At 45.5% G+C, this 144179-nt stretch overlaps 2 long non-coding RNA genes across 5 annotated transcripts; one reads left to right on the top strand and one right to left on the bottom strand.

The window, feature by feature from the left end:
- Window positions 1-50536: 50536 nt before the first annotated feature.
- LOC137345650 (uncharacterized) lies at window positions 50537-97416 on the bottom strand. 3 transcript variants are annotated; one of them, XR_010968592.1, is made up of 4 exons: window positions 96679-97416; window positions 93221-93395; window positions 55190-55257; window positions 50537-54546 (listed from the first exon to the last, which is right to left on the bottom strand). It is a non-coding gene; the product is annotated as an uncharacterized lncRNA (long non-coding RNA). The 3 variants fall into 3 exon arrangements; XR_010968594.1 differs by having other exon boundaries at window positions 50537-52816; XR_010968593.1 differs by lacking the exon at window positions 55190-55257.
- Window positions 97417-107405: 9989 nt separating this feature from the next.
- On the top strand, window positions 107406-110869 carry LOC137345648 (uncharacterized). Of its 2 annotated transcripts, none has more exons than XR_010968591.1 (4): window positions 107406-107477; window positions 109361-109463; window positions 109591-109693; window positions 110316-110869. It is a non-coding gene; the product is annotated as an uncharacterized lncRNA (long non-coding RNA). The 2 variants fall into 2 exon arrangements; XR_010968590.1 differs by lacking the exon at window positions 107406-107477 and adding an exon at window positions 108682-108914.
- The last annotated feature ends 33310 nt before the right edge of the window (window positions 110870-144179 follow it).

Here is a 144179-nt window from a genome sequence, read left to right as displayed (position 1 = left end):
TGGGCAAGGTAACCTCCTGCTGATTACCACCTACTGCCCTCCCTCAGCTGATGACTCAGTACTCCACCATGTTGAACAGCACTTGGAGGAAGCACTGAGGGTGGCAAGGGCACAAAATGTACTCTGGGTGGCGAACTTCAATGTCCATCACCAAGCGTGGCTCGGTAGCACCATTACTGACCGAGCTGGCCGAATCCCAAAGGACATAACTGCTAGACTGGGTCTGTGGCAGGTGGAGGGGGAACCAACACGAGGGAAAAACATACTTGACCTCGTCCTCATAAATCCTACTGCTGCAGATGCTTCTGTCCATGACTGTATTTGTAGGAGTTACCACCGCACAGTCCTTGTGGAGACGAAGTCCTGCCTTCACATTGAGGATACCCTCCATCGTGTTGTGTGGCACTATCACCGTGCTAAATGGGATAGATTTCGAACAGATCTAGCAATACAAAACTGGGCATCCATGAGGCGCTGTGGGCCATCAGCAGCAGCAGCAGAATTGTACTCAACCACAATCTGTAACCTCATGGCCCGGCATATCCCCCACTCTACCATTACCATCAAGCCAGGAGGCCAACCCTGGTTCATTGAAGAGTGCAGGAGGGCATGTCAGGAGCAGCACCAGACATACCTCAAAATGAGGTGTCAACCTGGTGAAGCTACAACACAGGACTATCTGCGTGCCAAACTGTGTAAGCAGCATGCGATAGACAGAGCTAAGCGATCCCATAACCAATGGAACAGATCTAAGCTCTGCAGTCCTGCCACATCCAGTCGTGAATGGTGGTGGACAATTAAACAACTAACTGGAGGAGGTGGCTCCACAAATATCCCCATCCTCAATGATGGTGGAGCCCAGCACATCAGTGCGAAAGATAAGGCTGAAGCATTTGCAACAATCTTCAGCCAGAAGTGCCGAGTTGATGATCCATCTCGGCCTCTTCCTGAAGTCCCCAGCATCACAGATGCCAGACTTCAGCCAATTCGATTCATTTCGTGTGATATCAAGAAACAACTGAAGGTACTGGACACTGCAAAGCTATGGGCCCAGACAATATTCCGACAATAGTACTGAAAACCTGTTCTCCAAAACTTGTTGCGCCCCTAGCCAAGCTGTTCCATTACAGCTACAACACTGGCATCTACCCTGCAATGTGGAAAATTTCCCAGGTATGTCCTGTACACAAAAAGCTGGACAAGTCCAACCCGGCCAATTCCTGCCCCATCAGCCGACTCTCATTCATCAGTAAAGTGATGGAAGGTGTCATCAACAGTGCCATCAAGCAGCACTTGCTTAGCAACAACCTGCTCAGTGACGCTCAGTTTGGGTTCAGCCAGGGCCACTCAACTCCTGACCTCATTACAGCCTTGGTTCAAACATGGACAAAAGAGCTGAATTCAAGAGGTGAGGTGAGAGTAACTGCCCTTGACATCAAGGCAGCATTTGACCGAGTATGGCATCAAGGAGTCTTAGCAAAACTGAGGTCAATGGGAATCAGGGGGAAAACCCTCCACTGGCTGGAGTCATACCTAGCACAAAGGAAGATGGTTGTGGTTGTTGGAGGTCAATCATCTGAGCTCCAGGACATCACTGCAGGAGTTCCTCAGGGTAGTGTCCTGGGCCCAACCATCTTCAGCTGCTTCATCAATGACCTTCCTTCAATCATAACGTCAGAAGTGGGGATGTTCACTGATGATTGCACAATGTTCAGCACCATTCGTGACTCCACAGATACTGAAGCAGTCCGTGTAGAAATGTAGCAAGACCTGGACAATATCCAGGCTTGGGCTGATAAGTGGCAAGTAACATTTGTGCCACACAAGTGCCAGGCAATGACCATCTCCAACAAGAAAGAATCTAACCATCTCCCGTTGACATTCAACAGCATTACCATTGCTAAATCCCCCACTATCAACATCCTTGGGGCTACCATTGACCAGAAACTGAACTGGAGTAGCCATATAAATACCGTGGCTACAAGAGCAGGTCAGAGACTAGGAATCCTGAGGCGAGTAACTCACCTCCTGACTCCCCAAAGCCTGTTCACCATCTACAAGGCACAAGTCAGGAGTGTGTTGGAATACTCTCCACTTGCCTGGATGGGTGCAGCTCCAACAACACTCAGGAAGCTCGACACCATCCAGGACAATGCAGCCCGCTTGATTGGCACCCCAGTACAAACATTCACTCCCTCCACCACCGCCGCACAGTGGCAGCATTGTATACCATCTACAAGATGCACTGCAGCAACGCACCAAGGCTCCTTAGACAGCACCTTCCAAACTCGCAACCTCTACCAACAAGAAGGACAAGGGCAGCAAATACATGGGAATACCACCACCTGCAAGTTCCCCTCCAAGTCACACACCACCCTGACTTGGAACTATATCGCCGTTCCTTTACTGTCGCTGGGTCAAAATCCTGGAACTCCCTGCCTCACATCACTGTGGATGTACCTACCCCAAATGGACTGCAGCGGTTCAAGAAGGCAGCTCACCACCACCTTCTCAAGGGCAATTAGGGATGGGCAATAAATGCTGTACTGGCCAATGATGCCCACATCCCATGAATGAATAAAAAAAAAACTCATATATTCCATTCTCCTTCATTTCATCAGAACTGAACTCATCCTTCTTCCCTTTAAATCAACTTTGATCCAAGTGTATACAGAACACAGATTAAACAACCAACAATCTTAAAACAACATACAAGACTAGACCAAAGAGGGTTAATTAGTCTACAATTCCAGTGACATAGAACACTGAGCACACACACAAGGGAATCACACAGAGAGGAGTTACTCTCTGTTTAAATTTCCCTCGACACAGGATCTGAGCTGGATATGAACTCCAGTGAAGGTTTCAAGTTGAACTTCTTTTCACAACAATCTGGTTGCTCACACACTGTCCTAACCTTTACAGTGGGCTATCTTAATTTCTTTTCCTTCCGTCTATTCTCCCTCATGTGCAATCTACTTTCAGGTTCTGAAATTCTCAATTCACAATGAGTCCCCATTTTAATAATGTCTAACTCATGGATGCAGGTTTGTAAATCATTGGGACTCAGGGGCCGGGGTCAGGAATTATGTCCTGTCTGCTGTCCCGCTTGATTTAAAACACGAGTCTCCACCACCACATCAACAGGAAGATCGACGGGGGTGGGAGGGGGGTGTGTGGAGTGGGGAGGTCCTGGACCCGCTCGTCTTCACCCGAGTGGTACTTGGAGGCTTTCTCCCCGAATGAACCCCACTCTACCTCTGAGGAATCAGTATATTCTGGATCATATAGGGTGACAGCAGACACAAATACTCACTGTTTCCCCAACTTACTCTCTAACTCCCTGATTTTAAGATGGCACTGTCAGTGATCTGTCTCCCAGTGGGGCTACTAAAGGGCTTCCCTCAGAACACCACGTGAGTCTTCTAACTGCTCGCTAAGTTTTTTTATTTTCCTGGCTCATAATATCGAAGTCTTGCTGAGCATTTTGGAGAGAATGCATCGCACTCCCTGCCTGTACAGCAATAACACACTGCTGCTGAATTACTGCTCTCATACTAGCCAGCTGCTGCTGTAACACATCAATCTGATGCTTCTGATCCTGTATGAATTTGCCCTTTCCTTGGACTAACTGGTCAGCCCTCTGCACGCAATATGATGCCACTGAGGAGATGAGCTTGAAGGCTCTACCTACCTTCAACTTCTTCTCATCAACCCGTTCCTGAATAAACTGAACTACTTCCTCAAATGGAACACGATCTTTGGGTTTAAACATTCCCTGAGCAGTACCTGCCGGTCCTTCATTTTCACTTTTCTATCTAACTGGACCTGAAAAGCCTTCAACACGGGTTTGTCTGTCACGATTTTTCATTTGAGAAAAAACAACTACTGGTAATCAATAAAATGTACTGACACACACCAGTTACAGTTCCCCCTCCTCGATCAAATGCTGGCCAGGCAAATGACTAGGAGACTCCATCTCAACAAAGACCAGAAGTCCAGTTTTAACTAGTCATCATGTCCCATCTCTGGGTTGCCAATTGTAAGATTTTTGTATGTTTGTGCAGGACGTTGACAAGCCTTTGACCCACAAGGTTCACACTCTGGTATTCTTAAATCAAGATAGTGAGTTTATTAAGCATAGCAAGGATTTACAAGCAATACTTAACCAGCAGCAGTTGTTAAACAGCAGAGTGTCCTTGATTCTTGTTTTCTGAGCTGCTGTAGTGCAGTCTTGTCTCTTGAGGTGTTCTGTTGACTGTAGGATTCTCCCCAATGTCTCTCAGCAACTTTCATTTGTGCTACCATCTGAAGATTCCTTAATTCCATATAAGGTTACATTCCACCTTATCTCTTTCGATTGATCAGATATGACTGCACCTCCCATACATTATCTCTGAAGATAGCTTGATGGCCTATGTCAGTGTCACACAATGGGGAATGTTTGCTATCCCCATCAACATTCCAGTTATGAATAGTCTCCGAACACCTTTCCTTACATTTCCATCGTGAGGCCTACAAGTCTATCAATTATTGTGACCCTGAGCCTGTCTTCATTGAAATGCAGTAAGGTACTTATTAAAAAATCCTGTCTCATAGTAAAGCCATTTCTGCTATTGTTACAGTAGACACCGTCTTCCACCATCTCTCCAATACAGCATACAAATATACATCTCCCCGAACATGATTCCAAACACAAGATCCATAACTATATTCACAATATATATTAATGATATAAAGTTTGCACATGACACAAAGCTGGGTGGGAGTGGGAGCTGTGAGGGGGATGCAGAGAAACTCCAGTGTGATTTGGAAAGGTTGAGTGAGTCGACAAATACATGGCAGATGCAGTATAATGTAGATAAATGTGAGGTTATCCACTTTGGTGGCAAAAACAGAAAGGCAGATTATTATCTGAACAGCAATAGATTGGGAAAGGGGGAGGTGCAGTGAGTCCTGGGTGTCCTTGTGCACCAGTCGCTGAAAGTAAGCATGCAGGTGCAGCAGGCAGTTAAGAAGGCAAATGGTATGTCGGACTTCATAGTGGGAGGATGTACTGATGCAATTATACAAGGGCTTGGTGAGACCACATCTGGAGTATTGTGTGCAGTTTTGGTCTCCTTATCTGAGGAAGGATGTTCTTGCTATGGAGGGAGTGCAGCGAAGGTTCACCAGACTGATTCCTGGGATGGCAGGACTGATGTATGAAGAGAGATTGGGTCAATTAGGCTTGTATTCACTAGAGTTTGGAAGAATGAGAGGGGATCTCATAGAAACCTACAAAATTCTAAGGACTGGACAGACAAGATGCAGGAAGGATGTTCCCGATGGCGGGGGATTCTTGGACGAGGGGTCACAATCTAAGGATAAGGGGTAAGCCATTTAGGACTGAGATGAGAGAGAGTGGTGAACCTGTGGAATTCTCTACCACAGAAAGCAGTTGAGGCCAAATCATTAAATATATTCAGGAACACGTTAGATATCGTCTTTAGGGCAAAAGGAATCAAGGGATACGGGGAGAAAGCGGGAACAGGGTACTGAGTTTGGACAATCAGCCATGATTGTATTGAATGGTGGTGCAGGCTCGGAGAGCCGAATGACCTACTCCTGCTCCTATTTTCTATGTTTCTATGTTTAATTTTAATATAATATATTGCTATATATACAAAGAATAACTATTCCAGAGCAACATCATTGAAAGTCATTCCACTTTAAAACATAGTGCCTCATGTGAATTGTAACAGGCCATAACTTCACAGAATCACAGAATTGTTACAGCACAGAAGGAGGCAATTCGGCCCATCATGTCCACACTGGCTCTATGAAAGAGCAAACTCCCTCAGTTCCATTCCCCGATCTTCTCCCTGTAACCCTGAACATTCTTCCTTTTCATATAACTGTCCAATTCCCTCCTGAATGCTTCAGTTGAACCTGCCTCCACCACATTCTCAGGCAGCGCATTCCAGACCTTAACCACTCGCTGTGTGAAAAAGTTTTTCCTCATGTCACTTTTGCTTCTCTTACCAAATACTTTAAATCTATGCCCTCTCGTTCTTTCACAAGTGGGAACAGTTTCTCTCTATCTACCCTGTCCAGACCCCTCATGAACGGCTGTGTTTCCTGACAATGCTACCGCTAGGTGACACTGCTGCATGTGCGCATGTGCCACTAAAACGTCACAGTCTGTGACTTTAGGCAGCTGCCAGGACTAAAGATGGCGCTGCTCAAATAATCACACAGAGGCAACCTAACAAACACATGGCAGCAGACAATGGCGGAGTCAGAGAACGAGTGGGAGGGGGAGGGAGGGAAGCCGAGTGGGCGAGCGAAAGGGCCGGTGACGGAGGGGAGCAGAGTGGCCGGAGACAGCAGCGAGGGGTGGGGAGAGGGGGGAGGAGTGTGTTTTTCTGCACATGTGCCATAACCTTGCAACAGCAAAAGACGTACTGGCCAATCTCCATACCCGGTGACACCAAGGTCTTCTGTCTCTCGCTCCCCGCGGCTCTCTACGGCCTCTCGCTTCCGGCCCTCTCCATCATCCAGCCGTTCCCACCAGCTGCAGATCCCCCATCCAGCCGCTTTCTCCCCTATTTCTCAACTGTACTTCAGGCATTGCAGCTGTCTGCCTTTTGCATCCCCCTCTTCAGGCACTTCTGAATTTAACTCCCTCCCACTAAACCCCCACACCCCCTCTCCCCCCACCCCCTCTCTACCACTCCCCCCACAACTCACCTCTCCCCCCACCCACTCTACCTCTCCCCCTCCCGTCTCTGCCTCCCATCTCCCCCAATACCCCAACCCCCTCCCCCCACTCCCCTTTACCCCCCTCTTCCCTCACCTCCCCCTCTCCCCCCCACTTCCCTCTTACCCCTCTTCCCCCACCTCCCCCTCTCCCCCACCCCCAGTCTCCCCTCACAAACCCCCCCACCTCCCCTCACAAACCCCCCCCCCACCTCATTCTCACAACCCCCCCACCTCCCCCTCACCCCAAGGACCACACCACAGTTAAATATCTGAAGTGCGGTTGCAAAGTCGGGAAAATAGCATCAAAAATCTCAACAATTCCATGTTTAATTATTGAGAAATTTTATTCAGTACATTAAACGTTCGAGGCACTGCTGTGCACGGATACATGAGTGTTGTGTCACCAGCATTCCTGTGAGAAAGACAGGCCGAGTCTCTGCTATACAGAACTAAAGAGATTGTTCCTGGAGAGCCTTGTGGTGAATGAATGCTTGGCTCTCTATTCCACTACTGTATTGTCCATGTGAAGAAGGCAAAGTCACAAGAGTCTGAGCTCAGTCTATTCTTGGTGAATGTTCCCCAAACGCATCCCAATGTGCATTCCCAATTCATCCATAAATGCAATGTTCCTTTCCACATCGTGATGAGCTCTGCAGCATGATCCAGTTGCCTTCGTTGCTTGAATGCTGACCTTAAGTCTCAAGGATTGTTTTCTCGACAGCATGTCTTACATGAAAAGAAAATAAGGAAAGAACATCAGTGTCAGATCTTCCCACCTCCAATGAAATTACTGTTGAGCATGCTTTATGTTCTGCAGTAAAGGCATGTACTGATAACACCGCCAATGAATCACTTAGCACCCACCTCAGCTGTAGGAGTCAGGATGATGTAATTGCCCCTATCTCGTGATGGTTCAATGCTGCTCTCAGGGAAAACATGAATGATGTGAGGGTGCTGGAAAAAGAAGCACATTTCTTTTGGACTATGAACATAAAGCAGGCCATTTAGCCCAGCTGTTCCCTGCTAGAGGTTATGCTACTCCTGCGCTTTCTCTTCCGCTCCCATTTAATCCTGGCTACGACTATCAGCATCACCTTCCATTTCTTTAACTCTTATCTACCTTTGCCTTAAAGTAACATTGAGGATAGAGAACGGTATGGCTGCACTCCCACCTCACCAGTTGTGTACACAGCAAGAGCATTCACATTTGTGCTACCACTGGACACGGCATGCTTGTTTCTTTTAGTGCTCAGTCTCTTCTTGCTGCACATGTACTGCCTGCACACAGCCCCAAACAATGGAAAGGATTTTAGTGCAGTGCAGTGGACTGGAGCACATGCAGTGTCCCAGACAATGGGAATGTTTTCAGAGCAACTTACAACAGGGACTGGAGCACATGCAGTGCCCCAGATAATGGGAATGTTTTCAGAGCAACTGACAACAGGGACTGGAGCACATGCAGTGCCCCAGACAATGGGAATGTTTTCAGAGCAACTTACAACAGGGACTGGAGCACATGCAGTGCCCCAGACAATGGGAATGTTTTCAGAGCAACTTGCAACAGGGACTGGAGCACATGCAGTGTCCCAGACAATGGGAATGCTTTCAGAGCAACTTATAACAGGGACTGGAGCACATGCAGTGCCCCAGACAATGGGAATGATTTCAGAGCAACTTACAACAGGGACTGGAGCACATGCAGTGCCCCAGACAATGGAAATGTTTTCAGAGCAACTTACAACAGGGACTGGAGCACATGCAGTGCCCCAGACAATGGGAATGATTTCAGAGCAACTTACAATAGGGACTGGAGCACATGCAGTGCCCCAGACAATGGAAATGTTTTCAGAACAACTTACAACAGGGACTGGAGCACATGCAGTGCCCCAGACAATGGGAATGTTTTCAGAACAACCTATAACATGGAGTGGAGCACATGCAGTGTCCCAGACAATGGAAATGTTTTCAGAACAACTTACAACAGGGTCTGGAGCACATGCAGTGCCCCAGATAATGGGAATGTTTTCAGAGCAACTGACAACAGGGACTGGAGCACATGCAGTGCCCCAGACAATGGGAATGTTTTCAGAGCAACTTACACCAGGGACTGGAGCACATGCAGTGCCCCAGACAATGGAAAGTTTTCAGAACAACTTACAACAGGGACTGGAGCACATGCAGTGCCCCAGACAATGGGAATGTTTTCAGAGCAACTTACAACAGGGACTGGAGCACATGCAGTGTCCCTGTCAATGGGAATGTTTTCAGAGCAACTTACAACAGGGACGGGAGCACATGCAGTGCCCCAGACAATGGGAATGTTTTCAGAGCAACTTACAACAGGGACTGGAGCACATGCAGTGCCCCAGACAATGGGAATGTTTTCAGAGCAACTTACAACAGGGACTGGAGCACATGCAGTGCCCCAGACAATGGGAATGTTTTCAGAGCAACTTACAACAGGGACTGGAGCACATGCAGTGTCCCAGACAATGGGAATGTTTTCAGAGCAACTTACAACAGGGACTGGAGCACATGCAGTGCCCCAGACAATGGAAATGTTTTCAGAGCAACTTACAACAGGGACGGGAGCACATGCAGTGCCCCAGACAATGGGAATGTTTTCAGAGCAACTTACAACAGGGACTGGAGCACATGCAGTGTCCCAGACAATGGGAATGTTTTCAGAGCAACTTACAACAGGGACTGGAGCACATGCAGTGCCCCAGACAATGGGAATGTTTTCAGAGCAACTTACAACAGAGACTGGAGCACATGCAGTGCCCCAGACAATAGGAATGTTTTCAGAGCAACTTACAACAGGGACGGGAGCACATGCAGTGCCCCAGACAATGGGAATGTTTTCAGAGTAACTTACAACAGGGACCGGAGCACATGCAGTGCCCCAGACAATGGGAATGTTTTCAGAGCAACTTACAACAGGGACTGGAGCACATGCAGTGCCCCAGACAATGGGAATGTTTTCAGAGCAACTAACAACAGGAACTGGAGCACATGCAGTGTCCCAGACAATGGGAATGTTTTCAGAGCAACTTACAACAGGGACTGGAGCACATGCAGTGCCCCAGACAATGGAAATGTTTTCAGAGCAACTTACAACAGGGACTGGAGCACATGCAGTGCTCCAGACAATAGGAATGTTTTCAGAGCAACTTACAACAGGGACGGGAGCACATGCAGTGCCCCAGACAATGGGAATGTTTTCAGAGCAACTTACAACAGGGACTGGAGCACATGCAGTGCCCCAGACAATGGGAATGTTTTCAGAGCAACTAACAACAGGAACTGGAGCACATGCAGTGTCCCAGACAATGGGAATGTTTTCAGAGCAACTTACAACAGGGACTGGAGCACATGCAGTGCCCCAGACAATGGGAATGTTTTCAGAGCAACTTACAACAGGGACTGGAGCACATGCAGTGCCCCAGACAATGGAAATGTTTTCAGAGCAACTTACAACAGGGACTGGAGCACATGCAGTGCCCCAGACAATGGAAATGTTTTCAGAACAACTTACAACAGGGACTGGAGCACATGCAGTGCCCCAGACAATGGGAATGTTTTCAGAGCAACTTACAACAGGGACTGGAGCACATGCAGTGTCCCAGACAATGGGAATGTTTTCAGAGCAACTTACAACAGGGACTGGAGCACATGCAGTGCCCCAGACAATGGGAATGTTTTCAGAGCAACTTACAACAGGGACTGGAGCACATGCAGTGCCCCAGACAATGGGAATGTTTTCAGAGCAACTTACAACAGGGACTGGAGCACATGCAGTGCCCCAGACAATGGGAATGTTTTCAGAGCAACTTACAACAGGGACTGGAGCACATGCAGTGCCCCAGACAATGGGAATGTTTTCAGAGCAACTTACAACAGGGACTGGAGCACATGCAGTGCCCCAGACAATGGGAATGTTTTCAGAGCAACTTACAACAGGGACTGGAGCACATGCAGTGTCCCAGACAATGGGAATGTTTTCAGAGCAACTTACAACAGGGACTGGAGCACATGCAGTGCCCCAGACAATGGAAATGTTTTCAGAGCAACTTACAACAGGGACGGGAGCACATGCAGTGCCCCAGACAATGGGAATGTTTTCAGAGAAACTTGCAACAGGGACTGGAGCACATGCAGTGTCCCAGACAATGGGAATGTTTTCAGAGCAACTTACAACAGGGACTGGAGCACATGCAGTGCCCCAGACAATGGGAATGTTTTCAGAGCAACTTACAACAGGGACTGGAGCACATGCAGTGCTCCAGACAATAGGAATGTTTTCAGAGCAACTTACAACAGGGACGGGAGCACATGCAGTGCCCCAGACAATGGGAATGTTTTCAGAGCAACTAACAACAGGAACTGGAGCACATGCAGTGTCCCAGACAATGGGAATGTTTTCAGAGCAACTTACAACAGGGACTGGAGCACATGCAGTGCCCCAGACAATGGGAATGTTTTCAGAGCAACTTACAACAGGGACTGGAGCACATGCAGTGCCCCAGACAATGGAAATGTTTTCAGAGCAACTTACAACAGGGACTGGAGCACATGCAGTGCCCCAGACAATGGAAATGTTTTCAGAACAACTTACAACAGGGACTGGAGCACATGCAGTGCCCCAGACAATGGGAATGTTTTCAGAGCAACTTACAACAGGGACTGGAGCACATGCAGTGTCCCAGACAATGGGAATGTTTTCAGAGCAACTTACAACAGGGACTGGAGCACATGCAGTGCCCCAGACAATGGGAATGTTTTCAGAGCAACTTACAACAGGGACTGGAGCACATGCAGTGCCCCAGACAATGGGAATGTTTTCAGAGCAACTGACAACAGGGACTGGAGCACATGCAGTGCCCCAGACAATGGGAATGTTTTCAGAGCAACTTACACCAGGGACTGGAGCACATGCAGTGCCCCAGACAATGGAAAGTTTTCAGAACAACTTACAACAGGGACTGGAGCACATGCAGTGCCCCAGACAATGGGAATGTTTTCAGAGCAACTTACAACAGGGACTGGAGCACATGCAGTGTCCCTGTCAATGGGAATGTTTTCAGAGCAACTTACAACAGGGACGGGAGCACATGCAGTGCCCCAGACAATGGGAATGTTTTCAGAGCAACTTACAACAGGGACTGGAGCACATGCAGTGCCCCAGACAATGGGAATGTTTTCAGAGCAACTTACAACAGGGACTGGAGCACATGCAGTGCCCCAGACAATGGGAATGTTTTCAGAGCAACTTACAACAGGGACTGGAGCACATGCAGTGTCCCAGACAATGGGAATGTTTTCAGAGCAACTTACAACAGGGACTGGAGCACATGCAGTGCCCCAGACAATGGAAATGTTTTCAGAGCAACTTACAACAGGGACGGGAGCACATGCAGTGCCCCAGACAATGGGAATGTTTTCAGAGCAACTTACAACAGGGACTGGAGCACATGCAGTGTCCCAGACAATGGGAATGTTTTCAGAGCAACTTACAACAGGGACTGGAGCACATGCAGTGCCCCAGACAATGGGAATGTTTTCAGAGCAACTTACAACAGGGACTGGAGCACATGCAGTGCCCCAGACAATAGGAATGTTTTCAGAGCAACTTACAACAGGGACGGGAGCACATGCAGTGCCCCAGACAATGGGAATGTTTTCAGAGCAACTTACAACAGGGACCGGAGCACATGCAGTGCCCCAGACAATGGGAATGTTTTCAGAGCAACTTACAACAGGGACTGGAGCACATGCAGTGCCCCAGACAATGGGAATGTTTTCAGAGCAACTAACAACAGGAACTGGAGCACATGCAGTGTCCCAGACAATGGGAATGTTTTCAGAGCAACTTACAACAGGGACTGGAGCACATGCAGTGCCCCAGACAATGGAAATGTTTTCAGAGCAACTTACAACAGGGACTGGAGCACATGCAGTGCCCCAGACAATGGAAATGTTTTCAGAACAACTTACAACAGGAACTGGAGCACATGCAGTGCCCCAGACAATGGAAATGTTTTCAGAACAACTTACAACAGGGACTGGAGCACATGCAGTGCCCCAGACAATGGAAATGTTTTCAGAACAACTTACAACAGGGACTGGAGCACATGCAGTGCCCCAGACAATGGAAATGTTTTCAGAACAACTTACAACAGGGACTGGAGCACATGCAGTGTCCCAGACAATGGAAATGTTTTCAAAGCAACTTACCTTGGAGCAATCTCCTCTTTCAGATAAAAATGAAGCAGACTGTAATCTTCAAAATGACTAAATAATTGCGAGTTAATGCCCGACAAATTCTCCTCCTTCCACTTTCAGAAAATCGTGCCAAAGCTTGACGCAAGTGTGAATACCCGTTGGCGTTGCATAAAGAGCACAGGCAGAGGCCGACCAGGCGCATTGCCCGAAGATGCATACGTCACGTGCAACATCATCGGCGCGTGCGCTGACCAGTCCTGACAAGCCGGAACGCAACGCATGCGCAGAGAACAGGAGACCATCTGTGCATGTGGGCACCGCGGAGCCGCCTGATAACATCAGTGGCAGCCAGCGTTGTCAGGAATCACTTTGTAGTATAAATGGGTGGTTGTTGGTTGGCACAGACTCAGTGGGCTGAAGGGCCTGTTTCAGTGCTGTATCTCTCCATGAGCCTGTGAGTTTGCAAGTTCTCCCTGTGATCGCACTGATTTCTGTCGGGTGCTCCTGTTTCCTCCCACAGCCAAAGACTTGCAGGTTGATAGGTAGAAATATGGGATTGGTGTAGGATTAGTATAAATGGGTGGTTGATGGTCGGCACAGACTCGGTGGGCCGAAAGGCCTGTTTCAGTGCTGTATCACTAAAACTAAAAAAAAACTAAAACTAAAAAACCTGCAGGTTGATAGGTAAATTGGCCATTGTAAATTGCCCCTAGTGTAGGTAGGTGGTAGGGGGAAGGTGGGGATGTGGTAGGTAATATGGGATTAATGTAGTATTAGTATAAATGGGTGGTTGATGGTCAGCACAGACTTGGTGGGCTGAAAGGCCTGTTTCAGTGCTGTGTCACTCGATGACTACTCATCCCTGGAACCATTCTCATGAATCTTTTCTGTAATCTCTCCAATACCCTCCCGTCTTTCCACAAGTGCGTGCTCAGAATTGGACGCAATACTCCAGCTGAGGCTGACCTGGTGTCTTATACAAGTTCAACATAACTTCCTTGATCTTGTACTTTCTGCCCCTATTAATAAAGTCCTGGATACCGTATGCTTTATTAATCGCTCTCCCAACCTGTCCTGCCACCTTCAATGACTTATGCACATCTACACCTCGGTCCCTCTGCTCCTGCACCCCCTTTAGAATTGTACCCTTTATTCTATATTGTCTCTCCATGTTCTTCTTGCACAGATTCATTCAACAGGTTTTACATGGCAGTTGTTAAGGCCTTAATTCCTACATCTCCCCAGATAAAGAAGTGTGAGAGAGGTATTAGAGGGCCTGCCCCATATACAGGAATGTGAGAGAGTTGTTCGAGGGACCTTCCCAGATACAGGAGTGTGAGTGAGGGGTTGGAGGGACCTAGCCATATCAGAAGTGAGAGAGAGAGAGGTTGGAGGGACCGACCCATATCCAGGAGTGTGAGAGAGGTTTAAGATGGACCATCCTAGATAAAGGAATTTGAGTCTGGGGTGAGAGAAATATAGATACAGGATTGTGGGAGAGCAGTTAGAAGTATCTCCCCAGATACAGGAGTGTGAGAGAGTGGTTAGAGGGATTTCCCAAGATATAGGAGTGTGAAAGAGGTGTAAGAGAGACCTCCCAAGATACAGGAGTATCAGAGAGTGGTTAGAGGGACCTCCCCAGATACAGGAGACTGAGAGATTCATTGGAAGGATCCACCCAGATACAGGAGTGAGAGAGGGGTTAGAGGGATCTCTTTAGATACAGGATTGTGAGAGAGGGCTTAAAGTCTCCCCAGATGCAGTGATGTGACCCATCCTTTAAATCTTTTGCCAAGACTGTTGTCTTGAATAGCTTTTCCATTGAATGTTTTCTTGCTGTCAGTATCTGTAGATGTATCTGTTGTTATGATCTTGTAGTTTTTCTTTTTTTGGGAAGAATGCGGTGTGCCTTCAATGCTGGAAAAGGAGCCATACTGCTTTAAGGCAGCAAGCTATAAAGTCTGAGTCGAAGAGTGTATTCTCCGTGCCAGAGATACAGCCATTCAGGACCAGAGATCAAGAGATACATTGTTACAATTTAATTTTGAACTGGCTTATAGTGGCAACAGACTGTTCTTATGGAGAAACAGACAGCTGTGTGTTAGCACCTGAATGGAACACAGAAAATTAACAAGTTGTATCAGCTTGGGTGGAGTAAGAAACAACATGGGGCAGAAAACACGGGTGGGAGCAGTTTATCAATCCAGAACAGTAGCTTCAGCATCGGGCAGAGTATAAATAAAAAAATTAGAGGTGAATGTAACACGGGTAATACGGTTATCATGGGGGTATTTAATCTTCAAATATAGAGTCATAGAGAGATACAGCACCAAAATAGGCCCTTCGGCCCACTGAGTCCGTGCTGTCCATCAACTACTCGTTTATACTACTCCTAAATTAATCCCATTTTCCCTCTCACATCCCCACAATTCTCCTACCACATACCGACACTAGGGACAATTTTTTTACAATGGCCAATTTACCTATCAACCCGCAAGTCTTTGGCATGTGGGAGGAAACTGGAGCACCCGGAGGAATCCCATGCAGTCACAGGGAGAACTCGCAAACTCTGCATATACTGGGCAAATCAAATTTGCTGTAAGAGTATGGAGGAGAAGTTCATGCGATGTAGATAAGATACATTTCGAGATCAGTAAGTGGAGAAACACAAATAAGTAACAGGCTATTTTAGATCTAGTATTGTGCATTGAGAAAGGGTTAGTTTATAACCTTGTCATAAAGCATCCTCGAGGGAAGAGTGATCACAATATGAGAATTTTATCTTGAATTGGAGAGTGATTTAGTTAATTCAGAATGAAAGATATTAACTCTGAACAAAGCAAACTATATTGGTAGTAGGAGTGAGTTGCAGCACTACTTCTAATTTTTGTTATTGAGTGTGGTCTATTCATTTAAGTGAATGGGATCTTTATTTTTTTGCCACAGAATCATTTATGGAATTAGTCCATTATTTGCTACATATATACATTCCCATAATGAATTAAAAACCCACTGGAGAAGTAGTCCAACCATGGCTAACAAGAGAAGGTAAAGATGGTATTAGATAAAAGCAAAAGGCTGATTATGTTACCAAAAAGAGTAGTAAGCTTGAGAATTTGGAGGAGTCTAGAATTCAGCAACAGATCACCAAGAAATTAATAAAGAGAAAGAAAGAACATGAGAGGAGATTAACAAGAGACATAGTAACGCATTGCAAAAGCTTCTGAAGGTATGTGAAAAGGAAGAGATTAGTAAAAGTAAACCAGAATCAGGAAATGGCAGAGATATTAAACAAATACTTGGTGCTTGTTTTCATGTTAGAAAACACAACAATCGTTCTGGAAATAGTGAGGAACCAAGGCTCTTGTGACAATGAGCAACTTAAAGAAACTAGTATTAGCAAAGAAATATACTGGAGAAATTAATGGGACTAAAATTTAACAAATCCCCTGGATCTGACAACCTGCACATGAGGATTTTAAAACAGGTAGCTACAGAGATAGTGGATGCATTGGTTTTGTTCTCCCAGATTTCCCAGATTCTGGAATGGTCCCAGTGGATTGGGAAGTAGCAAACATATCCCACTATTCAAGAAAGGAGGGAGAAAGGAAACAGGGAACAATAGGCCAATACATCAGAGTCATCGGAAAATACTACAATCTATTATTCGGGACATGGTAACAGAGCAGTAAGAAAATCACAATAGGATTAGGCAGAGTCAACACAGATTATGAAGGGAAATCATGTTTGAGTTTTTGAGGTTAGTACTAACAGAGTACATGAGGGTGAACCAGTGAAAGTAGTATATTTAGATTTTAAAAAAACATTTGATAAGGTGCCACACAAGAGATTATTACAGAAAATGAGGAGTGATGGGATTGGGGTAATAAACTGCCATGGATTGAGAATTGGTTAATGGACAGAAAACAGAGAGTAGGAATAAACAGGTCATTTTCAAGCTGGCAGGCTGTAACTAGTGGGGTACTGCAAGGATCAGTGCTTGGACCTCAACTATTTACAATCTATCTCAATGAGAGGAGATGAGAGGACCCAGTGTTTCTGACAATATGATGTTAGATAGGAAAGTAATCTGTGAGGAGGATACAAAGAGGCTGCAATGGGGAACAGGTTGAATGATTGAGCAAGAACACAGCAGAGGGAATATGATGTGGGGAAGAGTGAAGTTATCGAATTCAGAAGGAAAGATAGAAAAACAGAATATTATTTAAATGGTGAGAGACTGGGAAATGTTAATATTTAGAGGGACCTGGGGGGCCCTGTATACAAATCACTTAACATGAAGGTACAGCAAGCAATTGGGAAAGCAAATGGTATGTTAGCCTTTATTACAGGGGGATTGGAGTATTACAGTAAAGAATTCTTACTACATTTATATGTAGGGTCTTGATGAGACCACATCTAGAGTTTAGTCAGTATCTAACGCATGCTGCACCTGGATTGGGAGTGTTTGATGGGACAATGTCGAGGGAGCTTTACTCTGTATCTATCCCATTTTTTTTCTTTTTTATATTTTTGTTGTTATACCCCAGGCCCCTTTTATACTTTTGTTGAGGGGGATTTTTTTCCTCAGGCCCCCTTTATATACACTTTAATATAACTACTAAAAACAGATAAATAAAACAAAAACTCAAATTAAAATACCATTCTCGGCATTGATGATGCACTCCAGTCCCTGTGGTGCCCACCGGTCGTGGAAGGCCTCAAGTGTGACGGCGGACACCACATGCTCCTTCTCCAGGGACACCCGGGTGCGAACATAACCGCGGAAGAGGGGCAGGCAATCAGGGAGGACGGACACCCCGAAGGCCCGCAGCCTGGACCTGTGAATTGCCACCTTGGCCGGGTCCAGGTGCAGACCGATGCGGAGATCCTCCCCACGGCACACACTCCTCCGCACGGGGTGCCCAAAGATCAGGAGCGTGAGACTGAAGTGCAACCAAAACTTGAGGAGCAGCCCCTTCAAATACTCAAACATATACTACATATACACGTGGAACACAGACTCGTCCAGGCCGCAGAAATTACAGACAACCTGGGAGTCCGTGAAACTGCTTAACAGCCTATTGCACAGGACTGCCCTGTGCAGCATCCTCCATCCCAGATCCCTGATGTAAAGGGGGAGGATTCCCGCATATAGAGACCTCCATCGGGGCTTTCCCTCACTGTCAGATGGCAAAGTGGACTGCCAGGGCATGTCCAGCTGGGTGATGAGGGCGAGGAAGTAGAGAGTATGCAGGAGCAGCCCAAAGAGGAAACCCCTCTCTGCCGTTTGGAAAGGCACGGAGGGCATTTCCGAGAGGAGGCTCGGGTTATGCGGGACCGGGTCCCGAGGAAGTTTCAAGGCCTGTGCCCAATGCGTACTTTCAGCCGAGAGGGGGTCAGCTCAGCTGGGAATGCTCTTCGCTCCCGGGCCCCCTCGACACCCGCAGTGAGGGGAGTCCCAGGGGCTTTGGCTATTCCTCCACTCGTCAGTTCGTCCCTCAAGCCGGCTGCCCGGACAGCCGAGGCACTCTCCTCTGCTGGCGGGGGAGCGCCCTGACTGCAGGCAACACTGTTCCAGACTCTGAATAGATCCCGATAACAGACAGGCAACTCCCTCAGACAGCAGCGGCTAATGATCTCTGTCGGGAGCTGCGTGTCGTCTTGAAGGCAGTGACACTGGCGGAAAAAATACGTCGCCAGTACACACCATCTGGGAGGACGCTCGACGTACTGGTATCGCTGCAGGGTCCGAAGGCGGAGAGTCCCATCTTGGGTGCGGACACACACCAGCGACTGGCCACCCTCATCAATCGGGAGACTCAGGACCACGGCAGAGACCCAGTATTTCCTCTTGCCCCAGAAGAAATTGATGAGCTTCTTCTGGATCTTGGTGGCAAATGCAGGGGGTGGGGCCAAAGAGATCAACCGGTACCACAGCATCGAGACTACCAGTTGGTTTATGACCAGCACACGGACCCTGTATGGAAGCACTCGGAGCAGTCCTGTCCAGTGCCCCAGCCGAGTGGTCACTTTCGCCTCCAACTCCTGCCAGTTTGCCGGCCAGGCTTCTACAGCGGGGCTAAGGTGGACTCCCAGATAGAGGAGGTGCCTGGTGCTCCACACAAAGGGTGTCAACTCCTCCCAACTCTTTGCGGAGGACGCGGCAGAAAAGGTCTGCTGGCAGTCGCGCATACTCCGCAAGTCAACGGGATCTGTGACCGCGAGGAGCAGGCCATTAGTGAAAGCCGAAAGGACGACCCGCATGGCCAACTCGCACAGAGCCAATCCCATCAACCTGCTGCAAAGCAGGCACAGGAACGGCTCCACGCAGATGGTATACAATTGTCCGGACATGGGGCATCCCTGACGCACTCCTCTCCCAAAGCGACGGGGCGTCATCAAGGACCCGTTAACTTTGATCAGACAGTCTGTGGCAACGTAGAAAAGTCGGACCCGGGCCACAAAATGCGGCCCAAGTCCAAATGCATGCAGATTCCCGAAAAGGCATTCGTGATACACCCTGTCGAACGTCTTCTCCTGATCGAGGAAAGGCGACCGCCAGACCAGTCCTCTAGGAACGATGGATGACATCCCGGACCAGGTGGATGTTGTCCTGGATGGACCGGCCCGGGACCTTTTAGGACTGGTCGGGGTGGATCATGTGGGCCAGCACGGGAGCCCAGGCGGGTAGACATAGCCTGGGCAAAGAACTTATAATCTGTGCTGAGGAGGGAGACCGGACACCAGTTTTTAAGAAGGTGGAAACCGCCCCTCTTCGGCAGCAGGACGCGACCACCCTGCATCACGAGAGAGGCATCTCCCCAATCGCCAGGCTTTCCCCCAGGACCTGCGCATAATTGTCCCCCAGGACGTCCCAGAATGCCCTGAGAAGCTCCACGGTCAGCCCGTCCAGCCCTGGGGATTTGCCCCTCGAGAGCTGGTGGAGGGCACCGGTCAGCTCCGCCAACGTGAGCGGAGCCTCCAATCCTTCGGCGCCCTCCGGGCTGATCAGCGGCAGGTCCTCCCACAAAGCTCTGCACGCGTCCTCGCTGGACTGATCCAGAGAGAACAACGCACTGTAATAGGTATGGACCAGAAGGCCCATTCCCTCCAGATTCCTGATGGACTATCCATCATCGGCCAACAGCGCGAAGAGCTGCTGACGGACCCCTTGCCATTTTTCCAGCGAGTAGAAGAAGGGTGATGCGCGGTCCAAATTTTCCAGGATCTGGATCCGAGACCTCACGTACGCACCTCGGGATCCTATGTGCTGCAGGTCCCTCTGCTCGCCCTTCTTCTCTTTATACGCCTGCCACAGGGTCGGGTACGCGACGGCATGACCGAGGTGGGACTCCAAGTCAAGCACCCCCCTCTCTAGGTGCCCGATCTCGGCTTCCCGCCTCCTGGTCGACCCCTTCACGCACCCCTGACAGAAGACATGGATTTGAGTCTTGCCCACATCCCACCATAGCCTCAAGGAGGGGAAGCCCCCCTGCTTCCTTCTCCAGTCGGCCCAGAATCATTAGAACAAGTCCCAGAATTGCTCGTCCTCCAGCAGCCTGTTGTTAAGTGCCAATATGCGGACCCCGCCGTGTGCTGAGCGGAGTGAACTCCACCCACACCAGGTGGTGGTCCGACACGGCACCAGCCGCATAGAGGCCGCCGAGACGTGGGAGACTTACGCCTGAGAAATGTAGAGGCGGTCAATTCGGGACCCTCCTCCTCCAGATCTCCACGTGAAGGCGCTGGAGTCGGGATGGAAATTCCGCCAGATATCCACCAAGTTGAGGGAGCTGATCAGTTCCCTCAACCTCTCCACCGATGCTTGGCCGCGCTGGGGACTGGAGCGATCCCACACTTCGAGGGTGCAGTTTAAGTCCCCTCCGAGGATGATGCTATCGATGGAGCTCAGAAGAGTGGACAGTTCTTCAAAGAAGCACGCTTGCAACGCGCCGGGCCTGGGCACATACACGTTCACTCAGTGGAGAGGCACACGACCCAGGCGAATGGCAAGGTGGAGCAAGTGGCCCGGCATGAGCTCCTTGACCCCCCCAGGATTTCCGGCTGAAAAGTCGGGGCCAACAAGATAGGCACCCCACTAGAAATAGGGGTGAGGTGACTCACATCGACCCCACCCTGCCATTCCAGGAGCCAGGTAGCTTTGTCTCCCGGAATGGTGTGGGTTTCCTGCAGAAAGCTCACCGCAAATCACCCTTCCCTAAGGACTGAGAGATTGTGAAATCTACGGTGAGACCCCCTGCTGCCATTGATGTTGAGGCTGGCTATGGTTATCTTCATGTCAAAGGTACTTAAAAACCGTCACCAACACCTCACTGTGAGGAGGGAGTGGAAGTGCACCTGACCTTCCACCACCCCAGCAACCCATTGAGGAACACATTAAACCGGTGCCTCCCAACCAGTTTCACGCCCGCGCCCTTCCCCACTTTCTTGAGGACAGCACGAGCGGACTGGATGATCAGTGCCGGATTCAACCAACGGCCGAGGGCCAGCTGAACTTTATTGCGGCAACCCCTGCATGCCGCGAAGAAATCCCGGAGTTCCGCTGTGGGGATGAGAGGAGACTCGGTGGGAGACACTAGGGACTCCACTGCCTCACTGGCGATGGATTCAAGATCGTCCTCCGTGCCCCACTTCGAGTCCCCATCCTCCTCCGGGTCGTCACCACCAGCGGCCGACACACCCAGCACACACTGTGGGGCGGATATCCTGGCCGCGCCAGCTGGTCCCGCCTCCGTCATGATCCCACCCCCAGGATCGATGGCCGAGGAGTCTTCTGTGGGTTCCAGGATGGAACTGGAGCCTCTGGGTGCCAGCGGCTCAGGAACCCCCTCCACCTCCGACCCCAGGTCAATGTGCTGTCCAGGGGAGATGGAGGTTCCCGACCCCTGAAATCAGGCCGGAGCCGAGACTGGAGGCAGACAGAGGAGGCCATCTCGTGCCCCGCCAGTGGCCACAGACCCAGCAGATGGGGCAGCATTGTCAATTCTAACTGGGTCGGGTGTCTCCTGGTTGGTGGAGGATTTTGGCTCGGAGGGACGATCCTTTGGGGCCTCGCCCTTTCCTCCAATCAGGGCACCCGACCCAGTGGCAGAATGGGAGGTGTCCCCAGGCTCCCCAACCACAAGCAGGGCTCCACTTTCTCCTCCAGGAGGGGCCTCATGTACAGGGGCCTCCTCCTCACCTCCATCCTGAGGTGTAGGGAGCTCCTGCCCAGACTTTGCAGCCTTGATGTTGGTGGTAGCAGTGGGAAATTGGTGACCCGAACCAGGACAGCTCTCCTCCAACAGTTGGGTCTTGCACCACAGGGCCCTGAGTTACCTCCGTGGAGGGGTGCCTTCTCCTCTTTTTCCCAGTTGTGCACGGAGGCTCAGAGACCTCCATGTCATCAGAGGCCTCTGCCTCCACACCCTCCTTTTCCTCCACACTGAAGTGGCCCTCCAAGGCCTCCTCCTGCGCCAGCTGCATAAACATCTCACTGTCGCCTCCAGTCAGGGTGCTCCCCCGCTGGCGGAGGAGAGTGCCTTGGCTGTCCGGGCAGCCAGCTCTGGGGACGGACCGGCAGGTGGAGGAGTATCTGAAACCTCCAGGACACCCCTCATGCGGGTGACGAGGGGGTTCATGAATGCGGAGCACTCCCGACTGAGCTGACCCCTGCTCGGCTGGAACTGCTTATCAGATCCAGGCCCCAAAACCCTGCTGCTACACATTCTCCACTTGCTCGCCCTCGTCTGCCACCCAGACACTCTGTAGTGATCTGTGTTGCCATTTGGAAGCGATGGGAATCCCCGATGGAGGTCTGTCTACATGGGAGTCCTCCCCCTTTACATCGGGGATCTGTGGTGGAGGGTGCTACACAGGGCAGTCTTGTGCAATAGAGTTTTAAGTAGGTTCACGGACTCCCAGGCCACCTCTAACATCTGTGGCCTGAACGAGTCAGTGTTCCGTGTTTATATGGAGTGTGTGAGGTTGCAGCCCCTCTTTGAGTATTTAAAGGGGCTACTCCTAAAGTTTTGGCTGTACTTCAGCCCCATGTTCCTGATCTTTGGACACCCGGTGCGGAGTGGGTTGGGCCGGGAAGAGGATCTCCTCGTCGGTCTGCTCCTGGGCCTGGCCAAGGTGGCAATTCACAGGTCCAGGCTGCAGGCCATCAAGGGGTCTGTCCTCCGGGATTGCCTCTCCCTCTTCCGAGGTTATGTTCACACCCGGGTTTTCCTGGAGTCCGCCGGTTTGCTTGAGGTCTTTCGCGACCGGTGGGCACCGCAGGGGCTGGAAAGCATCATCGATGCTGAAAATGCCATTTTCATTTGAGTTTTGTTTTATTTATTTGATTTGAATAAAATTATTTTAGACAATGCTTATAAATGGGGAACTGGGGAATAAAGGCCCCCTCAACAAAAATGTAAGGGGCCTGGGGTATAATGGCCAGTATATCAGCTTCCAATCTGGCTGAACAGACTCATTTCAGTGAGATATGTTGAATCTCGAAGGGTCAGAGTGCTGTCACTCTGGGACCCCTGTCTTATCTCAGTCTCTTTCTGAATGTGTTATTCTGAACATTCAGAGATTCCCTGCAGTGATCTCCTCTTCCCATTTCCTGTAATTCCCACATCTTCTCCCAGCCTCAATCCACCCTCAAACACCCTGTCCTCACACACAGTGATCCTAAAGAGAAACAAGACACAGATATGAAGCAGTGATCAATGCAGTAAGTTTTATTTCTGAGCACAGCCCATTATTCAGACAGCAGTCATACAGGGTCAGGGGTTACAGGACCTAAACATTCAAACAGAGCCTGTTTCCCAGGAACAAAGGTTTCAGTCAGTGAGAACTTGGAGAGCTCGGGCTGGTGGGAATCCCTCTCTGGATCTTTCACTATTTCGGTACGCAACATTGGAGATGATTGGGGCAGTGCCCTTCGACAGACTTCTCGTCTGTGTTACAGTCACCATGACGACACACTCCTCCAATATCTCCGCATGTGCCTAAAATCCAAAATGAAGAATGAATTGAGAGATGTTTCTGTACACAGTGGGAGGGAGAACAATGAGAAAACATGAAGCTGAGTCTGTCAGTGTCACTGGGACTGATTCTGGACCACACATCAACCTTAGCTCTTTTGTATTTAATAAAACCCCGCACCTCCCTCCCTCCCCCTGACCTGGACAGACTCAGTCTCTGTCCTGAAGGGCAGCCCAAGGGGTTTTCCTCAGAGTGGACCCCACCACACCCGCTATCTGAGACCAGAGACAGAGAAAAGAAAGATCTGACATTTATATAGAATCTTTCCCATCACCAGAAGGGCCCAAAGAGTTTCACAGACCATGGACTGTTTCTGAAGAGCCGACACTGTTTTATAGGAAACTCTGCAGCCAATCTGCTCCCAGCAAAGTCCCACAAACAGTGAATGAGATTTGACAGGATGGGAGTTTCTGGTCATGTTGGTTGTGAGAGTGATGTTGGTTCAGGACACCGGGAGAACTCCCAGCTCTTCAAATAATGTCCCAGTCGGGTCTCCAGTTAATGGTTCATCCAAAACATGACACCTCCAGCAGAGCAGCACTCCCCCAGTGCTGGACTGTATGGACTGGAGTGGGACATCAACCCACAACTTGTTCACTCAACACCCAACTGAGGCAGACTGACACCCAGTTACTGACAATGGATCATTTCACCACTTGTCACATCTACTTAATGCATGTTCTCACATCCCCATCTCTATGAAAGCTGCAGTATTAATAAAATTAAATAAACCTGTTTAAAACCCTTTTACTCCCATTTCCTCCCCACATATTTTGAAAAACTGACTCATGTCAGGGGATTGATTCCACAGACACCTCCAGTATTGCTCCCAATTCACCATCCTTCACCTGTGAGACTGCACAGTCAGTGTGGGGAAAAGGGACTGAAGGAATTCCCGATCCTGTCCTCACTCTCACACTCTGCAGCAGGTTGTAGTGATCGGGAGCAGCAACTGTGAGTTTCTCCTCTGTAGTACCTGGGTACTGAGGCCAATTACAGAGTCTGCCAACCGGGTCAATGCTCCGGCTGAGATCCACCAACTCGGCATCACCCAGTAATCTGTGCTTTTATTGCTGGTCTGTTAGGATCAGCTCACCATTCCCTCTACTCACTCAGGTAGTGAATAAACAATCAGGGGATTTTCCTGGGGAACTGGTTTACAATAAATTCTTCAGTCTTTCATGCAATCAACTTAATTCAACTAATCAAACTGTGAATTTCAAAGAGAATAAAGTGGTTTAAAAATGAAACTGTTTGAGCCCTGGCTGCTGAGAAATCAGAGACATTTACAGGCATGTACCTTCATAATATCGAGCAGAGCGCTCACTGCTGTCACTGCTCCTTCTGCCACCTCCAGGTCCTGCAGCGAAGCACTGGTTCAACACCAGAAAACAAAGAACTAAAAGGCACGCCTTCATCATCATCCACAGAGTTCCTCAGGATTAGAAAGCTGCAGCAGAAATGTTCTGAATCCAGACTTGCAGAGATTTCTGCTTTTATACTGACTGAAACAGTGAGTGACTCTGTGCTCTTGTAATGTCCTGGGGTGTTTCCTTTCTGTGTCAGGGTGGATCATTTGGCAGGTTGGCTCAGTTGGAATGTCATTATATTTTAGATCATAAGATCTTATGTCTATTTATCAGACCAAGTCTTTACACATGAGCTCAACTGACAGGATTTGCCAGGTACACAAATATAATATTGAACACGTTAACTCCTTCCAGTACTGTCATGTGATAGATCACTGCACTTCTAACTGATGGTGAATGCAAACGCTTCATCCTTATCTTTTTCACTGATGTACCAGACTCCCCATCATTGAGGATGGGGATGTTCATCGAACCTTCTTCTGTAGTTAATTATTTAATTGTCCACCACCATCACAACTGGATTTGGCAGGACTGCAGAGCTTTGATCTGATCTATTGTTTGTGAGATCACTTAACTCTTTCTAAAGCATGCTGTTTCCACCATTTAGCATGTTATGTCATCTTATGTTGTAACTTCACCATGTTAGCAGCTAATTTTTAGGTATGCCTGGTGCTGTTCCCTGCATGTCTCCTATACTCCTCATTTAAACAGGGTTAGTCCTGTGGATGATGATACTCATACAGTGAGGAATTTACCAAGTTATTAGTTTACAGACTGTGGCTGAATACAATTCCACATCTGTTCTGAGTCGATCCCACTGAACATGGTGGTTGTGCCACCCAACACGATGGAGGGAGTCCTACAATGAAGATGGAACTTTGTATCCAAAAGTGTTTTATGCAGTTCTAGCATAACACCCCTGCTCTCATAATCCACTCCACGCTCAATAATGGAAAGTACCTCTTATGCATTCTTAATCGCCTTATCTACCTGTCCTGCTGTCTTCAGGGAATCTGTGTTGTTATGACCAAGACCGGAGGAGTGCAGTGTTTATTCTAATCCCTCTTCTCCACAGGTCACAAATATATTTAAATTTTCCCACTTACTGATACAGTCAATCATACACTCTATTTTTCCCCAGAATAAAACACACTAACAAGGTTTCTTTAATAAACAGCAAAATTACCAGTTTATTATAAACCAAGTCTTGACCAGTAATGAAGTAAAACATACACACACACATTGTAATATTAAAGACCCTTATTTATCTTAGCACCTCACACACACACACACACACACAAGTATATACACACCGCTCAACTGCGTAATTAAAAGGGAGTTTTGTTTATAGCTGTTGCAGCAGCAGAAGGTGAAAAAGCTCTTAGGCTGAAAAGAAGGTATGGAAAGATATCCTTTGCTTTGATTCGGCATCCTAATTGCATATAGGCAGATGTCACTAGGATCTTAGTAGAACTGTTCTTTCAGGTGATGTTGAAGATCAGTTTGGGTAGGCTTTCCAAGAGCTGCAGCTACAGAGGCTACAAATAGGTCTTACAGTAGGAATGCTGTAATGGGGTTTCAGTTCCCACACATTCGGTGTGCAAGGTTTCTTCAAACATGCAGGGTTTTTCAAATACAGAAGGAAATATGAATCTGACACACTGAATACAGGATTTATTTTCAAGAGACAGAGCTGAGCTGTTATTCTTCTGGTAGGCAAAAACCAACTGTCTGTTCTAACAGTTCAAACTGAAACTAAAACCTTCCAGACGTGAAGCCTCTTGTCATCTATAAACCTTGGGAAGATGTTTACAAAGCAGCAAGCCAAGTTAAAAAAAAAAACCCTGCTGGGCGATTATCCAGAGATAGGTGTCTTCCAGTAAGACTTGTTTACCAGCCAAATCCAGGGACCTTCAGGTGATTTTTTTGTTTAAACACAAAGTTCAGCAATCTTTTCAAGCTTATTGATGAATTAGTGCCCATAATTCAAATATAAGTCCTTAACATATTTTACAAAAGAAATAGAAGCAATTTCCTAACACCTCCACCCTTGGAGAAATGAAACTCCATTTGAAATGCATTCCATTGCAAAATGTAAACATAAATGGAAGATGAAAACATTTTAAAATACATTTTCACACTCATCCTCATTCAGTCTTTACCTGCAGTTAATACAATTTTGTTTTTTACCATCTTTTCACTCAAATAACTAAAACAAAGCTGGATTCATGATAAAGCATCTACAATAACATTATTTTTGTCCACATTGTGAATAATCGTTAAGTGATAGGGCTGTAATAATAAACTCAATTGGAATAGTCTGGCATTCTGATTTTTATTTTTTTCGAACAAGTTTATCATCCAATCAGTTGATTGCAAACCTCTAAACAGAACCCCCCAGTTGTTGCAAATGTTTCTTCCAAGAGTCACTGTAGACCAGCACATCATCAAGTTAAACTGCACAGTTAGGAACACTGGCTACCACTGGGTTCACTAGTCACTGAGATGTTGCTGGAGCAGCCCCTAGCCTGTATGGTATCACTTGGTACAGGAAAAAAATCATATGGTGTGATCAAAGCTGATTTTTCTTTAGCCTGGGAGTGTTAAAGGAACTTTAACAAATTTATTTTTTTAAGATACATGGCACTGCCAATTCTGTCAATACAGTCTTCCAAGTGAGGGATTGGGTAGGAGCCTGTCCTTGTTATTGCATTAACTTTTCTGCAGTCTTTGCAAAGTCCAGTTGAACCATCAGGTTTAGGCGCTAATACTACTGGTGAACTCCAGTTGCTTTGATTGGGTTCTATTAGGTAGTTCTCCTTCATGCATTGGTTTTCTGCTTTTACTTGGGCCTGTTTCTCTGGACTTAAGCAGTAAGAATGCTATTTTATAGGAACAGATTCCCTAACATCCACATCATGTGTGACTAAGGTTGTACATCCTGGCTTATCTGTATGGACTCTTTTAAATGCTGTGAGTATCTTTGTTAGAGCTTCTCATTGTTCTGCATCTAAATATGAAAGCATAGTGTCCAATCTCCTTTGCAATTCGGTAATGGCTAACTGGATGGTAGGAAGTTCAATTGCAGAATTGTCTAGCCCTCCTTCTGCCTCATCCTCACTAACCCTTTCATCCTTCACTGTCCTGACTACCTGACATACCTGTGCTTGCTTATCCTCCTCCCTGTGATAATATTGTTTCAACATATTAATGTGACACAGTCAATTCTTTTTCCAGTGATCTGGGGAGTCAATCAAATAAATTTACCTTACCAATTCTCTTGACCACTGTCTATGGACCAGTGAACAATGCTTTCAATGGTTCACCTTGTAAGGGTTGTAATACTAATACTTCATCCCTTGGTTGAAAGGTTCCAGTCTTAGCATGCTTATCTGCCCATTTTTTCATAGTTGTTTGGGAAGCTTTAAGCTGTTTCTGAGTTACTTTTCAAGCTCTCGTGAGCCAGGCCTAGAACACAGATACATAATCTAGTATAGAAGATTCATCCTCCTGTTCTAAAAACCTTTCCTTTCATTAGTTTTAGAGGATCTCTTATCTCATGTCCATAAACTAATTCAAAAAGCCTGTAGACTCATTAGGTAAATCTCTCGTGGCAAACAAAAGAAATTCTACCCCTTTATCCCAATCATGATATTCATGACAGTATGTCCTAATCATCATTTTGAAGGTCTTATGGTACCTTTCTAAAGCTCCCTGTGTCTGTGGGTGGTATGCTGAAGACTAACTGTATTACACCCAAATTACTCATAACTTCCTGAAAACATTTAGACATAAAATTGGAACCTTAATCCGACTGAATCTCAATCTATAATCCATATCTAGTGAAGAACTGGGTTAACTTCTCTACCACTACCTTAGCAAAAACTGTTCTCAATGGAATGGCCTCTGGGAACCAAGTAACCAAATCCATGATAGTGAGTATATATTGGTGTCATGCTTTTGTTTTCGGTGAAGGTCCTACACAGTCTACCAACACCCTACTAAATGGTTCCCAATAACTGCTACAGGAGTTAGAGGCTCCGGTTTTATGGCAGGTTGCAGCTTTCCCACAATCTGGCACATATGGCACGTTTTACAAAACTGCACCACGTCCTTGGAAATACCTGGCCAGTATAAATGGTGATTTATATGTGTATTGGTCTTCTGGATCTCTACATCTCCCACTATAGGAATTTCATTTGTTAACCATAATATTTCCCAGTGATACTTAGACAGTACCACTATCTGGTGAACTACCATCCATTCTTCATCTACAGGTCTGTGACGAGGTCTCCACTTCCTCATCAGAATTCCATCTTTAATATAATAGCTTTCTGGAACCCCTTTTGTCTCAGCTTCTGTTCGAGCTGATTGTGCCACTTTATTTAACTCTGGATCAGCTTGCTGACCTGTGATCAGAGAAGAATTATAAAACATTTCCTTTGGATTATCCAAATCAGCAAAGAAAGTTTCAGATATTCGACTATCTGTCGGTGGTGCCAATTTTACCTCTGACAATGGAACTTGTTTAACCATTGTTCAGGTTACGACACATGAAGGAAAAATTCCTGGTACCTTTCCTGTAACTGTTCTGTCTCTTTAACTTCCCTTGGGTTTTCTGTGACTACTGGAGAAGCCATTACTTTCACTCCAGCCAAATCATTTACCAGGATTAGGTCAACTTCCTCTACCAGCAAACTATGGACAACTCCTACAGTTACCATTCCAGACATTAGGGCCAGACTTTACACTTACCAAACAAGCGGCTGTTTGCAGGGGTGGGGCGAAGAGGGTAGTGGTGTAAAATTAAGTGGGAGGAGGGGGACCATTCCTGACCTCCTCTTGTTGCTGCTGCAATTTTACTTTGGGTGGCGGCATCCAGAAATGTCCCTCTGCCCCAGGCCAATCAAAGCCCTTAACTGGCCAAGTAACTGGCACTTAAGTGAAACCAGGCGGCCTTCTTGCGGGCTGGTGGGGAGCCTCCTGATGGGGCCCAAGGAGGGCTGTCTTCGAAGCCCCAATCACCTCCAATGCACAACATTCCCCCACCCCCGCGTTAAACCCCCCTTGCCTCGCTGAGGCCCAAGCAATTATCCTCGGCAAGGCTACAAAAACTTCTCTTAATTCTGGGGCCATCCTTCCTCTTGCTTCCAGTGGCTGGGTGTAGTCCCAGCACTGGCCATCGCTCCCAGTGGTGATGCTGGGACTAAGAGCTGCCAGCCTGCTGATTGGTCGGCAGCTCCATTCGGCCTCAAGGAGGTAGAAGGCCCACCCAAGAGCAATTAAAGGCCTGGCTAGCGAAAAATCCCAGTCTGGCTCCTCAGACCCACAGAGGTGGGCTCACCACTGACTTTTCAGGTGGTGAATGGGGCCTCCCACCCAATGAAACGTTCCAGCCTCGGTCACACTCTAGGTGAACCCGATACAAAGGTACAGGTATATAATCCCCATCAATACCATTCACTAAAACTTTATCATTCAGTGTGCTCTCTGGTAGAAATGTTATTCCTTTACCCAGCAAAAGATTTTGGGCGGCTCGTGTATCCCTAAATATAACTAAAGGTTTGCCTGCTTTACCTGAGGGATAAGGCGTGACTTTTCCTTTCGACAAGAATTCCCCATAACTCTCAGGTATCTTATTCTCAACCCCTGCACTCACATTGGTTTTATTATTTGGCTTTACAGCTTCTGTCAGAGCTTCAGCCTGATCTGCTCTACTGTCGATCACGTCTCCTTTGTCTACATTGGTTTTGTGTGTCCCATCGGTTCAGCTCACAACTTCCAGCATTCTGCTCCAAGATGTCCCACTTTGTGACAATGGTAACACTTGGGCTTACGGACCTCACATCCACCCTCAGCACCTTCCTTTCTGGCCTGAGGAGGAGATTCCAGGGTGTTCCCAGCTGTCCCTTGTTGTTCCTGGCTACATGCTTTCCTTTCACTCTCTCACCTTCTATCCTTCTCGGGTTTATGGGATGACGAATAAAGGGTTTGAGATTATACACAAGCTCATAATCATCAGCAATTTCTGCTGCCTGTCTGGCCGTTGAAACCTTCTGGTTCTCTACATGGGTTTGTACCAATGGAGGGAGGGAACTTTTCAATTCTTCCAGTGGAATTAGTTCCCTAAGGTTCTCATGCATGGCTTCCATCTTTAGTTCCTGTATCCAACGATCAAAATTAATTTATTTTACCCTCTCAAATTGTTTATAAGTTTTCCCAGACAATCTCCGGAGGTTCTGAAATTTCTGTCGGTGAGCTTCAGTGACTAACTCATACACAGTGGGAATAGCCTTTTTGCCATCTCGTAATCTGCAGAAGCCTCTTCAAAAAGCATTGCATAAACTTCATGAGCTTCTGCCGACCAGCCTGTTTTGCTTAGGCAGTGTCCAGCTTTCCTTTGGCCACCTCATCTGTTTGGCTATCTTTTCAAAAGAAATGAAAAATGCCTCTATGTCCTATTCCTCAAACATAGGGAGGCTTGTTTCAGTTTAAACAGCTTTCCACTGGGTCCTGAGCTGGAGTCAGATCTTTCCTCATTAAAATCTTAACTAGAGTAAAGACCACCTTGTTGTCTCAGTTCCAGTTTTTAAACATAGGGAGGCTTGTTTCAGTTTAAACAGCTTTCCACTGTGTCCTGAGCTGGAGTCAGATCTTTCTTCATCAAAATCTGGTTTTAACTCTCACCCCAATTTGGCTGCCAATGCTATTCGACTAACCTTAATACCTCAAATCACTCAAGGATACAATAATACAAAAGCAAACTACTGCAGATGCTGGAAATCTGAAATAAAAACAAGAAATGCTGGAAATACTCTGCAGGTCTGGCAGCATCTGTGGTGAAAGAAGCAGAGTGAACATTTCAGGTTCTGAAGAAGGGTCGCTGACCTGAAAAGTTAACTCTACTTCTCTCTCCACAGATGCTGCCAGACCTGTTGAGTATTTCCAGCATTTCTGGTTTTTATTACACTCAAGGATACATCCTCCTTCCCCAGAAACGTCACAGCAACTGTGAAAGACATTCCGGTGGTACAGACTTTATTACACAAGAAACCTGGTTTGTTTATTTTTCCTTTTCAATTATTATTACCCCACTTACAATTGAACATCTTTGGTGTTGGGTTTATCCCGACAAGAGTCCTCAATTATATACTACAGACAAGGCAGGAGGAGTGCACTGTTTATTCTAATCCCACTTCTCCACAGGTCACAACAAATATTAAAATTTTCCCATTTACTGATGTAGTCAATCATACACTCTATCTTTCTCAGAATAAAACACACCAACAAAGTTTATTTAATAAACAACAGAATTATCAGTTTCTTATAAACCAAGTCTCAACCAATAATGAAGTAAAACATACACACATAAATTCAAATGTTAATGTCCTTTATTTATCTTAGTCCCTCACACACACACACACACACACACACACATATACATATATATACACACTGGTTAATGGGGAAAATAAAATACATTTCTCTTTACAGCTGTTACAAAGATGACAGAAGGAAAAAAAACACATATGCTGAAAAGAAGCTATGGAACAATGTCCTTTGTTCTGATTATAGGCGAGTGTCACTAGGACCTTCCGAGAACTGTTCTTTCCAAGCAATGTTGAAGATCAGTTTGGGTAGGCTTTCCAAGAGATGCAGGTACAGAGGCTACAAATGGGTCTTATAGCAGGAATGCAGCGACAAGGTTTCAGAACCCACACAGTCAGTGTGAAAGGTTCTTCAAACATGAAGGGTTTCTTCAAATGCAGAAGGAAATAGGAATCTGACAGACTAGTTGCAGGAATTGTTTTCAAGAGAGAGAGGGAGAGTTGAGCTGTTCCTCTGGTAGACAAAAAGCAACTGTCTGTTGTAATGGTTCAAACTGAAACTGAAACCTTCCAGATGTTAAGCCTCTTGATATCTATAAATCTTAGCCTGTCACTTCTTTGTAAAGATCTCCCCAAGTCAGAAACAACCCCTGCTAGGTGATTGTCCATCGACAGGTGCCTTCCAGTAAGACTTGTTTACCAGCCAAATCCAGGAAACTTCTGGTGATCTCTTTTGAAAATTACATGAAATTCAACAACCTCTTCAAGTTTCCAGATGAATCAGTGTCCATAATTCAAATAATAAATAATCCATAGGTCCTTAACATATTTTACAAAAGAAATAGAAACTATCTCCTATCAGTGGATAAGGTGTCTGATGTCCCTTTGTTCCTCTACATTTCTCAGAATTCTATTCCCTTGCCTTGTTTGCCATCCCAAATGCATTACTTCTCTGGATTGAATTCATTTATCACTTTTCTACCCACCTGACCAGTCCATTGATATCTTCCTGCAGTTTACAGCTATCCTCCTCACTATCAAAAAAAAAGGCCAATTTTTTGTTCATTTGCAAACTTCTTAATCATGTTCTCAATATGTTTGTGTCATGAGCAAATTTGGAAATATTACATTTGGTCCCCACATCCAAATCCTTGATATAAAAACAGAAAGTGATGGAAATACTCAGCAGGTCAGGCAGCATATGTGGAGAGAGAAAGAGAATTAATGTTTCAGGTCTGTGACCTTTCATCAGAACTGGCAAAGGTTAGAAAAGTTTTAGGATTTAAGAAAGTGAAGGGTGTGGTGTGATGGGGAAGAAAACAAAAGGGAAACTGTGTGATAGGGCAGAAGGCAGGAAAGATTAAATAACAAAGATGTCATGGGACAAAGGTAAAGAGAGTGTTAATGGTTGTGGTGAAAGACAAAGTATTATTCTGGAGAGAATGTTCATGGTGGAGTAATGAGCAGCTCTGTCCAAAATCACAAGATGAAGAACGGGCAGCTGGTTAAACAAACTGTCTCCTTTTCACCATCGGCATCTAATACCTCAAAACCTCAATCCCCCACCAGGACGGTCTGAGGACTCTCACTTCCTGCTTGAACAGAGGCTCAACCAGTCCCCATCCACCACCACCCTCCTCCACCTGACTGAACTTGTTCTCACATTGAACAACTTCTCCTTCAACTCCACTCACTTCCTCCAAATAAATGGTGTTGCTATGGATACTCGCATGGGTCCTAGTTATGCCTGTCTTTTTGTGGGATATGTCGATATGTCGAACATTCTTTGTTCCAGTCCTACTCAGTGCCCCTCTCTCACCTCTTTTTCTGGTACATTGATGACTGTATCAGTGCTGCTTCCTGCTCCAACCCGAACTGGAAAACTTCATCGACTTTGCTTCCAATTTCCACTCTTCTCTCACCTTTACATGGTCTATCCCCGACACTTCCCTTCCCTTCCTCGACGTCGATGTCTCCTGCTCTGGGAAAAGGCTGTCAGCTAATATTTATTATAGGCCCACTGACTCCCACAGCTACCTCGAATACACTTCCTCACACTCTGTCTCCTGTAAGGAATCCATCCCATTCTCCCAGTTTCTCCATCTCCGATACAACCTTCCACAACAGCAATTCTGATCTGTCTTCCTTTTTCCTCAACCAAGGATTCCCCCCCACTTTGGTTGACAGGGCCCTCAACCGTGTCCGACCCATTTCCCGCACTTCTGTCCTCACCACTTCCCCTCCCTCCCAGAACTGTGACAGAGTTCCCCTTGTCTTCACTTTCGACACCACCAGCCTCCACATCCAGAGGATCATCCTCCGCCATTTCTGTCACCTCCAGCATGATGTCACCACAAAACACATCTTCCCTTCCATTCCTCTGCCAGCATTCCAAAGGGTTCATTCCCTCCGCGACACCCTGATCCACTTCTCCATCACCCCCGACACCTTATTCACTTCCCACGGCACCTTCCAATGAAATCACAGGAAGTGTAATACCTGCCCGTTTAATCTTCTCTCCTCACCATCCAAGGCCCCAAAGACTCCTTCCAGGTGAAGTAGTGATTTATTTGTACAGCTTTCAATTTTATCCACTGTATTCACTGCTCATAATGTGGTCGCCTCTACATTGGAGACAGCAAACGTAGATTGAGTGACTGCTTTGAGGAACACCTCTGCTCAGTCCGAAAGTATGACCCCAAGCTTCCAGTTTCTTACCATTTCAACTCACCACCCTGCTCTCAAGCCTACATTTCTGTCCTTGACCTGCTGCAGTGTTCCAGTGAACATCAACACAAGCTCGGGGAGCAGCACCTCATCTTTAGATTGGGCACTCTACAGCCTTCCGGACTCAACACTGAGTTCAACAATTTCAGAGCATGACTGGCCTTTGTTATATTTTTCTCATTTTGTGTTATTTTATTTTTTAACCATGTGTCTGTTTTTCATGTGGTGCTTTTGGACAGAGCTGTTCATTACTCTGCCATTAACACTCTCTCTGGATTGTTGTTCATCACAAGCATTAACACTTTCTTTGCCTTTGTCCCAAGACGTCTTTGTTATTTAATCTCTCTTGCCCTCTGCCCTATCACATACCGTTTATTTTTTTCTCTTCCCCACCAACAACACCGTCTCCCCCTTCACTTGCTTAAAACCTAATCTTTCCTAACCTTTTCCAATTCTGATGAAAGGTCACAGAACTGAAACGTTAACTCTGCTTCTCTCTCCACAGATGCTGCCAGAACTGCTGAGTATTTCCAGCACTTTCTGTTTTTATTTCAGATTTCCAGCATCTGCAGTATTTTGCTTTTATCCAAATCCTTGATATAGATTGTGAATAGCTGGGGATGAAGTACTGATCCTTGAGGTACCCCACGAGTCACGACCTGCCAAGCTGACAATGACCTGTTTATTCTTACTCACTGTTTTCTGTCTGTTAACCAATTCTCAACCCATGCCCATATATTACCCCCAATCTCATGTACTCTAATTTTACTTACTATCCTCCTGTGTGAGACCTTATCGAAAGTCTTCTGAAAATCCAAATACACCAGATCCACTGGTTCTCTCTTATCTATTCTGCTCGTTACATTGTCAAAAGCTCTAACAGGTTTGTCAAACATGATTTCTCTTTCATAAATCCATGTTGACTCTGCCCAATCCATCACAATTTTCTAAGTGTCCATTTATCACATCCCTTCGAGTAAATTCTAGCCTTTTCCCTCCTACTGATATCAGGGTAACAGGTCTGTAGATCCCCATTTTCCCTCCTCCTCCTTGCTTAAATAGTGGGGTTACATTTTCTGCCTTCCAATCTGCAAGAACTGCTCCAGAATCTATAGATTGTTGGAAGATGACCACCAATGCATCCACTGTCTCTACAATAATTCATTCTTTCTCATTGCACAATACTAGATCTAAAATAGCCCGTTCTCTAGTTGGTTACTCAGCGTACGGTTCTAGAAAACCATTCATACATTCCAGGAATTCACTCATAGCATTCGTGCTAATTAAGTTTACCCAGTCTATATGTAAGTTGAAGTTCCCCATAATTACTGTATTACCCCTGCTACATGCACCCCTGATTTAATTTTTCGTACCGTGCCCTATATTACCATGACTGTTTAGTGGCCTATAAACAACTCCTACTAATGTTTGCTGCCCTTTGCTGTTACCTAGTTCCACCCAAATTGATTCTACATCTCGATCTTCCGTTCTAAGATCCTCTCTCACTTAATGTACTGATCTCATCCTTTATTAGCAGCACTACCCCACCTCCTTTTCCTTTTTTCCTCTCCTTCCTAAATGTTGAATACCCTTGAACATTCAGTTTCCAGTGTTGGTCACCCTGCAGCCACATCTCTGTAATGGCAATTAGATCATAGCTGTTTCCGTCCATTTGTGCCATCAATTCATCTACCTTTTTGCGACTGCAATGTGCATTCAGATAGAATGCCTTTAATTTTGTCTTATTATTTTCACAAACTCTAGCCGTATCTGCTGCCGCACTCTAAAGTTAGTACACTCTGTCCCTTTCTGCCACACCCAGATTATCAACTCACTTATTGCTAGTTTGCTCTCTTGCCTTGTCATCTCTCTTTCATTTATCAAATCTTCCCTCACTTGATCCCTCACCCCCTCTATTTAGTTTCAAGCCCTCTCTATTGCCCCAGTTATATGACTCACCAGAACACTGGTCCAGCATGGTTCAGGTAAAGACGTTCCCAAAGGTACAGATCCTACTTTCCCAGCACTGGTGTCACTGCCCCATGAACTGAAACCCATTTCTCCCACACCAATCTTTGAGCCGTGCATTTAACTCTCTAATGTTATTTACCCTGCTCCAATTTGCTTGTGGCTGAGGTAATAATCCAGAGACTATTATCTTTGAGGTTCTGCTTTTCAATTTATACCCTATATGTTAATACTCCCTATGTAGAACCTCCTTCCTAGTCCTATCTATGTCATTGGTATCCACGTGGACCACGACAACTGATCCTCCCCCTCACACTGCAAGTTCCTCTCCATCACTGAACAGATATCTCGATCCCTGGCACCATGCAGGCAACACAGCCTTCTGGACTCTCGCTGTTGGCGGCAGAGAACTGTGTCTATCCCCCTGACTATACTGTCCCCTACTACCATTGTATTTCTATTTACTGTGTTCAGCTTGAATGGTTTCCTGTACCATGGTGCCATGGTCAGTTTGCTCAACCACCCTGCAGCCCTCGCTCTCATCCATACAAGCTGAAAGAACCTCAAACCTGTTGGACAATTGTAAGGGCTGAGGCACATCCACTTCTGCCTTCTCGATCCCCTTACCTGCCTCACTCACAGTCACACCTCCCCTGTCCCTGACCACTGAACAATTCAGCAGACTCTATCCTATAGGGTGTGATTGCCTTCTGGAACAAAGTGTTCCAGTAACTATCCCCTCCCTGATACATCGCAAAGTCCATAGCTCAGTCTCCAGCTCATCTACCTGAGCCAAAGCTCCTCGAACCACAGACATTTACTGTGAACGTGGTTGCTGTGGATCACATTGGTGTCCATGAGCTCACACATACTGCAGCTGTGACACATCACCTTCCCGGCCATCCTTAGTGTGTTTTCATTTACTAATGAATTAATTATTTTCTCAATGAATTGTTTAATTAATGCCTCTCCTCACCAGCACTTGCTTTGATGAATTTAAAATCTTGGTAATGCAATAAAATGTACCACTTAAAATAAAAGAAAACAGTAGACTTACCTGCTTCTTACTTCCCTTTTGCTTGCATATCTTAACTAAATTATCAGGGAGTTACTTAAAAATTATTTATTTTTATTTTACTTTCCTCTAATTTCCAGCTACTAACTGGTGCACCCTAACAGCAGTGTACAAACTGAGATTTCACATCAGTAACTCACCAACCAACCACCTTACAGCTTTCCTGTGATGTGACTGTTTGATTCTTTGTTGAACTCAGAGCAACTACAGCATAGGTTAGAAAGAGAAAAGGGTTTTCTAAAACGTGCCTTCAAATACTTCCAATGCAGGTGCAGTACTGCATAGTTAGAGGAAAGCTCCCTCTGCACTGTTCCATAAAATAATTCCAGTATAGGTACAGCACAGATTAGGTACAGAGTAGAACTCCCTCTACACTGTCCCATAAAATAATCCCAGTATAGGTGCAGCACAGATTAGGTACAGAGTAGAGCTCTCTCTACACTGTCCCATAAAATAATCCCAGTATAGGTACAGCACAGATTAGGTACAGAGTAGAGCTCCCTCTACACTGTCCCATAAAATAATCCCAGTATAGGTGCAGCACAGATTAGGTACAGAGTAGAGCTCCCTCTACACTGTCCCATAAAATAATCCCAGTATAGGTACAGCACAGACTAGGTACAGAGTCGAGCTCCCTCTCCACTGTCCCATAAAATAATCCCAGTATAGGTACAGCACAGATTAGGTACAGAGTAGAACTCCCTCTACCCTGTCCCATAAAATAATCCCAGTATAGGTACAGCACAGATTAGGTACAGAGTAGAACTCCCTCTACACTGTTCCATAAAATAATCCCAGTATAGGTACAGCACAGATTAGGTACAGAGTAGAACTCCCTCTGCACTGTCCCATAAAATAATCCCAGTATAGGTACAGCACAGATTAGGTACAGAGTAGAGCTCCCTCTACACTGTCCCATAAAATAATCCCAGTATAGGTACAGCACAGATTAGGTACAGAGTAGAACTCCCTCTGCACTGTTCCATAAAATAATCCCAGTATAGGTACAGTACAGATTAGGTACAGAGTAGAACTCCCTCTACACTGTCCCATAAAATAATCCCAGTATAGGTACAGCACAGATTAGGTACAGAGTAGAGCTCCCTCTACACTGTCCCATAAAATAATCCCAGTATAGGTACAGCACAGATTAGGTACAGAGTAGAACTCCCTCTGCACTGTTCCATAAAATAATCCCAGTATAGGTACAGTACAGATTAGGTACAGAGTAGAACTCCCTCTACACTGTCCCATAAAATAATCCCAGTATAGGTACAGCACAGATTAGGTACAGAGTAGAACTCCCTCTACACTGTCCCATAAAATAATCCCAGTATAGGTACAGCACAAATTAGGTACAGAGTAGAACTCCCTCTGCACTGTCCCATAAAATACTCCCAGTATAGGTACAGCACAGATTAGGTACAGAGTCGAGCTCCCTCTCCACTGTCCCATAAAATAATCCCAGTATAGGTACAGCACAGATTAGGTACAGAGTAGAGCTCCCTCTACACTGTCCCATAAAATAATCCCAGTATAGGTACAGCACAGATTAGGTACAGAGTAGAGCTCCCTCTACACTGTCCCATAAAATAATCCCAGTATAGGTACAGCACAGATTAGGTTCAGAGTAGAGCTCCCTCTACACTGTCCCATAAAATAATCCCAGTATAGGTACAGTACAGATTAGGTACAGAGTAGAACTCCCTCTACACTGTCCCATAAAATACTCCCAGTATAGGTACAGCACAGATTAGGCACAGAGTCGAGCTCCCTCTCCACTGTCCCATAAAATAATTCCAGTATAGGTACAGCACAAATTCGGTACAGAGTAGAGCTCCCTCTCCACTGTCCCATAAAATAATTCCAGTATAGGTACAGCACAAATTCGGTACAGAGTAGAGCTCCCTCTGCACTGTCCCATAAAATACTCCCAGTATAGGTACAGCACAAATTAGGTACAGAGTAGAGCTCCCTCTACACTGTCCCATAAAATAATCCCAGTATAGGTACAGCACAGATTAGGTACAGAGTAGAGCTCCCTCTACACTGTTCCATAAAATAATCCCAGTATAGGCACAGCACAGATTAGGTACAGAGTAGAGCTCCCTCTACACTGTCCCATAAAATAATCCCAGTATAGGTACAGCACAGATTAGGTACAGAGTAGAGCTCCCTCTACACTGTCCCATAAAATAATCCCAGTATAGGTACAGCACAGATTAGGTACAGAGTAGAGCTCCCTCTACACTGTTCCATAAAATAATCCCAGTATAGGTACAGCACAGATTAGGTACAGAGTAGAGCTCCCTCTACACTGTCCCATAAAATAATCCCAGTATAGGTACAGCACATGTTATGTACAGAGTAAAACTCACTCCAAAAATCCCATCCAGTACTCTCGCTCGCACACACACACACACACACGCATACACACATGCACAAACACATACACACAAGAAGAGACAGAAAGAAAAAGGGGTAAGTGATTATAAGTGGGGTGTAAATTTTGAGGGGGTGGGTGCGGTCCAGCAGGGGTCTGGTACTGAGTAAAGTTCACTGTCCACTCAAGTCTATTTATCGTCCCAGTGTCCAGTCTCCTTCAATGGACATCTGTGACTCTGTCAACTTAACATTTTACAGTTTCCTGCAGCTAACTGTCTCATTTTCACCATGGACATGCAATGTCTCTACACCTCCATCTGGCACTAGGACGGTCTGAGGGCTCTCAACTTCTTCCATGAACTAAGGCCCAACCAGTCCCCATCCACCACCAGCCTCTTCAACCTGACTGAATTTGTTCTCACATTGAACAACTTCTCCTTCACCTCCACACACCTCCTCCAAATAAAGGGTGTTGCTATGGACAATGTCGCACACACACGTGTGACAATACAAAATTATGGACAAAATTTACTCCCCGCTCCCCACGCCCCACTCAGTGTTCCCCACTCCCCACTCAGTGTTCCCTGCTCAACGTTCCCCACTCATCGTTCCCCAGTCCCCATTCAGTGTTCCCCACTCCCCGCCCAGTGTTCCCGACTCAGCATTCCCCAGTCCCAACCCAGCGTTCCCCAGTCCCCGCTCAGCGTTCCCCACTCCCCGCCCAATGTTTCCCACTCCCCGCCCAGTGTTCCCCACTCCCCGCCCAGTGTTCCCCAATCAGTGTTCCCCACTCAGTGTTCCCTGCTCAGTGTTCCCCACTCCCTGCTCAGTGTTCCCCACTCCCTGCTCAGTGTTCCCCACTTCTTGCTCAGTGTTCCCTACTCCCAACTCAGCGTTCCCCACTTCCTGCTCAGTGTTCCCAACTCAGTGTTGCCCACTCTCCACCCAGTGTTCCCAACTCCCTGCCCAGTGTTCCCCACTCAGTGTTCCCCGCTCCCCTTACCTTCCAGCAGAGCAGCAGACAGAAGTGGAGCTGTGGGAAGAACATCGGAGCAAGGAGCCGATAAATTTAGCCCGACGATCGCGGCATAGATCACTTGCCTTCCAAGAGTCCAGCCGCGCCAGAGTTTGAAAACAATATGAGCCAATGGCTGAGCAGTCCATAACCAGGGGTCACAGTCTGGGTTACACCTTTGAGGTATGCCATTTAGAACTGAGAGGAGGAGAAATTTCTTCACTCAGAGGGTGGTGAACCTGTGGAATTCTCTACCTCAGAAGGCAGTGGAGACCATGTCATTAAATATATTCAAGAAGAAGATAGATATATCTCTTAAAGGCAAAGGGATCAAGGGATATGGGGAGAAAGTGGGAATGGGGTACTGAATTAGACCATCAGCCATGATGTTTTTTGAATTTCGGAGCAAGCCCAAAGGGCCGAATGGCCTACTCCTGCTCCTATTCTCTATGTTTCTAAGATGGCCGAATACACAAACAGATGTGGTCGGACCAGTTTGGTCACATGACTATTTGAGTTTTTGAATTTGACCTTCCAACAGGGATTTTGAACTCAGAAGGCTGTTTTCTCCAGGACTGAGAACACCTTTCGCCTGTCTGCTCTCACCAGCTTCATAAACCATTGAAGACAGATGAACACCAAGAGAGAAAAGTCTCCTGCATTGAATAAGGTTTAAGGAGAATAAAAGCAAAATACTGCAGATGCTGGAAATCTGAAATAAAAACAAGAAATGCTGGAAATACTCAGCATCTGTGGAGAGAGAAGCAGAGTTAACATTTCAGGTCAGTGACCTTTCATCAGAACTGGCAGATATAAGAAATATGAAAGATTTTAAGCAAGTAAAGTGGGGGTGGGGCAAGAGATAACAAAAGAGGTGTTGATAGGACAAGGTCACAGAATAGCTGACCAGAAGGTTATGCAGCAAAGGCAAACAATATGTTAATGATGTGCAGAAAGACAAAGCATTAGTACAGATAGGGTGTTAATTGACTGAAAACTGAACAGCCAAAGGCACAAACATGAAAATAAAGTGTGTAGGCACAGTAGAAACAAACTGAAAAAACTAAATTAAAATAAACTCAAAAAAGAAAAAAAAAGTAAAAAATAACGAAAAATAAAAGTAAAAAGGGGGCCCGTCATGCTCTGAAATTACTGAACTCAATGTTCAGTCCGGCAGTCTGTAGTGTGCCTAATCGGTAAATAAGATGCTGTTCCTGGAGCTTGCGTTGATGTTCACTGGAACACTGCAGCAATCCCAGGACAGAGATGGGAGCATGAGAGCAGGGGTGTGTGTTGAAATGGCCAGCAACCGGAAGCTCAGGGTCCTTCTTGCGGACTGAGCAGAGGTGTTCTGCAAAGTGGTCACCCAGTCTGCGTTTGGTCTCCCCAATGTAGAGGAGACCACATTGTGAGCAGTGAATACAGTATACTACATTGAAAGAAGTACAAGTAAATCGCTGCATCACCTGAAAGGAGTGTTTGGGGCCTTGGATAATGAGGAGAGAGGAGATAAATGGGCAGGTATTACACCTCCTGCGATTGCAGGGAAAGGTGTCGTTCGAGGGGGATGAGGTGTCAGAGGTAATGGAGGAGTGGCCCAGGGTGTCGTGGAGGGAATGATCCCTTTGGAATGCTGACAGGAGAGAGGAGGGGGAAGATGCCTTTGGTAGTGGCATCACACTGGATGTGGCAGAAATGGCGGAGGATGATCCTTTGGATGTGGAGGCAGGTGGGGTGGAAAGTGAGGACAAGAGGAACCCTGTCACAGTTCTGGGAGGGAAGGGAAGGGGTGAGGGTTGAGGTGCGGGAAATGGGCTGGACATGGTTTAGGGCCCTGTCAACCACAGTGGGGGTGTGGGGGGGAATCCTCGGTTGAGGAAAAAGGAAGACATATCAGAAGCGCTGTCGTGGAAGGTTGCATCATTAGAGTAGAGGTGTCGGATACGGAGAAACTGGGAGAATGGAATGGAGTGCTTACCTCGTCCAGGGAGCTGTGGGAGTCAGTGGGCTTTTAATGAATATTACTGGACAGCCTATCCCCAGAGATGGAGACAGAGAAGTCGAGGAAGGAAAGGGAAGTGTTGGAGATGGACCATGTAAAGGTGGAGAGAAGGGTGGAAATTAGAAGCAAAGTTGATAAAGTTTTCCAGTTCAGGGTGGGAGCAGGAAACAGCACCGACACAGTCATCAATGTACCGGAAAACGAGTTGGGGGAGGGGGCCTGAGTAGGACTGGAAGAAGGAATGTTCGACATATCCCACAAAAAGACAGGCATAACTAGGACCCATGTGGGTACTCACAGCAACACCTTTTACTTGAAGGGAGTGAGTAGAGTTGAAGGAGAAGTTGTTCAATGTGAGAACAAGTGCAGCCAGGCGGAAGAGGTTGGTGATGGATGGGGACTGGTTGGGCCTCTGTTCAAGGAAGAAGCAGAGTGCCCTCAAATCGTACCGGTGGGCGATGGAGGTGTAGAGAGATTGGACGTCCATAGTGAAGAGGAGACGGTTGGGTCCAGGAAACTGGAAATTGTCAAAATGACATAGGGCGTCAGAAGAGTCACGGGATGAAGGTGGGAAGAGACTGGACCAGGGGAGAAAAGATAGAGACAAGATAGGAAGAAATAAATTCAGTGGGGCAGGAAAAGGCTGAAACAATGTGTCTGCTGGCACAGTCCTGCTTGTGGATTTTAGGAAGGAGGTAGAAGCGGGCTGTCCAAGGTTGCAGGACTATGAGGTTGGAAGCTGGAGAAGGCAGCTTTCCTGTGACGTCACTGGTCACATTGTTTTCAAACTCTCACTCTCTCACCCACTCTTTTTATGCTGCGGCTTCACTATCGCTGTTCCCTGCTCTCCGAGTGAACTCTCGCGGTCTCTTTATGCCCCGGCTCTGCTCTTGCTTTTTCCCGCTTGCTGAGTGAACTTTCGCTCTCTCTCCTGGTCTCTTTATGTTTTATGATAGAGAGACAGACACTAACACATTCCCAATATAAATCCACGGACAATGACACCTACTGGAAAACTGACAGTGCCAACAATTACTTTGCGTTTAGTTTACAGATGCAGCACTGAAACAGGCCCTTCAGCCCACCGAGTCTGTGCCGACCATCAACCACCCGTTTATTCTAATCCTACACTAATCCCATATTCCTACCACATCCCCACATGTCCCTATATTTCCGTACCACGTACCTATACGAGGGGCAATTGCTCATGGCCAATTTACCTATCAACCTGCAAGTCTTTGGCATGTGGGAGGAAACCGGAGCACCCGGAGGAAACCCACGCAAACACAGGGAGAACTTGCAAACTCCACAGGCAGTACCCAGAATTGAAACCGGGTCACTGGAGCTGTGAGGCTGCGGTGCTAACCACTGCGCCACTGTGTTTGACGCAAAGTTTCCTGATATTACAGGAGGGTAACAGAAGCATTAGAGGGGCCTCTGTATTTTTGTGTGGGACGTTGACTCGCTTTTAACCCACAAGTTACTGTCTCTGGTATTCTTAAATCAAGATAGTGAGTTCATTGAGCACAGCAAGGATTTGCAAGCAATTCTAAACCAATGGCAGTCGTTAAACAGCAGAGTGCCTTCAGTTTGGCTTCTTGACCTGCTGTGGTGAAGTCTTCTCTCTTGAGGTGTTCTGTTGACTGCAGGATGGTCTCTTCTCAAATCTGTGTGTACTGATGTCTCTCAGCACCTTTCATTTATACCCGCACCCTGATCCTCTGACGGTTCCTTCATCCATATTAGGTTACATTCCACCTGAACCCTTTCAATTGATCAGGTCTGACCTGACCTTTCAGACATTGTCTCTGAAGATAGCTTGATGGCCTAAGTCATTGTCACACAATGAGGAATGTTTGCTATCCCCATAAACATTCCAGTCATGAATAGTCTCCGAACACCTTTACTTACATTTCCATCATGAAGCCGACAAGTCTATCAATTATTGTGACCCTGAGCCTGTCTTAATTGAAATGCAGTAAGGCACTTATCAAAACATCCTGTCTCATCGCAAAGTCATTTCTGCTATTGTTGTTACAGTTAAACCGTCTTCCACCATCTCTCCAATACAGCGTGCAAATATACATTTCACAGAACATGATTCTAAACACAAGGTCCAGAACTTAATTCTAATATAATACATTGATACATATACAAAGTATAACTATTCCTGAACATAACCACAATATCATTTCAAATTATTCTACTTTAAAACATAGCACCTCATGTGAATTGTATCAGGCCACAACTCGCACAGATTCATCCAACAGATTAAACATGGTAGTTGTTAACCCCTACAGTGCCCACTGTGAGGGTAAAATACCAGATGGCATTGATCCCACATACATTACCCTTAAGTGGGGCATATTCTTTCATGGTCTCCTGTCTAATTCTCATTTTCTTTATCATCCCCATGATTTGTCTTAACGCACACACCAAAATCAAATTATCACCTATTGAACGATTACAAAGACATGGGAAATAATCCTGATCCAAGGGGGTATTTCAATGTCACACCAGTGACTCTCATCCCCTATCTCAGGGATTTCCTTATTAATTTCCTCATTTTATTGTTGCAGGACATAAAAGTGTTTGTTGGATGTATTGAGTCTTTGCAATAGCTCAGTCAGATGTTCAGGAAAAGGGGGAATGCCATAAACAAATCTACTGACATATTGATATAACTGCTCCTTGAGATCATCTTTAACAGTGATATTTATTTGCTGATGATTCCTTATACTGAATAGGACCTCGTTTACTATCTGAGCCCTTAGAGAGGGACTAAAACAAAATTCTCCCTTATTTATTTGACACATTAAACTGCCATATGTATACTCTGTGTGGGTAGTAACAACACAATACCTTCCCTCACCTTGGTAGACAGAGTGATTGGGGAACTTCTCTCCACTCACTATTTCCATTGTACAGTTGTGGGGGGTCTTTGTTCCAGGTTAATCCACATGCTGGAGCAGAGTTTTCTACAATATCATATGGGCAAACAAAGACATCCTCTGACTGGAGACCCCCAGACAAGTCAGGGGCAACACAGGTGTTTTCATTGACAAGGGAGATATAAATAGGTGGATTTTTGTATCTAACAATGTGATTCCTCATTATTATCTATTCCTTAACAACTGTTGCAGTAATTCAAGATTCCCAAGATCAATTCTTTATTCTTTTGCTGAAGCTTGTTAATTCTGAATGATTGTCCTGTTCTCAGTACTTTTGTTTCAAGTAACAGATCAGTCATGGACTTGAAAGATTCTCCAGCTCTCCCTTTATCATATCCATCTTTTGAATCATTCCTCGCCCTTCAACTGTCTCTCTCTGAACTTTCATCTTGCTCCCTCTGTCCATTTCCAGGGTGTTTAATTCTATTCTAATTGTTTTAAAGTCAGTTACTATGGAATATTAATCAATGCCTTGATAATTTAAAACATGTTTCACTCGACTGACCACATTAACCATTCCGTGTTGTACTGTTGTTAAGTTGGTGAACATGTCTGAGACCCATTCTTCAGTGCATTTCACCATGCATCTGCATGTTAGTTACTTTGTGCATAACACATCACATTTCCACCAGTGTCCCAATATCATGTCACACATTCCTGACTCGCCAGTGATCTTAACAAAAGATCAAAAAGGGGAGGGGGTGAGGGAAGTGTTTCGAGACCTTGCTCATCTCCCACTGCATGGTCCCAATGCGTTGGGCAGTGGCCAGAATGTCAAATTCAGTTCTCTTAAAAAAAACATAGGCAAGATACAAATCTCCAAGAGAAAGCTATCAATTTACAATTCATAACAACACTCTCCTAACTCTTATTCGAAAGTTCTGAACTTCCTGGAAATTATGCACATTAATTTAACAGTTTGAGTTCTTATTCTGTCAATTTTTGTCCCCAAAATTCCTTGCTTAGATCTTGCAGCAACCAGATTTTATTCCCAATTCTAATGAATTACAATTCTATTTCATTTTTGCGCCCTGGAGAAACTTTAATGTCCATTACCCAGAACGTTTTTAACTGAAGAATCAAACAGACCCTTAATCATTATCTCACTGTAGCGGCAGTTCCCACTGACACAACATCTTACTTCACAATAATATACTGGCAGACAGACATGTAGTTGCCCCAGGCATTACCATTTTGTTTTGAAGTAAAATTTTGTTTATCTCCTTAAACTTCAAGTGAGCTTCACTTCTGAGTGCTTGGAATAACAACTCATCAATTTGTGTTATCAATTCCAATTTTAGAAATAGTTATCCCCAGGCTTGGTGCTTTTAAATGGTGCTTTTACATCAGATAAAAGTGTTTGCAGGTGTTTAGAGGTGATCTTCACATCTCTTGTTTTCAAGCACTTTGTCTTGAAAGATTTTCAAAACTTCTGGATTGCTTATTGTTCTTGTTTCTGTTTTTTAAAAAAGCACAAAGAATCCATTTGTCTCTGGTCAGGAGCCCAATGGGTTAACATGTCTAATTGTATCTGTGAATTCATCAGCTTAAAATTTCATAATGCCTAATGTACTGTATATAAAGCTTCAATGAACTAAAAGTTTTGTAGTGAGCTGAGCTGCGAGCTGAAAGGGTTAACTGACACTGCTAGTTTGAAAAGGGGGCGGGGCAAAAGTTCTCAGATTACATCACCACCTTTTCTTTGAAAAAAGAGCAAATACATTCCTTTAAGTCATGTACACACACCCAAATGGGTTAAAGCATTTTCAATTAAACTCCCAATTGTTTCCAAAACTCCTTAGCTTTCTTAAAAACCCAAGACTAATTCCAACCCAGGTGACTGAAAAATCACCTCAAACATCCCAAATTCCAATTTACACAATCAAACCTTAAAACTGCCCAGTCTGACATGTGTGAATTAGTCTCCAGAAAAAAATTCCCACATGTTTTATCATTGTCACTAGAATGCCACTGTGGCTACCAATGAAATTCCAATTTCATCACTTAGAAAGGTTTACTTTATTAATTCCACATCCCTTTAGACTGTGCTTACAATTCTCATATTTAACTCAAAGTGTCAATTCTACTATTGCAGGATTGTGTGTCCCAGAGATAAAAACTAAATATTACAAATGCAGACACACATTAAACAGACAACTTCAAACAACTTCCACTAAAGACCACCAAAACAGGTTAAACAGGTTTAAGTTCTCTGCACAGAACAGTGAAGATGACACACACACACAAACTGGAAAAAAGGTCTTTTATTCACAAATTAGGAAGCTTCCTCTCACACACACTGCAGCCACTCTGGGTCTTTTCAACTTTAATAACTTAGAACTAATGATTAATTAAACACAGAACAGAATAAACACGTGCTTTTTCTTTAAAAGGGAAAAGAGGAAATTAAATTAAACGTGTCTTCTTTTTTCTGGTACCTTTATGAATGCCTGTAAATAGAAAACTAAAGAAAGAGTTAATTCCACAAACAACAAAAGGAAACCCAAAAAAGAAAATCACCCAGCAAAGTTTTTGCAGCCTGTTATTCAGTGCTTCCAGTCACAGATTCTTAAAGAGACAGAACACTACAAACTCATATTCCATTCTCCTTCATTTCATCAGAACTGAACTCATCCTTCTCTTTAAATCAACTTTGATCCAAGTGTATACAGAACACAGATTAAACAACCAACAATCTTCAAACAACATACAAGACGAGACCAAAGAGGGTTAATTAGTCTACAATTCCAGTGACACAGAACACTGAGCACACACACAAGGGAATCACACAGAGAGGAGTTACTCTCTCTTTAAATTTCCCTCGACACAGGATCTGAGCTGGATATGAACTCCAGTGAAGGTTTCAAGTTGAACTTCTTTTCACAACAATCTGGTTGCTCACACACCATCCTAACCTTTACGGTGGGCTATCGTAATTTCTTTTCCTTCTGTCCATTCTCCCTCATGTGCAATCTACTTTCAGGTTCTGAAATTCTCAATTCACAATGAATCCCCATTTTAATAATGTCTAACTCATGGATGCAGGTTTGTAAATCATTGGGACTCAGGAACCGGGGTCAGGAATTAGTTCCAGTCTGCTGTCCCGCTTGATTTAAAACACGAGTCTCCACCACCACATCAACAGGAAGATCGGCGGGGGTGGGAGGGGGGGTGTGTGGAGTGGGGAGGTCCTGGACCCGCTAGTCTTCACCCGAGTGGTACTTGGAGGCTTTCTCCCAGAATGAACCCCACTCTACCTCTGAGGAATCAGTATATTCTGGATCATATAGGGTGACAGCAGACACAAATGCTCGCTGTTTCCCCAACTTACTCTATAACGCAGAGTGAAGAGCATCCTCGATTCTTGTTTGCTGAGCTGCTGTAGTGCAGTCTTCTCTCTCGAGGTGTTCTGTTGACTGCAGACTTCTCCCCGATGTCTCTCAGAACCTTCCATTTGTGCTGCCACCGAAGGTTCCTTAATTCCATGTAAGGTTACATTCCACCTTATCGCTTTCGATTGATCAGTTATGACTGCACCTCCCATACATTATCTCTGAAGATAGCTTGATGGCCTATGTCATTTTCCCACAATGGGGAATGTTTGCTATCCCCATCAACATTCCAGTCATGAATAGTCTCCGAACACCTTTACTTACATTTCCATCGTGAGGCCTACAAGTCTATCAATTATTGTGACCCTGAGCCTGTCTTAATTGAAATTAAACAATCCTGTCTCATAGCAAAGCCATTTCTTCTATTGTTACAGTAGACACCGTCTTCGACCATCTCTCCAATGCACCATACAAATATACATTTCCTCGAACATGATTCCAAACACAAGATCCATAACTATATTCACAATATATATTAATGATATAGATGAGGGAATTAAATGTAATATATCCAAGTTTGCAGATGACACAAAGCTGGGGGAGTGTGAACTGTGAGGAGGATGCAGAGAAGCTCCAGTGTGATTTGAACAGATTGACTGAGTGGGCAAATACATGGCAGATGCAGTATAATGTAGATAAATGTGAGGTTATCCACATTGTTGGCAACAACAGAAAGGCAGATTATTATCTGAACGGCGATAGATTGGGAAATGGGAGGGTGCAGTGAGACCTGGGTGTCCTTGTGCACCAGTCGCTGAAAATAAGCATGCAGGTGCAGCAGGCATTTCAGAAGGCAAACGGTATGTTGGCCTTCATAGCGAGAGGATTTGAGTACAGGAGCAAGGATGTCTTGCTGCAATTATACATCTGGAGTACTGTGTGAACAATGTCACCTCCACTTTCCAGGCAAATACTGTCCCTTTAACTCCTGCCGACAGTTTACCCAACACCCCAGGCACAGTTGCTACATTGAAATGTCAATTGATAATTTAATAAACTGGATTGAGAGATTTATGTTTGGAAGGATATTAAGGAATATGGAACCAAGGAGAGGTGCAGATGGAGTTAATGTACAAACCAGCCCGAACCGAATTGAGTGGAACAGGCTGAATGGGCAACATAAACTCTATTGGTATGAGAAAAAAAATTCCATTTCCCCTGTGCACAGTGTACGCAGGTTTCTTTTATTTTATTCTCAAAATATACTTTATTCATAAAAATCTGTAAAAAAAAACATGACAAACAGTTCCAAACAGCACCAAGTCAAAAATTACAGACAGTGCAAAGGAGGTCAGTTTCCTTCAATGCAATCATGAATTGGCTCACAACCCTTCCATTTCATTTCTCGTGCCATATACATTTTACAGCAAACGAAAATTTTCCCGATACAGTTCAAGGGGTTTTCCATGGATCCAGCCCCTCCATTCTGCTTGGTGGGGGGACCTTACACTGAGGTCTTTCCCCATTGAGCCTTTGCTGCGGCTGCCCAAGCTTTAGTACGTCCCTCAGCATGTAGTCCTGGACCTTGGAATGTGCCAGTCTGCACCATTCGGTCGTGGACAACTCTTTGCGCTGGTAGTCCAGCAAGTTTCGGGCAGACCAAAGGGCCTCTTTCACTGAATTGATAGTCCTCCAGCAGCAGTTGATGTTTATCTCCGTGTGCGTCTCTGGGAACAGCCGTAGAGCACAGACTCCTGTTAGAGCTGCTTGGGATGAACCTCGACAAAACCTCTTTCCACACCTACTTTGCAAAGACACATTCCAGAAGGAGGTGGGCAACCGTCTCTTCCCCACCACAGCCACTGCGAGGTCATTGTGCGGAGGGGGTGAGACTTCGGGCGTGCAGGAAGGATCTGACTGGGAGGGCTCTTCTCACCACCAGCCAAGCTACGTCTTGGTGCTTGTTTGAAAGTTCTGGTGATGAGGCATTCCGCCAAATGACTTTGGCAGTCTGCTCAAGGAACTATCCAACAGAATCTACCATCTCCTTTTCCCGTAGGGCCTTGAGAACATTCCGTGCAGACCACTGCCTGATGGACCGGTGGTCAAAAGTGTTTCTGTGCAGAAACTGTTCCACGACAGATAGGTGGTACGGCACAGTCCAACTGGATGGAGCGTTCTGCGGCAATGTGACCAGGTCCATCCTTCGCAACACCGGGCACAGATAGAACCTCAACACACAGTGACACTTGGAGTTTGCGTACTGGAGTTCAACACACAGCTTGATGCAGCCGCACACAAAGGTAGTTATCAGGATGAGGGAAACGTTGGGTACATTTTTCCCGCCCTTATCCAGAGGTTTGAACATTGTGTCCCTCCGGACCCGGTCCATTTTGGATCCCCAGATGAAGCGGAAAATGGCTCCGGTGACTGCCACAGTGCAGGAGTGGGGTATGGGTCAGACCTGCGCCACGTACAGCAACAACGTGAGCGCCTCGCACCTGATGACCACGTTCTTAACCACAATGGAGAGAGATCGCTGCTCCCACATGCTCAGCTTGTGTTGTACCCCGGCTATGCGCTCCTCCCAGGTTTTGGTGCACGTCCTGGCCTTTGCGAACCAGTTCATCATCACCTTCAGGTAGTCTGACCTGACGGTGAAGGGGACAAAGGATCGGTCAGCCCAGTTCCCAAAGAACATGGCCTCGCTCTTGCCGTGGTTAACTTTGGCTCCCGAGGCCAGTTTGAACTGATCGCAGATTCTCATCAGTCTGTGCACAGACAGCGGATCCGAGCAGAAGATGGCGATGTCATCTATGTACAGGGAGGTTTTAACCTGAATGCCTCCACTGCCTGGGATTGTCACCCCTCTTCTGCTCGCATCCTTCCTAATAGACTCAGCAAAGGGTTCAATACAGCAAACAAACAAGACCGGGGAGAGAGAACAGCCCTGTCTGACTCACAGTGTACTCAGGTTTCCACACAGTTACAACCCAGGGACATTGATAGATTCAGTGAGAGGATCAAACTACAGCAGCTGGTGTAAAATGTGGGGAAGTTTGAGGTCAATAATTTTTAACCTCAAAGATAAATCAGGGTATTTTCCAAATGGTTAGAATCTGGGAATTGTGGAGGAACAGAGAGATTTAAAGGGATAGGTATGGAAATGATTAGCAACCATTGGACCACCTGAGAATTATTGAAAATGCTGATGGAATTGAAGTCTTTACCTCAATGGGGCTGGAACAGAAATGGTGGAAGTTATGTTACAGTTGTGTGAAGCTCTGGTTAAATCACATCTGGAGGACTGTGTTCTGATCTGGACACCTCACCTCTGGAAGGATAATTTGGTTTTAAAGAGGATGCAGTACAGATTCACCAGCATTGTACCAGGGTTTAGAGGGTTAAATTATGAGGCCTGGCTGTATAGATTAGGCTTGTATTGTCTTGAGTATAGAAGATTAAATAATGATCTCATTGATGTGTTTAAGATGATAAAAGGATTAATGTCAGGAAACTCTTCTTTACACAAGAAGTCGAGGAAATCAGAACCTCTCCGCCCCCAATAGGCTGTTGAGACTGGGGGTCAACTGTAAAGTTACAAAAAGTGATAGATGTTAGGAAGGGAATGAAGGAATATGGAACTAAGTGGATTAGATGGAGTTAATCTGCAAATCAACCATCAACCAACAGAAAGGCAGACCAAGCTTGAGGTGCTGAATGACCGACTCCTGTTCCTTAGTTTATCAAGGGATATGGATCAAAGGTGGTAAATCAATTTGAGGGCCAGAACAGTCATCATGTAATTACATTGGGAATGGACTTGAGGGGCTGAATGGCCTAACTCGGTTGCTGTAAACATATACAACTACTTACCATTATTATGAGGCAGACAATCCCATCACATCGAAACAGTTTGAGTTAGTGAGGCTGCAAACCCAAAATGAAAATGTCACCAGGCACTCAGACCTTATCTCCAATTCAGGGACTGACTATGAGGTACTGAGACATTCAAGACTAGTGTCAAACTTTAATGAGAAGGTTGAGTCATATTTAATGTCAGCTGCAAAAAAGAGCTACCAGGCTAAGTTGGCCAAAAGAATTTTGGACTCTCCTCTTAACAAGGTGAGTTCCTGGGTAGGGCATGTGAAGCTTTTTCTCTGTTATCAGAAGCTCCTTTGACCGTCAACAAACTAAAATTAGAATTCTAAATGCGTGTGAGTTAGTACGTGCAGCCTATTGACAGAAACTGAGACACACCAGGATGAGACCCGCTTAGACTTGCATTGAAATTCAAAGAATTAAACAGATGACATTCGATCGCTGGATACGATCTTTCAAGCTTAAACCCTCACGTGAAAATTTGAGTGAAGTGACGTTGCTGCAAGAAATTAAAAATAGTATCGCAGTTAATACAAGAACCCACCTTGAAGAACAAAGAGTTAAAGGGCAAGAGAAGCCACAGAAATGACTGACAATGATGAGTTAATACACAGATCCCATAACTCTGAATAAATTTGGGTCTAGTAACTCTTACATGCCAGGGAGAGATAGCAGGGATGCAGATGGAACAGAAATGGGCTCGAGAGAAAAGGAAAGTAGGGAATGAAAACCAAGCCAGTCTCCAACTGTTTCAGAGAAGGAACTCAGCTGATAAACCAGTAAGGACACGCCGGATGTGTTTCCAATGTTATTATAAACCTCTTTCCGTTCAGCCCAGATAGTTCTATCTCTCACTGGGGTCCGGGTTCCATCGGCAGTTCCTTCACGGGAATGTTCTGACTATTGTTATTGGACCACTGGAAACATCACTGTCTGTTCCCACTGTGACCTACCGGTACAGGCCCTAACCACTGATTACATTCCTCTCCCCAGTCACTGTCTGAAACTGAACCAGACTGTTCACAACCTCATCGTCCTATTTAATCCAGAGCTGCATTTTTAACCCTGCATCCTCTGCATCACCAAGACTGCCAACTGTCACCTCTATAACAGTCACGGTCTCCACCCCTGCCTCAACTCACCTGCTGTTGGATCCTCATCCATACCAGTAAAGAGGGGCTTGCGCTGGAGTCGAAGAGCCAGACCCACCCTAGAAACAAAGCAAATGGCAGTTTTTTAAACTTTAAGGATATGATGGGGGGGAGTGGGGGCAGGGAGTAGAGGAGACAGGGGTGGAAAGGAAATGGAAAAGGAGAGAATAGGTGGCTGAGTGGTGGAAGGCAGAGAAAGGCTGCAAGGATGCTCCTCTTGAATAGGTGGTTGGAGCACCTGACTGGAAATAGTACAAAGTTCAATCTTCCAGTGGGGTGGGGCGGTGGAGGAATTCTTTGCCCGGTCGGCTGGAGCCGTCCGGTTCTTTCCACTTTCTGCTGTTCTGACAAAGACTTTCTTCACCCAGGTGGCTCCAGCTGTCCCGAGCCACGCAGTTGGGGTGGGGAGGGTGCTCCATTTGTGCCAGATGGAGGAAAGCACAAGAGCAAATACAGGGGCTCCCGAAAGAATCTTTGTGCCCCACCCCTGGATATTCCAGCATCTCCTCCCTCCCCCAACAGTCCAAGCAAATCAGTTCTCCAGTGCTGCAACACCCACCTCTCCAAAATAACTCACATGCAATGGATGGAATCAGTTCCACATTTGTATGTTGGAAATGTTTCAGCTCTCTCCAATCTCAGCTCCCACCAGTCTGCACAGGTGCAGCTGTTTCATCTGATTGCAGACAGGAAATGCTCCAACCAATCAGAGCTGTAGCTGCCCTGGGAGTGTTTGATGGGAAAGTGTGGAGGGAATCCAACACTCCATGTGCAGGTGGCAATGCAGCAGAACCCTGTTCTTTCATAAAAATCTATGTTTTGAAGAGTCACTGAGGGGGACGTGTAGAATGAGCATTACTTCATCGAACACTTGCTGCAACTGCCTTGGAGAAGTTGAGGGAACTGATCAGCACCCTCGCCTTGGTGAACGTCTGGTGGAATCTCGATCCCGACTCCAGTGCCTTCAGCTGCAGGTCTGGGGGAGGAGGCTCCTGAATTGACAACCTCTACATTTTGTAGGCATATGTTACGTGTGTCTCGATGGCCTCCATGCAGTTGGTGTCATGGTCAGAGCTGCTGGCTGATGACAGATCCTCCATCACTGATCTGGAGGGAATGGGCTTTTTGATCCATACTTATTACAGCACATTGCTCTCTCCGGATTTGACCAGCGAGGATGCGTGCAGAGTTTTCTGAGAGGGCCTGTTGAAGTTCAGCCCGGAGGGTGCTGAATGACTGGAGGCTCTGCTAACATTGGCAGAGCTGACCAGCACCCTCCACAAGCTCTCAAAGCTAAAATCTACAGAGCTTGACAGGCTGACCATGGACTTCCTCAGGGGTTCTGGGAAATCCTGGGGGAAAGCCTGGTAACCAGGGTGATGTCCCTCTCATGGTACATGGCTGAAGAGGGGTGATCTCCACCTGCTTGAACCACCTGCAAGAACTGGCGTCTGGTCTCCCTCCTCAGCACGGATTATAAGATCTTTGCCCGGGCTAGGTCGACTCGCCTGGGCTCCCTGCTGGCCCATATGATCCAACCTGACCTCTCCGACACTGTCCCGGGCCGGTCCATCCAGGACACACCCACCTGGTCCTGGACATGATCCATCTTTTGAAGAGGACTGGTTTGTCAGTTGCCTTTCTCCCCTTCGATCAGGAGAAGGCGACTCGACAGTGTTGATCACAAATATTTTTTTCGGGATTCTGCGCACGTTCGGGCTCGGGCCGCAATTTGTGGCCAGGTCTGACTTTTCTACGCCGCCGCTGAGTCAACGGGTTCTTGATGGCATCCGTTCACTTTGGCAGATGAGGGATGCCCAGCAATTATACACCATCTGCGTGGAGCCATTCCTGTGCCTGCTTTGCAAGAGGTTGGTGGGTGCATGCGTAGCAGCAAACCTTTTCTGCCGCATCCACTGTGAGAAATGTTCAAGACGCATGGTGTGTCAGTGGCGGATGGGACAATGATTTGAAGAGCATTAAGGTGGATAAATCCCCAGGGCCTGACCAGGTGTATCCTAGGATGCTATAGGAAGCAAGGGAGGAGGTTGCTGGGGCCCTGGCAGAGATTTATGTCTCATTGTTAGCCACGGATGAGGTACCGGAAGACTGGAGGACAGCTAATGTTGTGCCTTTGTTTAAGAGGGCAGCAGGGATATGCCAGGCAACTATAGGCTAGTGAGCCTTACATCAGTGGTGGGAAAGTTATTGGAAAGGATTCTGAGACAGGATTTATATGCATTTGGAAAGGCAAGGTCTGATTAGGGATAGTCAGCATGGCTTTGTGCATGGGAAATCATGTCTCACGAATTTGATTGAGTTTTTTGAGGAGGTGACCAAGAGGATTGACGAGGGAAGGGCGGTGGACGTTGTCAACATGGACTTTAGCAAGGCCTTTGACAAGGTCCGTACCAAGCGGGTAGGCTGGTCTGGAAAGTTCGAACACATAGGACCAGGGTGAGCTAGCCAATTGGATTCAAAATTGGCTTGTTGATAGGAGGCAGAGGGTGGTAGTGGAGGGTTGTTTTTCAGATTGGAGGCCAGTGACAAGTGGTGTGCCACAGGGATCAGTGCTGGACCCTCTGTTGTTTGTCATATATATTAATGACTTGGATGTGAATGTTGGGAACATGATTAGTAAGTTTACAGATGACACCAAAATTGGTGGTATAGTGGACAGTGAAGAAGGTTGTCTGAGGCTACAACAGGATATAGATCAACTGGGAAAGTGGGCAAGGGATTGGCAAATGGAATTTAATGCAGACAAGTGCGAAGTGATGCATTTTGGGAAGTTAAACCTGGGCAGGACATATACAGTGAAAGGCAGGGCCCTGGGAAATGTTGTTGAGCAGAGAGACCTGAGGGTGCAAGTGAGTTCAGGGCGGCACAGTGGCGCAGTGGTTAGCACCGCAGCCTCACAGCTCCAGTGACCCGGGTTCAATTCTGGGTACTGCCTGTGTGGAGTTTGCAAGTTCTCCCTGTGTCTGCGTGGGTTTCCTCCGGGTGCTCCGGTTTCCTCCCACATGCCAAAGACTTGCAGGTTGATCGGTTAATTGGCCATTATAAATTGCCCCAAGTATAGGTAGGTGGTAGGGAAATATAGGGACAGGTGGGGATGTGGTAGGAATATGGGATTAGTGTAGGATTAGTATAAATGGGTGGTTGATGGTCAGCACAGACTCGGTGGGCCGAAGGGCCTGTTTCAGTGCTGTATCACTAAACTAAACATAGTTTCCTGAAAGTGGCAAGACAGGTAGACAGGGTGGTGAAGAAGGCGTATGGCATGCTTGCCTTCATTGGCCGAGGCAATGAGTACAAGAGTTGGGACGTCGTGTTACAGTTGTACATAACGTTGGTTTGGCCGCATGTGGTGTAATGTGTGTAGTTCTGGTCACCGCACTACAAGAAGGATGTGATTAAGGTATAGAGGATGCAGAAAAGATTCACAAGGATGTTGCCTGTATGGACGGCTTGAGATATAAAGAGAGATTGGAAAGGCTGGGTTTGTTATCCCTGGAGCCAAAGGCGGCTGAGAGGGGACATGATAGAGGTATATAAAATTATGAGAGTCATAGATAAGGTAGATAGCCAGAGTCTGTTTCCCATGGTAGGGGTGACTAAAACTAGAGGGCATAGAATTAAGGTGAGAGGGAGGAGGTTTAAAGAGAATCAAAGGGGTAAATGTTTCACACAAAGAATAGTGGGTATTTGGAATGAATTGCTAGAGGAGGTGGTGGAGGCAGGAACAGTAGCAACATTTAAGAGGCATCTGGACAGGGACTTGAATGAGTAAGGCATAGAGGGATATGGAATTAATGCAGGCAGGTGGAATTAGTATAGATTGGCATTATGGTCGGCAAGGACATGGTGGGCCGAAGGGCCTGTTTCTATGCTGTACGACTCTATGACTCTATGATTCTATCAGCTCATGTATGATAAAAATTCTGTTGACATTTCCCTGGTATTGTTTACAGTAATCGATGAACGACTGACTGGGTGTGTTTGATGTATGAGATTCTGAACTTCACTGAACCTGCAATTAACCACGACATTTATTCATTCCATTTCTCTGCTGCATACCTGAATTAATGTGAAATTCTTGCTCAGGTTTAAAGAAGGACAAGGTTAGATAAGGTTAATGTCAATGCTGCAGTGTTGAGCGCTCCTGCTCAGTGTAATTGTCGGGGGTGGTGGTGGGTGGAACATGGGGGGGGAACAGAGAAATAGAGACGGGGGGGGAGGGGGAACAGAGAGGGGGGAACAGAGTGGGGAAATCAGAGAGCGAGTGGGGGGAAATCAGAGAGCGCGAATGGGGGGAAATCAGAGCGCGAGGGGGGGGGAAACAGAGAGCGCGAGGGCGAAACGGAGAGAGAAGGACGAAACGGAGAGAGAGGGAGAGAAAGCTGACAGACAGACAAGTCCTCTGGGAATGATTGATCTGGTCCCAGACCAGGTCAATGTTGTCATGAAAGGACCGGCCCGGGACCATGTAGGACTGGTCGGGGTGGTGATATGAGTCAGCACGGAGCCCAGGCGAATAGATATAGCCTGGGCAAAGATCTTATCATCCGTGCTGAGGAGAGAGACCGGATGCCAGTTCTTAAGCAAGTGGAGATCACCCCACTTTGGGAGCAGGGCGATGACCACACTGCACCACATGAGGGTCATCTCCACGATTGCCCAGCATCCACTCCACCCCCCCACCCCCCAAGGACTGGCACGTAGTCGCCCCCCAGGATGTCCCAGAATGCCCTGAGGAACTCAACGGTCAGCCCCAGGGATTTGCCTCTTGAGAGCATCCCCTGTAAGTCAACAGGATCTGTGATCATGAGGAGCACGTAATCGATGGAAGCCGAGAGGACGACCCGCATGACTGACCCATGCAGAGCCAAACCCACCAACCTCTTGCAAAGCAGGCACAGGAATGGCTCCACGCAGATGGTGTGTAATTGCTGGGCATCCCTGACGTACTCATCAGCCAAAGTGAAGGGATGCCATCAAAGACCCGTTAACTCAGCAGCGGCAGTGTAGAAAATTCAGACCCGGCCACAAACTGCAGTCCGAGTCCGAACTTGCGCAGAATCCCGAAAAAATATTCTTGATCCACCCTGTCGAGTCCCTTCACCTGATCGAAGGGGAGAAAGGCGACTGACAAACCAGTCCTCTTGGAAAGATGGATCATGTCCAGGACCAGGTGGATGTTGTCCTGGATGGACCGACCCAGGACTGTGTAGGACAGGTCGGGTTGGATCATATGGGCCAGCAGGGAGCCCAGGCGAGTCGACCTAGCCCGGGCAAAGAGCTTATAATCCGTGCTGAGGAGGGAGACCGGACACCAGTTCTCAAGCAGGTGGAGATCACCCCTCTTCAGCCCAGCACCATGAGAGCGACATCACCCCAATCACCAGGCTTTCCCCCAGGATCTGTACAAAATGGTCCCCCCAAGATTTCCCAGATCCCCCTGAGGAAGCCCAGGGTCAGCCTGTCAAGTTCTGTAGATTTTCCCTTGGAGAGCTGGTGGAGGGTGCTGTTCAGCTCTGCCAATGTTAGCAGAGCATCCAGGCTGACCTTCAGCAGGCCCTCTCAGAAAGCTCTGCACGCATCCTCGCTGGTTAGATTCGGAGAGAATTATGTGCTGGAATAAGTATGGACCAAAACGCCCATTCCCTCCAGATCTGTGATGGAGGATCCGTTGTCAGCCAGCAGCTCTGACCATGGCACCAACTGCATGGAGGTCATCGAGACACATGAAACATATGCCTACAAAATGTAGAGGTTGTCAATTCAGGAGCCTCCTCCTCCAGACCTGCAGCTGAAGGCACTGGAGTCGGGATCGAGATTCCACCAGACGTTCACCAAGGCGAGGGTGCTGATCAGTTCCCTCAACCTCTCCAAGGCAGTTGCAGCAAGTGTTAGATGAAGTAATGCTCATTGTACATGTCCCCATCAGTGACTCTTCAAAACATAGATTTTTATTTAAGAACAGGGTTCTGCTGCATTGCCGTCTGCACATGGAGTGCAAGACTCCCTCTGCACTTTCCCATCAAACACTCACAGGGCAGCTGCAGCTCTGATTGGTTGGTGCATTTGGAGCATTTCCTGTCTGCAATCAGGTAAAACAGCTGCACCTGTGCAGACTGGTGGGAGCTGAGATTGGAGAGAGCTGAAACATTTACAACATACAAATGTGGAACTGATTCCATCCATTGCAGAGAAACAGGATCTGTGAGTTATTTTGGAGAGGTGGGTGTTGGAGCACTGGAGAACTGTTTTGCTTGGACTGTTGGGGGAGGGAGGAGATGCTGGAATATCCAGGGGTGGGGCACAAAGATTCTATAGGGAGCCTCTGTATTTGCTCTTGTGTTTTCCTCCATCTGGCACAAATGGAGCACCTTCCCCAACCCAACTGCATGGCTCAGGACAGCTGGAGCTACCTGGGTGAAGAAAGTCTTTGTCACAACAGCAGAAAGTGGAAAGAACTGGATGGCTCCAGCCGACCAGGGATCCAGGGTGAGCGAGCAAATTGGATATAAAATTGTCTTGGTGATGGGAGGCAGAGGGTGGTCGTAGAGGGTTGTTTTTCAGATTGGAGGCCGGTGACCAGTGGTGTGCTGCAGGGATCGGTGCTGGGCCCTCTGTTGTTTGTCATATATATGAATGACTTGGATGTGAATGCAGGGGACATGATTAGTAAGTTTACAGATGACACCAAAATTGGTGGTATAGTGGACAGTGAAGAAGGTTGTCTGAGGTTACAACAGGATATATATAAACTGGGAAAGGGATTGGCAAATGGAATTTAATGCAGACAAGTGCAAAGTGATGTATTTTGGGAAGTTGAACCTGGGCAGGACATCTTCAGTGAAAGGCAGGGCCCTGGGGAGTGTTGTTCAGCAGATAGACCTTGTGGTGAAAGTACATAGTTCCCTGAAAGTGGCAACACAGGTAGACAGGGTGGTGAAGAAGGTGTATGACATGCTTGCCTTCATCGGCCGAGGCATTGAGTACAAGAGTTGGGATGTCATGTTAAGTTGTACATAACATTGGTTAGGCCGCATTTGGAGTAATGTGTGCAGTTCTGGTTCCCGCACTGCAGAAAAGATGTGATTAAGGCAGAATGGGAGCAGAAAATATTCACAAGGATGTTGCCTGGTTTGGAGGGCTTGAGTTATGAAGAGAGATTGGAAAGGCTGGGTCTATTTTCCCTGGAGTGAAGGAGTCTGAGAGGGGACATGATAGAGATATATAAAATTATGAGAGGCATACATAGGTTAGATAACCAGAGTCTGTTTCCCATGGTAGGGGTGACTAAAACTGGAGGGCATAGATTTAAGAGGGAGGAGGTTTAAAGGGGATCAAAGGGGTAAATGTTTCACACAAAGAATAGTGGGTATTTGGAATGAGCTGCCAGAGGAGGTGGTGGAGGCAGGAACAGTAGCAACATTTAAGAGGCATCTGGACAGGTACTTGAATGAGTAAGGCATAGAGGGATATGGAATTAATGCAGGCAGGTGGAATTAGTATAGATTGGCATTATGGTCGGCATGGACACGGTGGGCCGAAGGGCCTGTTTCTATGCTGTACGACTCTACGAATCTATCAGCTCAAGTATTGTAAAAATTCTGTTGACATTTCCCTGGTATTGTTTACAGTAATCGATGAACGACTGACTGGGTGTGTTTGATGTATGAGATTCTGAACTTCACTGAACCTGCAATTAACCACGACATTCATTCATTCCATTTCTCTGCTGCAGACCTGAATTAATGTGAAATTCTTGCTCAGGTTTAAAGAAGGACAAGGTTAGATAAGGTTAATGTCAATGCTGCAGTGTTGAGCGCTCCTGCTCAGTGTAATTGTCGGGGATGGTGGTGGGTGGAACATGGGTGGGGAAAACAGAGAGGGAGAGCGGGCGAGGGGGGGAGGTAAATCGGGGAGAGCGGGCGAGGGGGGGAGGTAAATCGGGGAGAGCGGGCGAGGGGGGGGGTAAATCGGGGAGAGCGGGCGAGGGGGGGAGGTAAATCGGGGAGAGCGGGCGAGGGGGGGAGGTAAATCGGGGAGAGCGGGCGAGGGGGGGAGGTAAATCGGGGAGAGCGGGCGAGGGGGGGGTAAATCGGGGAGAGCGGGCGAGGGAAGGGGTAAATCGGGGAGCGCGGGCGAGGGGGGGGTAAATCGGGGAGCGCGGGCGACGGGGGGGTAAATCGGGGAGCGCGGGCGAGGGGGGGGTAAATCGGGGAGCGTGGGCGAGGGGGGGGTAAATCGGGGAGAGCGCGCGAGGGGGGGGAAGTCGGGGAGAGAGACAAGTCCTCTAGGAATGACGGATCAGGTCCCAGACCAGGTCGATGTTGTCCTGGATGGACCGGCCCGGGACCGTGTAGGACTGGTCAGCGTGGATCATATGAGTCAGCACGGAACCGAGGTGAGTAGACACAGCCCGGGCAAAGATCTTGTAATCTGTGCTGAGGAGGGAGACCGGATGCCAGTTCTTAAGCAAGCGGAAATCACCCTATTTTGACAGCAGGACGATGACCACACTGCGCCACGAGAGGGGCATCTCCCCGATTGCTGTGCTTTCCCCTCACACCGCCCAAGGACCGGAGCGTAGTCACACCCCAGGACGTCCCAGAATGCCCTGAGCAACTCAACGGTCAGCCCCGGGGATTTGCCCCTCGAGAGCAGGTGAAGGTCGCCGGTCAGTTCCGCCAATGCAGACGGAGCCTCCAATATTTTGGTGCCCTCCGGGCTGATCTTCAGCAGGTCCTCCCACAAAGGCGGTGCAGTGGTTAGCACCGCAGCCTCACTGCTCCAGGGACCCGGGTTCGATTCTGGGTACTGCCTGTATGGAGTTTGCAAGTTCTCCCTGTGATCACGTGGGTTTTCGCCGGGTGCTCCGGTTTACTCCCACAGCCAAAGATTTGGGTGGTTGTTGGTCGGCACAGACTCGGTGGGCCGAAGGGCCTGTTTCAGTGCTGAATCTCTAAATAAAACTCTGCATGCGTCCTCAAAGGACGGATCCAGAGAGAACAACGTGATGTAATAGGTATGGACCAAGAGGCCCATTCCCTTTGGATTCATATCGGAATATCCGTTGTCGGCCAGCAGCTCAACGAGCTGCTTCCAGACGCCCCGCCATTTTCCAACATGTCGATGAAGGGTGAGGCGCGGTCCTGATCTCCAAGGTCTGGTTCCGCGACCTCACGTACTTGCCTCTGGACCCGACGAGCTGTAAGTCCCTCAGCGTGTCCTTCCTCTCTTTGTACCCCTCCAACAGGGCCGGGACCATGACGGCCTGACTGAGACAGGACTCCAGATCAAGTACCACCCTCTCCAGGAGCCTGATCCCAGCTTCCCACCTCTTTTCGACCCGCTTTGCCTACTCCTGACTGAAGACACGGATTTGAGTCTTGCCCACACCCCACCACTGCCTCAAGGAGGGGAAGCCCCCCTGCTTCCTTCTCCAGTCGGCCCAGAATCGACAGACTGAGTGCGGAAATCACTTGTCCTCCAGGGGCCGGTTGTTAAGTGCCAGTATAAGGACCCTGCTTGTGTGCAGAGTGGAGTGAGCTCCGCCCACACCAGGCAGTGATCCGAGCACGGCACCAACCGCAGGGAGGCCAGCGAGACAAAGTGCAGAGGCGGCCGATTTGGGACCCTCCTCCTCCTGACCTCCAGGTGAAAGCGCTGGAGTCGGGATGCAGATTGCGCCAGACGTCCACCAAGTTGACGGAGCTGATCAGTTCCCACAACTTCTCCACTGAGGCTTGGCTGTGTTGGCGACCTGCCCAGATCCCTTGGGCCCAAGCTCAGCCACAGGACAGGTGGGCTCCCCTGTCTCGGGCCTGGCTCAGGTTGTTGTTTTGTGTCCAGGTGGCGCACCTTTGGGTGTTTTGACTTGCACCGTGCCTTCCTTCCACCTGGACGGGTCTCCCCATCCCTATCGGAAGCTGTGAAAACCACGGCCTCCAGAACCACCCGAGTGGCTGCTGTTGCAGGTGTCGGGGGAATTGGGGGAGGTGCAGCAGCTCCACTCTGTGCCGCCGAGGTAAAGTTAGCAGCCTGGAGGTTGAGGTCGCTCTTACGAACATGTCCCACCCCCTTAGAGGCGTGACACCGCGTCCCACTCGAGGTCCAGAGGAAACGGTAGGCCACTCCCTGGAACCCCACATCAAATTGACCTTCCGTGACTTCCTCCCGCGCCAGCTGCATAAAGAGTTGGCAGCGGAAGGAGTATACATGCCGGAGGCAGTTCTCCCGAAGCCTCGAGGGAGTCCACTGCCAGAAAGGTCCCACCCACAGTGACCCTTGCTCAGGGCCAGGAACACCGCCCAATCGCTATTCAGGAGTAACATGGTCTCCCATATATTTTCAAGACAGCAACAATGGCCGACGGACCGACAACCTCAGCCATTGCTTTTACACGTGCCTCTATTGACTTATTGGGGTGGACGTAGCTCTCGACCCCATGCTTTGATGTTAACAGCGTAAATGGTGACAGGGCAATAGGTGCAGCTGCAGCAGCAGCAGCATATGTGTGAGAAGGCCCCGTCACCAGTAAAGAGGGGCTTGCAATGGGGTCGAAGAAAAGAACAAAGAAAATTACAGCACAGGAACAGGCCCTTCGGCCCTCCAAGCCTGCGCCGATCCAGATCCTCTATCTAAACCTGTCGCCTATTTTCTAAGGGTCTGTATCTCTTTGCTTCCTGCCCATTCATGTATCTGTCTAGATACATCTTAAAAGACGCTATCGTGCCCGCGTCTACCACCTCCGCTGGCAACGCGTTCCAGGCACCCATCACCCTCTGCGTAAAGAACTTTCCATGCATATCCCCCCTAAACTTTTCCCCTCTCACTTTGAAAGGTGACCCCCAGTAATTGAATCCCCCACTCTGGGGGAAAAAGCTTCTTGCTATCCACCCTGTCTATACCTCTCATGATTTTATACACCTCAATCAGGTCCCCCCTCAACCTCCGTCTTTCTCATGAAAATAATCCGAATCTACTCAATGTCTCTTCATAGCTAGCGCCCTCCATACCAGGCAACATCCTGGTGAACCTCCTCTGCACCCTCTCCAAAGCATCTACATCCTTTTGGTAATGTGGCGACCAGAACTGCACGTAGTATTCCAAATGTGGCCGAACCAAAGTCCAATACAACTGTAACATGACCTGCCAACTCTTGTCCTCAATACCCCATTTGATGAAGGAAAGCATGCCGTATGCCTTCTTGACCACTCTATTGACCTGCGTTGCCACCTTCAGGGAACAATGGACCTGAACACCCAAATCTCTCTGTACATCAATTTTCCCCAGGACTTTTCCATTTACTGTAAAGTTCACTCTTGAATTGGATCATCCAAAATGCATCACCTCGCATTTGCCCGGATTGAACTCCATCTGCCATTTCTCTGCCCAACTCTCCAATCTATCTATATTCTGCTGTATTCCCTGACAGTCCCCTTCACTATCTGCTACTCCACCAATCTTAGTGTCGTCTGCAAACTTGCTAATCAGACCACCTATACTTTCCTCCAAATCATTTATGTATATCACAAACAACAGTCGTCCCAGCACGGATCCCTGTGGAACACCACTGGTCACACGTCTCCATTTTGAGAAACTCCCTTCCACTGCGACTCTCTGTCCCCTGTTGCCCAGCCAGTTCTTTATCCATCTAGCTAGTACACCCTGGACCCCATGCGACTTCACTTTCTCCATCAACCTACCATGGGGAACCTTATCAAACGCCTTACTGAAGTCCATGTATGTGACATCGACAGCCCTTCCCTCATCAATCAACTTTGTCACTTCCTCAAAGAATTCTATTAAGTTGGTAAGACATGACCTTCCCTGCACAAAACCATGTTGCCTATCACTGATAAGCCCATTTTCTTCCAAATGGGAATAGATCCTATCCCTCAGTATCTTCTCCAGCAGCTTCCCTACCACTGATGTCAGGCTCGCCGGTCTATAATTACCTGGATTATCCCTGCTACCCTTCTTAAACAAGGGGACAACATTAGCAATTCTCCAGTCCTCTGGGACCTCACCCGTGTTTAAGGATGCTGCAAAGATATCTGTTAAGGCCCCAGCTATTTCCTCTCTCGCTTCCCTCAGTAACCTGGGATAGATCCCATCCGGACCTGGGGACTTGTCCACCTTAATGCCTTTTAGAATACCCAACACTTCCTCACTCCTTATGCCGACTTGACCTAGAGTAATCAAACATCTGTCCCTAACCTCAACATCCGTCATGTCCCTCTCCTCGGTGAATACCGATGCAAAGAACTAGTTTAGAATCTCACCCATTTTCTCTGACTCCACGCATAATTTTCCTCCTTTGTCCTTGAGTGGGCCAATCCTTTCTCTAGTTACCCTCTTGCTCCTTAGATATGAATAAAAGGCTTTGGGATTTTCCTTAACCCTGTTTGCTAAAGATATTTCATCACCCCTTTTAGCTCTCTTAATTCCTCGTTTCAGATTGGAAGAATATCGGGAATGTAGGACCAAAGCTGTGTCTTTCTTCAGCCGCCTAGACCTTATGTATGCTTCCTTTTTCCTCTTAGCTCGTCTCACAATTTCACCTGTCATCCATGGTTCCCTAATCTTGCCATTTCTATCCCTAATTTTCACAGGAACATGTCTCTCCTGCACGCAAATCAACCTCTCTTTAAAAGCCTCCCAAATTTCAAATGTGGATTTACCTTCAAACAGCTGCTCCCAATCTACATTCCCCAGCTCCTGCCAAATTTTGGTATCGTTGGCCTTCCCCCAATTTAGCACTCTTCCTTTTGGACCACTCTCGTCTTTGTCCATGAGTATTCTAAAACTTACGGAATTGTTATCACTATTCCCAAAATAGTCCCTTACTGAAACTTCAACCACCTGGCTGGGCTCATTCCCCAACACCAGGTCCAGTATGGTCCCTTCCCGAGTTGGACTATTTACATACTGCTCGAGAAAACCCTCCTGGATGCTCCTTACAAATTCTGCTCCATCCAGACCTCTAACACTAAGTGAATCCCAGTCAATGTTGGGAAAATTAAAATCTCCTATCACCACCACCCTGTTGCTCCTACATCTTTCCATAATCTGTTTACATATTTGTACCTCTATCTCACGCTCGCTGTTGGGAGGCCTGTAGTACAGCCCCGACATTGTTACCGCACCCTTCCTATTTCTGAGTTCTGCCCATATTGCCTCACTGCTCTAGTCCTCCATAGTGCCCTCCTTCAGCACAGCTGTGATATCCTCTTTGACCAGTAATGCAACTCTTCCACCCCTTTTACCTCCCTCTCGATCCCGCCTGAAGCATCGATATCCTGGGATATTTAGTTGCCAATCATGCCCTTCCCTCAACCAAGTCTCAGTAATAGCAATAACATCATACTCCCAGGTACTAATCTAAGCCCTAAGTTCATCTGCCTTACCTACTACACTTCTTGCATTAAAACAAATGCACCTCAGACCACCAGTCCCTTTGCATTCATCATCTGCTCCCTGCCTACTCTTCCTCTTAGTCACGCTGACTTCATTCTCTAGTTCCTTACAGGCTTTAGTTACTACCTCCTTACTGTCCACTGACCTCCTCATTTGGTTCCCATCCCCCTGCCACATTAGTTTAAATCCTCCCCAACAGCGTTAGCAAAAGCACCCCCAAGGACATTGGTTCCAGTCCGACCCAAGTGTTGACCGTCCAATTTGTAATAGTCCCACCTCCCCCAGAACCGGTCCCAATGTCCCAAAAATCTGAACCCCTCCCTCCTGCAACATCTCTCAAGCCACGCATTCATCCTGACTATTCTTTCATTTTTACTCTGACTAGCACGTGGCACTGGTAGCAATCCTGAGATTACTACCTCTGAGGTCCTACTTTTTAACTTGGCTCCTAACTCCCTAAATTCTGCTTGTCGGACCTCATCCCGTTTTTTTACCTATATCATTGTTGCCTATGTGCACAACAACTGGCTGTTCACCCTCCCTCTTCAGAATGTTCTGCAGCCGATCTGAGACATCCCTGACCCGTGCACCTGGGAGGCAACATACCATTCGGGAGTCTCGTTTTCGACCACAGAACCGCCTATCTACTCCCCTTACAATCGAATCCCCTATGACTATAGCCCTTCCACTCTTTTTTCCCGCCCTTCTGAACAGCAGAGCCAGACCCACCCGAGAAACAAAGCAAATAGCAGATTTTTTAAAACGTTAAAGGATATGATGGGGGGTGGGTGTAGAGGAGATGGGGGTGAAATGGAAAAGGAGAGGATAGGTGGCTGAGTAGTGGAAAGGAGAGAAAGACTGCAAGGATGTTCCTCTTGAATAGGTGGTTGGAGCACCCGACTGGAAATAGTACAAAAAGCTCAATCTTCCAGTGGGGGGCGGTGGGGAATTCTTTGCCCGGGTCACAGGGTCATAGAGTCGGACAGCATAGAAACAGGGCTTTTGACCCACTGTGTCCATGCTGACCATAATGCCTTTCTATACTAATCCCACCAGCCTGCATTCATTCCATATCCTTCTGTGCCCTGCTCATTCAAGTACCTGTCCAGATGCCTCTTAAATGTTGCTGTTGTTCCTGCTTCCACCACCTCCTCTGGCAGCTCATTCCAGATTCCCACTATTCTTTATGTGAAAAATTTACCCCTTTGATCCCCTTGAAACTTCCTCCCTCTCACCTTAAATCGATGCCCTCTAGTTTTAGTCACCCCTACCATGGGCAACAGGCTCTGGCTATCTAACCTATGTATGCCGCTCATAATTTTATATACCTCTATCATGTCCCCTCTCAGACTACTTCGCTCCAGGGAAAAAAGACCCAGCCTTTCCAATCTCTCTTTACAACTCAAGCCCTCCATACCAGGCAACATCCTTGTGAATCTTTTCTGCACCCTCTCTAGCTTAATCACTTCTTCCCTCCAGTGCGGCAACCAGAACTGCACACAGTACTCCAAATGTGGCCTAACCAACGTTATGTACAACTTAACATGACGTCCCAACTCTTGTACTCAATGCCTTGGCCGATGAAGGCAAGCATGCCATACGCCTTCTTCACCATCCTGTCTACCTGTGTTGCCACTTTCAGGGAACTATGTACTTGTGCCCCAAGGACTCTCTGCTCAACAACACTTCCCAGGGCCCTGCCATTCACTGTACATATCTTGCCCAGGTTTAACTTCCCAAAATGCATCACTTCGCACTTGTCTGCATTAAATTCCATTTGCCAATCCCTTGCCCACTTTCCCAGTTTATCCATGTCCTGTTGTAACCTCAGACAACCTTCTTGACTGTCCACTGTCCCACCAATTTTGGTGTCATCTGTAAACTTACTAATCATGCCCCCTACATTCACATCCAAGTCATTAATATATATGACAAACAACAGAGGGCACAGCATCGATCCCTGCAGCACACCACTGGTCACCACCCTCCAATCTGAAAAACAACCCTCCACTACCACCCTCTGCCTCCTATCACCAAGCCAATTTTGTATCCAATTTGCTAGCTCACCCTGGATCCCTGGTCGGCTGGAGCTGTCCGGTTCTTTCCACTTTCTGCTGTTCTGACAAAGACTTTCTTCACCCAGGTGGCTCCAGCTGTCCTGAGCCATGCGGTTGGGGTGGGGAGGGTGCTCCATTTGTGCCAGATGGAGGAAAGCACAAGAGCAAATACAGGGGCTCTGTAGAGAATCTTGTGTCCCACCCCTGGATATTCCGGCATCTCCTCCCTCCCCCAACAGTCCAAGCAAATCAGTTCTTCAGTGCTCCAACACCCACCTCTCCAAAATAACTCGCAGATCCTGTTTCTCTGCAATGGATGGAATCAGTTCCACACTTGCATGTTGTAAATGTTTCAACTCCCACCAGTCTGCACAGGTGCAGCTGTTTCACCTGATTGTAGACAGGAAATGCTCCAAATTCACCAACCAATCAGAGCTGTAGCTGCCCTGTGAGTGTTTGATGGGAAAGTGTGGAGGGAATCTAACACTCCATGTGCAGGCGGCAATGCAGCAGAATCCTGTTCTTTCATAAAAATCTATGTTTTGAAGAGTCACTGAGGGGGACGTGTACAATGAGCATTACTTCATCTAACACTTGCTGCAACTGCCTTGGAGAAGTTGAGGTAACTGATCAGCACCCTCGCTTTGGTGAACGTCTGGTGGAATCTCAATCCCGACTCCAGTGCCTTCAGCTGCAGGTCTGGAGGAGGAGGTTCCTGAATTGACAACCTCTACATTTTGTAGACATATGTTTCGTGTGTCTCGATGGCCTCCATGCAGGTGGTGTCATGGTCAGAGCTGCTGGCTGATGATGGAACCTCCATCACAGATCCGGAGGGAATGGGCTTTTTGGTCCATACTCATTACAGCACATTGTTCTCTCTGGATCTGCCCAGAGGATGCGTGCAGAGTTTTCTGAGAGGGCCTGCCAAAGGTCAGCCCGGAGGGTGCTGTTCGACTGGAGGCTCTGCTCACACTGGCAGAGCTGACCAGCGCCCTCCAGCAGCTCTCATCGGGAAAATCTACAGAGCTTGACAGGCTGACAATAGACATCCTCGGGGGGTTCTGGGAAATCCTGGGGGGACCATTATGTACAGATCCTGGGGGAAACCCTGGTGACCGGGGTGATGCCCCTCTCATGCTGCAGGGCTGAAGAGGGCTGATTTCCACCTGCTTGAGAACTGGTGTCCGGTCTCCCTCCTCAGCACAGACTATAAGATCTTTGCCCCCGGACCGGTCCATCCAGGACAAAATCCACCTGGTCCTGGACATGATGCATCTTTCTAAGTGGACTGGTTTGTCAGTCGCCTTTCTCCCCTTCGATCAGGAGAAGGGACTCGGCAAGGTGGATCACGAATATTTCTTCGGGATTCTGCGCACGTTCAGACTCGGGCTGCAATTTGTTGTGGGTCTGATTTTTCTACGCTGCCGCTGAGTCAGCGGGTCCTTGTTGGCATCCCTTCACTTTGGCAGATGAGTACGTCAGGGATGCCCACCAATTATACACCATCTGCGTGGAGCCATTCCTGTGCCTGCTTTGTAAGAGGTTGGTGGGTTTGGCTCTGCATGGGTCAGGCATACGGGTTGTCCTCTCGGCTTACATCGATTACGTGCTCCTCATGGTCACAGATCCCATTGACTTGCAGAGGATGCCCGAGTACTATCAAACCATTTCTGCCGCATCCTCTCTGAGGAGCAATTGGGAGAAATGTTCCAGACTCCTGGTGGGTCAGTGGTGGGTGGATTCCCTGCCGGAGGAGTTAACCACGCACTTCCTCTATCTGGGAGTCCACCTGAGCCCCGTTGAGGAAGCCTGACCAGAAACTGGCTGGAGTTGGAGGTGAAAGTCCCAGCTCTGCTAGGGCACTGGACAGGACTGCCCAGAGTGCTTTCCTTCAGGTGCTGGGTACTGGTATTAAATCAGCTGGTGTCCTCAATCCTGTGGTACCGGTTGGTCACTTTGGTACTGCCCCCTGCATTTTTCACCAACATGCAGAAGAAGCTCGTCTATTTCTGCTGGGGCAAGAGGAAACACTGGGTCTCTACCACAGTCCTGCGTCTCCTGATTGAGGAGGGTGCTCAGCTGCTGGTCTGGAACCAGACTGTGACTCCGCGCCTTTGGACCCTACAGAGACACCTGTACGTCGATCGTCCTCCCAGATGATGTGCACTGGCGATGTATTTTTTCCGCCAGCCTTCAAGATGACAGACAGCTCCCGGTAGCAAACATTAGCCATGCCTCTCGAAGGGAGTTGCCTGACTTTTACTGGGATCTATTCAGAGTCTGGAACATGGTCACCTCCAGTCAGGGTGCTTCCCTGCCGGCGGAGGAGGGGGCTCTGGTTGTCTGTGTGGCCGGCTCTGGGGATGGATCGACGGGTGGAGGAGTAGCCGAAGCCCCCGAGACGCCCCTCACTGCGGGTGTTGAGGGGGCTTGGGAGTGTGGAGCGGTCTGTTAATCCTTCCAGAGCAGGTACAGCCCGGGTTAGGTACAGAGCAAAGCTCCTTCTTCACTGTCCCATCAACCATTCCAGGGGCAGGGATTGTGTTAGTGTTTGTGCGAGTCAAAGAGGACGGAGTCAGTTTGACCGACATTTATCTGGAGAAACTTCTGTCTCATCCAGATCTAAATGTTGGACAGACAGTTGGAGAGAGTGACGACACCCTGAGGTCAATGGAGGAGGTGGGGAATGTCATTTATCTTCTTGTGGAAGCTGGCCCCATGCATCCTGCTGATCTGACAGATGATTAGTGTATATATAATCAGGAGAGCAGGGACAATGTCCAGCTTTACATCAGACAATGACAGGAGGAGGAATCATTGGATGTGACACAAATCCCTATATTCCTCTTCTATGTATCTGGAAAATGCTTAGTTCCCAGTTACAATGGAGAAGAAAAATATGTGGAGACATTGGGAGGTGAGGGACATTGAATAGTGGGACCTCACATTAAGAGGTTAAGATGTAACATTTATAAAGGGTAATATTTGGAGACTGTGCTTCCTGCCTGCGGTGTTGTTGGACAGAAACTCGGGTCGGAGGCCCCGTCTCCCACTCCTGTACCTGGGGAGGACCCTCTAACCCCTCAGTCACTCTCCTGTTTCTGGGCAGGAATCTATAATCCGTCTCTCACACTCCTCTTTCTGGGGTGGTCACTCTAACCCTTCTCTCACACGCCTGTTTCTGTAAGATACCTTTAACACATTTCCTGTATCTTTGGAGACCCCTCTAACACCTCTCCCACTCCGCTGTATCTGGTGAGGACCCACGAACCCCTCACTCACACTCCTGTATCTGCAGAGATCTCTCTAACTGCTGTCTCTCACTCCAGTATCTGGGGCTGCCACTCTAAATCCTCTGTCCCTCTCCTGTACCTGGGGACACCCCAGTAAACCCCTCTGTCACATTCTTGTACATGGAGAAGTCTGTCTAACCCTTCCCTCACATTCCTGTATCTGGGTAGACCACTCTCTCGCACTCATCACAAAATTCTACATAAACACCGAGTGATTATTGGCACGGACCATTTCCCAGCAGTTTCATTGTCTTTGGATCTATACTCAGAATGAGTCAGTGTCTGTATCTCTATCAGGGAAGCAGTGAGTAACTTGCATGGGGAAGTGAAGAGCAGTCAGTGGTGGATGGGACAATGATTTGAAGCGCATTAGGATGGATAAATCTCCAGGGCCTGACCAGGTGTATCCGAGGATGCTTTTGGAAGCAAGGGAGGAGGTTGCTGGGGCCCTGGCAGAGATTTATGTCTCATCGTTAGCCACGGATGAGGTACCGGAAGACTAGAGGATAGCTAATATTGTGCCTTTATTTAAGAAGGGCAGCAGGGATATGCCAGGGAACTATAGGCCGGTGAACTTTACATCAGTGGTGGGAAAGTTATTGGAAGGGATTCTGAGAGACAGGATTTATGTGCATTTGGAAAGGCAAGGTATAGTCATGGATAGTTAGGGATAGTCAGCATGGCTTTGTGCGTGGGAAATCATGTCTCACGAATTTGACTGAGTTTTTTTAGGAGGTGATCAAGAGGATTGACTAGGGCAGGGCGGTGGATGTTGTCTACATGGACTGTAGCAAGGCCATTGACAAGGACCTGCGTGGTAGGCTGGTCCAAAAGGTTCGAACACATGGGATCCAGGGTGAGCTAGCCAACTGGATTCAAAATTGATTTGTTGATTGGAAGCAGAGGATGGTAGTGGAGGGTTGTTTTTCAGATTGGAGGCCGGTGACCAGTGGTGTGCTGCAGCGATCGGTGCTGGGCCCTCTGTTGTTTGTCAAATATATTAATGACTTGGATGTGAATGTAGGGGACATGATTAGTAAGTTTACAGATGACACCAAAATTGATGGTATAGTGGACAGTGAAGAAGGTTGTCTGAGGTTACAAGAGGATATAGATAAACTGGGAAAGACAGCAAGAAATTGGCAAATGGAATTTAACGCAGACAAGTGTGAAGTGATGCATTTTGGGAAGTTAAACCTGGGCAGGACATATACAGTGAAAAGCTGGGCCCTGGGAAGTGTTGTTGAGCAGAGAGACCTTGGGGTGCAAGTACATAGTTCCCTGAAAGTGGCAACACAGGTAGACAGGGTGGTGAAGAAGGCGTATGGCATGCTTGCCTTCATCGGCCGAGGCATTGAGTACAAGAGTTGGGATGTCATGTTAAGTTGTACATAACATTGGTTAGGCCGCATTTGGAGTAATGTGTGCAGTTCTGGTTCCCGCACTGCAGAAAAGATGTGATTAAGGCAGAATGGGAGCAGAAAATATTCACAAGGATGTTGCCTGGTTTGGAGGGCTTGAGTTATGAAGAGAGATTGGAAAGGCTGGGTCTATTTTCCCTGGAGTGAAGGAGTCTGAGAGGGGACATGATAGAGATATATAAAATTATGAGAGGCATACATAGGTTAGATAACCAGAGTCTCTTTCCCATGGTAGGGGTGACTAAAACTGGAGGGCATAGATTTAAGAGGGAGGAGGTTTAAAGGGGATCAAAGGGGTTAAATTTTTCACACAAAGAATAGTGGGTATTTGGAATGAGCTGCCAGAGGAGGTGGTGGAGGCAGGAACAGTAGCAACATTTAAGAGGCATCTGAACAGGTATTTGAATGAGTAAGACATGGAGGGATATGGAATTAATGCAGGCAGGTGGAATTAGTATAGATTGGCATTATGGTCGGCATGGACACGGTGGGCCGAAGGGCCTGTTTCTATGCTGTACGACTCTATGATTCTATCAGCTCATGTATTATAAAAATTCTGTTGACATTTCCCTGGTATTGTTTACAGTAATCGATGAACGACTGACTGGGTGTGTTTGATGTATGAGATTCTGAACTTCACTGAACCTGCAATTAACCACGACATTTATTCATTCCATTTCTCTGCTGCATACCTGAATTAATGTGAAATTCTTGCTCAGGTTTAAAGCAGGACAAGGTTAGATAAGGTTAATGTCAATGCTGCAGTGTTGAGCGCTCCTGCTCAGTGTAATTGTCGGGGATGGTGGTGGGTGGAACATGGTGGGGGGTGGGGAACAAAGAAATAGAGACGGGGGGGGGCGGAACAGAGTGGGGAAATCAAATAGAGCTGGGGGGGGGAATCGACGAGAGCGGGGGCGGGGGGGGAAATCGGCGAGAGCGAGGGGGCGGAAATCGGAGAGAGCGATTTGGTGGGGGGGGGGAATGGAAAAGAGCGCGAGGAGGGTAAACGGAGAGAGAGGGAGAGAAAGCCGACAGACAGACAGACAAGTCCTCTGGGAATGATGGATCAGGTCCCAGACCAGGACAAAGTTGTCATGGATGGACCGGCCTAGGACCATGTAGGACTGGTCGGGGTGGTGATATGAGTCAGCATGAAGCCCAGGCAAAGATCTTATAATCCGTGCTGAGGAGAGAGACCGGACGCCAGTTCTTAAACAAGTGGAGATCACCCCACTTTGGGAGCACGGCCAGGACCACTTTGCGCCAGGCGAGGGGCATCTCCCCGATTGCCCTGCTTTCCCCCCCCAAGGACTGGCACGTTGTCGCCCTCCAGGACATCCCAGAATGCCCTGAAGAACTCGACCGTCAGCCCCGGGGATTTGCCTCTTGAGAGCATCCCCTGTAAGTCAACAGGATCTGTGATCATGAGGAGCACGTAATCGATGTAAGCCGAGAGGACGACCCGCATGCCTGACCCATGCAGAGCCAAACCCACCAACCTCTTGCAAAGCAGGCACAGGAATGGCTCCACGCAGATGGTGTATAATTGCTGGGCATCCTGACGTACTCATCTGCCAAAGTGAAGGGATGCCATCAAGGACCTGTTGACTCAGCGGCGGTGCAGAAAAGTCAGACCAGGCCAAAAATTGCGCACCACTGGGAAGACGTGATTAAGCTAGAGAGGGTGCAGAAAAGATTCACAAGGAAGTTGCCTGGTATGGAGGGCTTGAGATATAAAGAGAGATTAGATAGGCTGGGTCTGTTTTCCCTGGAGCGAAGGAAGCAGACAGGTGACATGATAGAGGTATATAAAATTGAGAGGCATAGATAGGGTAGATAGCCAGAGTCTGTTTCCCATGGTAGGGGTGACTAAAACTAGAGGGCATAGATTTAAAGTGAGAGGGAGGAGGTTTAAAGGGGATCAAAGGGGTAAATGTTTCACACAAAGAATAGTGGGTATCTGGAATGAGCTGCCTGAGGAGGTGGTGGAGGCAGGAACAGTAGCAACATTTAAGAGGCATCTGGACAGGTACTTGAATCAGCAAGGTATAGAGAGATATGGAATTAATGCAGGCAGGTGGGATTAGTATAGATAGGCATTATGGTCGGCATGGGCGCGGTGGGCCGAAGGGCCTGTTTCAGTGTTGTATAAATAAAAAATAAAATAAATAAATACAGCATAGAAACAGGCCCTTCGGCCCACCGAGTCTGTGCCGACCAACAACCACCCATTTATACTAATCTGACATTCGTCCCATATTCCCTACCACATCCCCACCATTCTCCTACCACGTATCTACACTGGGGGCAATTTACAATGGCCAATTTCGTTATCAACCTGCAAGTCTTTGGCTGTGGGAGGAAACCGGAGCACCCGGCGAAATCCCACAGGGAGAACTTGCAAACTCCACACAGGCAGTACCCAGAACCGAACTCGGGTCGCTGGAGCTGTGAGGCTGCAGTGCTAACCACTGGGCCACTGTGCCGGACATGTCTCTATGATTCTATCAGTTCATGTATTATAAAAATTCTGTTTACATTTCCCTGGTATTGTTTACAGTAACCAATGAACAACTGACTCGGTTTGTTTGGATGATGTTTGTGATTCTGAACTTCACTGAACCTGCAATTAACCACGACATTCATTCCATTTCTCTGCTGCATACCTGAACCGACCTGAAATTCTTGCTGAGGTTTAAAGAAGGACAAGGTTAGATAATGTTATTGAACTGATTCGCCCTCAGAGATACCATCACATGTGACATTCATCCCAGTTACCTGCTGCCATTTGATTCTTATCTTAAATATTTTGTCAGGTTTGAAAAAGGGCAGGGTTTGTTCAACTTATGTTACCTGGGAGTTGATAAAATAAGCTCATCTACAAAGCACCACTAATGTCAACAGTCAGTCCTACTCCTGACACAGGTTACAGTCCATGTATCGGGAGTTTGCATTAAACCCTCTCAACCTCCTGTATCTGGGGAGGTCCCTCGAAGCCCTGTCTCACACTCCTGTATCTGGGGATATCAGGTGGGGTCAGAGTCAGGGAGAAAGACCTAGAGTAAAATCAGGGTTAATGTGCACACTGTGCATTCATCAGAGTGTCGTTAATCTGGTGAGTTGAGGTGCAGATTGATATGTGGAAATATGATGTGGCTAAACAGAGACCTGGCTTAATGAAGGGCAGGACTGGCAGAATGCTTCCATTCCAACAAGAGGCGAGGCTCTGCTAGACCTGGTTCATGGGAGTGAGGTGGGCCAAGTGGATCAAATATCAGTCGGAGAACATTTAGGGGACTGTGATCATTGCACCTATTTGGCTAAAGCTAAAGAACAAAAAGTGTGCAGTTACATTACTCAGTGTAGTCTATAGGCCAATAACTAATGGAAAGGGTGCAGAGGAAGAAATCTGCAATGAAATTACAGGAAGGTGCAGGAATTATGGAATCATTGTAATGGGGCATGTAAATATCTGAATATTGAATGGGATATTAATAGTGTAAAGGGCAGAGAGGACTAATAGTTCCTAGAGTGTGTTCAGGAACATTTTCTACAGCAGTATGTTTCCACTGCAACTAGAAGGGAGGCACTGCTGGACCTGGTTCATGGGAGTGAGGTGGACCCAGTAGATCAAATATCAGTTGGAGAACATTTAGGGAACAGTGATCAGGTATCATAAGGTTTAGGTTGGCTATGGAAAAGGAGAAAGAACAATCTGGAGTAAGAATACTTAATTGGGGGAAAGCCAACTTCAATGGGGTGAGAATGAATCTGGGCCGAATAAACTGGAATCAAAGGTTGGTAGAAAAAACAGCAGCTGCACAATAGGCTACCTTCAAAGTATAGATAGTTTGGGCACAATCAAGGTAGATTCCCTTAAAGGGGAAAGGGAGAGCAACTAAATGCAGAGCTCCCTGGATGTCAAAAGAGATGAGATTACGATGAAGAAGAAAAAATGTCAGCTGGAGAATACAATGGAGAACCAGGCTGAATACAGAAGGTTCGGAGAGGAAGTGAAAAAGCAAGTAAGAGAAGCAAAGAGGGAGTATGAAAAGAGACTGACAGCTAACGTAAAAGGGAATCCCAAAGCTTTCTTCAGGCATTTAAATAGTAAAAAAGTGGTGAAGAGAGGAGTAGGGCCATTTAGGGACCAAAAAGAGGATTTATATATGGAGGCAGGGGGAATAGCTGAGGTGCTAAATATATACTTTGCATTTGTATTTACTAAGGAAGAAGGTGCTACCCAGACCACTGTGAAAGAGGAGATAATAACTAGAATGATTTTAAATTGATAAGGATGCGGTATTAGATAGGCTGTCTATACTTCAAGTTGATAAAGCACCAGGACCAGATGCATCCAAGAATACGGAGGGAAGTGACAGTGGAAATTGTAGAGGCACTGGCCATAATTTTCCAGTCTTCCTTAGACTCAGGGGTGGTGCCAGAGGACTGGAGAATTGCAAATTGTGCAAAAAAAGAGTGTAAAAAATCCCAGCAACTGCAGGTCAGTCAGTTCTTGGTGAGTTTCTGCAGTGCATCTTGTAGATGGTACACACTGCTGCCATTGTATATCAGTGGTGAAGGAGTGAATGTTGAAGATGGTGGATGGGGCTCCCTGCCTGTGGTGTCATTATACGGGAGCTCGGGTCGGGGACACGGCCATCATACGATTGGGCTGATCTTGTAACCTGTGCTCCCAATCCAGTGAGACTGGAGCAGGGCCTGGTCATGTGACCCTGCAATACCACCAGTGGGCAGGGCCTGTGCTGGCTGCTGTGTGATTGGCTCCCTTTGTGATGTCACCTGGAGACAGGTTTTAGCCCCTGGTTACAATTCATCAGTTGTAGTTCCCGTGGGCAGGAGCTGGAGTTGGCAGCTGGTACATCAGACATGGACAGGAGGAGGGATCGTTGGACATGATACAGGTCCCTAAATTCCCCTTCCATGTGTCTGCTACATGTTTAATTCCCAGATGTAAATGAGAGGAGAAAGGGGTGGATCCACATGATGCTGTCCTAGGATTTCCAGGGTGTTTGGGCCTTTTCCCAGTTCATGATTTGCACTGTGACAGTCGGGATACATTGTAGTTTGTGGAGTGGGGAATTGGGGTGGTTGGTAGGGGGAGCATTGGGGAGATTGAGAGTCGAGGTGATAAAGACTGGATTTGGGTTCAGACAGCAGAGAGGGTGAGCAGGTAATGTTTCAGAGGTGATAGACAGCAGGCTGGGAATGGATTGGGGGTGGGGGGTGGGGGGAGGAAGCTGAACTCAGCACTGACCTGAAATCAGGGACATTCTGCACATTCACTGAGATCATCACAAGCGCACAAAACATCCCAATCACAGGAGCTGACCCTGGGAAGGTGATGTGCTAATGCCAGGTACATTAGCTGCCTCTAGAGATAAGTCCCCGTATTCAGAGAAAGATTACACAAGTAACTAAACTCAGACTGACAAAACTGTGGATTTAAGAACACATCTGTTTCCAATAATATTTCCAATATAAAAGCTTATGTTAACATGTAAGGTGTTGAAGCAAGGTTTCGTAATTTACCTTCAAAACACTGGATAAATTGTTTTGTTGGTCGATTTTAAATTAATAATGTGAATGCTTAGAGCGCCACTCTCTGGACAAAGATTGCTGTAGCAAAATGCCAGCACAGGCACAACTGATGACCTCATAGTGAAGGTGCCCCCAGGCAGCAGCGATCATAATATGATTCAATTTTACATTCATTTTGAGGCAGAATGGGTCTAAGACTAATATTTTAAACTTAAATAATGGCAAATTATGAGGGCATGAACGCAGAGCTAAACTGAACTGGCAAATCAGGTTAAAGGACAGATCAATAGAAACATAGAAAATAGGAGCAGGAGTAGGCCATTCGGCCCTTCGAGCCTGCTCCGCCATTGATTATGATCATGGCTGATCATCCAACTCAGTAACCTGTTCCTCCTGTCTACCCATACCCTTTGATCCCTTTAGACCCAAGACCGACATCTAACACCTTCTTGAAAACATACAATGTTTTGGCCTCAACTGCTTTCTGTGGTAGCGAATTCCACAGGCTCACCACTCGCTGGGAGAAGAAATTTCTTCTTATCTCAGTCCTGAAAGGTTTACCCCCTATCCTTCGAGGATAACCCCTGGTTCTGGACTCCCCCACCATCGGGAACATCCTACCTGCATCTACCCTATCAAGTCCTGTTAGAATTTTCTAGGTAATAGAGATGCTGTGGCAGACATATAAGGGGATATTTCAGAATACACAGAATAGATACATTCCAACGAGAAAGAAAAATTCCAAGGGGAGGACTCACCATCCGTGGTTAATCAAAAAGTTAAAGATAGAATCAAACTTAAGGAAAAAGCATATAATTACTCAAAAATGGGTGGCAGGTCAGAAGATTGGAAAAAATATTTAAAAAAAGCAAAGAATGACTCAAAAGATTGATAAGGGAAAAATTAGATTACGAGAGAAAGTTAGCTAGAAATATAAAAGCAGATAGTAAGAGTTTGCACAGATATTTAAAAAAGAAAAGGGTTAACAAGGTGAGCATTGGTCCAATAGAAAGTGGGTCTGGGGAATTACTAAGGGAAAATAAGGAGATGGCAGATGAACTGAACAGGTATTTTGCATCGGTCTTCACCATCGAGGATACCAGCAACATCCCAGAAAAAGCTGTAAATCAAGACATAGAAGGGAGGGAGTAACTCAAGAAAATTAACACCTTAATACCTTAGAAAGCCTAGAGGAGTATAGAAAGTGCAGGGGTGAAGTAAAAAAGGAAATTAGAACAGCAAAGAGAGGACATGAAAAGATATTGGCAGGTAAAATTGGCAACACAGGTAGACAGGGTGGTGAAGAAGGCGTATGGCATGCTTGCCTTCATCGGCCGAGGCATTGAGTACAGGAGTTGGGACGTCATGTTCCAGTTCTACAAAACGTTGGTTGGGCCGCATTTGGAGTGCTGTGTGCAGTTCTGGTCGCTGCACTACAGGAAAGATGTGACTAAGCTAGAGAGGGTGCAGAAAAGATTCACAAGGAAGTTGCCTGGTTTGGAGGGCTTGAGTTATAAAGAGAGATTGGATAGGCTGGGTCGGTTTTCCCTGGAGCGAAGGAGGCTGAGGGGGGACATGATGGAGGTATATAAAATTATGAGAGGTACAGATAGGGTAGATAGCCAGAGTCTTTTTCCCATGGTAGGGGTGATTAAAACTAGAGGGCATAGATTTAAGGTGAGAGGGAGGAGATTTAAAGGGGATCAAAGGGATACATTTTTCACACAAAGAATAGTGGGTATCTGGAATGAGCTGCCTGAGGAGATGGTGGAGGCAGGAACAGTAGCAACATTTAAGAGACATCTGGACAGGTACTTGAATGAGCAAGGCATAGAGGGATATGGAATTAATGCAGGCAGGTGGGATTAGTATAGATCGGCATGATGGTCGGCATGGACGCGGTGGGCCGAAGGGCCTGTTTCTATGCTGTACGACTCGATGACTCTAAAATTACAATCGCCAGGGAAGTGGTACTGAACAAATTGTTGGAGCTGCAGGCTGACAAGTTCCCGGGTCCTGAAGGACGTCATCCTAGGCTCCGAAAACAAGTGAACAGTGAGATATTTGATGTGTTGGTTTTAATTTTCCAAAATTCCCTAGATTCGGGGAAGGTTCCATTAGATTGGAAAATAGCGAATGTAACTCCTTTATTTAAAAAGGGAGGGAGACAGAAAGCATGAAAATAGAGGCCAGTTAGCTGAACAACTGTCTTGGGGAAAATGTTAGAAGTTATTATTAAAGACATTATAGCAGGACACAGAAAAATTCAAGATAATCAGGCAGAGTCAGCATGGTTTTGTGAAAGGGAAAACACATTTAACCAATGTACTGGAGTTCTTTGAAGAAGTAACGTGCTGGAATAAAGGGGAACCTGCAGATGTACTGTACTTAGATTTCCAGAAGGCATTTTGATAAGGGGCCACATCAAAGGTTATTGCAGAAAATAAAAGTTTGTGGGATGGGGGCGGGGTGGGTAACATATTGGCATGTATAGAAGATTGGCTAGCTAACAGGAAACAAAACAGCATAAAATGGTAATTTTCTGATTGGCAAGATGTAATGAGTGATGTGCCGCAGGGATCAGTGCTGGGGGCTTCAACTTTTTACAACTGTTAAAAATGACTTGGATGAAAAGATTGAAGGTATGTTGCTAGATTTTCTGATGACACAAAGATAGATAGGAAAGTAAGTTGTGAAGAGGGCATAAGTAGGATACAAAGGGATATATACAGGTTAAGTGAGTGGGCAAAGATCTGGCAAATGGAGTATAATGTGAGAAAATGTGAAATTGTCCATTTTGTTGAAAGAATAAAAAAGAAGCATATTATCTAAATGGTGAGAGATTGCAGAGCTCTGAAATGCAGAGGGATCTGGGTGTCCTACTGCATGAATCACAAAAGGTTCAGTATGTAGTTTCAGCAAGTAATGAGGAAAGCTCATAGAATTTAATCATTTATTGCAAGGGGAATTGAATACAAAAGTAGGGAAGTTATGCTTCAGCTGAACAGGGCATTGCTGAGACCACATCTGGAGTACTGTGAACAGTAGTGGTCTCCTTATTTAAGGAAGGACGTAAATGTGTTGGAAGCAGTTCAGAGAAGGTTTACTAGACTAGTACCTGGAATGGGCAGGTTGTCTTATGAGGAAAAGTTGGGCAGCCTAGGCTTGTATCCCCTGGAATTTAGAACAGTAAGAGGCAACTTGATTGAAACATATAAGATCCTGAGGGGTCTCGACAGGGTGGATGTGAAAAGGATGTTTCCCCTTGTGGGAAAATCTAGAACTAAGGGTCACTGTTTAAAAATAAGGGGTCGCCCATTTAAGACAGAGATGAGGAGAAATTTTTTCTCTCAGAGGGTCGTGAGTCTCTCTTCCTCAAAAGGTGGTGGAAGCACAGTCTTTGAATATTTTTAAGGCAGAAGTAGATAGATTCTTGATAAGCAATAGGTTGAAAGGTTATCGGGCTTAGGCGGGAATGTGGAGTTGAGATCAGCCATGAACTGATTGAATAACGGAGCAGGCTCTATGAACGAAGTGACCTAATCCTGCTCCTAATTCGTATGTTCGCATTGTCAGGCAAACCCCCCACCTGCCAAGACTGAGGCACATGTTATTTTGCCACATGAACATTAAAACTTAAAAATCACAAGCCCCTGACTGGAAAGACATTTTTGCAAAGTACCAGACGGTGTTGAAACAATGGGGATCCAGTAGTTGCTTCCCCAATACAAAGAAGTGGTCAGAGCAGTTTTAGTTACATGACTAACTGGCGGCTGCAGAGGTTTGATCTGAGAGTTCTAAATTGGAGAAAACAGGATTTCAACTGAGAAAAAGTTGTGAGCAGGAACCCTCACAACATTTAAGAAGTATTTAGATGAGCACTTGAAACGCCACAGCATACATGGCTACGGGACAAGTGCTGGAAAATGGGATTAGAATAGATAGGTGCTTGATGCCCGGCACAGATACGATGGGCCGAAGGGCCTGTTTCTGTGCTGTATAACTCTGTGACTCATGGAGTGAAGATCTTTCCTGGAACTGAAGCAAGAATTACCTCCTCTCCTGTCTGCCTGCCTCCATCTCTTCCCCACAGAACTGAATCTTGTGAAGACATGTAAACTCAGACAGAGAAAAATCTCCTACGTGAACTAGGTTTACGAAGGATACTGGGCCCCAATGAAACGCAAGACCATATCTTCAATCAAGGACTACGGCGAGCTCGAGAAACAGTAACAAGATATTGCCTCAAACTGTTCTACTTATCTGTTCCTCTGCTCTTTTCTGTCCCAATTTGTATGTGTGTATTGCATGTGCATGCAAGCATAGGCACGTCGTATATCTGTAGGTGTTAACTGTATTAGAGTTTAAGTTAGGTAGGTTTAATAAATTTCATCTTTCTTCTTTAAACCACAGAAAGCCTTGTAATTGGAAAGTTGTGAACAAGGATTCACAAAGGGGAATCTCAAAATACAGTGTGTTTAAAAATAAAACCCTGTTACAATAAGACCAGATGAAGATAGTAACAGACCCTGAGACACTTTTTGCACCTCGTCATAACAGGATGTAACATTCACTCCCTCCATCACTGGCGCACAGTGGCAGCAGTGTGTACCATCGACAAGATGCACTGCAGAAACTCATCAAGTCTCCTTTGACAACACCTTCCAAACCTGTGACCTCTACCACCCAGAAGGACAAGAGCAGCAGATGTATGGGAACACCACCACCTGCAAGTTCCCTCCAAGCCACACACAATCCTGACAAGGAACTATATCACTGTTCATTCACTGTTGCTGGGTCAAAATCCTGGAACTCCCTTCTTACCAGCACTGTGGGTGTACCTACACCATATGGACTTCAGCGATTCAAGAAAGCAGCTCATCTCCACCTTCTCAAATGCAATTAGGGATGTGCAATAAATGCTGGCCCAGCCAGCGATGTCCACATCCCATGAATGAATAATTTTTAAAAATCAGTCCTCACAGGTTAACCCTTGTAGCTTCAGTATTATTCTGGTGAATAGGTGCTGCACCCCATCCTAAACTAATACATCATTCTTGAGGTGTAGGGTCCAGAACTGAATACATCACTCTCAATGGGGTCTTCCCTTGCCTGTTTTAGTATACACGGATGCAATTCATCCAGTTTCCAGAATTTATCATCTCTAGGTTTTACTGCTATCCCCTCCTTTCTGTTTTAAATGTTTTGATATCTACCTGGAATGATGTCAAATCCACCTTGTTAGTCCAGCTGGTAAAACTGAGGCAAAGTAATTCTCCAATCTTTCTGCCATCTCTCCTCATTACCTGTGAGTTTTTCCTGTGCAGCCGACATTGACTTTGTCCCTATTCGGATTTACCTTTCTGTTATTTATGTGTCTGTAGGAGATTTTACTATTTCTTTTTAAATTTCTTCAGAATTTAATTTCACAGTTTCTCTTTGTTTTACTTTTTGAACATGTTCCCTCACCTCCTGATTCTGGTTTTCGTCATCCTCTCCCTTATTCTCAACATACTTATTGCCTGCCTTTGACTTTCATTTCAGTTTCACACTTATCCCTTTTTTCATTTATGGTGTTTCATAATTGGTTAATTGATTCTTGTTTTGTGGAATTTATTTCTCCTGAAGTCTAGTGATCACTTTTTTACATATTTTCCACTGCTGATCTATCTTTGTTCATCAATATTTTGTTCCAGTTTTCTTCACAACTTCCATTTTCATCCCCCCAAAGTCAGCTTTTTACAATCAATTTTTTTTTGCCTTTTCTTAGTTACATCTTTCTCAAACATTCCCTTAAACTATATTCTGTTCTGACTGATATTCCAACGAATTTCTCCGAAATCTCCAACTTTTATCTGCTCTGGTGCATTTTATATTGCTTGATCCATCAGTGATTCCTCTCTTGTTTGGGCTTCTTATGTACTGGGGAGGAAAGATGTCTGGAACACAGGGTAACTGCTCCATTCCCTTTTATCCCCTTTTCCTTCCTCTTCCTGACAGATTATTTGCTATGAAATTTTCCATGATTATGATGCTATGAATTTTACTTGTTTCATAGCTTTGTATATTTTCCTTTCGATCTCTTCCACTATTAGGTGGTCTGTAGAATAACCTTTGTTACATTATTTAACCTGACTGGATCCACATTCCTCTGAGGTATCTATGTCCTATATGGAAATGTCTTTATAAGATCAGCAGCAATTGCTTGCCAATTACTCAAATGTTTAAGATAAATTTGGAAACTGACCAAATAGCTTCAGTTACAAAGACAGGTTGTCAGAAATAAGGAAAAACAAGGTCCAGAAGATTTACAGAGTGGAGCACATTGCAGGTATATGAACACCAGATATAGGAGCAGGAGTAGGCCACTCGGCCATTGGAACTTGCTCCACCAGTTCATATGTTTTTGGCTGATCTGTTACCTTCATTCCACCTTCACACACCATCTCCATATCCCTTAATCCCTCATTGTCTAAAAATCAATCAATCTCTGCTTTCAATATACTCAATGTCTGAGCATCCACAGCCCTCTGGGGTAGAGAATTCCAGATCCAAAACCCTTTGGGGGAAGAAATTCCTCCTCATCTTAGTCCTAAGTGGCTGACCCTTATTCAGAGACTGTGTCTCCTAGTTCTAGACTCTACAGCTAGTGTATATACTTCAGCAGGTGGATATGTCACTGCAAAATGAAACGTGATAAAATGAGTTTATGAAGAGGACTGGGTGAGATGGGAGGCAGAGCTGCTTCCGAGTACAGAAGCAAAGGCAATTTCCCCTCCAGTTTAACAGCAAAATCTTGCCGGACTCGAAGCCACTGATGGGGCCTGGTACATTCACAGATCATTTAAAAAACTGGGAGTGTAGATGCTGCATCAGCTGATACAGTATATTCAGTATGGAATAATATATCTTCGAATGTATTCAGAATACAGGCTGGGATTGTGTGTATATTGTGTTGGGACAGTTGGGAGATGGTGGTATGGTGGTATTGTCATTGGATTAGTAACCCAGAGACCCGGGGTATTGCTCTGGGGACATGGTTTCGAATCCCACCACAACAGATCATGGAATTTGAATTTAATTAATAAAAAAAATCTGGAATTAAAAGCTAGTCTAATGATGACCACCATTGTCGATTGTTGTTGAGAGAGACGAAGAGACAGAGGCAGAAATAGTGAGAGGAAATGAGGTGAGAAAGACAAAGTGAAAGAGAGAAGTAATAGAGGCAGAGAGATGAGAGGCCTTTCTCTATTATTAGGGATAAGCCTCTTCTGAAGCCGCCAGAGGAATTAGTTTCCCGCTAGCTATCCGAACTAAGCCTTTAATGATCAAGAACACTTCAAAATATCACCCATTAATCTTCTATCGTCAAGGAGATGCAAGGCTAGTCTGTAAAACCTATCCTTATTATTTAAACCTTTCAACCCGATGTTCATTCTGGTGAATTTGTGTTTCACCCCCTCCAAAACTAAAACATCATTCTTCAGGTGTGGGGTCTCGAACTGTATGTGCTGCTCTCAATGGAGTATTCCACTGACCCATGTGGATGTAATTCATCCAGTTCCAAGAGTTTATTTTCTCTAATATTTCCTGGTATCCCATCCTTTCTATTCTATATATTTTAATATCTACTTGGAATGCTGTCTAGTCCACATTGTTAGTCCAGCTGGTAAAAATTGAGATAAACTAATTCTCTAATATTTCTGCCATACCTCTGTCATTATCTGTGAATTGTTCTTGTACATCCTTCAGTGACTCTGTCCCTATTCTGAATGACCTTTTGTTATCTATATGTGTCTGTATGATACTTTACTTCTGCTTTTCATGTTCCTTGACTATTTGTATTTGCTGCTCTTCTTTGCCTTCATAATTTTTTGACTTCATTCCTAATCTCTTTGATTTAGTTTTTCATTGTTTGCTCATTTTTGCCAATGTATTTAGTACATGATTTTTACTTTAGTTTCAATTTTGTCCTTATCCCTTTATTTGTCCATAATGATTCATAAAAGGCCAGTCTGTTCTTTTATCATGGAACAGATTTCTCCTGAAGTCTATGATTCCCCCGCACTGTTCTCTCTGTTTGTTAATATTCTGTTCCAGTTAAATCTTCACTCGTTGCATTCTCAATCCCCAATAATCAGCTTTTTCTAATCTATTATTTTTGGCTTTTCTTACTTATATTGATCTGAATCATTGCCTTAAACCTTATTATGTTGGCTCAATTTTCACTTAAGTTTGCTTTTCATATTTGCTCTGATTTATTTTCAACGACTAGATCCATCACCACTGCCTTGGTGGATTTCCAATCTGCTGGGTAGGAATTGCTGAGAAGTTGTGGTACACGTTGGCACCAACAACATAGCAAGGGCAGGGATTGAGGTCCTACGTCAGATTTTCAGGAGCTAGGGAGGAAGTTGAAGAGTAGAACCTTGAGCTTAGTAATCTCTGGATTACTCCCAGTGCCACGTGTTAGCGAGAGTAGAAATAAGAAGATTCGGAGGATCAATGCGTGGTTTACACACAAACACACAAATTAGGAGCAGGAGTAGGCCGCTCGGCCCCTCGAGCCTGCTCCTCTGATTGTAACCTCAACCCCACATTCCTGCCTCCCCCCGATAACCTTTCACCCCTTGCTTATCAATAATCTATCTGCCTCGGCCTTAACATTATTCAAAGACTCAGCTTTCACCGTCTTTTGAAGAAGAGAGTTCCAAAGACTCACAACCCTCTGATTTCTGTCTTAAATGGGCAACTCCTTATTTTTAAATAGTGACCCCAAGTTATAAATGATCCCACAAGAGGAAACATCATGGCTTGAGATATAGTATAGGAAGCAGGGCTTCAGATCCTTGGGGCATTGGGACCAGTTCCAGGGCAGAAGGCACCTGGACAGAAGAGACAGGTTGCACCTGAACAGTAATGGGATCACAATCGTTGCAGGGAGATTCAGTAGTGTGGTTGGGAGAGTTTAAACTAAATTGACGGGGTGGGCACCAGTACATGGAAGTAGAAAAAGGAATAAGGTGCACAATGTGAGAAAGCGTTGGACTGGACTACAGAAGTTCTGTATTAGATTGCAGCGGACTGAGAGGAATGCAAAGGATCATAGGATCAGAGAAGTTGGAGTAGGTCATTTGGCCTGTTGAGCCTGCTCTGTCATTCAAACTGATCATGGCTAATCATCTACCTCTACACCATTTCCCCCCAATATTCCCATATCCCTTGATATCATTAGTATTCAGAAATCTGTTTTGAACATCCTGAACGACTGAGTTTCCACAGCCCTCTGGGGGAGAGAATTCCAGATTCACCACCCTCTGAGTAAAGAAATTCCTCCTCATCTCAGTCTGAAATGACCTACCCCTTATTCTGAGACTGTGTCCCCTTCTTCTAGACACATCAGCCAGAGGAAACATCCGATCCACATCTACCCTGTCACACCCTGTAAGAATTTTCTAAGTTTCAATGAGATCACCTCTCATTCTCCGAAATTCCGGAGAACACAGGCCCAGTTTCTGCAATCTCTCTTCATAAAACAATCCCACCATCCCAGGGATTAGTCTGGTGAACCTCCATTGCACACCCTCGATGGCTAGTATATCCTTCCTTTAGATAAGGAGACCAAAACTGTACACAATACTCCAGACAGGATTACAATGCACGTGTGAAAATGCAAAAAGTATGGTGAAAAATTTTGGTAAACTCCAAGCACAAATAGCAGTATGGGAATATGATGTAATGGCAATGGCAGAAATGTGGCTTAAAAATGGTGAGGACTGGGCACTGAATATACAAGGACATAAAGTGTTCAGAAAAGACAGAAAAGGAACAAAAAGGAGGTGGGGTGACAGTCCTTATTCGGGAAGGCATTGTACTGTTGAAAAGAGAGGAAACCCTTGAAGGGGCAAGGACTAAATCCATTTGCTTAGAGCTGAGAAGCAAAATGTGTAAGATCACAGTATTGGGGGTATTCTATAGGCCTCCAAATAGTGATAGAGAGAAATAGAGGAACAAATCTGCAGGGAATTCACAGAGATGTGCAAGAACTATAGAGTGGTGATATTGGAGGACTTTAATTATCCAAATATCGATTGGGATAATTCTGGAGTCAAAGTTAAGAAGGGGGAGGAATTTCTGAAATGTGTTCAGGAGAATTTCCTTGACCAGTCTGTTCTCAGCCCAACTAGAAAGGAGGTATTGCTGGATCTGGTGCTGGGAAATGAGGTGGACCAAGTATCAGTGGGGGAACACTTGGGTAGAGTGATCATCACATCATAAGGTTTAGACTAGTAACGTGGAAAAACAAGGAACTAAATAAGCTAGAACGGCTAGATTGGAAGAGAATTAATTTTAATGTGATGAGAAGGGATCTAACCTAAGGAACCAAAAACTGACAGGAAGCACTGTATCGGAACAATGGGATATCTTGAAGGAAGAGATGCTTCAGGTACAGGCTAGATACATTCCAACAAGGGCGACAGGTAGGGGAACCAAAAATGGGGCTCCTTGGATGACAAGGGAGATAGAGATTATGATGAAACAAAAAAAGAGGGTGTGTGGTGCATGTTAGGTGAATTCTTCAAGTGAGAATCAGGCCATTTACAATGGGTTGAGAGGAGAGGTGCAGCGGAAAATAAGACTGGCAAAGAGAATGTGAGAATAGGATGGCAGTCAACATAAAAGGGAACCCAAAATATTTTACCAGCATGTAAACAGTAAGTGAGTAGTAAGATGTGAAGTGGGGCCTATTAGGGACAAAGTGGGTAATATATGCTGAGAGGAGCTGGGCAATATTTATATACTTAATGAGTACTTTGTAACTCTGTTCACGAAGGCAGTGCAGTCTGACAAAATATCAGTGGAAGCAGAGAAGGTAGAGGTACTGGATAGGGTAAATATTGAGCGGAGGGGAGGTGGGGGGGGAGTACTAAAAAGGCTGGCTATGCATCAGGTAAATAAGTCCCCTGATCCAGATGGCTTGCATCCCAGGTTACTAAAGGAAATGGGGATGGAGATAGCAGAAGGGTTTGCATAATCTTCCAATCTTCACTGGATATGGAGGAGGTGCTAGAGGACTGGAGAGTGACATCCTTATTCAAGAAGGTCAGTCCTAGCAACTACAGGCCAGTTAGTTTAACATCAGTGGTGGGTAAGGTTTTCGATACAATAATTAGGGAGGAAATCAACTGAAACTTGGAGAGGTTTGAGTTAATTAAGGATAACCAGCACGGATTTGTAAAAGGCAGATCAGATTCAATCTCAATGATTTTTTTGATGAAGTAACAGAGAAGGTTGATGAGGGAATGTGGTGGATGTTGTTTGTATGGATTTTAATAAAGTGTTTGATAATGTACACATAAAAGGCTGGTTTAAAAACACTGAAGCTCAGGGAATAGGAGGGTCAGTGTCCAATTGGATAAAAATATTGGCTTAAGGACAGAAAACAGTGACTTGCAGTAAATGGTTGTTTTTCAGACTGGAGAATGGTAGACAGTGGTGTTTCCCAGGAGTCAGTTCTGGAACGACTGCTTTTTTTTGCTAAATAGAAATGATTTGCATCTTTTAATGCAGAGTAGAATTTTGAAATTTGCTGATGACACCAAATTTGGAGATGTGGCAATCTTTAAGGATGACATGAACCACCTGCAACAGGACATAGACAGGCCAGCAGAATGGGCTGACAGGTGGCAGATGGAATTTAATACTAACAAGTGTGAAGTGATGCATCTTGGCAGAAGGAATAAGGAGAGACAATATAGACTTAATAGCACAGTTTTAAAGAGCGCAGGAAGAGGGACCAGGGAGTGGACATATTGAGAGATTGGTTAGCAAAGCATATGGGATCTTGAGCTTCATAAATAGAGGCATTGAGTACAAAAGCAGGGAAGTTATGCTAAACCTTTATAAAGCACTGGTTAGGCCCCAACTGGAGAATTGTGTCCATTTCTGGTCACCACACTTTAGGAAGGATGTGAAAGTCCTGGAGAGGATGCAGAGGAGATTTACCAGAATGGTCCCAGGGATGGGGGATTTTAGTTCCAGGTTAGGTTGGAAAAGCTGGGGTTGTTCTGCTTAGAGGAAAGGAGATTGAGGAGAGATTTAATAGAGGTGTACAAGATTATACGAGTTAAGCTCGGCTCAAATCAAAGGCCAAGCCTGATGGCAGATGGTGAAATGCTCCCAGTATCTGGTTACACTCTCACCTCAGCAAAATCCTGGACTAACGGGATTCTCAGTAAAGATCCTCACCTTTCCAGTTATTGTTGATGATTCCTGTTTTCTCCCGTCTCCAACACCGAGGCTCTTGGTTCCAGCAGAACTGCTCTGGGGATCCGGTGACATTTCTCCAATCCCAGTTAGTGTGGCAATGATTCAACTTCTCTCTCTCTCTCCACCTTCCTGAGATATTCCACACGCCAAGAAACTATCAATAGAAAAATGATTCATATTAATCCCAGAACCTGTAACTGGAATACAATGGGACTATTTTTATAATTATGATTGTATTTCATATCAATTTATTTGCAATTAATGAGTTGTCTTGAATTTTTAACTTGTTATTAAATTGGTCTTTTCTGTCCTTTGTCCTGTTTATCAGGACTGAACTCACTCCAGTGTCAGCTGTCACACCAGCTCCTCCCACACCGACATCCCAGTGATGGGGCGTAACCAGGGGCAGGAACCTGTCAGAAGCCAATCACACAGCACCCAGCAATGATGTCACAAAGCAGCCAGAGCCCCTCCCACTCAAGGTGTCACAGGATCACATGACCAGGCTCTGCTCCTGGTGTGCAATCTCACTGGACATGAACATCAATCAGTCCCGTCTCCAACCCCACTCCCATCATAGAATGGTTGCAGCACAGGAGGAGGCCATTCCGTTTGTCATGTCCATGCCAGCTCTCTGCAAGAACAACTCAGCTGGTTCCATTCCAATGCCCTGTCCCCATAAATCTGCATTTTTTTCCTCTTCAGGTTCTTATCCAATTCCCTTTTGAAAGTCCTGACTGTACCTGCCACCACCACTCTCAGGCAGTGAATTCCACTTCCTAACCACTCGAAGTGCGATAAAGGTTTTTCCTCAACTCGCAGTTGGTTCTTTTGCCAGGGTCCTCTTGTTCTCTTCCACCAACAGGACCAGTTTCTCTCTATCTACTCTGCCGAGACCTCTCATGATCTTGAACACCTCCATCAAATCTCCTCTCAACCTTCTCTCCCACAAGGAGAACAGCCCCAGCTTCTCCAATCTATCCACGTAACTGAATTCCCTCACCCCTTAAACCATTTTTGTAAATCTTTTCTGCAACCTCTTCCTAATGTGCGGTGCCCAGAATTGGACATAATACTCCAGTTGAGGCCGAACCAGTATTTTATAAAGGTTCATCGTAACATCCTTGCCTTTGTACTCCATGCCTCTATTTAGAAAGCCCTGGTTCCCATATGTTTTTGAACCTCTTTCTCAATCTGTGCTTGTCATCATCAATCATTTATGCACATATACCCCCAGGTCGCTCTGTTCCTGCACCCTCTTCAGAATTGTATCATTTATTTTATATTGCCTCTTCTCGTTCTTCCTAAAAACATATACCACTTCACAAAATCACAGAATCACCAAATTGTTCGAGTGCAGAGGAGGCCATTCGGCCCATCGTGTCTGCACCGGCTCTCTGAATGAGTAATTAACCTAATACCATTCCCCTGCCTTCTCCCCGTAACCCTGTACATTCTTTATTTTCAGTTAACAGTCTAATTCCCTTCTGAATGCCTCGATTGAACCTGCCTCCACCATTCTCTCAGGCAGTGCATTCCAGATCCTAACCATTCGCTGTGTGAAAATGTTTTTCCTCATGTCACTTTTGCTTCTTTTACCAATTACTTTAAATTTGTGCCCTCTCGTTCTCCAATCTTTCATGAGTGGGAACAGTTTTTTCCTACCCACTCTGTCCAGACCCCTCATGATTTTGAATACTTCTATCAAATCACCTCTCAGCCTTCACTTCTCCATGGAAAACAGTCCCAACGTCTCCAATCTGTCTGCATACCTGAAGTTCCTCATCCCTGGAACCATTCTCCTGAATCTTTTCTGTACTTTCTCCAAAGCCTTAACATCTTTCCTAAAGTGCAGTGCCCAGAATTGGACACAATACTCCAGCTGAGGACAAACGAGTGTCTTACACAAGTTTACCATAACCTCCTTGCTCTTGTACTCTATGCCCCTAATTAATAAAGCCCAGGATACTGTATGCTTTATTTCCCACTCTTTCAACCTGTCCTGCCACCTTCAATGACTTATGCACATATATACCGAGGTCCCTCTGCTCTTTATGATCAGCCATGATCATACTGAATGCCGGTGCAGGCTCGAAGGGCCGAATGGCCTACTCCTATTTTTCTATGTTTCTGTATTGTCTCTCCATGTTCTTCCTACCAAAATGAATCACTTCACATTTCTCCGCATTGAACTTCATCTGCTACTTGTCTGCCCATTCCACCAACTTGTCTTTGTCCTTTTCAAGTTCCCTTTTATTCCATTAGCTATAATTTTACTGACAGGTCTGCTGTGTGGCACTGTATCAAATGCCTTCAGTCTTCTCTGTATGAAATGTCATCTGCCACATGCCTGCCCATTCCACCAGCCTGTCTATGTCCTCTTGAAGTCTATCACAGTCCTCAAAGTTCACAATGCTTCCAATTTTTGTGTCATTTGCAAATTTTAAAATTATGCCTTGCACACCCAAGTCTCGGTCATTAATATATATCATGAATTATAGAGTGATATGGCACTGGAGATGTCCATTCAGCCCATCGTGCCTGTGCTGGCTCTTTGAAAGAACTTTCCAATCAGTTATACACACCTGTTATTTCCACGTTGGCTGCAATTTTTTCAACTTTAATTATTCGTCCAATTCCCTTTTGACAGTTATTATTGAATCTGCTTCCACCACCTCTTCAGACAGAACATTCCAGATCATAATAATTCACTGTGTAAATTACCATTTCCTCATGTTCCTTCTTGTTATTTTGCTAATTACCTTCAATGTGTGTCCTCTGGTTCCTGACATTCCTGCCATCAGAAACAATTTCTCCTTATTTACTCTTTCAAAACCATTCATGATTGTGAACAACTCTATCAAATATTCCCTTAACCTTCTCTGCTATAATGAAAACCACCCCAGTTTCTCTAATCTTTCCACATAACTAGGATTATATTGGATACACAGCACAGAAACAGGCCATTCGGCCCAGCCAGTCCATGCCAGCGGTTATGCTCCACTCGAGCCTCCTCCTGTCTTTCCTCATGTAAATCTATCATTACCCTCTATTCCCTTCTCCCTCCTATGATTCCCATTAAATGCATCTACACTATTTGCTTCACCCTCTCCCTGTGGTAGCGAGTTCCACATTCTCACCACTCTCTGGGTAAAGAAGTTTCTTCTATTGGATTTCTTGGTGACGATCTTATATTGATGGCGTCGAGTGATGTACTTCGCCACAAGAGGAAACATTCTCTCTGGATCCACTATATCACAACCTTCCATCATTTTAAAGACCTCTATTAGGCCACGCCTCAACCTCCCTTTTTGCAAACGAAGAGACCCAGTCTGTTCATCCTTTCCTGACATGTTTACCCACACATAAGAAAATGGCAGATTTGTTGAATAATTACTTTATGTCAGTCTTCACAGTGGAGGAAGATGATAATGTACCTGACATTCCAGGGAAACTGATGTTGAATCAGGGACTAGGAGTCACTGAAGTAAATGAGTGTACCGAAGGCTCGAGTTCCTGATCATCTGGATCTCTGGCAGCAGGTCGTCCATCTTCAATGTGTGTGATGGGTGTGACAGGAGAGGGGCATTCTGATCAGTCAGGAACTCCCAGACTAACTGAGAGAGAGGCTGCAATCAGAAACATACAATGAGGGATATCCAACTAGAGTGCACTGAGCCCCACATAGCACAGGAAGATCCCAGGCTCCATCCCCAGCTCATGCTGAAGGAGCTTCTCTCACCCAGTCTGGTACAGAACCCCATACACAGAGCACAGGAAGATCCCAGGATCCATTCCCAGCCTGTGCTATGTGACATGCTCAAAGCTGGTGTGGTACCAAAGCCCAAACACAGAGCACAGGAAGATCCCAGGCGCTATCCCCGCCTTGTGCTGAGTGATCTGACTCCAGGGGGATTGAACAGTTGCTGCAGCTCCTTCACTGGCAGGACTGGGGAACTGCAGCGTGACATGTTTACATCGGATTCTCCCACTGGCAACCCTGAGCTGGCGATTAATAGTCGGACGACGCGGGGATTCCCAGCCCTAAACGCCTTCCTTCTTCTGCAGCCCCGTAGCTGGATCATAAACCTGGCCAAGGCTGGGAGACTGAAATCCCCGCCAAAACACAGCCACCCGCTGCCGCTCTGCCCAGTGTGTGATCAGTCCGCGATAATCCCCGCCCTCGAGACATGAGGAGGCCAATCAGAGCGGACGGTTAGAGACCGACACGGCCCCAACCAATGGCAAGGGACTACAATGTGACCGACATCTTCTGCAACGAATAAAGTTATTGTATTGTCTGAGTGACAGCTGCTTTACCCAATCGACGTGCAGTCTTTCCGCCTCCGCCGTGCAACATGTCTCGACACACCAGAAGCGGCGTGTCAAATTCCGACCAATCCTAGCGCGGCTTTTCTCAGCTCAGCACCGCCTCTCAATGTGTGTGACCAACAGCTCAGTGAACCAATCGGTAAGCAGAATTGCTGCACACTAACCAATCAAAGAAGAGCGTTGCTGCTCAATTCCTGTAGTGTTCCTCCCCGTTTAGTGTCATTGCATCCACTTGGCTGAACGTCATTACGTCATGGCGCTCTGAAGGGCAATTCCGACCAGTTAGCTGCTGATGCTGGAGGCGGGGCAAAGGTGCTTAAAGCGAGGCTGCACAGAGAATTACTGTTGTACAACCATATTTCACTGTTGTCAATTGCAGCACGAGCTGAACTGCGGGAAATCAGTGAATGAGAGGAGAGGCACCCGGGGGAAAGGGAGGTGAAGGAAGACAGTGAGGTAGAGAGACGGAGAGGGTTGGAGATGGAATTCCAGAGTTTAGGGCCGAGGCAGCGGAAGGTGCCACCAATGATGGAGCAATTAAAATCAGGGATGTTCAAGAGGGCAGAATTAGAACAGCAGAAATACCTCAGAGGGTTGAGGGGGTGGAGGAGATTACAGAGATAGGGAGGGAGCGAGGTCATGGAGTGATTTGAAAACAAGGATGAGAATTTTAAAATCAAGACGTTGCTTGACCGGGAGACAATGTAGTTCAGTGAACACAGGGGTGATTGCAGAATGGGAACTGGAGTGAATTCAGGTTAGTTTTAGATGAGTTTTAGTTTCTGCAGGGTGAAAATGGGAGGCTGGCCAGGAGTGCATTGGAATAGTCAAGTCTAGAGATAACAAAAGCATGGATGAGGATTTCAGCAGCTGATGAAGGTTTTAGTTGCAGATAAGTTGAGACAGAATCAACGATGTGTGACATTACATAGCTGCAAATAGACAGTCTCCGTGATAGAGCAGATAGGTGGTCGGAAGCTGATCTCAGGGTCAAATGGGATGCCAATGTTACAACAGTTTGGTTCAGCCTCAGACAGTGACCAATGAGAGGGATGGAGTCAATGATTAGGGAATGGAATTTGTGGCAGGGACCCAAGACAATGACTTTGGTCTTCCGAATATTTATTTGATGGAATTTTCAGCTCATCCGTTGCTGCATTTCAGACAAGCAATGTGACAAATCAGAGACAGTGGAGGGTTGAGAGGTGGTGGTGAGGTCGAGCTGGGTGTTATCAGCGCAGATGTGGAAACTGACAATATGTTTATGGACGATGTTTCCGCGGGGAAGCATGGAGATGGGAAATAGAAGGAAGTCAAGGAAAGCTCCTTGAGAGATTGTAGAGCTAACAGTGGGAGAGCAGGAAGAGAAGCCATTGCAGGTGATTCTCCAGCTATGACTGGAAAGATAAGAATGGAAGTAAGCAAGGTCAGTCGCACCCAGCTGGACAATGTGGGAAAGGAGTTGGAGGAGGCCGGTGTGGTCAACCATGTCAAAAGGTGCAGACAGGTTGAGAAGGATGAGGATGGGTAGACTGCCTTTGTCACAGTCACATAGGATGTCATTAATGACTTGATGAGAACCGTTTCAGTATATTGACAGGGGCAGAAACCTGATTGGAGGGATTCAAACACGGAGTTCTGGGAAAGGTGGGCACGGATTTGGGAGAAGGACTTTGGAGAGGAAAGGGAGGCTGGAGATTGGGCAGTAATTTTCCAGGACAGTGTGGTCAAGGGTGGAATATTTAAGGAGTGTGTGATGATGATAGATTAGAAGGTGAGGGAGACACTTCCTCCTATAAGATGCTCCATAAAACCTACCTCTTTGACCAAGCTTTCAGTCACCTGTCCTAATATCTACTTATGTGACTCGGTATCTAATTTTGCCTGATCATCGCTCCTGTGAAACACTTTGTAATGTTTTACTATATGAAGACACTCCATCATTGCCAGTTGTTGTTGGTTATAGATATGTGTGTCAATATGGGAGAGTTTCAATTCGGTATCCACAGCAGATAATTTATTGGTTGACATGTACACTTCAAATCAGCATTGATATAATTTAAAATATTAAGTATGAGCTTATCATAAGACTTATCTAAAACTCACCACAATAGAAATATAAATCCAAGCAGCATTGTGTAATATAAGGCAGCAGGTGTACAATATATCTGGGTAGACTTATCTCTCGGAATAACATCTATCTGCAATATTGTATTGATAAGCTAACATTATTAGTGGTAACTATAGAGATGTGAGTGTGTGAAATTTAATGCAACATATCTATACATTGAAATGGAGGACCTAATATTTCAGAAAACAAGTATAACTTTAAACAGTAGATAAATAATTTGAAACCATGTATATATTAAAAGGGTTTGTACCTATTTAAGTAGCTTCTTCCAACCAAAAGCAACCACATTTACACAGCATATTGTTACGGACGGTTGATAAGGAATGTGGGTGGTTCCCACTGTTCACCACCCAACTGACTGCAATCGTGTTTAGTTAAAAATGATGCTTTAGCTACTGAGTATCTTTTTGGTCAAAAAATAGACAAATGGCAGATTTTCTTGTTGGTTAAAAAAATAACTATTTTTACACAATTCCTGAAATGGTCACAACTTCACTCACACACATACTCAGTCACACACACATAAACAAGAATAGATAGATAGAGAGAAAAGGGTAGGAGTTAGTTCAAACTGAGGTAGGTATTCATGGTTAACAGTAAACATTAGAATTAGAATTAGAATATTACAGCGCAGTACAGGCCCTTCGGCCCTCGATGTTGCGCCGATCATCTGACCTACACTATTCCATTTTCATCCATATGTCTATCCAATGACCACTTAAATGCCCTTAAAGTTGGCGAGTCTACTACTGTTGCAGGCAGGGCGTTCCACGCCCCTACTACTCTCTGCGTAAAGAAACTACCTCTGACATCTGTCCTATATCTTTCACCCCTCAACTTAAAGCTATGTCCCCTCGTGTTTGCCATCCTCATCCGAGGAAAAAGACTCTCACTATCCATCCTATCTAACCCTCTGATTATCTTGTATGTCTCTATTAAGTCACCTCTCCTCCTCCTTCTCTCTAACGAAAACAACCCCAAGTCTCTCAGCCTTTCCTCGTAAGACCTTCCTTCCATACCAGGCAACATCCCAGTAAATCTCCTCTGCACCCTTTCCAAAGCTTCCACATCCTTCCTATAATGCGGTGACCAGAACTGCACGCAATACTCCAGGTGCGGCCTCACCAGAGTTTTGTACAGCTGCATCATGACCCCGTGGCTCTGAAACTCGATCCCCCTACTAATAAAGGCTAACACACCATATGCCTTCTTAACAGCCCTATTAACCTGGGTAGCAACTTTCAGGGATTTATGGACCTGGATACCAAGATCTCTCTGCTCATCTACACTACCAAGAATCTTCCCATTAGCCCAGTACTCTGCATTGCTGTTACTCCTTCCAAAGTGAATCACCTCACACTTCTCCGCATTAAACTCCATTTGCCATCTCTCAGCCCAGCTCTGCAGCCTATCTATGTCCCTCTGTACTCTACAACACCCTTCGACACTATCCACAACTCCACCGACCTTCGTGTCATCCGCAAATTTACTAACCCACCCTTCTACACCCTCATCCAGGTCGTTTATAAAAATGACAAACAGCAGTGGCCCCAAAACAGAACCTTGCGGTACACCACTAGTAACTAAACTCCAGGATGAACATTTGCCATCAACCACCACCCTCTGTCTTCTTTCAGCTAGCCAATTTCTGATCCAAAGCTCTAAATCACCTTCAACCCCATACTTCCGTATTTTCTGCAATAGCCTACCGTGGGGAACCTTATCAAACGCCTTACTGAAATCCATATACACCACATCCACGGCTTTACCCTCATCCACCTGTTTGGTCACCTTCTCGAAAAACTCAATAAGGTTTGTGAGGCACGACCTACCTTTCACAAAACCGTGCTGACTATCGCAAATGAACTTATTCTTTTCAAGATGATTATAAATCATGTCTCTTATAACCTTTTCCAACATTTTACCCACAACCGAAGTAAGGCTCAGTTCGGGCGCTTGAGAGTTACAAGCTAGCCAGGAAGGATCTAAAGGGAGGGCTAAGAAGAGCAAGGAGAGGACACGAGAAGTCATTGGCGGATAGGATCAAAGAAAACCCTAAGGCTTTCTATAGGTATATCAGGAATAAACGAATGATAAGAGTTAGAACAGGGCCAATCAAGGATAGTAGTGGAAAGTTGTGTGCGGAATCAGAGGAGATAGGGGAAGCGTTAAATGAATATTTTTCGTCAGTATTTACAGTAGAGAAAGAAAATGTTGTCGAGGAGAATACTGAGATACAGACTACTAGGCTCGATGGGATTGAGGTTCACAAGGAGGAGGTGTTAGCAATTTTGGAAAGAGTGAAAATAGATAAGTCCCCTGGGCCAGATGGGATTTATCCTAGGATTCTCTGGGAAGCCAGGGAGGAGATTGCAGAGCCGTTGTTGTTGATCTTTAAGTCGTCATTGTCGACAGGAGTAGTGCCGGAGGACTGGAGGATAGCAAATGTTGTCCCCTTGTTCAAGAAGGGGAGTAGAGACAGCCCTGGTAATTATAGACCTGTGAGCCTTACTTCGGTTGTGGGTAAAACATGTTGAAAATTCTCAGGAGACCAGTCTCTTTTAAAGGTGCAGGCCTGGGTATATGCAGTCTTGGCTTGTTGAGGTGTTGCAGATTTCTAGAGGGTAAGACTTCAGACTGGAGCTGGTGGTCATTTTCAGTTCCCTGCTGCAGCAAGTTGAAGGGTAGACTTGGCAGCAGGACATCTTCTTGCTTGGCTGGAACTGTTTCCACAGTCCCTGGCCTGACTGCTTTCTGAAGGTGTTTGCTTGATCTCTGTCTCTCTCTCCAGACATTTACCTTTCAAGATAAAAGTTTATCACATTAGAGTTTCTGTTAGGAAACACATGACCTGTCCCCTGTTGTAACCACAAAATGGGTCAGGATGTGACAACAATTGCTATCTATTGATGTTTAAATGGCTAGCATTCTGTGAAGATGTTGCTACTTTACACCTTATTCATCTTGGTTTGAGTTGTGAGTCTGATTGTCTCCAGCATCCTCTGTTAGTCTATTCACATCAATCATAGTCATTAATATGCCTTGGCTCCTTTCAATTTCACAGGGGTTTTCCACAGAGTTATTTCAGACAAGGCTAATGAGCTTCATCTTTGCAGTTGAGTTTGTGGATTTCCAGTACAGGAGCGGTCACGTGGTCACTACTCCATTTTGACTGTGTTTCAAGTGTTCAAGTTCCTGTGATGTATTTTAACAGCTGACTTTTAAACTTCATGATTCCTCCATTTCATTGTTTATTTCATCACGGCTCCTTCCGTGCAGGACAATATCCATCATTTAAACCAGCATGTGTCCATCAATCGATATCATTTTTCAAAATACTTGTTCCAGTGTTTCTTCCTCTTTTCATCCCCATGTTCAAGGTCACAGGACACTGACCAGTTAGATGGGAACAGGAGAGATCAGATGAGTTTAAAATGGGATTTAATCTTCAGTCCCTCCATATCCTGCTCTTTCACCCAACTCAGTTAGTAACTCTCTCTACTCTAAGGCAGGAGGCTGTGGGTTCAAGGCCCACTTCAGAGACTTGAGCCCCATAATCCAGGCTGACACTCCCTAATGCCAGTACGGAGGGAGTGCTGCACTGTCAGAGGTGCTGTCATTCAGATGAGACATTAAACCCGAGGGCCCCATTTACCCCCTCAGGTGAATGTAAAGGATGGCATCTAATGGAAGAAGGGCAGTGAAGTTCTCCCTGGTGCCCTTGGTTGATGTTTATTCTTCAAATAACACCCCAAACAGATTACCTGTTGTTTTATATCATTGCTACTTATGGAAGCTTGCTGTGCATACATTGGTTGCCATGTTTCCGACAACAGTGACTGCAGTTCAGAAGTACATCATTGGCTGTAAAGCTCTTTGGGATAGAGTCATAGAGTTATACAGCACAGAAACAGGCCCTTCGGCCCATCGTGTCCATGCCGGCCAGCAAGCACCTATCTACTCTAATCCCATTTTCCAGCACTTGGCCCGTAGCCTTGTATGCTATGGCGTTTCAAATGTTCATCTAAATACTTCTTAAATGTTGTGAGGGTTCCTGCCTCTACCACCCCTTCAGGCAGTGTGTTCCAGATGCCAACCACTTTCTGGGTGAAAAGATCTTTCCTCAAATCCCCTCTAAACCTCCTGCCCCTTACCTTAAATCTATGTCCACTGGTTATTGACCCCTCTGCTCAGGGAAAATGTTTCTTCCTATATACCCTATCTGCCCCTCATAATTTTGTATACCTCAATCAGGTCCCCCCTCAGCCTTCTCTGCTCTAAGGAAAACAACCCTAGCCTATCCAGTCTCTCTTCATAGCTGAAATGCTCCAGCCCAGGCAACATCCTGGTGAATCTCCTCTGCACCCTCTCCAGTGCAATCACATCCTTCCTATAGTGTGGTGACCACTGTACACAGTACTCCAGCTGTGGCCTAACTAGTGTTTTATACAGCTCCATCATAACCTCCCTGCTCTTATATTCTATACCTCAGCTAATGAAGGCAAGTATCCCGTAAGCCTTCCTAACCACCTTATCTACCTGTGCTGCTGCCTTCAGTGATCTATGGACAAGTAGACCAAGGTCCCTCTGACCCTCTGTACCACCTCGGGTCCTACCGTCCATTGTATATTCCCTTGCCATGTTAGTCCTCCCAAAATGCATCACCTCACACTTCTCAGGATTAAATTCCATTTTCCACTGCTCTGCCCATCTTCCCAGTCCATCTATTCTCAGGTAGTAAAGGGTGCTATAGAAATGCAAGTTCTTCCTTTCATTTATAGAAAGATTTAGAGCACAGAAAGAGGACATTTGGCCCATCATGTCAATGCCAGCCATAAAAGAGCTTTCCATTCTAATCCCACCTTCCAGCTCTTGGTCTGTAGTCCTGTAGGTTACAGCACCTCAACGATATTTCTAAGTATTTTCTCACTGTTCTGATGGTTTCTGCCTCCAGCAACCTTTCAGACAGTGACTTCCAGATCCCCACCATCCTCGGGGTGAAAAATTCACCACCTCTCATTCTTCTACCATTTACATTAAATCTATGCCCCCTGGTTATTAACATCCCTGCTAAGGGAAATAGGTCCTTCCTATCTACTCTGTCTAGGCCCCTCATAATTAATACACCTCAATTAAATCTCCCCTCAGCCTTCTCGGTTCTACAGAAAACAACCCTAGCCAATCCAATCTTTCCTCACAGTTAAAATTCTCCATTCCTGGCAACATGCTCATAAATCTCCTCTGCACCCTATCTACTGCAATCACATCCTTCCTGTAATACAGTGACCAGAACTGTACACTGTTCTCTAGCTGCTGTCGAACGAATGTTTTATACAGTTTTCTAGCATAACCTCCCTACTCAGCTAATAAGAGTAAGTATCCCTTATGCCTTCGTGACCACCTTATCCACCTGTCCATCCACCTTCATGTATCTGAAGACAAACACTCCAGGGTCCCCCTGTTCCTATACACTTCTCAGAATTGCACCATTTATTCTGTATTCCCTGGTGTTGTTTGCCCTCCCCAAATGCTTAATTCACACTTCTCTCGACTGAATTCCATTCACCACTTTTCTGCCCACCTGACCACTTCATTGATATCTTCCTGTGGTCTACAGTTTTCTTTCTCACTATCAATCACAAGGCCAATTATTGTATCATCTGCAAAATTCTTAATCATTGGTATGTTGGCCTTCATAGCGAGAGGATTCAAGTACAGGAGCAAGGATGTCTTACTGCAATTATATAAGGCCTTGGTGAGACCATATCTGGAGTATTGTGTGCTGTTTTGGTCTCCTTATCTGAGGAAGGATGTTCTTGCTATGGAGGGAGTGCAGCGAAGGTTCACCAGACTGATTCCTGGGATGGCAGGACTGATGTATGAAGAGAGATTGGGTCGATTAGGCTTGTATTCACTAGAGTTTAGAAGAATGAGAGGGGATCTCATAGAAACCTACAAAATTCTATCAGGACTGGACAGACTAGATGCAGGAAGGATGTTCCCGATGGTGGGGGATTCCTGGACCAGGGGTCACAGTCTAAGGATAAGGGGTAAGCCATTTAGGACTGAGATGAGGAGAGATTTCTTCACCCAGAGAGTGGTGAACCTGTGGAATTCTCTAACACAGAAAGCAATTGAGACCAAATCATTAAATATATTCAGGAAAGAGTTAGATATAGTTCTTAGGGCTAAAGTGATACGGGGAGAAAGTGGGAGCTGGGTACTGAGTTTTGATGAAAGCCATGATCATATTGAATGGCGGAGCAGGCTCGAAGGGCCGAATGGCCTACTCCTGCTCCTATTTTTCTATGTTTCTATTCTATGTTTATTTAAATCTAAATCATCAATATATACCTCAAACAGTAAGGGGCCCAGTCCTGAGTCCTGTGGAACCTCACTGGAAACAACCTATCAGTCATAAAAAGACACCCATCGACCCTTTGCTTCCTGCCACTGAGTCAATTTTGTATCCAACTTTGCTCTGGATCCCAATGGGCTTTTGCTTTCATGACCAGTCTGCCATGTGGGACCTTATCAAAAGCCTTGCGTAAATTCATGTCGAGTATATCAAATGCACTACCTTCATCAACACATCTTGTTACCTCCTCAAAGAATTCAACCGAGTTAGTCAGACACAACCTTCCTTTAACTAATGGTCCTTGATTAAACTGTTCTCGATGATGGTTCATACCATCTCTCTGAATTATTTACAATAATTTTCCCACTACCGAGGTTAAGCTGACTGGCTGTAATTACTCAGTCTATCCCTTCATCCCTTTTTATATAATGGTAAAACTTTAGTGGTCCCCCACTTCACCGGCACCATGCCTGCAGCCAGAGAAAATTAGAAAATGATGGTCAGAGCCTCTGCTATTTCACCCCTTTCACCTGAAAACTACACGTGATCTTTCCTCTGAATTTATTCAACAGCCTCTCACCATGTAAGGTGAACTGTTAACAGGGAAACCGAGAGTAAAACAATGGGAGGCTATTAAAGAAGTATTGAGTACAATAGGTATCAAATACAGAACCCTAAAGAGAATGAAGAGGGGACAGAATCCCAGATCTTAAAACAGTGATGTTGAAGGAATTGTGATCTATGTTCAAATAGAACCATTGAAAAATTATAGCATAGAAGGAGGCCATTCAGCTCATCATGTTTGTGCTGGCTGAAAAAACTAGCTGCTCAATCTGATCTAAAACTTGACTGGAGGAGAATAAAACAGAACTTTGCCCAGGGATGAAAGAGGAATAATGGGGAAAAGAAGATGTTTGTACTAAAAAAGGAATAGAATCTTCCCCACTCTCGAGTTTGAGTGGCTGGTTTTGGTGTTTATGGAGTGCATAACATGGTCGTACTTTACCTTTACAGACATCGGACATTTATCTGGAGGCTGGAGACTTCTGACTGCTGTTTTTATTCACACCCACATATCTAACAAATTCCTGTGGGTGAAAATGTCTATTTACTATTTTAGAGCTGCTTCAATTTGTTGCCAGTCCCTCTCAGGAGACCCGATCAGAGGGGAGCAGCCACAAGGGTTACTGACAGTTTCCTCATGTCCCCTTTCAAATGGTTCCCACCTGGAGAAACATTAACTGGGAGGCAGGGTTAGTCCCCTCCCCCTCATTTCCATGTTATTACAATGTCTCTCCATGTTGTAGACACAGATGCTCCACCCACTTCCCGAGGACAAGCTTCGAGAATCCCGGTGCTGGAGAGACTGCAGTCTGAGGCTCCACCCGAGCAGACAGGAGCGGTGGGATGGATCAGTGAGCAGACAGGAGCGGCGGGATGGATCAGTGAGCAGGCAGGAGCGGTGGGATGGAGCAGCAAGCAGACAGGATCGGCAGGTTGGAGCAGCGAGCAGACAGGAGCAGCGGGATGGAACAGCAAGCAGACAGGAGCGGTGGGATGGAGCAGCGAGCAGTCAGGAGTGGCAGGCTGGAGCAGGGAGCAGTCAGGAGTGGCAGGCTGGAGCAGGGAGCAGTCAGGAGCGGCGGGATGGAGCAGCGAGCAGACAGGAGCGGCGGGATGGAGCAGGGAGCAGTCAGGAGCGGTGGAATGGATTAGCGAGCAGACAGGAGCGGCAGGATGGAACAGTGAGCAGTCAGGAGCGGTGGGATGGAGCAGGGAGCAGTCAGGAGCGGTGGGATGGAGCAGCGAGCAGACAGGAGCAGCAGGATGGAGCAGGGAGCAGTCAGGAGCGGCGGGATGGAGCAGGGAGCAGACAGGAGCGGCGGGATGGAGCAGGGAGCAGTCAGGAGCGGTGGGATGGAGCAGGGAGCAGTCAGGAGCGGCGGGATGGAGCAGCGAGCACAGGAGCGTTGGGATGGAGCAGCGAGCACAGGAGCGATGGGATGGAGCAGGGAGCAGTCAGGAGCAGTGGGATGGAGCAGCGAGCACAGGAGCGGTGGGATGGAGCAGGGAGCTGTCAGGAGCGGTGGGATGGAGCAGCGAGCACAGGAGCGTTAGGATGGAGCAGCGAGCACAGGAGCGATGGGATGGAGCAGGGAGCAGTCAGGAGCAGTGGGATGGAGCAGCGAGCACAGGAGCGGTGGGATGGAGCAACGAGCACAGGAGCGGTGGGATGGAGCAGGGAGCAGTCAGGAGCAGTGGGATGGAGCAACGAGCACAGGAGCGGCGGGTTGGATCAGCGAGCAGACAGGAGCGGCGGGATGGAGCAGCGAGCAGACAGGAGCGGCGGGATGGAGCAGGGAGCAGTCAGAAGCGGCGGGATGGATCAGCGAGCAGACAGGAGAGGCGGGATGGAGCAGCGAGCAGACAGGAGCGGCGGGATGGAGCAGCGAGCACAGGAGCGGCGGGATGGAGCAGCGAGCACACGTCTACAGCCGGAAGCAGCGACTGAGGCGACGAGTGCGGGAGGGAGTGGGTTAAGGTTGGGGGAATCAGGCGGGAATCGCGGCCATTGACGGGTCGGGCAACCCTCGGACGTCATCTCGTTAACGTCATTACGTGGTGACGCTGCAGAAACTCCCCCTTTATGATCATATTCTGATGTTACACCTGCAGAAACAAGCCTTATGTGACCTTACATTGTTTATAAACCGAATAAATAATGTTCAGCTAGAAATAGATTTTATATCTTGAAATGCTCTGCCTGGATGATTTTCTGATGCTAATTCAGCCCATGAGCTGATTTTGAACTGATTTTACATTTCAAATTTACTTCGTGTAGGAACAAAAAGGTGAAAAGTGATTTGAGAATTTGAGAAAAGACCTCTTCATCTCCGTCAAATTTAATTTTATAGTGAACTGAATGGTGTGCTCCAATTCCCATTCCTTATATTTATATGTGTTTATTTTCCCTTGTGTGCCTGTTCCTGGTCCCTGCTCTCACTGATCAGTAATTTAGCAGGCTGTTCTCATACATGACTGTTAATATCATTACTGCTCTGACATTGTCCTATTGTAACACTCACGTTGCTGGGGGATTTCTTCACTTTATTATTAATAACCTGTGGTAATTGTTCCTCACTGGGCACCTTTTCTGGGCTGCATAGTTTGGACTTTCCCCTGTCGGTTCTCAGCCACATTCCTCCCGCATTCCCCCCAACCACCTCACCCTCCGTCAGTCGAAGGTCGGCACCATTATAGTTATTTAAGTTTTACATTTTGTGTTTGATCCTCTCAGATCCGGCGTCTAGTGGGTGAAAATCACTGCAAATACTGAAAGGCAACAGGCAACCGCGAGCATCTGGAGTAGGAGTGGATTCTCAGGAGGACAAACTGAAGAGGTTGGTGCTGTGAGGAATGATCATTTCCATCTTGGACTGGAGAACGGGATGAATTGCAGTTATAGTGAACGGTTGGGTTGATTCTTTGGTTCTGAAGCTAAAATCTAATCCGAATTCTCTTTCTTAGCGCTGCACCCATCCTAGGCCCTAAGCCCTCAAGGTTAGAAGTTGACGGTAAAAGTTGGGGAGTATATTGATCTCATACTATTCAGTTTAATTACTGGTGAAAGGTGAGATGCTCTGGGAGAAAACCAGCTCGTTTATTGTCATGTTTTCCTTTTGTTTCATAGTTAACATTTTGTCATCACAATGTCTTGTTCGGCATCTGTTTCAAACTATAGACACCAAATAGCTTAAATGTTGCAGTTCTCAAGTATTATATTGAAGAGAGTTTTTCCAATGAAGAAAACAAAACGCTTTTGACACAGATGTGCAGAGAAATGCAGCACAGAAAAACACAAAAAAGAATTCAGATTGACAATCCAGCCGATCTGTTTTGTCTCATTCCTTTGAAGTTAATTTCACCATAATCGTTATGAGAAGGAAATGGGTTTGGAGTGGGGGGATGTGGGAGAGTAATTGTTAAATTAATCTCTGCACAAAATATGGAGGAAACATTCCTGACTGAAACCTAACACACCTGGTGCAATGACGTGCGTTCAGGTTCAACACCGGTTTTACAATCCGTCTGATTACACATTCCAGGTATTTCAAGATAAATATAGAGTTCAGAACTTATAACAAGACATGAAATATAGGAGCACAATGTAACACTTTAAAACTGGGGTTATATTATTTCTAGATTTTATGCTCCATTAATCTTTGAAATCTTTAACTCTGCTTCTCTTCAAGATTACATTTGGTCTCGACTCCTTCTGTGTTGCCCAGGGAGCGTGAATTAGACTATATTCTCTATCTTCGATATTGATCTCCGTTCCATTTACACAAAGTGGGACAAGGTAAAAGACAGAGTGGTGATCTGATGAGAGGAGCTCAAAGTTATGGAGAGCTTGGATCAGAAAAATCATGACAAAAACTATTTTCACTTCTTGGCAGGAACGCATCAGTTTAACTTCATCACAAAAGAACCTGATTTTAGATTTAGAGTTTAGATTTTTATTGTCTATCCTGTGAGTTCCCAGGATTTTCCTTATCTTTGTAACGTAACAGAGTGACACGACATTTATATTGTTTTATGTATAATTGTCACAGTGACTGAGTTTTAATAAACCAAATAAACAGTGGTTGTAACTTAGATAGCTACAGTTGTTTCATGTTTTGGAAAATAATAAGATTGCATGTCTCATGGTAAAAGTGCTGTAAATATTTTATTACTGCAATAAAACTGTCAATATTTTCTCATCAAACAAGGGAGTTAAAATGTTCCAGATAATATTTTAAATGTTCCAGAATATATTTCCTGTTCCTACGCTGGGGCTGTTGGATTGCCTGGTGAGTAGAGGACGATTGGAGCTAGAGAAACACACCGCTAATGAACTCATCTGAATTTATGCCCATTTAACTGCCTGAAAAATAGCATTTGGCAGAATCCCTTTTGGATATTTACCATCTCCTGCCCAGCTTCTTGTATTCACGATGTTAGATGATTCAACAGCCCAAGGCACACCACTGGGGAAATCTGTCACTGTCCTTTCTGTATGTCAACAAGAGCAATTTGTTGTGATCTGAAAATGATATTAATGATATTAATTGACCCGAAGCTGCGTGAAATTAAATAATTCATCACTAAAATTCAAAAAGCAGCCAAGCAGATATGTAGCTGAGCAAATCACACAAACAATCAGATTCTTGAACTGAGTGAACTGGTTCATCCATCAAGCAAACTGGTTGCAGCAAACTGAACAATCAGACCAATAGTGTGTTAAAAAAGGGAGAACCGTATTTCTTTGAGTGAAACTGAATTGAACCTATTGTATACAATGACAACATTAAAGCAGCCGATACAAAGGTAAATTCTTCAAAAATGCCGCGCAAATTTACTTCTACATTTAATTCTTTCCAAACCTGGATTGGTTTTATGTAAATATTTGACCAGTTAGAAATTGGTGTAAACAGAATAAGTTAGTTCATTACCTTTACTTTCTGGACATTAAATACCCATTGAGATGATGTCAGACTTTGTAAAGAGCTTTAAATGGTAAACATAAACATTTACCCTCACATTTCTCTTTGAGTCTCTCCAAATCTGTTGACAGCTCTGCTGGCCACAGTTCCGCCAGGGCAAATAGAGAACTTGATTTTCAGTAGTATATTAAACAGCAGGAACAATATGTCTCTGTAGAGTGGTTGGACAGATCCAATCTAAACGGCAGATAATTGTGTATGATATGAGACCAATCCGGGGTGGGTGGGTGGGGAGATAAATTTAACGCATTCCGATTAATTTAATTTATTTACCTTGATCATCTGGGTAAAGGGATATTTAATAATATTCTTTAACTCATCTCTGAACTTGGTCTGTACCACTGCATAAATAACCGTGTTGGTGCAGGAACTCAAACGCTGGAGCATGAGTCCGGTATGTTCCATGATGGTGAAAGGGTCATTGTAATCACTTTGGTAAAATTGATTTTCCGTAAATTGTACAGAAAAATCACAGATGGAGATTGGAATCCATAACAAGATAAAATTGCCAGAAATAGCGAGCAGTAATATGATGGACTTTCTGCGGCTCTCTATCTCTGGATCTTTGCTCTTTTCCCGGAATCCCCTCCTGACTCGATTGGTCACTACAATGTGTCTGATGGTCAGAGCATTGAAGAACAAAATTAAGAAAAATGCAGCAAATGGGGTTAAAATAGTGTTAAGCCACAAGTAAGCCATCCAATAGGGCAAAATATAGAATGCAGATTTTACAATCCAGAACCATGGTATGTTATCAATCATTATTCCAGGTTCATTTACAAAGTAAAATGGAATATTTTTTAAAACAGAAAGTGCACACACCGCTGCTATAACGACAAGTGCAGTTTTTTCTGTGCAGTATTTGTTTCTCAGTTTCTGGTAACAGATGGATACAAAGCGATCAAAGCTGAAAGCGACTGTTAACCAGACAGAACAATCAATGGAAATAAAACTGAAGATCAATGTAAGACTACAGATGGAGGTGTAATCCAGAAATGAATTTGTGAAATACATCTCCTTAATCTCATACAGAATTACTTCAAATATTAGGACCAGTAGATCTGCTGTTGTCATGGCCACCATATAACGACTGATACATTTGGAGAGACCGCATTTTCCACGGGAGAGAATCACAATTGTTAATAAATTAGCTGCAATAAAGATAGGAAAAGAGAAATTAATAGGTTGATAAAATATATTAATTGTGGTGCATCTTTTTTCTGTCAGTCAACTCATTCCCTTTTTATTTATCACTCAGCTTCTATCTTCCACCTTTTTTCTGTCTCTGATATATAATTTCCTCTTTTAGTTTAGCTGATGTATTTGGAGAGTTCGCCTATTGGAGAGATTCAATTGGAATTATGTTGTTAACATCCTGTTTTATGAATTCTGCTAATAGCAGAACTCCAGATGGGAATTTACACAGGTCTCGGGGCACATTTGCAATAGAAGCAGGAAGTGTTTTTCTCAAATTGAAAGAAATGGGAACAATTAAAGACAGTGCCGTAATGGGAGAGAACATTTCCGAAGTTATCTATAAAGTTTCAGATGTTTTTTTTTACAATGCTGAAGAATTAAGGCACTAGGAGGAGACAGGAGGCTTTGAAAGGAAAAGGTAATCCACGAGGCAGCCATGAGTTGGCCACCAAGTAATGCAGAAGACAAGCACCTGCTCAATAGTTTAATGGCAGCTGAAGTGATGAAGCAAGTGGCGGCTGGAATTGAGGTGACCCTCTGTGACCTTTGTGTCCATTGATGAAAAATACCCAATCAGTCACATGACAGTGAAAATGCATCATGTCTGTGATGATGTGGGGCTATGTTCTCCGTCACAGCTTACCATTGTTCTTCAATGTCCGAGCCTGAGCGAGAATGCACACTATCTTCAGATGCTTTAGCAGCTCAGCATCTGCACCTCTGAGAGCCAAGACAATAAGAAGCCAATTCGCAAAGACATTTGTCAGGCAGTTGGGTCAGGGTCTACCAAAACGTTTGGTGGAATTTGACTGGTGAGGCCAGTTAGGGAAAAGCAACAGTCAGTCATCTTGACATGTCTTATTTTATGCAGCGTCACAATGTGACTGAAACCTTAAGAGAAGCATCTAAAACTATGAGTAGGTGTCCGTATATGTTGGCAATACCATTGGGTCAGTTGTCCCAGTTTCATTTGAGAAAAAAAACCGAACTTCCATCAGCACTAATCATTTGTAAAAGTGAGATATTTTCACTTCCGTATGTGAATACAACACACCAGATACCAGTGGGTGGGGCAGAGAGCATCGCTCCTTCAGTCTGGTCTATCTGGCATCCCTGTGTAAATATACCTCCTCCCCCAAACACATCAGATGGAAAATTCCCAAGGAGAAGCCCGTTTGTTCCAGTAGTAATGCTGGGGAAAATATGATAGTTTACATCATTTGGTGTAACAGTTAGAGAAGATCGGCTCATTGTAGAACAATTAAAGATTAAATAAAACAAGGTTACAAAATGGTCAAAACACAAGCTATCATGATATTACAGCTTCTTTTCTAGGACTATCCACACAGCTGCCTTTCCTGAACAACTACCTGATTTCCATTTGAGAGGTGTTCTTTATGTCAGGTGCTCTGCACAGCAGAATGGCAGGAAATGATACGCAGGTAAAACACACAATATTAAGAAAAATGATTTCATTTGAAGTTGTTGCTTCCACTATGTATTCAGAAAATGTTAGAGATATTAGATGTGTACTTAATATAAGGGCAGGAGCAGGAGTAGGCCATTCGGCCCTTCGAGTCTGCTGCACCATTCAACGCAGTTATGGCCAATCTCCTACCTGAACTGTATTGTCCCGCACTATCCTACATCCCTTGATTCCCTGAATATCCAACAAAACCTGCGGATTTCTGTCTTGAATATTCTCACCAATGGGGGATCCACAGCTCTCTGGAGTAGAGAATTCCAAAGATTCACAATTCTTTCAGTGAAGAAATTTCTCCTCATCACAGTCCGAAATGACCGACCCTTCATTCTGAGACTGCAGCTCCAATTCTTGACACTTGCTCTGCCCCAAAAACACCCAGCATCTCCTCTGCAAATCCCCTTAAGGCGTACTTTTAATAACTCCCGAAATAAATAAGGTTCTTAAAGATTGAAGGTCAAGTTTCACGGAATTACGCATCCCGTACCTAAGCATACACTTAAAAGCAGTATTGATGAGAAAACCTTGCGGGTTAAGTCGGGAACTCAAACACAATGCCGTTTCAAGGAGTCATCGGGAATACAGCACCGAAACAGGTCCTTCGGCCCAATGGTGGATATCGGTTGATCCGACTTTCGGAAAGCCTCAGCAGTGGCGGCACAGTGGCGCAGTGGTTAGCACCGCAGCCTCACAGCTCCAGCAACCCGGGTTCAATTCTGGGTACTGCCTGTGTGGAGTTTGCAAGTTCTCCCTGTGTCTGCGTGGGTTTCCTCCGGGTGCTCCGGTTTCCTTCCACATGCCAAAGACTTGCAGGTTGATAGGTAAATTGGCCATTAGCAATTGCCCCTAGTATAGGTGGCAGGGAAATATAGGAACAGGAGGGGATGTGGTAGGAATATGGAATTAGTGTAGGATTGGTATAAATGGGTGGTTGATGGTCGGCACAGACTTGGTGGGCCGAAGGGCCTGTTTCAGTGCTGCATCTCTAAACTAAAACTAAAATGCATAACATAACTTCATATACAGACAATTTTAATACCTTGTTGCTTATCAATAACAAGTTTTTTCATACAATTCAGCTGCATTGTTGTATTATAGATAGTTTCAATCTTGTTACATCGGATTACTATTCACCAAGAGAATCTCTAATTATAAATGTGTCTTTGCTGCAGTTAAAGACCTGCTACCCGACCCAAACCTGACGGGACCAGAGGTCGCTCTTCCGGGTTTGGCTTTCGCGCTCGGGTCGGGCCTGGTCCGGGTCGGACACACACAGTACTACCTTTTGCTCTGCTGGGAGGAAAAGGGAAGTTGAGTAAATAAGCTCAAAATTTGAAAAGCCTGAGCTGGGAGTCTGGGAGGTCAAGGAGGGAAACGTGCATCCGGACTCCACAGACTCTGAGTCTGCGCAGTGTGTGAGTGAGTCAGTGTCTCTATGATGTCATCACACTCATGCTGCAGCTTCCTTCTATTCCATCCATCCAAAAGTAGGAAGTACAGTGAGTGCACTATGGATGTAAAATGAATGCTGTCAACTGGAGAAAGTGAACATTCCGGTGGTCGGGTCAGGCTCGGGTCAGGTCGGGCTCGGGAGAAAATAGAAGGACTCGGGCCGGGTCAGGCTTGGGTCCGATGTGGTTCTGTCGGGATCGGGCCGGGATTTTTCCCAGACCCAAGCAGGCCTTTAGCTGCAGTACCACTACATACCAATCTTCCACTTCTAAAGAGGATGGGGTATTCACATATATTTCACTCTGCAGAACTTGTTATCAACTAATTCAATTTCTCTGAAATATATGCATCACTTTGCACTGGATTGTCTTTTCATTATATTTACATAAATTACAAAACCTCATTAGAACGTTAACCCAAACATGAAACAAAACTGAATTCCAGAGTTAAGTTGACAGTGACTGCCCTTGACACCATGGTAGCATTTGACCAAGTGTGGCATCAAGGTCCCTGAGCAAAACTGAAATCAATGGGAACCCAGAAGAATTCTCTGCATTGGTTGGAGTCATACTGAGCACAAAGCAAGGTAGTTGTGGTTGTTGGAGGACAATCACCACAGTCCCATGACATCCCTGCAGGAGTTTCTGAGGTAGTGTCACAGGCCAGCCCTCTTCAACATAAAATTTGAAGTGGTAATGTACGCTGATGATTGTACAGTGTTCAGTATCTTTTGGCAACTCCTCGGAAACTGAAGCAGTCTGTGCCCACATGCAGCAGGACCTGGACGACATTCAGGCTTGCTTGATAGGTGGCAAGTAACATTCGTGACACACAAGTGCACAGCAATGAACATCAACAAGACAGCACCTTGTTGTTCAATGGCATTATGAATCCTGCACCATCAATATCCTGGGGCTTGCCATTGACCAGAATTTTGCCTGGACCAGCCATATAAATACTGTGGCTACTACAGCAGGTCAGAGACTGGGAATTCTGTGATGACTAACTTACTTCCTGACTCTCCAATTCCTGTCCACCATCTACAAGGCACAAATCAGGAGTGTGATGGAATACCCCCGAGTTGCCTGGATAAGTGCAGCTCCAACAAGACTTAAAAAGCTTGAAATTACCCACGATGAAGCAGCCCATTTGATTGGTACCCCGTCCATTACCTTACATTCGCTCCATCACCAGCACTCAGAGGTAGAAGTGTTTACCTCCTACAAGAGACACTGCAGCAACTCGCCAACGCTCCTTCGATAGCACCTTCCCAACTCACAATCTCTACCACCTAAAAGAACAAGGGCAGCAGACAGATGGGAAAACCAAAACCTGCAAGTTCTGCTCAATGTCACACATCAACTTGTCTTGGAACAATATCGCCATTCCTTCATTGTTGCTGGGTCAGAATCCTGGAATTCCCTGCCTAACAGCATTGCTGCTGTACTTACACCACATCGAGTCAGAGTCGTACAGCATAGAAACTGGCCCTTCGGCCCACCGTGTCCATGCTGACCATAATGCCTATCTATACTAATTCCACCTGCTTGCATTAATTCCATATCCCTCTATGCCTTGCTCATTCAAGTACCTGTCCAAATGCCTCTTAAATGTTGCTACTGTTCCTGCCTCCACCACCTCCTCTGGCAGCTCATTCCAGATACCCACTATTCTTTGTGTGAAAAATTTACCCCATTGATCCCCTTTAAACCTCCTCCCTCACCTTAATTCTATGCCCTCTAGTTTTAGTCACCCCGACCATGGGAAACAGACTCTGGCTATCTACCTTATCTATGCCTCTCATAATTTTACATACCTCTATCATGTTCCCTCTCAGCCTTCTTCACTCCAGTGAAAACAGACCCAGCCTTTCCAATCTCTCTTTACAACTCAAGCCCTCCATACCAGGCAACATCCTTGTGAATCTTTTCTGCACCCTCTCTAGCTTAATCACATCTTTCCTGTCGTGCGGTGACCAGAACTGCACACAGTACTCCAAATGCGGCCGAACCAATGTTATGTACAACTGTAACATGACGTCCCAACTCTTGTACTCAGTGCCTCAGCCGATGAAGGCAAGCATGCCATACACCTTCTTCACCACCCTGTCTACCTGTGTTGCCACTTTCAGGGAACTATGTATTTGCACCCCAAGGTTTCTCTGCTCAAGAACACTCCCCAGGGCCCTGTCATTCACTATATATGTCCTGCCCTGGTTTAACTTCCCAAAATGCATCACTTCACACTTGTCTGCGTTAAATTCTGTTTGCAACTCTCTTGCCCACTTTCCCAGTTGATCTATAACCTGTTGTAACCTTAGACAACCTTCTTCACTGTCACCAATTTTGGTGTCATCCGCAAACTTGCTAATCATGCCCCTTACATTCAATTCCAAGTCATTAATACATATGACAAACAACAGAGGGCCCAGCACTGATCCCTGTGGCACACCACTGGTCACTGGCCTCCAATCTGAAAAACAACCCAACACTACCACCCTCTGCCACCTATCACCAAGCCAATTTTGTATCCAAATTGCTAGCTCACCCTGGATCCCATGTGTTTGAACCTTCTGGACCAGCCTACCATGTGGGACCTTGTCAAAGGCCTTGCTCTTGGTCACCTCCTCAAAAAACTCAATCAAATTCGTGAGACATGATTCCCCATGCACAAAGCCATCCCTAATCAGACCATGTCTATCGAGATGCATATAAATCCTGTCTCTCAGAATCCCTTCCAATAACTTTCCCACCACTGATGTAAGGCTCACCGGCCTGTAGTTCCCTGGCTTATCCCTGCTGCCCATCGGAAATAAAGGCATAACATGACCTTTCCTCCAGTCTTCCGGTACCTCACCCGTGGCTAACGATGATACAAAGATCTCTGCCAGGGCCCCAGCAATCTCCTCCTTTGCTTCCCAAAGCATCCTAGGATACTCCTGATCAGGCCCTGGGGATTTAGCCACCTTAATGCGCTTCAAAATCTCCAATACCTCCTCCTTTGTAATGTTGATATGCTCCAGGATATCAGTGTTCCCTCCCTTGAACTCACTAGCTTCCATGACCTTCTCCAAGGTAAATACGGACGAGAAATATTCATTTATGACCTTGCCCATTTCCCGTGGCTCCACACATAGATTGCCACACTGATCCTTAAGGGGATCTACTCTCTCCCTAGCTACCCTTTTACTCTTAATATACTTATACTCCTTATCGTATCTGCCAGGGAAATCTCATGGCCCCTTTTCGCCTGCCTAATTTCCTTCTTAAGTGTAGTCCTACATCCTCTATACTCCTCGACGGACTCGCTCGATCCCAGCTGCCTATACCTGACATATGCCTCCTTCTTTGTCCTGACCAGACCTCAATATCCCTCGTCAACCAAGGTTCCTTAAACTTGACAGCCTTGCCCTTCCATCCAACAGGAACATGTTGGCCCTGAACTCTTCCTATCTTACTTTTAAATGCCTCCCACTTGCCAGACGTCCCTTTACCTGTAAACAGCCTCCCATTCAACTTTTGAGAATTCCTGTCTGATGCCTTCCCCCAATTTAGGACTTCAACCTGAGGGCCAGTCCTATCCTTTTCCATAACTATCTTGAAGCTAATAGAGTTATGGTCACTGGTCCCAAAGTGCTCCCCCACAGACACATCAACCACCTGCCCATCCTCATTTCCTAAGAGGAGGTCGAATGTAGCCCCTTCTCTAGTAGGGCCATCCACATACTGCTTCAGAAAACTATCCTGGACACACTTAACAAATTCTTCCCCATCTGATCCCTTCGCACTAAGGCAGTCCCAGTCAATATTAGGGAAGTTAAAATCATCTACTATTACCACCCTATAATTCCTACACCTATCTGTGATTTCCTACATATATGCTCCTCCAATTCCCTCTAACTATTGGGGGGCCTATAGTATAATCCCATCAAAGTGATCACCCCTTTCTTATTTCTAAGTTCCACCCATATGGCCTCGCTATACATTCCCCCAGGATATCCTCTCTAAGTACTGCTGTGATGTCCTCCCTAATCAATAGTGCAACTCCCCCTCCTCTCTTACCTCCACCTCTGTCACGTCAGAAGGATCGGTACCCCAGAATATTGAGCTGCCAGTCCTGCACATCCCTTAACCACGTTTCCGTAATAGCTATAATATCACAATCCCATGTACTGATCCATGCTCTGAGTTTATCTGCCTTACCTGTAAGGCTTCTTGCATTAAATTAAATGCAGTTTAGCCTATCAGACCTTCCACGCTCCCTGTCCTGCCCCTGCACGGCCTGCCTACTGGACTTGCTTGCTTTGGCTGCAAAAGTTCAAAAAGGTGGTTCCCCACCACCTTCTGAAAGGCAATTAGGGATGGACATTAATTACTAGTGACACTCACGTCCCAGGAACCAAAATAAAATACTAAACTAACCCTAACTTTAAAGTTAGTTGCAATTCAACGCATCAATGGTCACTGATCTAAATTAACTGACACGTAACAGGCAAATGTTACAGGTTACTACTATTAATGGAATATGAAATTAAATCAACAAACTTATACAATTAACTGATATGAAGGTAGTCTGATTAAAGCTTTCCTTACACAGTCATCAGGCATTTTATTGTACAACAGATTTGGCACATTTTCTGTCCGGCTTTGTGTAAATATTGTATGCATAGAACCTACAGCAATATTGGGCGAGGAGAATATGGGCTTCCATCTCTCTCTCCTTCCTTAGATCCTTCTCTCTCTATGTCTATATGTTTCTATTTCTAAATATATCCCTGAATCTAGTTACCTGTTTCTTTATTTAAATAACTAAATCTGCATCTCTGTTTCTATCTGTTTCTCTCTCTCTCTCTCTCTCTCTCTCAATCTGTCTACCTCTAACCCTGTGCCTGAGTGCTTCGCTATCAATATCCCCAAATATGTCTGTCTTTCTCGCTAATGTTATGACCGCTCAGGACAAAGCCCCCAATCTGAAGATATGATTCTGATTGTGGTGGGAGAAACACACTGTCTATTCAGTCCCGTCACTCCACAGGTCACATCATACATTTTTAAGCATTCCAAATCCCATTGACAAAAATTCATTATGACTTTCGGGTATTTTATTCTGAACCTCTATACTTCTTTTAATTTAATATCTGGTTTTAAAACTGTTGTTAAAGCTGTAGCCTGGTCTGCTATGCTCTCAGTCAGAGTCATTACCTCTGCACTAGCTTTGCACATCCCAACACGTCCAATGGGTTTACCTCGCAATTTCCAGCATTCTGAACGAAGATGATCTGTTTTGTAGCAATGATAACACTGTGGCTTGCAAACTTCATTTCTACCCTCAGCACCTTCCTTTCTGACTGGAGGAGGTTATCCTGGGGCAATCCCAGCTGTTCCTTTATGTCTTCCTTTCAGTCTTCCACTTTCCATCCTCGTGTTTATGGAGGTGATGGACAAAAGAGGTTGGCTTATTCACAATCTCAAAATCATCAATTTCCACTGCTTGCCTAGCTTTCAAAACTTTCAGTTTATTTACATGAGATCTCACTACTGAAGGAATTGAATTTTAAACTCTTCTCAGAGAACCAACTCCTGAAGGTTTCAAATGTGGTTTCCATCTTTAATGCCCGCGTCCAACGATCAAAATTAATTTGCTTCACCCACTCATGTGTCTTCCTAGCCAATTTCCGTAAGCTCCGAAACTTCTGACAGTAAGTTTCAGGGACTAGTTCATATGCAGCGTGAAAAGCCTTTTTTACCATCTCATAATCTGCAGAAGCCTCTTCAGGAAGCATTGCATAAACATCACGAGCTCTGACTACCAACCTGCTTTGCATAAGCAGTGTCCAACTTGCTTCAGTCATTTCATCTGTTTGGGTATTTTTTCAGAACTTAGGGAGGGATTGAATAAATTTAAAGAACTCTTCGCTGGGACCTGAGCTAATTTCAGATTCTTCTTGACCTGAATTCTCCCTGGATATAAGACAACCCTTTTGTCTTAGTTCATCTCTTCTGGCCTAAATTCCATCTCTTCTCTTTCACATTCTCTCTGAAATGCTTTCTCTTTCTCCCTTTCCTCTTTTTCCAAATCAAGCCTTTTCATTTCTTTTTCAGCCTCAAGTTTTTTCCATTTCGAACTGAATCCTAGCCAATACCACTGCATCACCCTCTGACCCACTACTTTCTTGTTCCTTGAATTCTTCTTTTACTTCTTCTTCCTCTAATTCCAGATGTTGGGCTATTATGTCAATTATCTCTGCTTTTTTGACACCTAATTTAAATTCTAACCCCAATCTTGCCGCCAGTTCTTTTAATTTGTTCTTAGGTAAAGTTATCAAGTCACTGAGGGAAACACTCTGCTTTCCAAAAAACTCTGCTGCAACTGCTAATGCCATTACTATGATATAGACTGTACCTTATTGTACAAGAGACCTGGTTCATTTTATTTCTTCGTAATTGGTGTTAGATTTAGAGCCCAACAATCGAGGTTCCAATTGATATGATCACAGACACAAGAGAAATTAATATGATTCCAAACACGAGCCTTCCAAATTAGTCTGTTTCTGATCCCAGACGTGAGCCACCTAATTAAAATATGATTTGACTGTGGACGAGCCCCCAAGTAAATATCAAAGTGATTCCTGACAACGCAGCCGGCCACTGACGACATCAGTCTGTGCCAAGGTGCGCACATGTGCAGAGGGTCTCCTGCTCTCTGCGCATGTGCTGCGTACCGGCTTGCCAGGACTGTTTAGCGCATGCGCCAATCACGTCATCGCGTGACGAGTACATCTTTGGACAATGCGCCTGGTTGGCCTGTGCGCATGCACTTTACGTGCACAACAATGCAACGTTAACGGGTATTCACCCATGTGTCAAGCTCCGCTCCCCCCCCCGCCCCCTCTGCTGCTCTCTTCGGCCGCTCCGCTCTTTTGGCCGCTCCGCTCCGCTAGCCCCCCTCGCTGCTCTCTCTGGCATCTCCGCTCCACTACCCCCCCCCTCGCTGCTCTCTCCGGCCTCTCTGCTCCGCTACCGTCCCTCGTTGCTCTCCCTGGCCGCTCTGCTCCGCTACCTCCCATCGCTGCTCTCTCCGGCCACTCCACTCTTTTGGCCGCTCCGTTCTGCTACCCCCCCAGCCGCTTTCTCCAGCCGATCCGCTCTTTCGGCTGCTCCAGTCCCCCACCCCACCCCTCGCTGCTCTCTCCGTCCGCTCCACTCTTTCGGCCACTCCGCTCGCCCCTGTCACAGGCCCGTTCACTTGCTCACCGCCTCCCCGTCCCGCTCCGCTACCCCCCCGCTCCGCACCCCCCCGTCCTGCTCCCACTCTCCCCCCACCGTGCCGCTCCCGCTCTCCCCCCCCCACGTCCCGCTCCCGTCCACCCATTCCCGCTCCGCTTCCCTCCCACGTCCCGCCCCACGTCCTGCTCCGCACCCTCCCAATCCCCGGCCCTCTCCGCTCTGCTCCCTAACGATCCCCGGCCCCCGGCCCGCTCCACTCCACTCCCCCCCCCGGCCCCCTCACTCACTCGCTCTCCCTCCCCCTCCTGCCATTGTGTGCTGCCATGTGTTTTGGTTAGGTTGCCTTTGTTCTGTTATTTGAGCAATGCCATCTTTAGGCTTGGCAGCTGCCTGAAGTCGCAGACTGTGATGTTTTAGTGGCACGTGCTGCATTTGCGCATGTGTTACTGCAGCGCCACCCAGTGGTAGCATTCTATATATATGTTACAACCACTCAGGACAAAGCCCCCAATTAAAATATCAAAGTAATTCATGACAACGCTACGTCATCGCCGAATTCATCAGAATGCGCCACGGTGCGCACATGAGCAGACAGTCTCATGCCCTCTGCGCATGCGCTGCTGTCCGGCTTGCCAGGACTGCTTTGCGCATGCACAGATGACGCGGAACGCACATGCGCACACGGTCTCCTGATCTCTGCGCATGCGCTGCGGTCCGGCTTGCCAGGACCGTTGTGCGCATGCGCGGATGACGTCATCGCGTTATTTCGTCTTCCTCGCCGACGCGCCAGGTTGGCCTCTGCGCATGCGTCAAAGCTTCGGCGCGACTTTTTGAAAGTGGAAGGAGGAGAAGTTTCGTCGGGCATTTTCTCGCATTTTATCTGAATTATTTATTCGTTTTGGAGACTTGCTTCATTTTTATTTGACACAGGAGATTGTTCCAAGGTAAGTTGCTCTGCCTTTGTAAGTTGCTCTGAAAACATTTCCATTGTCTGGGCCACCGCATATTCTCCAGTCCCTGTTGTGAGTTGCTGTGTGCAGGCTGTACATGTGCTGCAACCTACCGTCTTAACGGTCACTTTCGTTTTTGTAACGTTTTAATGGAGTGCATTCTGTATTTCTTATCTCATCTCATGTTTCCCGTGAGGAGACTGGACTGGCTGTGGCAACAGACTCTCCGCTGGCAGCAAGGACTGGCTGATGAGATGGAGCCATTTACTATTCCCAACAATTGCCCGGAAGCACCTTCGGATGGAGGTGGCCACGCGCTGGACATCAGTCACGTGTCACAAACCCTGGATCCTGAGCGTCTCACCCCCTGGCCTAATGATCTGATGGACCATACATATGCCTGCCTGTTCAAAGCTCCACTTCTCCTACCTGCGGTACCCTCTCCTTGCTGTTACACAGTCACCTGTTCCTGCACCCATCAGAGCAGTGCACATGGGCACACAGTTACCTGCTCCTACACCCATCAGAGCAGTGCACATGGGCACACAGCCACCTGTTCCTACACCCATCAGAGCAGTGCACATGGGCACACAGTTACCTGTTCCTACACCCATCAGAGCAGTGCACATGGGCACACAGCCACCTGTTCCTACACCCATCAGAGCAGTGCACATGGGCACACAGTTACCTGCTCCTACACCCATCAGAGCAGTGCACATGGGCACACAGCCACCTGTTCCTACACCCATCAGAGCAGTGCACCTGGGCACACAGCCACCTGTTTCCCCATCCGCCTTTGAAACAACCATGCAGAGCCTTGTGAGACTCCGCAATTGCCAGTTGCTGCCTGTCAAGCAGAGAGGGCGTCCAAAGGGGTCAAGCACTTGGGGAACATTCAACAAGAAGAGACTGAGCACTAAAAGAAACAAGCATGCCGTGTCCAGTGGCAGCAGAAATGTGAATGCTCTTGCTGTGTACACAACTGGTGATAGTAGTAGGCAGGATTAAATGGGAATGGACGGGAAGACGCACGAGTAACATAACCACTAGCAGGGAACTGCTGGGCTAAATGGCCAGCTTTATGTTCATAGCCCAAAAGAAATGTGCTTCTTTTCCAGCACCCTCACATCATTCATGTTTTCCCTGAGAGCAGCATTGAACCATCACGAGATCGGGGCAGTAACATCAGCCTGCCTCCTACAGCTGAGGTGGGTACTAAGTGATTCATTGGCGGTGTTATCAGTACATGCCTTTACCGCAGAACACAAAGCATGCTCAACAGTAATTTCATTGGAGGGAGGGAAGCTCTGACACTGATGTTCTTTCCTTATTTCCTTTCATGTACAATGTGCCCTTGAGAAAACAATCCTTGACATTTAAGGACGGCATTCCAGCAAAGGAGGCAGTGCAGGAGAGGACGCAAGGATGTGCTGATTCCTGCATCTGAGGTGGGTAATAAGTGCTTCATTGGCGACGTTATCAATTGGTGCCTTCACTGCAGAACTTAAAAAGGTGTGCACAACAGTAATTTCAGTGGATGGAGGGAGGCAAGCTCTGACTCTGATTTGCTTTATTTCTTTTCATGTAAAACATGCCGTCGAGAAAACAATCCTTGAGACTTAAGGTCAGCATTCAAGCAACGAAGGCAACTGGATCATGCTGCGGAGCTCATCACGATGTGGAAAGGAACATTGCATTTATGGATGAATTGGGAATGCACATTGGGATGCGTTTGGGGAACATTCACCAAGAATAGACTGAGCTCAGACTCTTGTGACTTTGCCTTCTTCACATGGACAATACAGTAGTGGAATACAGAGCCAAGCGTTCATTCACCACAAGGCTCTCCAGGAACAATCTCTTTAGTTCTGTATAGCAGAGACTCGGCCTGTCTGTCTAACGGGAATGCTGGAAACACAACACTCATGTATCCATGCACAGCAGTTCCTCGGATGCTTAATGAACTTAATAAAACTTCTCAATAATTAACCCCAGAATTGTTGAGGCTTTGTTTTGCATGCTATTTTCCCAACTTTGCAACTGCACTTCAGGTATTCAACTGTGGTGGAGGGGTGGAGGTAGGGGGGTAGAGGGAGGGGTGGAGGTAGGGGGGTAGATGGAGAGGGGGGAGGGGTGGGGAGAGCAGGGAGGGGTGGGGAGAGGGAGCATGCAAAATGCAGGGACCAGACAGTTGCAATGCCTGAAGTACTGTGGAGAAGTAGGGGAGAAGCAACTGGATTGGGCATCCGCAGATGGAGGGAACGGCTGAATGGAGAGGGCCGGATGCGAGAGGCCGTAGAGAGCTGCGGGAAGCGAGCGTGCGAAGACCTTGGTGTCGCCGGGTCCAGGGACTGGCCGGTAAGTCTTTTGCTGTTGTGTTTCTGGCGCATGCACAGGAAAAGGCACTCCTCTTCCGTTCCGCTGCTCCCCCCCCACTCTCCCCCACCCCCCACTCCCGCCCTTCACCCCCACCCCTCCCTCCTCTTTTCCCCCCCTCCATCCTCTCTTCCCCCCCCACCGACCCCCGCGCTGCTCTCCCCGGCCCCCACGCTGCTCTCTCACTCCGGCCATTGTATACTGCCACGTGTTCGTTAGGTCGCCTCTGTGTGATTCTTTGAGCAGCGCCATCTTTAGTCCTGGCAGCTGCTCCACTCGCAATCTGTGACGTTTTCGTGGCACATGCTGTATTTGCACATGTGCCAAAACAGCGCCACCTACCGTTCGCGTTGTCAACAAATGCGGTCTCAAAATATATGCTTCTGATTGCGGTTGGAGCAACACACTGTTAATTCAGTCCCGTCACTCCACAGGTCACATCATATATCTTTAAGCATTCCAAATCCAAGAAAGCAGCATCCAAATTGAAACAATCTAGTAATCCCTAAATGAGGCGAACCAAACTAGGTATCTTTAGATATCAACAAATTAACTATTTATTTAAAAACTGAAATCTTAAACACTATTAAGATAAACTAATATCTAAAGACCTTATAACTTCTTACTTAAAAATCTAACTCCCACATTTGCATACATGTATTCGAACTAACAGTTGTTTGTTTTTTAATTAGCTGCACGAAAAAAATAGAAAAACAATAAAATCTTTGTGGATTATGCTTCTGACGAACAGTCTTCCAATTCAACAGAGTCCAAGTTCATTTGCAGTTTTCCAAGGTCCATGAGAAAAGGGCCCTTCCAGAGATAGGGGTTCAACAGTTCAGTTTAACAGTTGTAGTATTAGAGTCATAGAGAGATACAGCACTGAAACAGGCCCTTCGGCCCACCGAGTCTGTGCTGACCAACAACCACCCATTTATACTAATCCTACATTAATCCCATATTCCCTACCACATCCCCACCATTCTCCTACCACCTACCTACACTAGGGGCAATTTACAATGGCCAATTTACCCATCAATCTGCAAGTCTTTGGCTGTGGGAGGAAACCGGAGCACATGATGGAAACCCACACGGTCACAGAGAGAACTTGCAAACTCCACACAGGCAGTACCCAGAACCATACCCAGAACCGAACCCAGGTCACTAGAGCTGTGAGGTTGCAGTGCTAACCACTGCACCACTGTGCCACCCCAAACTCTATTAAACTCTTTTTGCCAGCGATGAACAGAGCAGATAAATAATTTGTGGTGAGAGAAAAAAACTTTTTCTTTTCGTATTTCTTTAAGGAATTAACTTGGCTCAAAGAAGTTCAAGAGAGAAACTACCCAGGGTTTAAATGGACTTAGAGAGCGCTCTCCTATTTCCTTCACATGCTGGATCGGTCTGTCAACTGTCTCTCTCTGCCAGCCAGTTTCAAAGTGAAAATGGATATATTGATTCTCTGTTCTCCCTCTCTGCATGGCTGTAGCTTGGCTACCAGAATGCACTTTCACTCACAGTGCTTCTGGAGAGATCTTAAAGATGCACGGATCTCTTTACACTCTTAAAGGCGCACCACAATATTTCCCGAGGAGAAAGAAAAACACAGGATTGTGACACTATCTTTATCCCGAATCTGGATATCTCTTCCTTTCTCTGACACCTTCGGTCTACACCATTCCATTTGTTATCTACTAGTTTGATTCTGACTGTTCTTTTTCGTTGATTTCTCCTGTTTGATGTTGGACCGCAGGAGATTCTTTCAGGATTGTCGAAGCGGCCATGATAACTCTGCTGGTAGAAGCTCGGCGGACTCCCCACATACACCACCTGTACAAAATATCTGTTGAAAGTACCACATTCGATCAGGAGATCTGAAGTAGCTGTCTTTGCTTCTGGACGAATTTCCTCACTCCATTCTTGCAGACAGGAATTTGATAGCAACATGTCAATCATTGATAGGATGAAATTCAATTGCACTTTGCACCAGGTAACGCTGCACAAACACTCATGAAATTAATTTTACTGTAAAGCAGGTGACAGCGAATTGACAGACCGGTTTAAACCTCTCTCAATTGTATTTTCTTATTGAAGTCAATGGGAATAAATATCAGGCAGGGTGTAAAACGGGCTGCAGATTCCCTACTTCATCTTTGGAATACCATTCAAGACCTAATTCTCTCCCTCTGATTTTTTACCCCTCACGCACGGAAATCGAGGTCTGCCGACTCGCGGTTTAAAGCAATGTGCTCACAATGGATAAGACTCAGCACGGAGAGCAAATCAGCAGAAAATGTACCGCAAGAAATTATCAACATTGAACAAGACAAATTTATTCATCTGTGACATCAGGTTACTTTGATCTGAGAATATTTCTGAAATGAAAATGCAATGAAACTGATCGCTGAACTGACCCTGAAACTGATTAGACTCATTATTGCAAGACTGTAAATTAAGTTGTGAAATCATTGATATTGAGGCTGTGGAGAGAATTGTAATATCCTCAGTACCTTCTGTGAGGACACAGATTTAGGTCATGAGTAGACGAGTTAACCTCCGGACTATCCAACACCTTAAAATAACTACAAGACACAAATCAGGAGTATAATGACATCCTGCCCACTCGCCTGGAAGGGTGCAGTAACTACATCAAGAATCGGCACCGCACCGACTAGGTTAACAACTGCTCCATCCATCACTTGTGAATACAGTGTTTACTATCCACAGGCTGCACTGCAGTGATTCACCACGTTTCAAAACCAGAATCTCTCAAATCCGTGACTTCCACCACCCAGAAAGACACGGGTCGCCAGCATCTCCAGTTACCCTTCAAGTTCCACACCATCCTGATGTTGGGTCAAAATCCTAGTGTGTACTACCTAACAGTATTATGGGAGAACATTCACCACGCACGCTGCAGAGATTCAAGAAAATACATAGGAACATAGGAAATAGGAGCAGAAGTAGGCCATTCGGCCCCTCGAGCTTACTCCGCCAGTCAAATAGATCATGACTGATCTTCTACTTCAACGCCATTTTCCTGCACTATCCTCAATTCCATTGTTTTCTTTAATTTATAGAAACTATTGATCTCTGTCTTGAACATACTCAGCGACTGAGCCTCCACAACCCTCTGGGATAGAGAATTCCACATATTCAGCACACTCTGAATGAAGACATTCCTCCTCATTTCAGTCCCAAATGGACTACCTCTTATTCTGAGACACTGTTCCCTGGTTTTAGCTATCCCCAGCCAGGGGCAACATCCTTCCTGTATCAACACTGTCGAACCCTGTAATAATTGTGTTTGCTTCAATGAGATCATTTCTCATTCTTCTATATTCCAAAGAATACAGGCCCAGCCTCCTCAATCTTTCCTCAGAGGCCAACCCAGTATCCCAGTAATCACTCTTGTGAACAACCATTGCACCCTCTCTTTGGCAAGTATATCCTTCCTGAGTTAAAGATACAAAAACTGTACACAATATTCCAGGTGCATTCTCACCAAGGCTTTATACAATTGCAACAAGACTTCTTTACTCTTGTACTCAAAACCTCTTGCAATAAAATCCGACATATCATTTCCCTTCCTAATTGCTTGCTCCACCTGCATGCTCGCAATCAGTGACTTAAGAACAAGGACATCCAGGTCTCTTTGAACATCAACACTTCCCAACCTCTTGCCATTTAAGAAATGCACTGTATTTCTGTTTTTCCGACCAAAGTGGATAACTTCACACTTTCCACATTATATTCCATCTGCAATGTTCTTGCCACTAACTTAACATATCTAAGTTCCCTTGTAGCCCCTTTACATTCTCCTCACAACTCACATTCCCACACAGTTTTGTAACATCAGCAAAATTGGAAATATTGCATTTGGTCCTCACATCCAAATCACTGACATAGATTGTGAACAGCTTGGACCAAGCACTGATCCTTGTGGTACGCCACTAGTCATAGACTGCCAACCTGGGAATGACACGATAATCCCTGCTCTTTGTTTTCTGTCCCTTAATCAATTCTCAACCCATGTCAGTTATATTACTCCCAATTCCATGCGTTCTAATTTTACTACCTAACCTCCTGTGTGGGACCTTATCGAAAGCCTTCTGAAAATCCAACGACACCACATCCACTGGTCCTCCCTTATCTATCCTGCTAGTTACATCCTCGAAAAATACTCCAACAGGTTTTTAAAACATGATTTCCCTTTCTTAAATCCATATTGACTCTGCCCCATCGCACCCTTATTTTCTAAGTGTCCAGTTATCACATCCTTTATAGTAGATACATATTCCCTACTTCTGATGTCAGGCTAACAGGTCTGTGGTCTCCCGATTTCTCTCTCCCTCCTTTCTTAAATAGTGGGGATACATTTGCAACCTTCCAGTCTTCAGGAACGGCTCCAGAATCTATGCAATTGTGCAAGATGTTCACCAATATATTTGCTATCTCTACAGCTACCTCTTTCAACGCTCTGAAATGTAGATTATAAGGCCAAGGGGATTTACCAACTTTCAGTCACATTAATTTCTTCAATACTACATTTTGCTAATACTAATTTCTTTCAGTTTTCTCGCTAGTTCCTTGGATCACAAGTATTTCTGGAAAGTTTTTTGTGTCTTCCTCCGTGAAGACAGACAAAAATTATTTCTTTAGTTTATCTACAATTTCCCTATTCCCCATTATAAATTCCCATGCCTCTGCCTGATATGGACCCACATTTGTCTTTGCTAATCTTTTCCTTTATACATAACAAGAGAAGCTTTTACAATCCGTTTTTATGTTCCTTGCTAGTTTACTTTCATATTCTGTTTTCCCTTTCTTATCAGTTTCTTGGCCCTTCTTTGCTAAATTCCAAAGGCTAACTCGTCTTTTTTTTTGGCAACTTATCAGCCCCTTCCCTTGATCTAATACAATATTTAACTTCTCTTGTCTGCCATAAAGTGACCATTATATGATCGAAAATACTTTAAGTTTGAAAGTGCTGTAGTTCAATCAGAAATTAGAGTTTTAAATCTAAACAAAGGAAACGACGAAGGTATGAGGGGAAAGTTAGCTGTGGTGGATTGGGAAACTTCATGAGAAGCTATGACAGTCGACAGGCAATAGCCAGCATGTAAGGAATTAATACATGCTTACAAAGAATTTACATTCATTTGAGTCACAAAAAACCCAGCAAAAGAAGTGATCTAACCATAGCTAACAATGGAAGTTAAATATTAGATTAGATTAAAGGAAGAGACTTATAAAGATGCCAAGAAGAACTATCATCACCTCCTCAAGAGCAACCAGGGATGGGTAATAAAAGATCATATCACAATAATAATTTCATTTAATAAAGATCTCAGTAAATATGAGGGCTTTACAGCAAACCGTTTAAAACAAACAGACCACAAAATCAGCAAGAACAATCAAGTGGTTCAACGCCCAGTTGCATAAACAAATGATGGTAATGACTCACCAGGAACACCAACAGCTGCGAGGAAGGGGTAGTAAACTGCTTCAATCTGCACAAGGATTGGTCGATCCATCTGTTGAATGATGTGATGTGAGTGCTGCTGGCAACATCTCTGATTAACAAGCAGATGAAGGTGCTTCAATTCAAACCTTTTATTATACCTAAAAGAATTCTCAGGTGAACTAATTATGTTACTCAGTGACTGACATTATTTACGGTCTTTTGAACAAACATCAGATTGTTGCTTAACTCTAAGGATTATTGGCTAATTGGAAACATGCAAGCTGGAAGAGGGAAATACACTATTAAATCCACGTCAGCATTAACTCTCCACCAGAGCAAAAAGTCCCAATTACATTGACCCACCTTATTCCCAGATAATTTCACCATTTTTCCTAATCACCACATCCACTCTAATTCTGAATCTTGCCATAATTCTTACAATAAACAGCCACACATCTCTGTGAAGAAGTTTCTCCTTCTTTCAATTATAAATCTCTTAAAATTTCACTGTCATGGGAGAAGACACAAAAAATATCACAAGACCAGAAGACTATCAAGGGCCAAAAGGGAGGGAGGAACTAAAAACACTCACTACCATCAGAAAAAAAAGTACTGGGCAAACTAATGGAATGAAAGGTGACATGTCCCCTGAAAGTGGCTGCAGAAAAAGTAATGTATGCTTAGTAATTTTCCAAAATACTATAGATTCTCAAAAGTTTCCAGTGGATTAAAAAACCACAAATGGAGCACCTGTATTCAAGAAAAGAGGTAGAATGAATGCAGGACACAAGAGGCCAGTTAGCCTAAAATGTGTCATTGGGAAAAGTGGAATTCAGTATAAAGAACAAAGAACAAAGAACAGTACAGCACAGGAACAGGCCATTCGGCCCTCCAAGCCTGTGCCGATCTTGATGCCTGCCTAAACTAAAACCTTCTGCACTTCCGTGGTCTATATCCCTCTATTCCCATCCTATTCATGTATTTGTCAAGATGCCCCTTAAACGTCGCTATCGTACCTGCTTCCACCACCTCCCCCGGCAGCAGGTTCCAGGCACTCACCACCATCTGTGTAAAGAACTTGCCTCGTATATCCCCTCTAAACTTTGCCCCTCGCACCTTAAACCTATGTCCCCCAGTAACTGACTCTTCCACCCTGGGAAAAAACTTCTGACTATCCACTCTGTCCATGCCGCTCATAACTTTGTAAACCTGTATCATGTCGCCCCTCCACCATTCCAGTGAAAACAATCCAAGTTTAACCAACCTCTCCTCATAGCTAAAGCCCTCCAGACCAGGCAACATCCTGGTAAACCTACTCTGTACCCTCTCCAAAGCCTCCACGTCCTTCTGGTAGTGTGGTGACAGTTATGAAGGAAGTAATTGCGAGACATTTATAAAATCAAAATACAACTAAGCAAAGTTAACATGGTTCCGTGGAAGGAAAATCGTCGTTCACAAATTTATTAGTGTTCTTTGAGGATGTAGCAAGTAGGGTGGATAAAGGGGAACCAGTGGACATCCTGTATGTGGATTTCCAAAAGGCATTTGATAAAGTGCCAACAAAAAGGGTACTGAATAAGATAAGAGCTCATGATGTCGGTGGGGGAGGGTGAGGGTGTCATAGAATCATAGAGTTATACAGCACAGAAACAGGCCCTTTGATTCCATGCCAAGCATCAAGCACCTATCTATTCTAATCCCATTTTCCAGCACTTGGCCCCTAAACTTGTGTGCTAGGGCATTTCAAGTGCTGATCTAAATACTTCATAAATGGTGTGAGGGTTCCTGCCTCTACCACCCCTTCAGGCAGTGTGTTCCAGATTCCAACCACCCTCTGGGTGAAAAAAATCCTCACGTCCCCTCTAAACGTCCTGCCACTTAACTTAAATCTATGCCGTCTGGTTAGTGACACCTCTGCTAAGGGAAAAAAAAGTTTCTTCCCGTCTACCCTATCTATGCCCCTCATAATCCTGTACACCTGAATCAGGTTCCCCCTCCGCCTTCTCTGCTCTAAGGAAAACAACCCTAGCCTATCCAGTCTCTCTTCATAGCTGAAATGTTTCAGCCCCGGCAACATCCTGATGAATCTCCTCTGCACCCTCTCCAGTGCAATCACATCCTTCCTATAGTGTGGTGCCCAGAACTGTACACAGTACTCCAGCTGCGGCCAACTAGCATTTTATACAGCTCCCATCATATTCCTCCTGCTCTTATATTCTATGCCTCGACTAATGAAGGCAAGTATCCCGTAACCCTTCCTAACCACCTTATCTATCTGTGCTGCTGCCTTCAGTGATATATGGACAAGTGCACCAAGGTCTCTCTGACCCTCTGTATTTCCGAGGGTCCTACCATCCATTGTATATTCCCTTGCCTTGTTAGTCCTCCCAAAATGCATCACCTAACACTTCTCAGGATTAAATTCCATTTGCCACTGCTCTGCCCATCTATACTGTCCTGTAATCCATAGCTTTCCTCCTCAGTATTTACGACAGCATGAATTTTCGTGTCATCTGCGAACTTACTGATCATGCCTCCTATATTCATGTCTAAATCATTAATGTACACTGCAACCAGCAAGGGTCCCAGCACCGAACCCTGTGGTACACCACTGGTCACAGGCTTCCAGTCACAAAAACAACCCTTGGCCATCACCCTCTGCCTTCTGCCACTAAGCCAATTTTGGATCCAAGTTGCCAAATTACCATGGGCTCTTACCTTCTTAATTGATCTCCCATGACTTATGAAATGCCTTACCGAAGTCCATGTAGACAACATCAACTGCTTTACCCTCATCTCCACATCTCGTCACTTCCTCAAAAAAATTCAAATTTTTTGAACATTATCTCGCCCTGTCAAAGCCATGCTGACTATCCTTGATTAATCCCTGCCTCTCCACGTGGAGATTAATCCTGTCCTCAGAATATTTTCCAATAGTTTCTCGACCACTGATGTTAGACTCACTGGTCTGTAATTACCTGCTTTATCCTTGCTACCCTTCTTGAATAATTGTACCACATTTGCTGTCCTACAGTCCTCTGGCAAATATCCTGTGGCCAGAGAGTATTTGAAAATTTGCGTTAGAACTCCTGCAGTCACCTCCCTTGCCTCACGTAGCAGCCTGCGATACATCCCATCCAGGCCTCGGGATTTAGCCACTTTTAAGCCCGCTAAAACCGCTGTGATAATTTGTTGGAGTGTATCACAATCCCCTTCCCTGATCTACATCTCCATAATGAACACAGATGAAAAGTAATCAATTAAAACCTCACCTACGTTGCCCCACTCCAGGCACAGATTGTCACTTTGATCCCGATTGGACCCTACTCTTTCCCTGGTTATCCTCTTGCCCTTATTATACATATGAAACGCCTTAGGATTTTCCCTTATCTTGCCCTCCAGTGTTTTTTCATGCCCCCTCTTTGGTCTCCGAATTACTTTTTTAAGCACCCTCCTACACTTTCTATACTCCTCTAGGGCCGCCACTGTTTTCAGCCCTCTGAATCTATCATAAGCCTCTTTTTTCTTTTCTTATCCAATTCTCTACATCCCTTGACATCCAGGGTTCCCTGGACTTGTTGGTTTGACCCATCACCATTACAGGAACATGTTGGCTCTGAACTCTATTTCCTTTTTAAGTGACTCCCACTGGTCTGATGTAGATTTTCCTACAAGTAGCTGCTCCCAGATTCTGTTTTATCATATTGAAATTGGCCTTCTCCTAATTCAGTACCTTTATTTCTGGTCCATCTTTGTCCTTTTCCACAACCACCTTAAATCTTGCAGAGATTTGGTCACTATCCCTGAAATGCTCCCCTACTGACACTTCTACCACTTGTCCAGCTTCATTCCCTTCTGTTGTAGGACTTTCTATGTGCTGGCTCAAAAAGCTGTCCTGTCTGCACTTTAAGAATTCTGCCCCCTTTAAGCCTTTTGCACTAAGACTATCCCAGTTAATATCAGGGAAATTTAAATCCTGGACTATTATTACCTGATTATTTTTACACCTGTCTGAGATTTTCCTACATATCTGCTCCTCTATCTCTTACTCACTGTTTGGAGACATGTAGTACACCCCTAGCAAAGTGATTTCCCCCTTTTTGTTTTAAAGTTCTATCCATAAGTCCTCATTTGAGGATCCTTCGAAGATATCATCCCTCCCTACTGCAGTAATTGACTCCTTGATCAATATTGCAATGCCACCTCCTCTTTTACACCCCCTGCCCACCTCCCGTCATGCCTGAAGATTCTATACCCTGGAATATTGAGCTGCCAGTCCTTCCCTTCCCTCAATCATGGCAATATATTAGCATGAATAGAGTTTTGGCCAATAGGAGAAAGAGAATTGGGATAAATGTGTCATTTTCAGGTGAGCAAGTTGTAAGTGGTGAGCAGTGCTGAGGCCTCAACTATTTACCATCTATATGAATGACTTTGATGAAACGATTGACTATATTGCAAACAAATTTGCGAACAATACAAAGATAGGTGTGAAAACAAGTTGTTAGGAAGACACAAAGAGTTTTCAAAGGGATATAGATAGATTACGTGAGTGGACAACAATTTGGCAGATGGAGTATAATATGGGAAAATATGAGGTTGTCCACTTTGGTGAGAAAACTAGGAAAAAAACGATATTATTTAAATGGAGAGAGACTGAAGAATGTTACAACACAGAGGTTTATGGGTGTTCTCATACAAGAATCACAAACACGTTACCATGCAGATACAGCAAGTAATTAGGGAGGCAAATAGAACCTTGGCATTTACTGCAAGGAGGATGGAGTATAAAAGTTAGAAAGTCTTACTACAGCTGTACAGGACATTGGTGAGACCACACCTAGAATACTTTGCAGAGTTTTGTTCTCCTTATTTAAGGAGGGAATATATTGGATGCAGTTTAGAGAAGGTTCACTCGGTTGTTTACTGGGTTTAAAGGATTACCTTATGAGGAAAGGCTGAGCGGATTGGCCCTATACTCATTGGAGCTTAGAAGAATGAGAGGTGATGTTTTTGAAACATTTAGGATTCTCAGCGGGCTTGACAGGGTAGATGCTGAGAGGATGCGTTCCCTGGTGGGGAAATCTGGAACGAGGGTGAACAGTTTCAAAATAAGTGGTCTCACATTTAAGACCCAGACGAGCAGGCATTTCTTCTCTTCGAGGGTCTTTAATCTTTGAATTCTCTAACCCAGAGAACAGTGGAGGTTAGGTCATTGAATAGATTCAAGGCCGAGCGAGACAGTTGTTTGATCTACAAGGGAGTCAAGTGTTATGAGAGGCAGGCAGGAAAGTGGAGTTAAGGCCAGTGTCAGATTAGCCATGATCTTATTGAATGATGGAGCAGACTCGAGGTACCAAATGACCTACTCCTGCTCCTATTTCTTTATTTATGGACAGTTCTATCTGTTGTCATTTTTTCTTACACCATCAACTTCTGAAAACAGACTTCTTCTATCTACACTGCTCACGTTAGTTATAATTTTAAACACTTTGATCATATTGCCCTGTAATCTAATTCATTTCACCAAAGAGGGAGGGGGAGTGATTTTCATCGAATGTTTTAGGAACTAAAGATCCTCAGATGTGACTAATATACAACGTCAGTTTAGCCCGCACTTGAGGAAGATATGTTATCTTGGTAAAGCAGTTGAAACCAGAGCTCAGAGAGACACTCAGACCCTCATTGAGTAGCTTATTGCTGTGTAAAATGCCTGCTAACGCTCACTAAAGAGTCTACACGGCATTTTGGTAGTTAATGCTTCATGTAATGCCCTTTCCTAACAACGACTAGCTGTTTGGGAGCAAACACCACATTGATGTTGACTTCAAGAGCTACTTAAAGGGATACTCATTATGTCACGATCATTTCTGCTGTCGTTGTGAACACCATGGGAGACACTTTGGGATGCTTTGTCAACACTGTTCCAACACTCGAGCAACATACATTCTGGGAACTCTGAGAAATTCCCCTAAAAATACTAAGTGCTACTCAGTGTTGTGTTCTCAACCACATTCGATACATTATCGAGTCATCAAGAGAAAGGGATTGCTCTGTCATGGGTAGATGAGTGAAGGCTCTCCTTCGGCTTGATGAGAAACGGGAGGAACACAGGATGTCAAGCAGAACAGCAGTAGCTTCTGCAAGAGAGAGTGACAGGAGGAGGTCAACGTTGTATCCCATTCTCAAGCGGTAAAGACATCCCTCCTCCTCTGGAGGTCGTCTGCCAGAGCGCCCGTATCGAAAAACCAATGCAACGCTCCCTCGCTCCCCGAGTCTTTTTGCAATGATCGTCTCTGGACCAACCAGAACACCCCACACAGACAGACGTAGGAGTGAGGAGCCCGTATGCAGTGCTCCACCAATATTGCTGCTAACCAGACCATGAGCAATAAACTGGTTGGTGATGACTTAACACATTCATGCAAGTTCATATTGGGGTCAAATAAGACCTAAAATGTGTGTTAAATCCAGACTTTCAAGCAGGTGTGTCCTTTTAGCAATCCGCTAATGTTTTCAACCTTCGGTCAAAGCAAACCCCACCATCTTTTCTCGTTTTGCAACATATTTTATTTCCTCAAACCTCACCCCAGTGGATCTGCTTTACATCATCCCTTAAGCTTCAGGTGCATGAATAAAAAAAAGTCAATTGTGGGATTAGGGTCAATTAATGATGGACAGGATAATATCACAGACAACGAAAAATAAATGGCAGAAATATTAAAGAAATAATTTGTATATATACTTACCAGGGGACCAGGACAAATGGACATGGTGTTAGATGATAATATTAGAAATAAGGTAACTGCATTTAAAATAAATAAAGCTGAAATATTAAATAAACGTCTCAAAGTCAAAGAGGGCAACAAACTTACTCTGAACAGTTTACATCTGTGCATTTTGGAAGAATCTAGGGAAGAGATAGCAGAGGCACAATGATATATTTTTAACAACTCATTAGAAAATGCTGTAGTGCCAGAGGTCTGGCGGACAGCTAATGTTATACCTGTACTAAAGAAAGGAGATAGAGCACGTTCAGTGTTCTGTAGACCAGTTAGCTTAATATTGTGGTAGGTAAAATAATGGAATCCCTATTAAAAAATTAGAAGATCATTTAGAAACAAAAACATGATAATGATTAGTCAGTATGGATTACAAAAGGGAAAGTCTTACTTGACCAACTTCATTCAATTTTTTGAAGAGGTAACAGGGAGACTAGACAAAGATGATACAGTAGATGTAAATTATCTGGATTTCCGAAAGGCTTTCGATCAGGGCCCACATAATAGACTATGATATGGTCAGAGAATGCGGAGTCAGTGGACAAGTAGCAGAACAGATAGCGAGCTAACTTCAAGACATTCTTCAGAGTGACAGCAGGTGGGAAGTGGTGTTCCAGAAGGATCAGTGCTGGGACCTCCATTACAATTTATATTAACAGTTTAGACTTTGGAGCCAAAACCGCAATTTCTAAATTTACAGAAGCCACCAAATTGTTAAGAATTGGGGAGCAGGATATTGAGGGTGGGGGGAGCGGGGGGGGGGGGGGGGAGGTGGGTACGGGGGGGTTGGGGGGAGAGTTAACCAATACTGAGGAAAACTGCAACAAATCATAGGAAGATATTAATAAACTTGAAGAATTGGTAAATTACTGTTAAATGAATTTAAATATAGACAAATCTGGGTTATTATTTTTTTTCAAGAAGAATAAGGAGGTTGCATATTACTGAGAAAATGTAAATGGGGTAGAAGAGAAAAGGGATCTAGGTTTACAAATATACAAATCACTAAACCTGGCGAAGCAGCTTAACAAGATTATAAAAAATAACTAATCACAATTGGGTTTATTTCTAGAGGGATGGAATTTAAAAGTTTGAAAAAAAAGTTCTGCTAAACATGTATCGATCTTTGGATGGATCAGATCTGGAGTATTACACATAACTCAGATCACCATATGATAAAGAGATACAGGCACTGGATAGGGTGCAAACAATTACAAGTATGATACAAGAAATGCAGAGTAATCCTGTCAGGAGACAATAAAAATGTTGGGTTTCTTTTCTCTCGAGAAGTGAAGGCTGACGGGTAAAATAATAGAGGCTTTTAAACTTCTGAAAGGCTTCGATACCTAATAATAATCCTAATCAGTGGAAACACCCACAAATAAAGATTTTATGGAGAAAAGATATACCAGGATATTAACAAATTAACAAGCCGTTGTTCAGTGGAGAATACTGGCCCATTCGTCCATTGGTGCCATTGCTTCCTGCCCCGGTGGGTGTTGACTGACTTTTGTTTGTTTTAACAGCAGCTACTTTCAGCAATACCGAGGAAAGATTATACATTTTATGACAATAAACATATATTTTAAAATGTAGACTGCTTTGAGATTAAAAAAAAACAAGATTGTCAGATTGTGTAAACAAAAGTTAATTCGATGCAATATATGCTCTAATCAGTTCAAGTGCTTAAAATATTCTAATACTTTAAAATTCACTCTGTGGGTTATCCATCACAGAGAAATTTCGAAGGTAGCAAAGCTCCCAGAATAAGAGCAGAGCTAACAGATTGGTGTAGCAGGGAGGAGGACGTTAGAGTTCACTGTGGGGACTGAAGTTATGGTGGTAGTGTTAGCTTGATAGTGCGATCAGAGGTAATGGTTAAGTGGGTAATAGTGTTCGATATCACAGGCCAGGATCGGTGCAACCTGTGGGATGAAGGGGTCAGAGGTCATAGCTAATAATTTTAGCACATACCACCAAGAAAAGCAAACGGGATGATTATTGGGAGCAATTTAGATTCCAGAAAATGATGACCAAGAAACTGATAAAGAAGGGGAAAACAAAATATGAATGCAAGCTAGTGAGAAACATAAAGGAGGATTGTAAAAGTGTCCTTCGGTATGTAGAAAGGGGAAAAAAATCAGCAAAGAAAAATGTGGGACCATTACAGATGGAAACACAAGAATTTATAATGGAGTAGAGAAATGGTAGAGAAATTAAACAATTATTTTGCATCTGTCTTCACGGAGCAAGATACAAAAAATCTCCCAGAAATATTTGAGAACCAAGCGACCTGTGAAAATGTGGAACTGAAAGAAACTAGTATTGATAACGAGATTGAGATTGATAAATCCCCTGGACCAGATGAGCTACATCCCAGAGTGTTGAAGGTGGTGGCTATAGAGGTGGTGGATGCACTGGTGGCTATCTTTCAAAATTCTATAGGTTCTGGAAAGGTTCCTGTGGACTGAAAAGTAGCAAATGTATCCTCACTATTTAAGAAAGGAAGGAGAGAGAAAACGGGGAAAGACAGACTGGCAATTTGACGTTAGTAGTAGGGTAAATGTTAACATCTATTGTAAAGGATGTGATACCTAGACACTTAGAAAATAATGATATGATTGGGCAGAGTCAACATGGATTTATGAAAGGTAAATCATGTTTAAGAAACCTGTTGGAATTTTTGAGGATGTTTCTTGTAGCGCAGATGAAGGGGAAACAGTGGATGTGGTGTATTTGGATTGTGAAAAGGCTTTTGATAAGGTCCCACACAGGAGGTTAACAAACAAAATTAGAGCACATGGGATTGATGGTAATATACCAGTATGGATTGAGAATTGGTTAACAGATAGAAAACAGAGAGTCAGAATAAACGGGTCATGCTCAGGATGGTAGGCTGTTACGATGGGGGTCCTCAAGGATCACAATCTATGTCAATGATTTGAATGTGTGGACCAAATGCAATATTCCTAAATTTTCTGGAGGTTTCAAGGCGACTTGAACAGGCTAAATGAATGGGTAAGAACATTACAAATGGAATATTATGTGAATAAGTGTGAAGTTATCCACTTTGGTAGAAAGAACAGAAAGACAGAATATTTCTTAAATAGTGAGAGATCGGGAAGTGTTGCTATCCAAAGGGACCTTGGTGTCCTTGTTCATGAAAGCTAGCAGGCAGGTGCAGTAAGCAGTCAGGAAGAGAAATCGTATGTTGGTCTTCATGGCAAGGGGATTTGAGTACAGGAGTAAACGTTTCTTGCTGCAATTGTATAGAGCCTTGGTGAAACTGCACCTGGGGTATGCTGTAGTATTTCCATCTCCTTATCCAGGAAAGTATATACCTACCATAGAGGGAGCAGTACAATGGATGTTCACCAGACTAATCCCTGAGATGGCGGATTGATGCCAGGAAACTGGGTTTGTATTCTCGAGAGTTTCGAAGAAGGAGAGGTGATATCATTGAAACATACAAAGTTCTTACAGGGCGTGACAGGGTGGATGTTGATAGGATCTTCCTCCTGGCTGGGGATATCGAGAAGCAGGGGACATAGTCTAAGAATAAGAGGTGGGCCATTTAAGACAGAGGCAAGGAGACATTTCTTCACTTAGAGAGTGGTGAATCTTAGGACTTCTCTATCCCAGGGGGCTGTGGAAGCTCAATCATTGAGAATGTTCGAGACCGAATTTGATAGATATCTGAATACTAATGACATCAAGGGATATGGAGACAGTGCAGGAAAGTGACGTTGAGGTAGATGACTAGTCATGGTCTAATTGAATGGCGGAGCAGGCTCCATGGGATGAATTGCCTACTCCTGTTCCTAAGTTCCTATGTTCCTATGATTAGCTGGACTTATAATTTGGCAGTCAACCATTTCGTCAGCATGGAAAGCTGGATCTTCATAGTGCCAGAGATATTAGATTGGTTAGATGGTTGGAGAATGGCAGGGGAAGAACTACAAATGGAAAAGAGAGTGAATAGCCTAGAAATCAGGGCTTACTGCATGACTGCTGGAGTTGGAAGACAAATTGGTGAACTCGCATTTGTGCCACCTAGTAACTGAGAGCTGGAACTACAACCTACATCTTCATTATAAATGTTGAGACAGGAAACTGTACTGAAACGTTTTGACAAATATTGATAAATATCAAGGAGCTCCAGCAAAATTGAATCCAATGGGAATCGGGGAAAACTCTCCACTGGTCTGAGTCAGTCTGAACTCAAAGGAAGATTCTTGTGATTTTTGGAGGCCAACCATCTCAGTCGAAAGTTATCTCTGCACGAGTTCTGGAGGGACATGCCCTAGGCCCAACCATGGAGTGATAGAGCCATTTATGGAATAAAAGGAGGCTACTTGGCCCATCAAGACCATTCCAGCTCTTCAATGAGCAAGCCAATCAGTTTCAATCCCCCGCTCGATCCCCGTAGCCCTGCAAGTTTATTTCCTTCAACTGACCATCCAATTTCCTTTTGACATTATTGATTGTTTCCACTTCCATCAAACCCGCGGGCAGAATTACTTACATTATCATCTTCTGTGTAAAAAAAAGTTCTTTCTAACATTCTCCCAGCATCTCTTGCTCAAAACCTTCAATCTCTGTCCCCTAGTTATTGTGCCATCAGTTAATGAGGACAGTTTTCCCTTGTCTCACTTATCTAAGCCTGCCACAGTCTTGTACGACTTCATCAAATCTCCCTTCAATCTCCTTTGCTCCAGGGAGAGCAACACTAGTTTTTCCAACCTAGCCTTCCAACTCAAATCCCCCAGTCCCCCAATCTGTTAAGTCTCATCTACATCCTCCCAAGGACCTGCACATCCTTCGTAAGGTGTGGTGATCAGAAATGGACACAATATTCTAGTTGGGACCTAACCAGAGCTTTATCAAGGTTCATAACAACTTTCCTGTTTTGATCTCTCTGTCCCCATTTATGAAGCCCAAAATCTCATCTGCATTGCGAACTGCTCTCTCACTATGTCCTGCCGTTACGAAGGCTGGGCCATGAAACATGATTATGCCTTAAATATTGTGATTTTTAAAAGTTTAATATAGAGTCCAGAAGGTCAGCTGACCTCATCTCCACTCTACAAAATCTTACCAGGATAACAGAGGAAACAGATTCAGGACTGTCTTCTGAAGAACAGACACTACACAATTAAACCTGAATAACAATGGGTTCTGCCCTTCCGGATGTTTGGATCATAAAAGAAAAAGGGGCACAGTGGCACAGTGGCTGGCACAGTGGTTAGCACCGCAGCCTCACAGCTCCAGCGACCCGGGTTCAGTTCTGGGTATTGCCTGTGCGGAGTTTGTAAGTTCTCCCTGTGTCTGTGTGGGTTTCTGCCGGGTGCTCTGGTTTCCTCTCACAGCCAAAGACTTGCAGGTTGATAGGTAAATTGGCCATTGTAAATTGCCCCTAGTGTAGATAAGTGGTAGGAGAATGGTGGGGATGCGGTAGAGAATATGGGGTTAATGTAGGATTAGTATAAATGGTTGGTTGTTGGTTGTCAAAGACACGGTGGGCCGAAGAGCCTATTTCAGTTCTGTATCTCTAAATAAAAAATAAATAAATAAAAACGAGGAGTCAACCATTGTGAACAGGAAACTTGACCCAGGCAGGTGTTAACCCTTGAGGACA

The sequence above is a fragment of the Heterodontus francisci genome, chromosome 29, assembly GCF_036365525.1.
Source record: "Heterodontus francisci isolate sHetFra1 chromosome 29, sHetFra1.hap1, whole genome shotgun sequence".
NCBI classification, from domain to species: Eukaryota; Metazoa; Chordata; class Chondrichthyes; order Heterodontiformes; family Heterodontidae; genus Heterodontus; species Heterodontus francisci.
The sequence above is the reverse complement of the archived record's forward strand: the minus strand, read 5'-3'. Positions and strand labels throughout refer to the sequence as shown.